The 137848-nt window shown below is 47.8% G+C and overlaps 2 protein-coding genes across 6 annotated transcripts; both read left to right on the top strand.

Moving 5' to 3' along the window:
- The first annotated feature begins 9767 nt into the window (after positions 1 to 9767).
- Positions 9768 to 17495, top strand: Rbp7 (retinol binding protein 7). 3 transcript variants are annotated; one of them, XM_063288084.1, is made up of 5 exons: positions 9768 to 9887; positions 11212 to 11390; positions 11898 to 11999; positions 14171 to 16227; positions 16947 to 17495. In XM_063288084.1, exons 1-4 carry the CDS (start codon positions 9815 to 9817, stop codon positions 14219 to 14221), a joined length of 405 nt encoding a protein of 134 aa, XP_063144154.1. In that variant the 5' UTR covers positions 9768 to 9814; the 3' UTR covers positions 14222 to 16227; positions 16947 to 17495. The 3 variants fall into 3 exon arrangements, with proteins under 3 accessions (XP_063144154.1, XP_063144155.1, NP_001102163.1); XM_063288085.1 differs by having other exon boundaries at positions 16730 to 17495; NM_001108693.1 differs by lacking the exon at positions 16947 to 17495 and having other exon boundaries at positions 9796 to 9887; positions 14171 to 14410.
- A 16127-nt stretch (positions 17496 to 33622) lies between these two features.
- Positions 33623 to 137298, top strand: Ube4b (ubiquitination factor E4B). 3 transcript variants are annotated; one of them, XM_006239387.5, is made up of 29 exons: positions 33745 to 34486; positions 62723 to 62909; positions 75670 to 75805; positions 77527 to 77614; positions 78859 to 79003; positions 81181 to 81409; positions 81904 to 82410; positions 83069 to 83206; positions 90173 to 90314; positions 91747 to 91847; positions 94259 to 94373; positions 97061 to 97144; positions 102013 to 102069; positions 102750 to 102866; positions 102945 to 103043; positions 103879 to 103992; positions 105330 to 105528; positions 107769 to 107907; positions 113071 to 113170; positions 114427 to 114554; positions 115489 to 115587; positions 118314 to 118549; positions 122042 to 122168; positions 123617 to 123761; positions 129188 to 129322; positions 131364 to 131555; positions 133992 to 134166; positions 135353 to 135499; positions 135971 to 137298. In XM_006239387.5, the coding sequence occupies exons 1-29, from the start codon at positions 34463 to 34465 to the stop codon at positions 136030 to 136032; spliced, it is 4167 nt and encodes a 1388-aa protein (XP_006239449.1). In that variant the 5' UTR covers positions 33745 to 34462; the 3' UTR covers positions 136033 to 137298.
- The last annotated feature ends 550 nt before the right edge of the window (positions 137299 to 137848 follow it).

Raw genomic sequence — 137848 nt, 5'->3', positions numbered from 1 at the left:
GCTGTAAAGTGGGAAATCCCAAAGGCACACAGAGCCAACAGCAGTCAAATGGACCATTATATACCATAGAGAGCCACCACCCAGTTACATTTTAACAAAGTGTTTCCCTGTGTCCCAATGGCACATTGTTTCCTATTACCGGCTAGTTTGTAGTTTTGTAAGACAAGGTCTTGTGTAGCCCAAGTTTGCTAGGAACTCAAGATCCTCCTGCCTCTGTGTCTGGAGTACTGGGATTGCAGATGCACCATGCCTGGCTTTCTCTTCGAATCTGAATCTGTTTTGCTTTGAGACAGCACCTCTAGCACAGGCGGCTCTTAAACTCCCTGTGTAGCTGAGGACCATCCTGACCTTCAGATCCTCCTGCCTCTACCTACCTAGTGCTGGTACTGCAGGCATGAGATTACAGGCATGCAGAGTTAGGCAATGGTAAAGACAGAGCCTAGGATCTCCCATGCTGGGCAAGCACTCTACCAACCGAGCTTCGTCCCCAGTCATCGATTGACTTTTAAATACAATCCCACATGTATCACCTCCCTATGGACACTCCTAAGTGAGGATGCTGGAGTCATTCGCACACTGAAACAGTTACACTGAAGACTAGGAAGAGAGAGGACAGGAGAGGCAAGGACCAGGAGGAAAGAGGCGCTATATAAAGGATCTTACAGGAACGGAGGGATAGCCTGTGGTAAAGAACACTCGCTGCTCTTACAGAGGACCCGGGTTTAGCTTCCAGGACCCACACAGTGACTCATAGTGCTAGCAACTGCAGTTCCAGGGGATTTAACAAAGTCTTCTGGATCTGAGGACACGTGCTCACATGTGCACAAACACCTCCAACACACACACACACACACACACACACACACACACACACACACACACCACGGTTTTACAAATATTTTTGTTGTTTTCTTTTCTGAAACAAGGTTTGTCTATGCAGCCTTGGCTGACTTGGAACTCCCTCTGTAGGCCAGTTGGTCTTGAACTCAGAGACTGGCCTGCCTCTGCCTCCAGATCCTTTATACAGCGCCTCTTTCCTCCTGGTCCTTGCCTCTCATGTCCTCTCTCTTCCTGGTCTTCAGTGTAATTGTTTCAGTGTACGAATGAGACTCCGGCATCCTCACTTTGGAGTGTCCATAGGGAGGTGATACATTAGCATTAAAGGTGCTGAGTACCACCATCCAGCTAATTAAATGTTTGTTTGTTTGTTTGTTTGTTTGTTTGTTTAAAAGAATCTTAGGGCTGGAGAGATGGCTCAGTGGTTAAGAGCACTGACTGCTCCTCCAGAGGTCCTGAGTTCAACTCCCAGCAACCACATGGTGGCTCACAACCATCTGTCATGGGATCCGATGCCTTCTTCTGGTGTGTCTGAAGACAGCTACGGTGTACTCATCTAAATTAAATAAAATAAACCTAAAAAAGAGTAAAAAATAAAAGAGATGCAACTGGTTCCCATGCCCACCCTTGTGGTCGCGCTCTCACTAGTTCCGGCTCCAGCAGGCCATTGGAACTAGCGAAAATTTATCTCAGCAGCTCCACGCTGTCCCCAAGTACTCTTTGATCCAGTGGGGTCACTGCCATGCCAGTTTCATACAGAGACCGCCTATCTCTCGGCTCTCTTACTGTGGACTCTGCTCACATTTCCAGCACCCACCCCCTGGTTCCAATGGTAGCTACCCTCTCGCAACTCTCTGCCCCTGCTCTGTTTACAGTCCCAACAGCCGCCCCCTACTAGCTATGGAAAAAACTCCCAACAACCCCTTACAATCAGGACTCAACGAACTATAACCCAACAATCAGATTTACATGTTAAATCCTTAGTCCACAGTACACCCACACAATGAACTCACAACCAATTGATAAGGGTGTAAACTGCCCATCTAGATAAGAAATTTGCCTACGGAAATCCATCCCAGCTACCTTGGCAATTCAAGATCACCCAGATCTGGGTCATGCTTCTCCGTTCCCATCTTGATTCTCCTTCCTTCTCCTTCTCTCCCACCTTACAAAAGCTTTGTCCCTGCCTTATTTTTTTTTAAATGTCCAGTCATCGCCTTGACCTAACTTGTGCCAGCCCTCACCTGCATATTGACATCAACCTATATCCAACCATTAAATTACTCTTAGTGTTAGGCCACCACTACAATGTTGCTGCTGTTATGACTCATAATACAAATATCTGTGTTTTCCAATGATCTTAGGCAATCCCTGTGAAGGAGTTGTTCAGTCTCCAAAGGGGTTGCACAACCCACGGGTTAAAAACTGCTGATCTAGAGACATCCTGTGCGAGATCGTACTTGCAGTCAGCGATAATACGTCAGGCACTTAATTTTACACAACCAGACATGGTGCTTCATTCAAGTAGTTCAGAGGATTAGAAGTTCAAGGCCAGCCTGGACTGCTTGACACCTTGTCTCATTTATAGAATAATTCAGTAGGGGAGAGATCTTGTGCAATTTGTTCTTGCCACCATAAATAACAGAGAAAGCCCACAAAAGAAATGGTTTTTCTCTCTTTAGGCTGCCTCTGTGGTGAGGAAGAGCTAACTTCATGAGAAAGCAGTGTGCTCCCCAGGTGCTCTCCAGGTGCTCCCCAGGTGCTCTCCAGATGCTCCCCAGGTGCTCCCCAGATGCTCCCTGTGTGCTCCCCTGAGGTCTTTCCTACACAGTGTGGCAGAGCAAGATTGATAGGCTCAAGGCTCTTTGTGTCGGTCCCACCTTTGTCACAACCAACAAGCTTTACAAGGGTGCTGCTCAAAATGGCAGAGTCCCCAAAACAGAGCCCATGCATTTCCAGCCACCCGGCGATGCTGTCAAGAGAACAGTATTTATGGAGTAGCTTTTTGTTGAGCTTCCTCTCTGTGGATCCACAGCAAGTTAAGTCAGACCTGAAACCTAATTTCACCCTGCTGTAGGCAGTAACCAAAGGCAAGAGAGCTGGGGGAGAAAATACCTTGATTTTATGTGCTGTCCGTGTCAGATTTTTCTTCTGTAGGAAGCTCAACCCTGAGCGGCCTGAACAAGAAGGACCTTTGTATTCAGAAGCACAAAGGTAGGGCAGGATTCAGGGCTGGTGTGAATGAATCACCAGTTATCAAGGTCCCTGCCAGTCATGGTGTCCTAATTCTGTGCCTGGTGAGCTGCAAGGTAGTGACCAGTGTTCTGGGCACAGAGAGTGGCAAAGTCAGCTGCTTGCTTGGGTCCAGAAGCAGAGAAAGGGTGGGTCTCAGCTGAGTCTCCAACAGCTTTTCCTTCGAATCAGACATCTTTCCCGCAGTCTATCAACACTCAGGGCTTCATAGCCTTAAAAGCAATTCTTGGTACAGCGATTGGGTTAGCCTTGAACTAGTTTGGGGCGATCAAAGGAATCGAAAGATACTCCCTTGATGGTATTGTCTCCTGACAGTAGGAGGGGAGGTAGGGATGGTGGGAAGATCGCCTTCTTGATCCTGGATCCATCTTGGACCAGGGGAAATGTGATCTGGAGCCCTTGCGCCAGTCAAATCTCTGTCCCTTTCAGCTGTAGCCCAGTCCTGCCTTGAAGAGGTGGCCTTTACTCAAGCTGGCCCAAGGCCAGGGCAAGTGACACAAAGGGTAAAGTATTATCAGTGACTTCTGTGCCTTTCATTTTTAGGCCAGCTTTAGAACAATGCAATCGTTAAGATGAGGAAGTGGCTACTGTTCTTTTGTCTGTCCTGTTCCGTACTCCAGAAATTTGGGCAGAGTTCACAGTTATGACCCCTCAAATGTCAAGGGATATCTATGCCAATTGGGGGGAAGATAGTCAACAGCCCATTCTGGGCAAGCTGATCCCACCCTGGCTTCTCAATAAAAAGGACATTTCTCCCTTGGAAAAAGGTCACTTCATTCATTCATTCATTCATTCATTTGGTTAGTCAGTCAAGCATTTATTGAGCATTTGCCTGGCAGAGGGCAAGACATGGGGACACTGTACTGGTGAATGATATGAACCTACTACAGTCATGCCTTGGCGGTCAACAAACAGGGAAACAGAGGCATGTACTAGCATGTACTAGTCAGCTTTTCATCTCTGTAGCCAAATGCCTTGGAGAAACTCTTTGAAACGAGTTAAGGGTTTGGCTCACAGTATTAGGTATTTCAGTCTGTCAAAGTTGGGAGGGCATGGCAGAGCAGAGATGCCCACATCGTGACTGCCAGGAAGTGCAGAAAGAGAGAGAGAGAGAGAGAGAGAGAGAGAGAGAGAGAGAGAGAGAACAAGTTTTTATATTGTTGGGTTGGTTTTATTTTGTTTTTTTGTTGGTTAGTTGTTTTGTTTTTTTTTTTTTAGATTTATTTATTTATTAGCTATAAGTACACTGTCGCTGTCTTCAGACACACCAGAAGAGGGCATCAGATCCCATTACAGATGGTTGTGAGCCACCATGTGGTTGCTGGGAATTGAACTCAGGACCTCTGGAAGAGCAGTCAGTGCTCTTAACTACTGAGCCATCTCTCCAGCCCTAGTTGTTTTCTTTGAGTCAGGATTTTTCTGTGTAGTCTTGGTCATCTCAGAACTCACTCTGTAGATCAGGCTGGCCTCGAACTTGAGAGATGCACCTGCCTCTGCCTCCTGAGTGCTCAGATCAAAAGTGTGCGCCACAACAGCCAACTTAAAAAGAATATGTTGGGGGGGTTGGGGATTTAGCTCAGTGGTAGAGCGCTTGCCTAGCAAAGCAAGGCCCTAGCAAGGCCCTGGGTTCGGTCCCCAGCTCTGGAAAAAAAAAAAAAAGAATATGTTGGGCTGGAGAGATGGCTCAGTGGTTAAGAGCACCGACTGCTCTTCCTGAGGTCCTGAGTTCAAATCCCAGCAACCACATGGTGGCTCACAACCATCTGTAATGATATCTGATGCCCTCTTCTGGTGTGTCTGAAGACAGCTGCAGTGTACTCATGTACATAAAATAAAATCTTAAAAAAAAAATGTTAACAAAGCTATGGGTTAGTGTCAGTGTCAACTGTGTCACTGTGGGTGTTGACAATGCCTGTTAAGTGCCCTGTACCATTGGCAGAGTTTAGGTCTTGGAGTATGTGAAGGGAGATGTGAATGGGCCGAGTGCAGGCAGGCAGTCTCTCTGCATTTGACTGTGGATGTCTGGTAGCTTCAAGTTCCTGGGACCCTGGCTTCCCTGCCAGGCCGGACCATAACTTGGACTAAACAATGAGTTAAAATAAGCCCTTCCGGGGCTGGGGATTTAGCTCAGTGGTAGAGCGCTTATCTAGGAAGCGCAAGGCCCTGGGTTCGGTCCCCAGCTCCGGAAAAAAAAAAGAACCAAAAAAAAAAAAAAAAAAAAAGCCCTTCCATGTTACGGTGCTTTTGTCTGGGCATTTCCACATAGCAACAAGTAACAGAACATACCCGCTGGCTTTTCTGGTGCAGACGCTGAGCCTAGGGCCTCAGCAAGAGCTCTAGCTCACTGAGCTGTACTCCCAACCTGGTCTCCATGGTTCTTCTTTTGAATTCTGAAAGGCTCTGGTGGAAGTGATGTCACCTAAGCTCTGAGACCAGTTTGTAGGACACACAACAGCACCTTCGTGCTTCTCTTGGGACTCTTTGAGAACTTCGACCTCCCATGCTATCTGGGAACTTGAACAGCATAAAGAGCCCGAAATTTAAGGGACCCAGCCCTCAGCTCTCAAGCCTGGACAGGTTTCCAGCTAACACACAGTCAAGTCCAATCAGCTAGTTGTGAGATGGACCATTTGGGATGTGACTTCTCTAGCCCCTCCCACCTCAAGTCAACATACTCTGGCTGAGGTGACATGGAACTGTCCCCAGTGAGTCCTGCCCAAACTGTGCATTAAAGATCTCTTCTGTCTTCCCCTCCTCTCTCCTCTCTTTTCCTCCCCTCCCTTCTCCTCCCCTCTCTTCCTCTCCCCTTCCCTCTCTTCCCCTCCTTTCCTTTCCCTTCCCTTCCCCTCCTCTCCCCTCTCTTTTCCTCCCCTCCCTTCTCCTCCTCTCCTTTCCCCTCCCCACTCCTTTCTGTATCAGATATGAACCTAGGACCTTATTGCGTCACCCAAACCCCAGCTTTAATCCTACAAACAGACTTTGGAGCAAGCTGCCTGAGGCAAAGCTATGTACCATCTAGACAGAGGCTTTCAAAGTTAGAAGTTTTGTTTTATTAAGGATGACCTTTGAAATTGTAGGCATGCGTCACCATGCCTTGCTTACCACAATGCCAGAGAATGAACCCAGTGTGTTCGTGCAAGGCAAATACTCTACCAACTGGAGTTAGAACTCCAAACCCAGAAGGTTTTCTATTTCAAGTTGATTTCAAGTTAATTCTATCTAGTTGATTAAAATGGGCCAACGGCTGCGGCCCCAAGGATAAGTTCCGGATTGCAGTTTTAGAGTAAAGTCCCGTGTCTCCGGCCCTTCTTTAGTCCAGCGACACTCATCCCTGCTCCATGAGAAAGAATAGGGGACCAGGAGTGTCCAGAAGAAGTTCCTCCAGGTACAGAGCGGCACAGGAGGAGACAATCCCTCCTCTGACCTAGAAGGCAGAGGCACCAACCACGCAAAGACCAAGTAAACCACCGCAGGAAGAGGGGTGCCACTCCGCAAAGATCTGGAAGAGAATGAAAACTTCATCTTTACCAAAACTAAACACAAAAATGAGGTTGTGTGGGCGAGCACTCACTGCTCTTCGGGAAGGACTGGGTTTCTGTTCCCAGCACCCGATGTAACTCCAGTAACATCCAGGTATTCTGATGCCCTCCTCTGGCCTCTGTGGGTACTGCATGCATGTAGCGCTCATACATGCATTCCGACAAGACATAAAACAAAATAAACTAATTTAAATGGGGTGGTTGGATTTTATAAATTGGAAAAAACAGAATGTAATGCTGTCAGGGACTTAGCAAGAAGCCAAGTCAGGAAGGACCACTTGAGAGCCATGGGAGTGCTTACTGGTATCAGTTTCTACAAGCCTGGATTCATCTCCAGGAAACTCCTCCCCCAAATGCAAACACGGATGCACAGGCACACGCACGCACGCGTGCGCACGCACACAAAGCAAGAACACAAAAAAGAAGCCTGAATGAAAGGAGGAGGGGAGGGAGGGAGGGAGGGAGGGAGGGAGGGAGAGAGAGAGAGAGAGAGAGAGAGAGAATGAGAACATTGGGGAATCATAAGCAAAAAAGATGTGAAGATGTTTCTTTTAGGATTATTGGTATGGGTGTTATAGTTGTGGGGTGTGTGTGTGTGTGTGTGTGTGTGTGTGTGTGTGTGTGTGTGTGTGTACACCATGCTTGTGGAGGTCAGAAAACAATCTCACATGTCAGTCCTTAGATACTTTCCACCTTTTGGTTTGAGATATAGTCAATCACTGGCCTGGAACTTAACCTCGCTTCACAGATGCGTGAATCTCACTAACCCGTGAATCTGCTTCCCTAGCCTGAATCCCCCTCCTCCTCCTCTTCCTCCTCTTCCTCCTTCTCCCCCCTCCTCCTCCTCCTCCCCCCTCTTCTTCCTCTTCCTCCTCCTCTTCCTCACTCCCTCTTCTTCCTCCTCCACCTCCTCTTCTTCCTCCTTCTCCCTTCCTCCTCCTCCCCCCTCCTCTTCTCTTCCTTCTCCCCCTCTTCTTCCTGTTCCTCCTCCTCTTCCTCCTCCTCTTCCTTACCCCCTCTTCTTCCTCCTCCTCCTCTTCTTCTTCCTCCTCCTCCCCTCCTCCACCTCTTCCTCCTCCTCCACTTCCTGCTAATTTGGCTTTTTAAGACAGGCTGTCTCTGTGTAGTCCTGGCCGTTCTAAAACTCACTTTGTAGACCAGGCTGGTCTCAAAATCAAAGATCCTCCTGTCTCTGCCTCCCCAGTGCTGGGATTAAAGACATTCACCATCACTATTGGGCATCTTGAAAAAAAATTAGGTTTTATACGTGTGTGTGTGTGTGTGTGTGTGTGTGTGTGTGTGTGTGTGTGTGTGTTTTGCTTGCATATGTGCATGTGGGCCACGTGGGTGCATGGAACCCTCAGAGGGCAGAAGGCACAGCATCAGATCCCCTAGAACTGATGCTGTGGATGATCTGGAGTTGCAGGCAGTTGTGAGCCTCCATGTGGGTACTGGGGACTGAACTCATGTCCTCTGATACAGCAGCAAGTGCTCTTAACTGCTGAGCCATCTCTCTCCTGCCCCTGCCCCTCAAGGGATTACAAGAATGGCACAGTAGTAAGTCTTGCAGACATCATGCATAGATGATGTCTATGGCTGATACTGTAGACTAGTCCACTTTTTCTCCTTCCTTCTCCTTTGGCTCTCTATGTTACGGAGGCTAAATCCTGGAGACTACATCTCCCAGGCTCCGTTGCAGTTAGCAGTGGTAATTGAAGGGTTGGGTCAATGAGAAGTAACTGGAACTGTGTGCCCAGGAAGCTAATGCTGCAGAGTTAATGGTGTGTGACATTGCCTACTCTGTACCACATGGCTGACACCTGAAAGCTGACTCAAGACAGTGAGGTCAAAAACAGAGGCAAAAGGGATTGGGGATTTAGCTCAGTGGAAGAGCGCTTGCCTAGCAAGCGCAAGGCCCTGGGTTCGGTCCCCAGCTTCGAAAAAAAAAAAAAACAAAACAAAAACAAAAAACCAGAGGCAAAGGTTACTAGGATCACAGAGAAACCCATTCTGGGTCATCTAGGTGTCTACTCATTATAGAAGTGCTGAGTAAGACACTCAGTTCCCTTTAACCCATGAAGTTCTATTTAAAACCCAAGCACCATATAAACCAGGTGTGGAGCACAGGTGTGGAGCACAGGTGTGGCACACACCTGTAATCCTGGCAGAGGCAGCAGAATCACAAGACCATCTTTGGCCAACATAGTGAGTTAGCAGGCAGCCTGAGCTACAAGAGACCATGTCTCAGAAACGAGGCAGACACTAGACAGGTGACACAGCTGTTGAGAGCACTAGGGGGCTGGAGAGATGGCTCAGCGGTTAAGAGCACTGACTGCTCTTCCAGAGGTCCTGAGTTCAATTCCCAGTACCCACATGGTGGCTCACAACCATCTGCAATGGGATCTGATGCCCTCTTCTGGGGTGTCTGAAGACAATGATAGTGTCCTTACCTACATACATATAATAAATAAGTAAATTAATTAATTAATAAAATCCTAAAAAAAGAGCGAGCACTAGCTGCTCTTTCAAAGGACCTGAGTTCGTTGTCTAACATCTATGGAGTGGAATGGGAGTGGGTAAGACTGCAGCCTGCCTGTAGTTCTATCTCCTGAAGAGATACTCTCTTCTGGCACTGGCACACGCATGGTATACACTCACACACACACACACACATACACACACACACACACACACATACACACACACATATAAACAAAATTAAAATGGATATTTACTTAAACCTGAGCGGGGTAAAAGAAATGGATTTCTCTATATTAGGATGGCTGTGTGTTTGCATATACTGTCATTTATGTTGACCCCGTATTTGATGCTAAGAGCTGAAAACCATTCCTTTAGTCATTAACGTCGAGGCAGAAGAATAAAGGATGACCTAGGACACACTCTGGGCTCAGACGTGCCTAAAGTTAAACGCCAGGAGGGAGTCACAAGGGAAACAGATGTTGCCAAGGTAGGGTGGGGCAGGAGAAGGGATGAAGCCGGAGCATGTGGGAAAGGAAGTTAGGAAAGATAGCCAACCGGTGTTTCCACGGTTCCCCACCCCCAGCTTCCCTGTCCCCTCTTGTAGTTCCCTCGGGCTCCATCCTGGCTCCGCCCCCGCCCCATTGACAATATAAGGCACCACGCCCGGTGACTTTCAGGCTTTAGCTGCCAACTGACACCCAACCATGCCAGCAGACCTCAGCGGTACCTGGAACCTTCTCAGCAGCGATAACTTCGAGGGCTACATGCTGGCCCTGGGTAGGACCCCAGGGTTGTGTCTCCGGGATTGAATGAAGGCAGCCTGTCCTGTCTGTTCCAGGTCCTTCTGTCTCCCTCCTGTGGGTTATGCTCTCGGCTGGTCAGCTCCTGACCTTGTCCCACAGTCTCTGCTCCTCTGTCAATCCTCTGTTTTCTGACCCCCTTGTCTGGTCTCCCTGTCAATCATCCCTGCCCACACCTGTCTTTCCCTCGGTATCCCTCTGCACCCCTCGAATCGCAAGTACTTCTGTACCGGTGTCTGTCCAACTTTGCACGGATACGGATGGGGGCGGCTGGGGCTCCTAGGGTCAGGGCGGGTCCTGGCGCCCTAAACCAGTCACGGTCTGCATGAGAATTCAATTTCCCTCCCAGCGCTGAGCCTGCTTGGCCAGTGTTCGGAGTCCAAGGCGACTCCTGCAGATGAACGGGCAGAGTCAGCCTGAGCTACCCATGTGTGCAGTGGGGGAGCTGCGCCCAACCCTGTGGCCACCAGTGGGGTGCATGGGTCCACGAGGGTCTGATTATTGTCCCAGCATCCTAAAAGACTCTCAATATGGCGTTGCCCCGGCAACTTGCTCTGGCTCTACAGGTTTGGCAGATCTCGGCAACTATTACTGCATACAGAGCACTCTTGACCGTTTGCCAGGGCTTGTGTTGAGATTTGTTTGGGAATGTTTGTTTGTCTGTCTGTTTGTTTTGAGATAAGGTCTCTGGGTCAAGCTGGCCTGGACCTCACTTTGTAGACCAGGCTGCGGTCTCAGACTTCAACAAATCCTCCTCTCTCAGCTTCCCAAGTATAGGAATTAGAGACTTAAGCTATCTTATCTTGATACACTTGGTGCTTAACAAACTTCGTTTTGCCTTCAAGTAAATAGAACAGACTCCAAACCCCCAGTAAAAGCAGTTTTTAAAAAATCTTCTTTAGGGGCTAGAGAAATGGCTCGATCAGGCACCGGCAGCGCACAACCATCTGAATGCCCTATTAGAGGGAATCCGACGCCCTCTGCTGGCCGCTGTGGGCATTGCACACATGTGGTGCACAGATAACGCTTGCAGCTATTCACGCATACATATTAAATAAATAAAATTCGTAAAAGTTCTGAGTCAAGTATGGTGGTACACACCTGTAATCCGATACTTGGAAGTGAGGACAAGAAGATCAGAAGTTTAATGTCACCTTTGCCTATACAAGTTCAAAGACAGCATGCTTTATGTAAAATCTTGCTTTAAAACCAGCCGTGCTCTAACTTACACACGCCATACCCACCCATAGGTTAACGTAAATAATTAAAATAAAAATATAACAGGAACAATAACTTTTCAGGTATTGACTTTGCAACTCGTAAGATCGCCAAGTTGCTGAAGCCACAGAAAGTGATTGAGCAAAACGGGGACTCCTTTAGCATCAACACGTGCAGCAGCCTGAGGAACTACCTTCTTAAATTCAAGGTTGGAGAAGAATTTGTGGAGGACAACAAAGGACTGGATAACAGAAAATGCATGGTAAGGGGCTAGGGCATGGCTAAGGGCTGGGCTCTCACTTAGCAAGCATGAGACCTGAGTCAGATTTCTAGCACCATAGGAAAAGAAAAAGAAAGAACATAGGCTTGGGGCTGGAGAGATAGCTCATCAACTAAGAGCATCTGGGGCTCTTGGAGAGAATCGGGGGTTCAATTCCCAGTACCCAAATGGTGGCTCACAACCATCTGTAATGGGATCCGATGCCCTCTTCTGATGTGTCTGAAGACAGCTACAGTGTACTTATGTACATAAAATAAAAAAATTTTTTTTTCTTTTTTTTTTTTTTTCGGAGCTGGGGACCGAACCCAGGGCCTTGAGCTTCCCAGGCAAGCGCTCTACCACTGAGCTAAATCCCCAACCCCAAAAAAATCTTTTTTAAAGCAAAAAAAATATTAAAACCTAACACAGTCTGTAGATTTCACAAAGTTAACACGGCATGCATTCTACCTGGTAATGTTTACGGATTGTTTTGCTCTTCCTTTCATGCAGAGCACAGTTACCTGGGAGAACGACAAACTCACTTGTGTACAGAAAGGAGAGAAGAAAAACAGAGGCTGGAGCCACTGGATTGAAGGGGACCAGCTCCACCTGGTACTTATCCAATTCTGTTCTTTCGAAAACACTCTAGGGGAGAGATATTTGTATTTATGTGTACGTGTGCGTGTGTGCGCGTGCGCGTACGTGCGTGTGCCCGCCACATGCATGCAGTGCTTACAGAGACCAGAAGAGGGCGCTGGATCCCCTTGGAACTGGAGTTACAGGTGGTCGTGAGCTGCCCTATATGGGGGTGGGGAACTGGTCCTTTGCAAGAGCATTAGGAAGTCTCAACCACCAAGCCATCTCTTCATCCCCTTGTTATTTTTTTTAAAAAATATATTTATTTATTATGTATACATCATACAGCTTTCTGCCTGCATGTATGCCTGCAGGCCAGAAAGGGGCACCAGATCTCATTACAGATGATTGGGAACCACCAAGTGGTTGTTGGGATTTGCCTGGCTTGACTTTGTACAGGTCTTGTGCTTGCTGTCACAGGCTCTGTGAGTTCGTACACAACACAGCCCTGCTGTGTCTCGGAGATGCTGTTCCCTTGGAGTTGTCCACGACCTCTGGCTCTGGCCTTTCTGCCTCGTCTCCTGAATAGATCCTACAGCCCCGAGGCTGTCTAAAGGCATCCCATTCACGGCAGTGTGGAGTGTTCCATGGTCTCTGCCCATTGACCAACTGTGGGTCTCTGTTAATTACCATCTGTAGCAAGAGGAAGCTTCTCTATTGAGGGTTGAACTATGCAGTTATGAGTCCCAGATCAGTGTCCTTTGTTTTTATTTTTTATTTATTTTTTTTCTTTTCTATTTTTCGGAGCTGGGGACCGAACCCAGGGCCTTGCGCTTGCTAGGCAAGCGCTCTACCACTGAGCTAAATCCCCAACCCCTGTTTTTATTTTTTAAAGAGATAGCAGTAAGATATATAAAAAATAACACGGACAGTCACTCTTCTCTCCTCTCTCTCCTCTCTCTCCTCTCTCTCCTCTCTCTCCCTCTCCCTCTCCCTCTCCCTCTCCCTCTCCCTCTCAACATGCAGAAAAATCTTGATCGGAGGGACTTTTGTTGTTGTTGTTGTTATTATTATTCAAGATAAGGTTTTGGGGGTTGGGGATTTAGCTCAGTGGTAGAGCACTTGCCTAAGAAGCGCAAGGCCCTGGGTTTCATCCCCAGCTCCGAAAAAAAGTACCAAAAAAAAAAAAAAAAAAAAAAAAAAAAGATAAGGTTTTGGTTTTGCTGTGTAGCCTTGGCTGCCCTGGAACTCACTCTGTAGAGCAAGCTGGCCTTGAACTCACAGAGATCTGCCTGCCTCTGCCTCCTCAGTGCTGGGGTCAAAGGTGTAGGCTACAGCTCTAGGCTGAATTGATCCCTTTTTTTTTTTTTAAAGATGTATTTATTTTATTTATATGGGTACACTGTCACCGTCTTCAGACACACCAGAAGAGGGCACTAGACCTCATTATAGATGGTTAGGAACCATTATGTGGTTGGTGGAGGATCTCTGAAAGACCAGTCTGTGCTCTTAACCAACCACTGAGCCATCTCTCCAGTTCTGATCATGTATTTTTTAAAACATAGAGAAAGGCAGTGAGGTAACTACTCAGCTTTGACTATGATCTGGAAAATAATAGTGTTTCAGGGTGGTCTCTATGATCAACAAATCTCAGTCCCTGGTGCATCCTTGCTACCCCAAGAGGCCAGAGGTACAGCTCACTGCCTCTGGCTGCTTTGGGGTCTTATTTCTTCACAGAGGGACACTGGTTTGTTTCACAGCCAGAACTGCACAGCTACAGGTCACAGCTCAAACCTGTCAATACTTCTAAAGTACAATCTAGAAGGTATCAAATCTACAAAATATAAAGCCAGGGCTGGGTAAGGTGGTACATGCCTTCAATCCTAGCACTTGGGAGGGAGAGGCAGGTGGATCTTTGTGAGTTTGAGACCAGCCTGGTTTTCATAGTGAATTCCAGGACAGCCAGGGCTATGTAGAGACACCCTGTCTATATGTATGTGTGTATATGCATACACATGCACATACATAGGAATAACTTTACCTGTGTTTGTGGTTTTACACTTGCTCCCGTAGAGACTGTTAGGATCAAATTGTTGGACACCCATTTGCTGTCAGTGCGGGAGAAAGATAGAGAAGACCATACATTCGGTATCAGAGCTATTGAAAACGTAAATCAACTTTTTTTTTCTCTCTTCTTCCTGTCCCAGGAAATGTTCTGCGAAGGCCAGGTGTGCAAACAAACCTTCCAGAGAGCCTGATCTATGTCCAGCCATAGAGCCCACTTGGGGCAACTGCTCGATGCCAAATTATCTTGCAGAAGGAATGAGTGTTTGTCTGTTTTGGGTTGATAAAGAGCCTTATATTGGAGAGATGTCACACAGCCTGTACTAGTAACTATTTGATTGCAGCACGGTTTCAGCTCCAATAAACCTATTCAAATGACGCTGATTTTTTCTTTCAACACTTAACATGACTTGTTTGTTTGTTTGTTTGAGGGGCTGAAGAGATTTATTTCTTTGTTATCTGAGGGGCTGAAGGGATGGCTTAGAGGTTGAGAGCACTGACTGCTCTTCCAAAGGTCCTTGCCTTGGATTCCCAGCAACTACATGGTGGCTCACAACCATCTGTAATGGGATCTGATGCCCTCTTCTGGTGTGTCTGAAGACAGGGACAGTGTACTTATATATAATAAATGAATAAATCTTTTAAAAAAATCTAAATTTATGTATGATATATATATACATATGTATGTGTATATATACATAGTTATATATGTATATATATGAGTATGTGTGTGTGTACATATGGCCTTGAACCCACAGACATTGCCCTGTCTCTGCCTCCAGGGATTAAAGGCCTGGGGCTCGACCCATTATTTTGAGGAGTGTTTGAAAGCCTGTTCCATGCACAGAGTGCACACTGAGAACAGGACATTAATTCCTGCCTCCAAGGCAGGTGAGAAAGGTTTCAAAAATAGCTTCTGAAGGCGAACAGGTGGTGGCGCTGGAAGGGTGTGCGGCTAGAGAGGTGGCCTTGATACACAAGCCAACAGGAAGTACTTTAGCTGGCACGCCAGGAGGTCTTTCAAGGGATTTGGTTGCTTGTTTTTATCTGGGGTCTCACACAGTATAAGCTGGCCTTGACTTTGTATCCTCTGCAGTCTCTTCCAGATGCTGGGAGTACTGACGTGCTATTTCACATCTGGCTTGCCCTTGCACAGGCAGCCTGGTGCTCCGGAGCGGTGCTCCAGTTAACTGACAGGGTGTACTTGGGTGGGTGTGAAGAAACTGGATTAAGGGAGATAGATCACCATAGACCTATCATCAAAGACCTTGAGTGACAAGTTTTAAAAGTCGGAGTTTGGTTGGCTGGAGAGGTGGCTAAGAGCACTGGCAGCTCTTCCAAAGGACCCCGATTTAATTCCCAGAACTCACATGTCAGCTAACAACCATTTGTAACCCCGGTTCCAGGGGATCCAACACCCTTTCCTGGCCTCTGTGGACACCAGGTGTGCAGGTGGTACGTAGACATACACGCAGGCAAAATGTCTATACACATAAATAAAAATCGGGGGCCGGCAAGATAACAGTGGGTAAAGGTCCTTGCCCTCCTCTGACAATATGAATTCCACCCCCACTTGACGAAGGAGAGAATTGATTCTCCACAAGTTCTTCTCTAATGTCCACATGTGCAATATGTACACGCACGCACGCACGCACGCACGCACGCACTCACGCTCGCACTGGTTAGACTTGCCCGCTGTGTAAGAGGAAGGTCACACTAAGAAAGTGTGTAGGTTGAGAAAGTGTGTTGGTTGGTTTGACAGAAGCTAGACTAGCCAGAGACAAGCTCTGGGCAAGTATTTGAGGTAATATCTGGATGTAATTAATCGAGGTGAGGAGACCGGCCCTAACTGGGAGGCACCATCGCTTGGACTGAACAAAAGGTCCTTGAGCCCTGCTGCGAGACGCCCAGGCTTTGGAGGGCAATAACCTGGGACTGTGAGTCAGCACAAAGCCTTCCTTCTTTACCTTGCTATCCTCAGGGTATTTTTCCATAACAGTAGAAAGGAATGTAGGCAGTAGGGTACCTGCAAGATCAGAGAGGAGATAGGACTGTTGATGGGGGAGGATCTTGGAGGGAGATGCAGATAAGAAAGTCCCGGTAGAGAGCCCTGGGCAAGTCTCCTTAACACGCTAGGACTCCGTCTGGAGCAGAAGCATCCATTGAAGATGAGGAATCCGCAGTTCAAGATAACTAACTGGTGAGTAAGGCAGGATGGAAGGTGAGGACTGTGCTAAGATGACCGTCTCCAGCTGCTGAAGGGGGAGGAAGCCCACAGGGAGAAGGCAACGTGGTGGAAGCCGGAAGTGAGGCTGCAGCTCCGTGAAGGGGCGGTGCCTGCTCAGCAGGGGAGTAGACAGAGAGATGGCGGGAAGCCGAGCACGGCTTTTCAAGCCTAAGGGGCCACCCAGATGGGAACAGCATTCTGAAACCGGGTTGAAATCCCAGCATCAGGAATCTCAACGCAATTAACATTCCCTGTCATGGTGGCCAACATAGAGACAGTGTGACCCTTAGGCTTTAAGCACAGTTCATTGATATTTTAACATTTTATGTGGAAAAAAATTACACACACACACACACACACACACACACACACACACACACACATTATGTTGGGCACCTTCACAGCAAATGTTAATTGTGCTGCGGCTCTAGAAACTGAGGCTTCAGCTAGCGACTCCTTTTATCTCCCACGTCAGGATGATTTTCCCGATCGTGCCTCAGTGGGACTCAGTAAAAGAACATCGGACAGACTAGGACTTAAGTGTCTGAGGCCAAAGCGCCACAGTTTATGCCCGGAAATAACCGAATACTTTTAGGAGCCAAAGGAAGGACTTCCGTGAAGGCAGGGACGTGATAGCTGCACCAGGCGCTGGATGCAACTTCCCTCCCATGGCTCCCGCTCCTTCTCTGCAGGCTGGCGCCAGCTGGCGGGGCTCACTGGGCTCAGACTGGAACGAATGGCCACTTTGAGTTTCAACTCCAAGCGTCCACCAGGGGGAGGCTGCAGGACCTCGCTGTGCAGAGCTGAGAAGGGCTGCCACGTGTCGGATGAGGACTGCGTGGAGCCGCGGGGTAGCGAGGAGGCTCTGTCGTTCCCCAAAGCAAGGGCTGGGTTCTCCGTGCAAAGGTGTAATGACACGGAGAAACGGCAGATTTTATGGAATAAAAGAGGAAGCTTCTCGCGACGACGCTTCTGCGAGGTATCTGAACCAAGCCAGCTTTCCTGGGAGGATCAAGAATTTCAACTCCTGGATTCCAGGAGAGCAGGATGGAGAACAATGGGAAGTCTGTGGTTAGGGAGGGGACCTGCAGTTCCACACGCGGACACCGGAGGGGAGGCAGAGGACACTTGGTCCTTGGTTTTAATTCATTTCTATTTATTTATTTATTCCTGCCTAGTAGGAATGGAGAGATCTGATCTTTCAAAAAAGAAATAAATAAATAAAAGCAATCAAACAAAAACAATTTTAAAAAATTAATATTAGTATACACACACAAATCCTTTCTGGGAGTAGGGGGTTGGAGATAAGGTCTCACTTTGTAGCTCTGGCTGGCCTGGAACTCAGTATGTAGATCAGGCTGGCCTCTGCCTCCCTAGTGTTGGTATTAAATATGTGGGCCACCATACCCGGTTTTTTTTTTCTTTTAATTAATTGTGGATGTGGGGGGGGGGGGTTCGGAGACGGCTCAGCACACAAAGGCACTTGTCCCTCAGTTTGTGGTATCTGATAGGAGGACAGAACGGAGTCCTAAAGGTTGTCTCTGATCTCCACACCTGTGTTAGCATTTGCACACAATAAATAAGTGCAAATAAAATACACATAGGGTGGCGTAAAGCCTTAGGGGTCTACTGTCAAAGTGGAAATGTGCTGTCTCACGAGAGCACACTTGGCTAGCTCGCAGAGGCCCTGGGTTCAGGCGAGCATTGCAGACAAGCAAAAACCACAAAAATTGACCGTGTTGGTCACTTCTAACAGTGCAGATGGGAAGCATTACGAACAGCCATACTGCTGAGTGCACAGGTGCACTCCGTGTAATCCCGGCACCCAGGAGGCAGAGGTTGGTGGATCTCTGTGAGTTCGAGGCCAGCCTGGTCTACAGCGAGAGATCCAGGACTACGCAGAAAGACACTGTCCATAAATAAATACATACATACATACATACATACATACATACATACATACATTTATACTGTCAGGTATGGAGACACTTACATAATCCCCAGCACTGGGAGACAGGAAGTACAGAACTCAAGGTCTATGCAGGGAATTCAAGGCCAGTCTAGGTTACACAAGATCTGTCTCGAGCATGCAAATGAAAACCAAACTAAAACAAAGGATGTTGTTCCTCCTGCTGTGCCAACCCCACTAACTGAAGAGTGCTTTCTTCATTCCACATGAGTGCTATGTCCCCATTGGACACCCACTCTCCAGACCTGGGAACCACCACGTGCTATCGGTCTTTTTTTTTTTTTTTTAATATTTATTTATTATATACACTGTAGCTGCCTTCAGACACACCAGAAGAGGGCATCAGATCTCATTACAGATGGTCGTGAGCCACTGTGTGGTTGCTGGGAACTGAACTCTGGACCTCTGGAAGAGCAGTCAGTGCTCTTAACCGCTGAGCCATCTCTCCAGCCCGCTATCGGTCTTTAAGAATGTCACCACTCGGGGGTTGGGGATTTAACTTAGCGGTAGAGCACTTGCCTAGCAAGCGCAAGGCCCTGGGTTCGATCCCCAGCTCCGAAAAAAAGAAAAAAAAAAAAAAAAAAAAAAAGAATGTCACCACTCTAGGGATGAGGGATATATTGCGTTGTTTTTATTTGCAGATGTGGCATTGTGTGTGTGTGGGTCTATGTGTTTGTGTGTGTGTGTGTCTGTCTGTGTGCGCGTGCGTACTCACGCATGGGTATACATGTACATGTGGAGGTCAAAGGCCAAAGTTGGAATTTGCTCTAGACTGGTTGGCCCGTGAGCCCCAGGGAGAAGGAGTGCCTGTCTCAACAGCTTCCTGAACACTCAATGCTAGGATTACAGGCGTACACAGGCGTGCACCACCACACCACACCCAGCTTTGATGTGTGTATTTGGGATTCGATCTCTGGTCCTCATGCTAGCAGTGAGGCTATCTCTGAGCCCCAATGTCTGGCTTATTTCACATAGTATTAATCTCTAAAGGGCATCTGGAGATCGAGTCAGAATCTCCTGTCTTTACAAGGCTGAGTTACATGAAGATTTTGTTTTTATTCATGAGTATATGAATGTGTCAGTGTGTGCCACATGCGTATGTCACATGTGCATGTGTCTAAGAAGACCCTGGAGCTGGAGTTACAGGTGGTTGTGAACTACCTAGGGTGAGTGCTTGAAACTCGAACTCTGGTCCTCTTGCAAGAGCTCTTTTTATCACTATTATTATTATTATTATTATTATTATTATTATTATTATTATTATTATTATTTTAAAGATTTATTTATTTATTTTATGTACGTGGGTACACTGTCTATCTTCATACATATCAGAAGAGGGCATCGGATCCCATTACGGATGGTTGTGAGCCACCATGTGCTTGCTGGGAATTGTACTCAGGACCTCTGGAAGAGCAGTCAGTGCTCTTAACCGCTGAGCCATCTCTCCAGCCCTCTTTTATTAATTTTTTTAAAAGGTTTATTATTTTAAACTATGTGTACTTGGGGATGGTATTTACATCAAGTATGGTTGTTGGTGGAGGCGTGGGACCCCACTGGAGTTACAGGCTGTTGCAAGCTGCCTGCCATGGGTCCTACGCAAGAGTTGGTGTGTGCTCCTAACTGGGGAGCCATCTCTCCAGCGCCTAGGGCTGAATCATTAGTCCTTGTGTTGCTAGAGCACATTCTGCTGGTCCTTACTTCCATTGCTTTCTGGCTCATTTTGTAAATAATGCTGCTGTGAGCAAAGGTGTTAGAATGTAGCAGCCATAGTGCAGTCCTGGGTTAGCCGAAGCAGAAAGTTGTTACTTTCTATAGACCAGCCTGGGCTATATAAATGAGTTTCAGGCTAGCCTGGTGGAACACCATATGGCTCCAAACCAAACAAAATAGTGTAAAAGAAAAAAAAATTCACTGGAATTCCTACCTCAATCCCTTTGGCTGGGAAGTGGAATTCCTGGGTCATGTGGTAATTCTGTGGAAGAATAGCTAACATGCTCCACACTGACGTTACCAGTGGACATTCTCACAGTGAGGCTTTCTTCCTGTCTTGACCAACAACTGTCAGTCTCTGGCTTTTGGCAATACCCATCTCTGTGAGTGAACTTTAAAAAAAAAACATGCGGTAAAAATCTAGATAGCATCAACTTGACCATTTAAGGGCTGCAGGAACAGCTTTGTGGGTAAGACATTGGGCTAGCATGAGTGAGTGGAGCCCTGGGTTCGATGCCCAGAACTGAAAAAAAAAAAAAAAAACAACAAAAAAACAAAACAAAGTTACCTTTCTACTTAGTTTATTTTGTAAAGATTTATTTATGTATATGTGCGGACATGGAGTATAGATATGTGTGCATGTGTCCACAGAGGCCAGAAGTGGTGTCAGAGTATCCTGAAAGGTGGACATGATGTCAGTTGCTAGCTGCTTGATGTGGATGCTTAGAACTGCACTTGGAACTGGAGAGATGGCTCAGTGGTTAAGAGGCCCGACTGCTCTTCCAGAGGTCCTGAGTTCAATTCCTGGCAACCACATGGTGGCTCACAACCATCTGCATTGAGATCAGATACCCTCTTCTACAGTGACAATATCCACTGGTAACGTCAGGCATACATGCAGGCAGAAAGCTGTATGATGTATACATAATAAATAAGTATATATTAAAAAGAAGAGCTACACTTGGGTCCACTGAAATAGCAGCAAGAACTCTTAAGTGTTGTAGAGATAATACAGACCCCAAAGTTATCTTTTAAACTAAATTACACAGTTCTGTGCACCAAATACACTTACAATGTTATCAACCATAACTGCTGTCTAATTCAATAACTTCTTCCTTGCATTAAAATTATTACTGGGCAGAGTGACACACACTTTTAATCCCAATGCTTGAGAGCCGGAGGCAGAAGGATCTCTGTGAGTCTGAGAGCAACCTGGTCTACTCCAGGGCAGTCAGAGCTACACAGTGAGACTCTCCTCTCTCTCTCTCTCTCTCTCTCTCTCTCTCTCTCTCTCTCTCTCTCTCTCTCTCTCTCTGTCTCTCTCTCCACTCTCTGTGTGTATTACTTAAAGATTTATTCTTATTAACGTCTATGTATCCGTGTGAGTGTGTGTGTGTGTGTGTGTGTGTGTGTGTGTGTGTGTGTGTGTGTGCCTGTGAAGGCCAGAAGAGGGTGTCAGATCCCCTGGAGCTGAAGTCACAGGCATCTGTGAGCTGGCTACCCAGTGTGCTGCTGGAGACTGAACAGAAAGTACTCATGGTGAGCCATTTCTCCAGTGCCTGTTATTGTTGTTATTATTACGTTATTGTCGTTATTATTACGTTATTGTCGTTATTATTACATTATTGTCATTATTACATTATCGTCGTTATTATTACATTATTGTTTTTTTTTTTTTGTTCTTTTTTTTCAGAGCTGGGGATCGAACCCAGGGCCTTGCGCTTCCTAGGCAAGCGCTCTACCACTGAGCTAAATCCCCAACCCCACATTATTGTTGTTATTATTGAGAAAGGGTCTCTATCTGTAGCTAAGGCCAGCCTGGAACTGCTTACTTCTCGCCCAAATGATCTAAAACTTTTGCCCTCTCCTGTCTTTGAGAATCATTTTCTCCCTCCTAACCCTTTGGTTTTTTTCGCTGTAGCCCTAGCTCCCTCCAGGCTGGCCCGGAACCTGCCTGTCTCTGAAGTGCCAGAATTAAAGCATCAAAGGTGTGCATCGCCAGGCCTGTTTCGTTTGGTTTGTTTTGTTTTGGAGACAGTTTTGCTGTGTTGCTCTAGCTGGCCTAGAACTTGTTATGAAGACCAGGCTGTCCTGGAGCTCACAGAGGTCCACCTGCCTCTACCTCCTGCATGCTGGTATGAAATCATGCACTACTATGCCTGCCCTAAATATTTTTTTTTCTTTTTTCTTTTTTTCGGAGCTGGGGACTGAACCCAGGGCCTTGTGCTTGCTAGGCAAGCGCTCTACCACTGAGCCAAATCCCCAACCCCTATTTTTTTAATATATGTTTTTACCATATAACCAAAATCACATCCCTTTTTTCCCCACATCCTTTTTTAAAATATTTATTTACTATATATAAGTACACTGTAGCTGTCTTCACTCAGACCAGAAGAGAGCATCAGATCTCATTACAGATGGTTGTGAGCCACCATGTGGTTGCTGGGAATTGAACTCAGGACCTCTGGAAGAGCAGTCAGCTCTCTTAACCACTGAGCCACCTCTCCAGCCCCCAAAACCACATCCTTAAACTATACCCCCAAACTCAAGATATTGCAAGCATGCTGGTACACACCTTTAGCCCTAGTGGTTGGGAGGCAGAGGCAGGTGGATCTCTGAGTTCAAGACCAGTCTGGTCTACAGAGGACAGCCAGTGATACACAGAGAAACTCTATCTTTAAAAAAAAAGGGGGGGGGGGAGGTTGGGGATTTAGCTCAGTGGTAGAGCACTTGCCTATCAACCGCAAGGCCCTGGGTTCGGTCCCCAGCTCCGAAAAAAAAGAAAAAAAAAAAGGCAAAATTCCCTCAAGATCTTTCTGCACGTTTCTGGAATGCTGGCATGGGCTTATAGGCCTGAGCCACCACACCAGGCTTCAAGAACTTGTCATTCCCTCAAATGGGAACTTCATACCCATAGGATTTCACAGAGCTCCTCCCAAGCCCAACCTGCTGTCTGTCTATGGCTTGGCCTATTCTGGCTCCTCATACAAATGAGATCATACGAGAAACATGTGCTTTCTTCCACTGAGGAGAACGTCTTCGAGGTTTGTCGGCACTGTAGCACGCATCGGCCCTCCATTCCCCGTCCTGTCTGAGATGTCTGAGTGACATTCCACTTACAGCTAGGCCACAAATGGCTGGTCCACCATCTGTTGATGGCCGTTTAATGACTTCCACATTTCCACCATTGTGAGCAGGGCTGCAATGAGCACTCATGTATTAAATTTACTTGCATATCTGATTGCAGATATTTGGGATATCTGCCAAGGAGTTGAATCCGGGTGACACAGTAACTCTGTGTCTAACTTGTTAAGGGGTTGCTAGCCTGGTTCCCACAATGCTCATACCATTTACAGCCCCAAAAGCAGTTTATGAGTTTTATATATATATTTTTAAACTTTCATTTATCATCATTGTCACCATTTGTGTGTGTGTAAGGTGCGTGTATATAAGGCGTGTAGGTAAAGTGTGTATATAAGAAGTACGTGTAAGGTGTGTCTGTAAGGTATACACGTGAGGTATGTGTGAGGTGTGTAAGGTGTGTATGTGAGGTGTGTGTACATGAGGTATATTTGTATGTGAAGTGTGTTTGTATGTGAGGTGTGTGTTTAAGGTGTGATGAGGTTGTGTAAGGTATTTGTGTGAGGTGTGTGTAAGGTATGTTTGTGTGAGGTGTGTAAAGTGTGTATATGAGGAGTGTGTGTATGTGAGGAGTGTGTATGTGAGGAGTCTATGTAAGGTGTGTGAGGTGTGAGTAAGATGTGTATGTGAGGTGTATGTGTGTGAGGTGTATAAGGTGTGTGTGTGTGAGGTGTGTGTATAAGGTGTGTGTGTGTGAGGTGTGTGTATAAAGTGTGGGTGTGTGTAAGGTGTGTATGTGAGGAGTGGTGTATGTGAGGTGTGTTTGTAAGTGTGTGTGTGTGTGTGTAAGGTAAGTATGTAAAAGGTGTGAGTGTGTGTAAGGTGTGGGTGCGTGTATGGTGTGGGTATGAGGGATGTGTGGTGTGTGTGTGTGTGTGTGTGTGTGTGTGTGTGTGTGTGTTTAGACAGTCTGCATGCATTCAAAATCAAACCCAAGACCTCGTGTAAACTAGACAAACATCCACCACTCAGCTACACTTGGGTTCGCAGAGGGGGAAAAGGAAGAGGAAAAGGAAGTCTGCAGATAAAAGAGAACTGTATAGGTTTAGTTCTTTGTTTTGAGAGGTTTCACTGAGGAGCCCTGGCTGTCCTGGAACTTGCCCTGTGGACCAGGCTAGGTTAAAAGTGCACACCCCAAAACCTGCTTACTTTTTTCTTTTAATTCAATATTTTCAGGTACTGGAGAGATTGCTCAGTGATTAAGAACTGTCTGCTCTTCCAGAGAGCTGGTTTAATTTTCAGCACCCACAGGATGGCTTTCCATCACCTGTAACTCCAGTTCTAAATCTGATAGATTCTGGCCTCCCCAGGCACCGGGCAGGAGCATTGTGCACACACGCACACATGCAGGCAAAACACACGTACATATAACAAATAAACATTTTCACTTCTCTGTGTGTACATGAACTCAAGTGCACATGTGTCTAAGTGCATGTGAGAGTCACATGTGAGTGCCTATAGAGGTCAGAAGAGGGTGTCTGGTGCTGGAGAGGTGGCTCAGTGGTTAAGAGCACTGACTGCTCTTCCAGAGGTCCTGAGTTCAAATCCCAGCAACAACATGATATCTCACAACCATCCGTACATGAGATCTGATGCCCTCTTCTGGTGTGTCTGAAGACAGCTACAGTGTACTCATATATGATAAATAAATCTTAAAAAATAAAAGAAGAAGAAGACGAGGATGTCGGATCCCCTGAAGCTGTAATTATGGGCAGTTCTGAGTCACCAGACAAGGACATGGGTGTTGGGAATGGAATTTGGATTCTTTTTTTTTTTTTTTCGGAGATGGGGACCGAACCCAGGGCCTTGCGAGCGCTCTACCACTGAGCTAAATCCCCAACCCCTGGAATTTGGATTCTTGCATGCTCTTAACTACTGAACCATCGTAGCCATCTCTCCATTTGTCTGTCTGTCTGTTTGTCTATGAGACAAAGTCTCATATAGCACAAACTGCCACTGCCGTTGAACTTGCTGTAGTCAGAGGACCATGAGCTCCTGGTCCTTCTTCCTCCACCCTTTGAATACCGGAATTACAGACCTGTGCTAACACGCCTTCCTTGTGTGGCCTGAGGACTGTGTGTGCACCGCACGGACTCTGCAACCCAGCTACATTCCAGGCCTCCTGAACCCGTTTCACCATAATTACTTAGGTTCAATTCAGTTCTGCGTTTATTTGTAGGGGTTCACCATGAATCATTATTAAGTCCCTAGAACATGAAAGGAGGGCCATAAAACGAAGGATGAATTCAGTATATATTATTCTGACACTGAAAAGGAAATTTTTTTCGGTCACACCAAAAGTAATAATTTATTACAAATTGGCACAATGAGTAAGTTCTTTAAACCTTTTCATAGTCTAACTAATAAGACAGTGTGAAACAGAAGATTTAAATTTGTGTTTAATTTGCATCGTGATACTGACAATCATGAAACTGATATAATCACAACACACTGGGGTGATGGCAGAGGCAAATTGACAGATGTATACATTGATTTAGATTATTACCATTAATCAGAGTCTGATCCAGCACTTGGGGGGAGGAGGGGGAGGACCAGGAATCTAACTAAGGTCATCCTCAGCTATATTGTGAGTTCCTGACTGGTCAAGGTTAGAAGACTGTGTTAAAAGTAGAGATGCCCTCACTAATAAACAGGGAGGTTCACAATTGTGGCCCCAGAGTTTGTGAGGTGGAGGCAGGAGGATCAGGAGATCGTTACAGGAAAGGGGACAGGGGGATGACTTGTCCATCCGTCTCACAACCTGATTTTGATCTTCAGAAGCCACAGTTTGGAGGGAGCGCCTTGCCCTCAGAAAGAAGTCCTCCGACCTCCAGGTACATATTGAGGCATGTACATACCCCTACACATGCACTTAAACACAAACGAAATAAATGTAAAAAAAAAATTAAGTTTCAGGAAAATTTTTCTTTTCTGAAATGAGGTAGAGAGGTAAAGATTTTCTCATCATGCTTATTTTAGAGTGGAGATGACAGAGTTCGGGGCTGTGACACTGAGGACAATGGACATCCGATATTGTCAGTCAGTAGGTAGAGCCCTACACTGTTGTATGTGGCAGGGGAGACACTGTGCTGCCCTCTGGCAAGTTTTAGCCTCTCCTTAATTTGTTCTAGCCACATAACTGAAGTGAGATTAACTCTATAGACAGACCGTTTAAATGTTAAATTTTAAATATCTGGATGGAAGAATTATGGAGCAAGAGATAGAATTAGCTCATGTGATTGTTTGTACATGCTTGGCCCAGGGAGTGGCACTATTCCAAGGTGAGGCCCTGTTGGAGTAGGTGTGTCACTGTGGGTGTGGGCTTTAAGACCCTCACCCTAGCTGCCTGGAAGCCAGGATTCTGCTAGCAGCCTTCAGATGAAGATGTAGAGCTCTTAGCTCCTCCTGCACCATGCCTGCCTGGATGCTGCCATGTTCCTGCCTTGATGATAATGGACTGAACCTCTGAACCTGTAAGCCAGCCCCAGTTAAATGTTGTCCTTGTAAGAGTTGCCTTGGTCATGGTGTCTGTTCACAGTTGTAGAACCCTAAAAGAAAGAAGTTGGTACCAGGAGTGGGATTTCCTGTGATAAGCCTGACCATGTTTTTGTTTGGAAGAGTGTGGATTTTGGGACTTTGGATTTGGAAAGCTTTGGAATGTTTTAAGTGAGCTTTAATGGGCCATCCTAGTAGGAAGACTTCGTTGCTGTGAGTGATCTGAACTGAGTCGACCTGGCCCAAGAGGCGTCAGTGGAGAAGAATTTCAGTATGTGGTCTAGAGACTGTTTTAGTGGTATTCTGGTGAAGAATGTGGCCACTTTTTGCCCTTGTCTGAAGAGTCTGCCTGCCTGAGCTAAGGTGTAGAGATTTGGATTAACTGCTTTGAAAAAGGAAATCTCAAACAGCCTGATGTAAATTCTGTGGTGTGGTTACTAAAGTTCACTCTTAGATTTATATTTTTCTGTGAATACACTGTAGCTGTCTTCAGACACACCAGAAGAGGGCATCAGATCCCATTACAGATGGTTGTAGCTACCATATGGCTGCTGGGAATTGAACTCAAGACCTCTGGAAGAGCAGTCAGTGCTCTTAACCGCTGAGCCATCTCTCCAGCCCCACTAAAGTTCACTCTTTTTTTTTTTTTTCTTTTTTTTTGGTTCTTTTTTTCGGAGCTGGGGACCGAACCCAGGGCCTTGCGCTTCCTAGGTAAGCGCTCTACCACTGAGCTAAATCCCCAGCCCTAAAGTTCACTCTTATGAAGAACATTTTAACCAAAAGGAGAAAGTTGAGAAAGGAAAAATACAAAATACATGGTTCAAGTATTAAAGGGACACCAGGAAGTAGAATAAAGCTGAATGTTCTAGAAGATTCCAGATTTAAGGGAGGAGCATGGCAGCATCCAGACAGACATGGTGCAGGAGGAGCTGAGAGTTCTACATCTTCATCTGGAAGCTCCTAGCAGTATACTGGCTCCCAGGAAGCTAGGATGAGGGTCAGCCACAGTGACACACCTACTCCAGCAGGGCCACACCTACTCCAACAGGGCCACACCCACTGCACAAGGCCATTCCTCCTAATAGTGCCTGCTACTCCCTGGGCTGAGCATATACAAACCATCACAGCCCATTTAGCTATAAAATGAAAGCAGGGCCAAAACGTTCCCATCTTCAAGGAATTATAAAAATTAGTTCCCAGCTGAGGAAGTGGGAATCCCAGCATTCGGGAGGCAGAAGTAGGCAGGCAGATCTCTGGTCTACAGAGGGAGTTCCAAGACAGCCAAGTCTACACAGAGAAACCCTGTCTTGAAAAACCAGAAAAACAAACTCCTGTGTTTTGAAATTGGAAAATATGGCTGCAAGGAAAATTGCCGGGTAGATTTCCTTTAAGAGTGTTTGCCTGTGTTCGTCTCTTAGAAGCTATGCTTCCAAACCAGAAGTAATTGGTTTTCTTTTTTTTTTTTTTTTTTTTTTGACTGTGCGTGTTGTGTGCATGTGCCTTAGCCTCTTGGGTATCTGTACTGACCTTGGAGGTAGGAATTAAGCATGCTAGACCAGATGCCACTTGTCTTTTCTCCCTGACGCTGATGCCCTGGTACTCTGTCCTACAGGCTCGTTTCTGAGTAAGAACAGAGGTTCTGGGTGGCCTGTCTTTGTTCAGATTAGCTGACCCCCTGGTTGAAGTGAAGAGACTACAAATAGAGCGGACTTGGCAGAGAGATAGGGAGTGGAGTTTGTTTTTTTTTTTTAAGATTTATTTATTTATTATATATAAGTACACTGTAGCTATCTTCAGCTTCACACCATTACAGATGGTTGTGAGCCACCATGTGGTTGCTGGGAATTGAACTCAGGACCTCAGGAAGAGCAGTCGGTGCTCTTAACCACTGAGCCATCTCTCCAGCCCCCGGGAGTGGAGTTTTATATGTGGTCTGGACTTAACCTGTTAGGTACGGATAAGTCTCCAGAGAGGTTTGTGACACAAAGGAGCCGAAAAAGCCAGCCATAATGCTGTGTGCCCATAATCTCAGCCCCTGAGAGATAGAAACAGGCACATCAGGAGTTCAAGGCTCATCTCAGACACATACAGGAGTTTGAGGCCAGGTTGGGCTACATGAGAGCCTGTCTCAAAAAACAAGAGGGGTCAGGGAGAAGAAGAGAACGAGAACACAGAGAAACAGGATCAAGGTTGGAGGAAGAAAGAAAATAAAAATGTTTCTTAATTTTTTTTTTTTTTTTTTTTTTTTTTTTTACTTAAAGCCAGGCAGTGGTGGCTCCCCTTTAATCCCAGGGGCAGCTGGACCTCCGAGTTAGAGGTCAGTCTGGCCTACAGATGGAGTGGTCTACACAGAGAAACCTTGTCTTGAAAAAAGTTATTTATTTGCTGTGTATGTGTGTACCTTGTGTGTGTATACCTTGTGTGTGTATACTTTGTGCATGTGTGCATGTGTGTGTGTGTGCGTGTGAGTGTGTGTGTAGCTCAGAAGACAAGTTTCAGGAGTCAGTTCTCACCTTTGATCTTGTGGAGGAGGCCAGGGCTTTCTTGTTTCTCTGGCTACTACACTGCATTCTCCAGGCTAGCTGCTCCTTGAGCCTCTGGCCCACCCTTCAGTCTCTGCACCTCCTCTCACAGCAGGAGTCCTGGGATGGCTAAGGAGCAGCACCTCATCATTTTTGTGGGTTCTGAGGATCAGCCTCCCTGGCTTGTTTGACTTGCAGGTCTAGTGATTTTGCCAACTGAGCCTTTTCCCCGGCCCACAGTGAGATTGGTAGGATATCTGTCTGTCTGTCTGTCTGTGCACCACAGGCACATTGGCTGCCTGCTGAGGTCAGAATGTGGTACCAGATCTCCCGGAACTGAAACCATGGACACTTGTGAGCTATCACACGTGGGTACTAGGAATTGAACCCAGGTCCTCTTCAAGGGGAATAAATGCTCTAAACCATTGAGCCACCGTTCAGTGATTCTTTCTAGATTTTTAATCTTCTTACAGAAGAATGAGGCTGCATGCCTGTCAAACAACAAGGGAGCCTTAGGACAATTGGTCATGATTTCTGGCCATCACCATAGGTAACACCTCTGTCGGAGTTCAGGCCTTGGAGTGTTACCTACTTGAATTCCTCTTGCTTGGCTTCAGCTTGATGTCCACGGGACTGTGAGGTTATGCACTGTGAGGTCATACACTGTGAGGTCATACCTAATGATACATACATGTGGTCGCCAAACCCAGGAAATACAAGCCAGGGTGGCTGACTCAAGCCCTGTTCTGTTCTTGTATTTGGGAACCACTCATACAGCATTATGGGAAAGCCTACCGAAGACACAGGTGAGTCGGTCAGTTAATGTGTACTAGTCATGACCTTGCCTGTGACATACGGAGAGACAAACACAGGGGGAAAACACAGGGAGTTAGAATACATGCTAGATAAAGTTACATGTCAAAAAACGCTTGAGAGGGGTTTGGGATTTAGCTTAGTGGTAGAGCGCTTGCCTAGCAAGTGCAAGACCCTGGGTTTAGTCCCCAGCTCCGAAGAAAAGAAAAGAAAAGAAAAGAACAAAAAAAAAAGCTTGAGAGAAATCATGAGTATCGAGAGGAAGACCATTACTATTATTATTATTATTATTAATATTATTTTCTGTTCCAAGGAAGTGAATTAGGAGCCTCACAAATGCTTAGGCAGGCAGTCTACCACTGATTATATCCCCAATCCTGTGCAAAGGACAAAGATGAGTTCTTCTGGTAGACAGCATGGTAGGTAAAGACACATGCCGGCAAGCCTGTTGTTCTACATCTGATCCTCAAAACCCACATAGCAGAAGGAAAGAACCAATTTCTACAAGTTGATGTCTGACTTTGCAAGAATGAGGCCCTGAGTTCCATCCCCAAACCCTATGTAAAAATGCCAGGCTTGGCTTTTTTTTCTTCCAGTCCAGGCGCTGCAGGAGTTCAGACATGGCCAAGTCCAAGAACTACGGCACACACAACCAGTCCCACAAATGGCACAGAAATGGCATCCAGAAACCCTGGTCACAGGAATTGGAGAGATGGCTCAGTGGTTAAGAGCACTGACTGCTCTTCCAGAGGTCCTGAGTTCAAATCCCAGCAACCACATGGTGGCTCACAAACATCTGTGATGGGATCTGATGCCCTCTTCTGGTGTGTCTGAAGACCACTACAGTGTACGCATAAAATTAATAAACTTTTTTTTTTTCTTTTAAGAAAAAGAAAATAGACCCCGGTCACAAAGATGAGAATCTCTTAAGGGGGTTGACCCCAAGTTTCTGAGGAACATGTGCTTTGCCAAGAAGCACAACAAGAAAGGCCTGAAGAAGATGCAGGCCAACAAAGCAAAGGCAGAGAGTGCACATGCAGAGGCCATCAAGGCCCCTGTGAAGCCTCAGGTCATCAAGCCCAAGATGCCAAAGGGCCCCAGCTGCAAACTCAGCTGTCTGGCTTTCATCACTTACCCCAAGCTTGGGAAGAGGATTTGAAGCTACATGGCTAAGGGTCATAAGCTCTGCCCACCAAAGACCAAGGTTCAAACCAAGGCAGAGACCAAAGCTCCAGCTAAGGCCCAGGCTTCAGCTCCGGCCCAGGCTCCTAAAGGTGCACAGGCCCCTGTGAAGGCCCCATAGAAAAGGCTCCTGCCAATGTGAAGACAGACAGACTGCTGTGACACACCTACCTACACACTATTTGCAGATGACCAGTGTCTTGTGCTGTTTTTACAAATAAACTTGAGACAAGAAAAAAAAAAGGAGGCTTGCAAGCCCACAGCTGGGGAGGTAGAGACATGAGGACCTCCAGGGTTCACTAACCAGCAGTCTAACCTACCGGTGAGCGCCAGGCCAATAAGAGACTTTGTTTCAATAGAGGTGCATGGTTTCCTGAGATGACACCCAAGATTGTCCTCTGTCCTCCACACACATACACTCATATACATAGATGCACCTACACACACAGGGACATATAAACACATACACTTGATGAGGGAATTAATGCACTAGTGAGGAATGTACATCTTATCTAAAACCTAAAAACTAAGAAGGAAAAAGCCATGTAAAGTCTAGGAGAAGAGTTTTCTGGACAAAGTGTCCAGGTCTCAAGGAGGAAAAACATAAAGGAGGAAGAGCATAAAAAGCAATGGATGGGGGCTGGAGAGATGGCTCAGTGGTTAAGAGCACTGACTGCGGGGCTGGGGATTGAGCTCAGTGGTAGAGCGCTTGCCTAGGAAGCGCAAGGCCCTGGGTTCGGTCCCCAGCTCCGAAAAAAAGAACCAAAAAAAAAAAAAAAAAAAAAAAAAAAAAAAAAAAAAAAAAAAAGCACTGACTGCTCTTCCAGAGGTCCTGAGTTCAAATCCCAGCAACCACATGGCGGCTCACAACCATCTGTAATGGGATCTGATGCCTTCTTCTGGTGTGCATGAAGACAGCGACAGTGTACTTATATATAATACATGAATCTTAAAAGAAAAAAGAAAAGCATTGGAGTTGAGGCACGGCAGGAGTAGTTACAGAACGTTCAATTTATTTGATAGGAAATGTGCAGAATAGGTAAGTCTGGGAGCCAGGGCACAGATTGGCTATAGAAAGGAATGGGAGGATGAGGAGGGAGGTTCCGGTTTCTTTTTTGGGTGATTAAAATGTTCGGGAAATTAAAGAGTAATGATGTTAAAGAACTCTACCCTAAACCCACTGTATACTTTACATGTGTGATTTACTCTGAGGTTACATGGCAATCACAATGTTTTTAAAAAGTCAATGTAACTGACATCAGAATAACTAGGGGTCCAAAATGGCTTACACAGATTTCCTTTCCTGGAAAGAGGAACGCCATCCTGAAAAGCCTGCAGCAGTTTAATTTTACTCACAAATTCTTTGCATATCTAGTAGTCATGTTCCCGTTTTTAGCATGTAGCAAACAAATTGTAACTATTTTAGTCACTTGTCCCCTTGGCTAAGATGTAACTCTTTTAAACAATAGTGGAATGTTTAAAATTATAGTTAAGCCAAGAGTAGCTGGTACTGAAACCTTAGCACTTGGGAGGCAGAGGCAGGCAGATCTCTGTGAGTTCCAGGTCAGCAAGACCCTGTTTCAAATATATACATACACAAATACACAGGTAATGTTATAGTTGTGTAGTTTGTGATGGCGGTGCACACCTCAGCGTTCAGGCAGAAGGATTTCAATTTGGGGCTATCCGAAATTCATAGCAAGATTCTGTCTCAAGAACGATTAAGTACGAGATGATTATTGCTTTTATAATCCATACAATATATATTTCTTGACAAAATCTGGATTTCTGTGGTACTGTTAAGATTTTTCAGTTTAGGGGTTGGGGATTTAGCTCAGTGGTAGAGCGCTTGCCTAGGAAGCACAAGGCCCTGGGTTCGGTCCCCAGCTCCGAAAAAAAGAACCAAAAAAAAAAAAAAAGATTTTTCAGTTTAGATTTATATATTGTTGTAAAGTAAGTTTTTGCTGTCTGGCCGAGCTGGCATTACAAAGGGCTTACTAAGTCGTTGTTCAACACATTCCTCAATAATTTGAATTTCTCATTCACTGGTACCTTCAGATTTTGTCAATACTCTCGAACACACTTAAAGCAGAACGCTCTCTAAAAGAACAGGTAAAATAAAATGAATGTAATTTCCTGTTAGTTTTCTTCCACGGGCTTTCCTGGGGGAGGGGAAGAGTGGAACAAGATATTTGCAGCATGGTGCTAAATGCTCCCATTTGTAGAAAGCAAATGGTTTTCTGATTCCTCTCTTTTCCTAGCGCCTATGGCAGGCTTGCAGCATCCAGGAGGTTTCCCAATTCCCTACACAGCAGGAGCCACCTGGGAACAAACCAGCACCACAGAAACCCAGGCGCGGACGAGCGCCCGGGAAGGGCCATCTTTGGATTGGCGCATCCTACCCTCAGCTAGCCTACCTGGGCCCCGCCCACCGCGCCCCTCGCCTCCGCCCAGTCTCCATGGTGACTGCCCGCCCCGCCTCCTCCTCTTAGCTTAGCAGCCCCTCTCGCCCCTCCCCCCGCTTGGCGCCGCTTAGGGGAGAGGGGGTGGGGCAGGGGGCGGGGACAGGATGCAAGCGAAGAGGAAATCAGCGGCGCGACGCCTTCTGCTTATTGGCTGGTGAGTCCGGGAGCCAGAAGCCCCGCCTCCCCAGCGAGGGTCACGTGATCCCTTTCAAAGATGGCCGCCCTGTTGTTTTGATGAATAATACTTGGTGGGGCGAGGGGGTAAGAGTAGGGTTGGAGGGGTAGGAGGTTTTACGCTTACAGCGAGCGCTTCGCCAGTCCCATCCCTCCCCTCCCCCTACCAAGGTTCTTGCGTGGAGGCGGGGCGAGCCTGGCCTGCTTTTAGAGGGGAGGGGCTTCCCGGTACGGTGCTGGGCTCTGCCTTGGCTGCTGTAGGGTCGCAGCGCCTTGGGGGCATCCACTGTGCAGTATAGCCGTTCCCGCCAGGGGCCAGGGGTGGGACCCTGAGCAGGGTCTGCGGGAGAAAAACGCAGCTGCCGCGTCACCGCCACGAAGACACGGCGCGCAGCGGGCACGAGCCGAGCTGGAGACCGCGCCGCCCGCTCTGGGTAACCTGGGAAGCTGAGGGGAGTCAGTGGCGCCTGGAGAGGACCCTGTAGCAGTGGCCGTGGCCAGAGGCGGCAGCTCTGGGCGCTTGCAGCTGGAGAAGCCTAGGGCAGTCCGAGTGACCGAAGCCAAGGCGATTCAGTGCCTCGTGTTCTTAGTTTTTAACCTCTGACTATGCAATTCTGAAACCTCCCCCATTGGGGGACCAGACAGCCGGATAGATACCTTCCACTCTCCTTTGCTCCCGCCCTGGTCTCAAGAACTGAAGGATCTCTCTAACGCCTTTCACCATTAAGAGGAAAGCGATGGAGGAGCTGAGCGCTGACGAGGTGAGGAGGCTGGGGCGTGGGGGGGCACCTTGAAAGGATTACTTGGCAACTCTTTGGCGCTTTGGACGGGGACGATTTTGCCCCAGTAGTGTCGGGCTTTTGGGATTGGGGAGGCAACGGAGATGGCATTTTTAATATAATGAAAGTAGTCATTCATCATCAGGTTGGTTGTAAGAAGCCCTTGCTCCCCTTTAGACTACCGTCTTCTCAGTATGTTTACCCGATCACTAAAATTCTCCAGAGATGAGAATGCAAGACCCCGAAGAGGGTCTCTCGTTTTATCCTCCTTTATTCTCTCGTTTCTTCATTCGAACTCCACTTGCTTTTCTTTGAGGGTGAGAAGACGAGTAGAGCATCTTGAAGGTGTTGAGCCTTTTTAAAAGGGTATTCAAGGAAGAGGGGCAAGATTTATATTGTGTGTGCCTGTGCCTGTTTAAAGGGGTTTTAAAGAACAATTTTGCACCAAATCATAATGTTTAATGACTGTTTTAAAAAGGAAGGATTTGAAATCCCAGATCCATGTGGCCATTTATTGTATAAATTGATCAAAGGTACCTTTGTGTTTGAGAGGTAGTTACAGATTCCTTGATATTTTAACATCGACAAAGTGTGTATCCGTAATAGTTTAAAAGATTCCAGTAAAAATTATACCAACTTAACAGATTACTAATGACTTCTGGTATTCTATATTGTTTTACTTTTGTTAGGACCCCTCCACCTTAAACTTGGCTTGTACCGTGTGAGATCATCAGAAAAGCAGAGGCAGTTAGGGAACTAGGGATTTCTGTGACTCAGTTGACTTTTTCCTGTCGTTTTACAAATTGAAAGCCTTCTTTTCAAGACCCCCGCTGGTTTAGTTTCTTCCACCCCTTCGTGCACGCTTCCCCTGCAGTATTACGAAAGTACTCGTCATCTGTCATCAGGTCTGTTGGAAGAGGCCCATGCTCCAGTTTTGGCAGTGGTCTCCTCATGTTTATTTAGTCACCAAAATTCTCCAGGGATGGAGCACATACGTGGGTGAAGGGTCAGGTAGGAAAAACAAAACAAAACAATTCTGTGGCTTGTGATACTTTAGTTGTTAAGTCAGAATTGTTAAATTTTTGAGTCAGCTAGCTAGGTTTTCCTCAGCTACAGCAGGAGTGTAATCTTAAATCAGAAAAGGTCTGAGAAGTTAAAGGGATATCAGGAGATCGACTTAGAAATACTTGCTTTTATGTAGTTTAAAAAAGTATCCTGTTTTCCCTTTCATTCTAAAGAGACACAACCTGTGTTTTTCAGTAGCCCTTTACTTCTAAAAAGTACTATAATTTGTAACTAGTTCTTGGATTAGTGCCCTTTTCAGATTTGGTTTTCACTAACTTTTTTTTCAAACCAATAAAGTGTACAGATTGGTCAAAGATACTGTATAATCTGGAAGCTATCTTTTCATTTTGCTCAGTTCTTGAGATGGTGTAACTCTTTTAGTGACCATAAAAGGAACATGTATAACCTTTTGGAAGAAATGGAAGACATTTTTTTCCCAAGGTCAACAGAACACTAAAATGTATATGAGAAATTAAATTCACCAAATCATGATTAGTACAAAGGTATTACCAACCAATTAGTTGGCTTGACCACAATGTCAGTACAATTACTGGTCATTTTATTCTCATTAGAAGCCAGAACAAAAATCTCTTAAAATTTTTTTTCTCTCTTTTGAGTCTCACTGTGTTGCCCTGACTGGCCTCCAACTCACGGAGACCTACCTGCCTCTGCCATGAGTGATTACCAATTTGCCTAGCTTTAATCCAGTTTCTTTAATTCTGAGTTAGATGCGCATTTCTCAACAGAGATGTTTCCCAGAGGCGTTTTTTGCCTTTTTTTTTTTTTTTTTGTTATTCTGTTAGTAGAAACTTCTATCACAGATGTTGTAGGTGATGTTGATTTGGTTAAAAGAAATCACACGTGTCTGATTGACGGTTCAGGGATACATTTCAGAATCAAAACTCACTAAAGTGATCTCTTCACTGTAAGTTAGGAACTTGGACCGAATCAGAGTTTCATATTTTAGCAAAATGAAGATATTTGTGAATACAGGCTAGAGGAATAAAAACTGGTTTAACCAGATCAGGCCCCTCTCTCTCATGGGTCACCTTGAGTTCTTTTACTTCTTTCTGTGTATTTGAAAGGGTTGTTTATCTGTGAGGCTGGGTTATTTACGAAGTGCTCGAAGTGCTCGAAGTGCTCTACGGTGAGTCCTCTGTTACCCGGAACAGAGCTGTGACTAAGTCCTACCCCTTGAAGAACTTGCATTCCACAGCATCATTGTTTACACTGCCTTCACACCGTAGCAGCTACTCATGAGTTGTTCTCGGACCAAGGCAGTGAGTTCTGTAAGGAGGGCAGGCGTTTAAACTGCTTCTCAGCAGTGCTGATGAAATTGCTTTGAAATGATTTGTACCTTTTCCCACTCCTTTTCTGTCTCTCCTAAATCTTTATGACCTACTTCTGAGAGGCGGCTGGCTGGGACTACGGTGTGCTCAGTTTTAGAGGAGTGTTCGGTGTTCTTCCCAAATGCAGCATATATGACCTTGGATTACTATTGATTTTTAATACAGTGTCTTCCACTCTGGCTTTTTTCTTTTCTTTCTTTTTTTTTTCTTGGAGACAGGGTGTGGCTATATATTCCAGGCTAATTTTACACTTGTGATCCTCCTGCCTCAGCTTCCCAAGTGCTGGGATTACAGATGACGGTATTCTGTGAGTGGGGGAAGAGCGACGGTTGCAAACAGCCTTAGAAGTCTGTGCCTTGCCAGGCCTGGCGTGGCTGTTGTCTTCTTTGGTAAACAATTTGACGAAGGAAGAACTGTTTTGTGTAGTTTATAGGTGAGGAAACAGATTTAGGTTGACACTTGGCAAAAGTGACCTGATTTAGAAGTTACCTGGTTAGAATTCACGCTCAGGACTGCTGATTCCAAAGCCCCCTTTACTATATTTCACTGTCCAGCGGTTGTCCATGGACCGATCACAGCATCTACATAAATATCCTGCTGATGCCGAGTTTTCTACCAAGCGGTGTTTCGTATGAGTGCTTGGAACTGACTGACTTGTACGTAATGATGTTCTTGCATCAACTCTTCGCAACCCCAGCCTCAGATGGATTACTCCATAACTTCTGGGGTCAGGTTGGGTGACACAGGTAGGAATCCAAAATGTATAACATAGGGGCTGGAGAGATGGCTTCACAGTTAGAAGGACCCAGGTTCCGTTCTTACTGTATCTCCAGTTCTAGGGGATCTGGTGCTCTCTTCTGAACTCCAGGCACCAGGCACACGTGTACTACTTATCCACCTGTGCAGACAGAATACTCACTCACATAAAGTGAAACATAAGAATTATCTTAATGGGGGTTGGGGATTTAGCTCAGTGGTAGAGCGCTTGCCTAGCAAGTGCAAGGCCCTGGGTTCGGTCCCCAGCTCTGAAAAAAAGAAAAGAAAAAAAAAAAGAATTATCTTAATGTACAGTACAGATGTTGTGCCTCGTGCTCGTGTGAGACACTCAGAAGCATAGGAAGGGGTGGGATGCCTGGTGGGATGAGCGAGGTCTTAGGACTTTAGGAAAGTGCTCTGCTGTGTTATCCTCCTGAAAGGGATCCTGGGAGCTGGATGTGAGCCAGAGCAGCTCAGAAAATAGCACCGGGTGGTGGGCTTGATCGTGGGCGATGGCTGGCCTGTGGATGGCATCAGATCTTGGAGAGCTGTCTGAAAGTTTAGGAGCTTCAACTTTGTGAGAGAGACTGATCTCTCCCTTGCAGGGGAGCCTGGCAGGGTGTGCGCACAAGGTGCCTGAAGGAAGGTAGGGAAGGAAGGTGGTACACACTGGGAGGCAGAGTAGGAAGCTGCCGCTATTACAGAGTTCCACGGATTGAGGTGTCCACAGCAAGAAGGTGCTGAGCAAGCACATTGGGAACAAACAGTGAGCCACTAAAACAGTCTGGTTCTTCTCTGTCTTTTTGTTATTTATGAATATGAGCACACTGTCGCTGTCTTCAGACACACCAGAAGAGGGCATCAGACCCCATTACAGATGGTTGTGAGCCACCATGTGGTTGCTGGGATTTGAACTCAGGACCTCTGGAAGAGCAGTCAGTGCTCTTAACCTCTGAGCCATCTTTCCAGCAAAACACCCCTGGTGGTCCAGCTCTGTTGATAGAATTCTTACCTACCATGCAGGAGGCCCTTGATTCCATCCCCAGGACCTATTTAATCGATACAGTGATGCTTTCCTGTATCTGAGATTTGGGAGGTAGACGGGGGTGAGGGGGGTGGGGGATAAGAAGACAGCCTGGAATACATGAAATTCATATCAAAGATGGACAGACAGATAGACATAAGAAGTTTGAGGTTATCTTCAGTTACATAAGAGTTCATAGACAGCCTGGATATATGAAACTTGTTTCAAAGACAGACAGACAAACAGACAGACAGACACTCACTCACTCACTCACACACGTGGTGAGTTTGCTTGGTGATTTTCACTTGGGTTTTGTACTCAAATTCCTCTCTCCCTCCCCCCACCAAAGATCTATTTATTTATTTTATTTTTTTAAGTGTATGTGTGTGTATGGGGGGCGGTGTGTGTGTACATGCAGTTGCCTTTAGAGACGAGACAGATTTTCCTGGACCTGGAATTACAGATGGTCGTGAGATGCTAGGAGCCAAATTCAGGTCCTTTGCAAGAACAGTGTTTGCTTTTAATCGCTGAGCCATCTTGTCAGCCCTTTTTCGTCCTCCTGAAGACAGACACAATGATAGTGGTGACGTTACCTGACACTCAAGGACTTCTTTGTTGTAAGCTCTGAATTCCCCTACTACCTTTGCCATTATTGTCTCCATTTTACAGATAGGAAAATCTAGGTTAATAAAAATTAATCAGCTTGCCGAAAGACATGTAAACAGGCAAGCAGTTTACCAGCCCCAAGGCATAAGCCAGTTAATGTGGGATCTGGATTCCAATCTAGAGCCTAATGCGTAGGGAGGAGGAACACTGGGAAGCATTGGACTTCTACTGTCCGGTTGTTACAGCCAGGGGTGCCGGCCTCCGATAGCATAGCTCCGGCTGCTGCTGAAGGCAGGAGGGCATCTGTAGTGAGCTACTGACATGTCTGCCTTGGGCATTTGACTCTGTGCGCTTGTAGTTCACTTCCTGCATTCCAGTACCACTGAGAACTGCTTCTGGGGGTGGTGTGTTCTTCATAGAAAGCAGATAATACTTGGGCACATCGGCTGTTTTTTTTTTTTTTTCCCCCGGAGCTGGGGACCGAACCCAGGGCCTTGCGCTCGCTAGGCAAGCGCTCTACCGCTGAGCTAAATCCCCAACCCCGCACATCGGCTGTTTTTGATGATATGCCCTATAAAGGAAAACAAAGTAGCCTGAAGGAATTGAAAAACTGGGGTCAGTTTCAGGGGTGGCTTTTTTTTTTTTAAAGTATATAATTTATTTGAGTGCCTGAATGTAGATATTAGTAGGTGCTGGGGACCCATCATGTAGGAACCGAACCCTGCTCTTCGATAAGAGCGGTGAATGCTTTTAACCACTAAGGCATCAGTCTCTAGCCCCAGAGCATTGGGGGAAGTTTAAAACAGTTCCTTTTAGATAAGGTCTCAATTTGTGGCTCTAGCAAGCCTAGAACTATCATGTGTACACCGTAGACTGACCTCAAACTCACAGAGATCCATCTACCTCTGCTTCTGAGTGCTGGGATTCAAGTCAGTGGTTATCACGCTGGCATTGTTGAGGGGAGGGAGGCCTTATTACATAATGCAGGCTGGCCTCAGCCTCCTGAGTACCTGAGACTGCAGGCTTGAGACTACGCTTGGCTTAGAAAGGGTGTCTTTTGGTTTGGGGATTTAGCTCAGTGGTAGAGCACTTGCCTAGGAAGTGCAAGGCCCTGGGTTCGGTCCCCAGCTCCGAAAAAAAGAACCAAAAAAAAAAAAAAAAAAAAAAGAAAGAAAAGGTGTCTTTTATTTGTGTGTTGCATGCATGTGTGTATGTGAATGTGTGCACACATGAATGTGTGTGTGTGTGTGTGAAAATGTGTGCACACATGAATGTGTGTGGGTGCGTGCGTACTTGTGTGCTTGTGAATGTGCCTGTGTGTGAGTGTGCCTGTGTGTGCATATATGAAGACCGTAGGTAGATGTCAGGTGTCTTTTTGCTTGCTTGCCACCCTAGTGTTTGAGATGGGATTTCTCATTTGTCTTAGTCAAGTGGGGAGAGAGATAAGATGCTGGGCCTGGCGTGGGCTTTTCGAAACCTCAAAATCCACTCCCAGTGACACACTTCTCCAATAAGGCTGCGCCTCTCAAATAGTGCTACCCCTTGATAACTAAGCATTAGGTGTATGAGCCATGGAGAGGAGTATTAGAATTAAAATAATAAATTCAATTAATCCTCCCCCAGACTCCCATGTAGACCAGGATGGTCTTGAAATCAGAAGATCCATCCACCGTTTCCTCCCGAGTGCTGCAATTAAAGGTGTGCACTGCCACCATCCTAGGTAATAGAGTCATTCTTATCCAAACCACATCATCACTGGCCCTGAACTCACCGTGTTAGCTAAAATAGCCAGTGAAACCCTGCGCGCTCCCTGTCTGTGGCCTCCCAGCACTGGGGTTAAAGGTGTGTTGCCATACGTGGTGTACTAGTCAGGGTTCTCTAGAGCAACAGAACTTAGAGAATAGGTCCCTCCCTCCCTCCTTCCCTCCCTCCCTGTAGGATTTATTAGAAGGGGCACAAGCTATGATCCAGTTAGTCCAACAATGGCAGTCTACCAAAAGAAGGTCTAAGAATCCAGTAGTTGTTTGGTGTACAAGGCTGGATGTCTCCGCTGGGCTTCTACATACACTTGAAATCCTGAAGAAGCAACACGAACGCCAGTGAGGGAGTGCACTTGTGTGGAGAGCAAGCTTCCTTCCTCCATGTGCTTAATATAGGCTTCCAGTAGAAGGTGTGGCCCAGGTTACTGCAGGATCTGCCCACCTCAAGGATGCAGATTAGAAGTGGGCCTTCCCACTCCAAACGATTTCATTAAGAAAGAAATCCCTCGGGGTTGGGGATTTAGCTCAGTGGTAGAGCGCTTGCTAGCAAGTGCAAGGCCCTGGGTTCGGTCCCCAGCTCCGGGAAAGAAAAATAAAAAAAAAGAAAGAAAGAAATCCTTCACTCATCCTTTGGGTTTTAGTTAACTTCCAGATGTAGTCAGACTTACAACCAGGAGTGTACATGGCTGTTCTGTGGGTGCTGGGTTTCTGAATTTGGGTCCTTATGCCTTTACAGGACCATACGTTACGGTACAGTACAGTATGCACTTTAACCACAGAGCCACCTCCACAGCCCAGAATTTTTGAGAAGAATTTAAGGGACAATGGGGAACTTTTTTGGGGCAGATTGTTACGCCACCTTGGGGCCTGCTGTGAGGGGCCCAGTGGTGAGAGCCGGAGTCTGCTGCGTTCTCCCACGCTTCTGTCAGTTGAGCTACCACCTTCCCTGTCCTGTCCTTGTGTTAGTACTTGGGGTTGGGATGCTTCTCACTGTGGCAGGTTTAATTGCTGTTGACCAGTTGGTGTGTGACATGGCTGTTTCCTGCCCATGTGCAAATCTGGTTACACCTGTGGATGTCCCTTTGAGCAGTCTCTTACATACAGTTGCCTTTAAAAAGCAAACATGCTTTGGGTTGGAGAAATGGCCAAGCTTGTGCCTGCTGCCCAGGCTTGATGACTTGATGACATAGGAGTTCAGAGTCTCCAGCACCCGCAGGGAAAACTGGGGTAGTGCCAGGGCTTGGTCCTGAAGCTGAGCAGTGGAGATGAGAGATCCTCAGACTTCAGGGCCAGCCATCAAGTTAGCTGGCTCCAGAAACATCAGGTTCAGAGAGAGACCATGTCTCAAAAACTAAGGCAGCAGAAGAGAGTACCAGTGGTGGGCGTCTGGCCTCCACAGGGGGGTACGCACCTGCACATAAGTGCATAACACACATGCTGTGCTTGGTCTCAGCTCCATAAGCAAGTGCTGCTTTGTATGTATGGAGAGAGGGATGGAAATGGCAGTGGGGTGTGTGGTTGGAGTCCTGTCAGCAGCTCTTCATAGCCAGGCAACATCCAAGTGTCAGCAAAGTTCACAAGGGCAGAAGGCTGGTTCCTGAAGCTGTGCTGTACTTGGCAACTGAACGTACAGTTAGAATTGAGCTTGTTAGGAGCTCACACTGACCTTTGAACTCACAGAAGTCTGCTTGCCTTAGCCCCCAGGGGGACTGTGCAGCTGAAGGCCAGGGTGCTCCACATTATTGAGAAAGAGATCTTGAGGCAAAGTGACTATTGCTATGTCCTTGTCTCCTTTTTGCACAGGCTCTCACTGCCTCCCATCCTGACCTTGAGGGCAATCCTCCTGCCTCAGCCCCCTAAACCCTTGGGCTATAGGCATAAACCACCATGCCCTACTTGTCCCTGTTCAGTCATAAAGCATTTTGCTGTGGCTCCATGGGCAGTTTTTCCCTTTCTCTTGCTGGTACAGAGACGATTGGTGCAGCCTGCAGCCTGTGACAGCTCATACTTGTTCTTGTTTCCTTTTTGACACAGGTGTCGCTGTGGCCATGGCTGGCCTGGAATTTACTATGTAAATCAGGCGGCTCTGAATCCAGGGATCCACCTGTTTGAGCCTTCAGTGCTGGGCTCAGAGTTGTACACTGCTGCATTGTAGTGTGAGGTTTACTGTGTCTTAGGATTTTTATTGATGGGATACAAGTAACTTGGGAGGAAAGGAAAGGGTTATTTCCTCTGACAACCCTCATATCACATTTTACCACTGAGGAAAGTCAGGTCAGGAACTGAAGTGGAGTCCTTCGAGGAACAGCGCTTATTGGCCTGCTCTCTGAGTTGCTCATTGACCTTCCATAGCTCAGGCCTACCTGCCTAAGGGATGCTGCTAATCCCTGGGGGCTGCACTCTCCTACAGCAGTGGTCAATCTAGACAAATTTACAGACATTTCCACAGGCTGCTCTGTCGAGGACAGTCCCCTCAACGGAGATGTTTCAAGTGACTCTAAACTGTGTTAAACTGACAAAAAAAAAAAAAAAAACCTAGCTAGCACACAAATGACTTATGTTATTGAAGAGTCCATTCTCTCCTTTATGAAGAGAATAGATTAACAGGGAAATGGGGAAATCGAGAGAAAGGTGGGAGGTCACTGTGGAAGTACCAGGAAGATGATGGGGGGCAGCCAGCCAGGGCTGGTGGTTTGGGAGTCAGGATGGCTGTGGGGTTGAGGCGAGGGTGCAGAGGAGTCAGCTCGTTACTGGGCTGGGGGTCACAACAGAGATGCTTAACCAGATGGCTATTGAGCCTAAGGCCGGGTAGGAGGCTGAAGGCTGGCACAGCAACTCTGCGCCCAGCCACTGTCTTGTATGTTTCCCTAACATACGGCTTCATCTCTTGGCAAAGTGTGTCCGCATTTAGTCAGGGAGGAGAGGAAAAGGGAGGACAGACTCTTTCATGCACAGCTTAGATTTTTTGTTTTAAAAAGATTTTATGGGCTGGAGAGATGGCTCAGCGGTTAAGAGCACTGACTGCCCTTCCAGAGGACCTGAGTTCAAATCCCAGCAACCACATGGTGGCTCACAACCATCTGTCATGGGATCTGATGCCCTCTTCTGGTGTGTCTGAGGACAGCTACAGTGTACTTATATATAAGGATAAATAAATAAATCTTTTTAAAAAAAGATTTTATTTATTTTATATATGCACTTATATATAAGGATAAATAAATAAATCTTTTAAAAAAAAGATTTTATTTATTTTATATATGCACTTATATATAAGGATAAATAAATAAATCTTTTAAAAAAAGATTTTATTTATTTTATATATGCACTTATATATAAGGATAAATAAATAAAATCTTTTTAAAAAAAGATTTTATTTATTTTATATATGCACTTATATATAAGGATAAATAAATAAATCTTTTTAAAAAAAGATTTTATTTATTTTATATATGCACTTATATATAAGGATAAATAAATAAATCTTTAAAAAAAAAGATTTTATTTATTTTATATATGCACTTATATATAAGGATAAATAAATAAATCTTTTAAAAAAAAGATTTTATTTATTTTATATATGCACTTATATATAAGGATAAATAAATAAATCTTTTAAAAAAAAGATTTTATTTATTTTATATATGCACTTATATATAAGGATAAATAAATAAATCTTTTAAAAAAAGATTTTATTTATTTTATATATGCACTTATATATAAGGATAAATAAATAAATCTTTAAAAAAAAGATTTTATTTATTTTATATATGCACTTATATATAAGGATAAATAAATAAATCTTTTAAAAAAAGATTTTATTTATTTTATATATGCACTTATATATAAGGATAAATAAATAAATCTTTTAAAAAAAAGATTTTATTTATTTTATATATGCGAGTACACTGTAGCTGTCTTCAGACACACCAGAAGAGGGCATCAGATCCCATGACAGATGGTTGTGAGCCACCATGTGGTTGCTGGGATTTGAACTCAGGTCCTCTGGAAGGGCAGTCAGTGCTCTTAACCGCTGAGCCATCTCTCCAGCCCCCTAGATGTTGCTCACATCTTTGGTTGATTGCCTCTCACTGGGCAAAGCCTACGGCACTCAGCCACGGCTACTCGTTGGGAAGGCTGAGAAACAGTTCTCACTGGGCAGCTGCCTGTTCAGCCAAAAGCTTTCATGTTAGAAAGGGAAGACAGTGACCCTTCCTGTTCAGACCCTTCTTCCCAGATCTGAACCCACGTCCTCCTGCGGAAGAAAACCCAAGGAAACTTTAGCAGCCAGGACCCTTAGATGGTGGAAACACAAGTCCTCTCCCTCCTGCCCTTCCCTGGTATGCTGTGGTAGGATGGGTGTTGGAAATAAAGATGCTCACTGAAAGAGGATAGAATGTAGTGCACTGGGCATACAACTTCCCGACCTGCCAGGGCTGGCCACCTGGGAGGGCTTTCTGCCCTGATGTGGGGTCCTGACATTCCAGTCAGCAGCCCTGTTTCCGGTCCCTTGGTGGCACCTCCTTGTCCCTGGTTGTCCTAGTTAGGGTTCCGATTGCGTGATGAAAGACCATGGCCAAAGCAACTTGGGGAGGAAAGGGTTTACTTCAGGTTACACTTCCAGGTAATGATTTACCACCGAAGGAAGTCAGGGCAGGAACCCACAGCAGGAACCTAGAGGCAGAGGCCATGGAGGCTGCTGCTTACTGGCTTGCTCTCTTATAGAACTGAGGACCACCAGTGCAGGGATGGCTCCCCCAACTAAGGGCTGTTCCTATCCCCATCAATCACCAATTAAGGTACTCTACAGGCTTCCCTACATCCCAGGCTTACGGAGGCATTTTTTTCATCTGGGGCTCCCTCCTCTCAGGTGACTCCAGCTTAGGTCAAGTTGACATAAAACTATCCAGCATACTTGTTACTGTCTCTTGGGCAAAGTCCGGAGCTGGCCCAGACACCTCCTTTTCCTGAGTTTTCTCCAGCGTCCGTCCATCCCAGGAATGCTAATGAAGTTGATTTCCTGGTCTGAGTGCACCTGCACTGTAGCCGAGGGCATTCCTTAGGCAGCCCATACTTCCTTTCTACGTGAAAGCTGATTGGCCTCCTGCTCAGCTACTTCCTTCCAGTGTTGTGAAGCCAGCAAATGATCTGACTCATTCCCCAGCTGCCCTACAGCTATGGGCTGTGTGGGCATGCGGGCTGTGTGGGCATGCTGGCTGTTTTCTACGGTGTCAGGGGAGGGCACGGTGCAGGGCACGGTATTCATGCGGAGGTCGGAGACTGCTGCAGACCAGCGTTGGTTCTTTTCTGCTCCTTCTGGGAGCCAGGGACCAAGCTTGGTGCAAGTACTTCTACCTGGTCAGCCATCTTAATGGCCCAGGTGTCATTATTTTACCAGATGTTTAGTGAGGGTCACCTGTGCCCATGCTGACCCCAAGTCAGGGTCACGTATATAATTTCCAGGGTCCAAGATCTGTATGGTAGTTAGGATGGTGATTTAGTGATGGAGCAGACAGTCCAGAAAAATGGCCTAAGCAACATAGCTTAGCTGTTGGGGTGTGTGTGTGTGTGTGTGTGTGTGTGTGTGTGTGTGTGTGTGTGTGTATGTATGCATGCATGTGCTATGTGTTTGTGTGCAGATGTGCAAGTGCCTCTGGAGGCCAGAGGGCAAAGTCCGGTGCCTCTCACTCTCATTGTAAGTCATGTTTTTTTAAGATAATGTTTCTGAGCCTGGAACTCACGGACTGGCTAGGCTACCTGGCCAGTGAGCTCTAGGGACACAACTGTCTCTACTCCCTCCCTAGGGATTGGGCCTACAAATGCTTGCCTGGGAGCCCCAATTTTACATGGGTAAATCCTAGCTCCCTTCCAAGCCCCCTCCCCTGATGTCTTATGTGTTCGCAGGTGCTCTGCCAACTGAGCCGTCTTCGCAGCTTATTTTTGTGTGTCGTGCATGGGGTGTGTGTGTGTGTGTGTGTGTGTGCCACAGCACAAGCATGGAGGTCAGAGGACAACATCTGTGGAGTAGTTCTCTTCTTTCACCTTTACATGGGCTTGAACTCAGGTTGTCAGAGCTACATGGGAAGTCCTTAGGGACAGATGTGGAGGCGACTGTGGGCCTTGGCAGTGCTGTGGGTACAGGACCTTAACAGGAGTAGCTGCCTGAGTCAGAAGACAGTGGGGGAGTGAGCTCGGAAGTGAGGTAGGGCAGGCCCTAGGAAGCCACTGTGGGTGTTGATGGGAGCCATAGGTTTAACGGGGAAGTTTGCAGGTTGGGTCTTTTACATTTTATTTTTCCCTATTCTGATCACTACTTTTATCCTTTTTTAAAAAAGTTAAAATGGGGCTGGAGAGAGATGGCTCATTGGTTAGGAGCAGTGGTTCCAGAAGGCGGGGCTTTAATTTCTAAGACCCACAAAGTGGCTCATAACCCTGTATAGTGTCATTTCCAGGGGATCTGATGCCCTCTTCTGGCCTCTGCAAGCACATGGTACACAGACATACACACAAGCAACTCTTGGACACATAAAATTAAAAAGAAAATTAAACTAGGGCTAATTTCTTTATTTTTTCAGGAGGTTTTATTCAGTGTTTACTGTTTTTCTCCATTCCCGTGAGGTAGGAGTAAATGTGAAATCGATTTGCTTTTTGTTCTGGTCTGCTGCTTTGGGCCTGAGATCCAGAAGTAAGTCGTGTTCTGTCAGGGGAGCACTGAACACAGGATCATTTGTGTGTGTGTGTGTGTGTGTGTGTGTGTGTGTGTGTGTGTGTGTGTGTGTGTACTTTCTGACACAGTGTTTTACTATGTAGCCTTGGTAGGCCCAGAACCAGAGCTCAGTATGTAGGCCAGCCTAGCCTATGTATGAATTTAGAAAAGTCCGCTCTGGTGGTGCATGCTCCTCATCACAGCTGGGGGGCGGGGGAACCAGGCAGGCTGTTAGGACAACAAACTCAAGACTGATGAAAACATGGAGGTGGTGGAGATCTGACTATTAGTGATCTGTTTAATTTCATCACATAGGTATTGTATTCCTCCTCAGTCAGGGTCCTACCGAGGTCAGGGATGAGGGAGTCCTGGTCCTCCAGAGGTCAGGGATGAGGAAGTCTGGTCCTCCAGTGAGCTCTGGAGTTGGTGTGTTCAGCAGTGTGACGAGCTGCTGTGGAAGTGTGGAGCAGTTCATACCAATGGGGACAGGAGGTGTGGGCGCGCAGAATGGACTAAGGAGGATAGCATACTTCAATTCCATCCTTGGGGCAAACTGGTCAGTCGTTCTTTTGAAATTGCTTGTAGCAGTAGATGTGGAATAGTGTGTGCTTGGTTGGTTTTGGTTTTTGAGGTAGGGTTGCCTTAGTTCTCATAGCCCAGGCTGCCCTCCGTGGGTGGGTGCCTCAGTCTTCAAGTGTTGAGATTAGAGGTGTGAACCATCGTGCCTGGCTCTGAAAGGTTTTAAGGCGTGATCATGAGGCTCAGGTGAAGGTGTAACCCCACCTCACTGTACCATTCCAGCAACAACAGTTGAGCTGAGGGGGAGGGCTTGAGAGAAGGAAAAGGTGTTCATTAAAATTTGGTTTCCGGTCTAATCCCGGTCCCATGGCCTTTCTTGTCTGTTCACTGATGTGTACCCCCTGGAGCACAGGCTCCCAGTTTATGGTTACTTAGTCCCTTTTCTAGTTTCTAGCACAGGGCTGGGCATAGAATGGCCCAGGACAAGTGTTTGAGTAGACAGGTGGACAGAACAAGACAGCGTCTCTTTGTGACCCTAGTTTTTGCCATGTGTTAGTAGGTTTTTCTTTTTCATTGCTACATTAAGGCTGATTAGGTGTGTCCAGGGGATGCTTGTAAGAAACATTTATTAGAGTTGTGATTCATGATCAGATATACCTGTATTTTCTTTGTACCAGCTAATTGGGTGAGCCTTGGCTTCCCCATGTATGGGATGACTGTACGTGTTGTCTCCTGACATTGAGGTTTGTGCAGTGCATTGGCACAGTGGCCCCATGGGACATATTACTTTCCTGAGGGCTGAATTGTACACAATTAATAATACCATTGGTGCTTATCCAACATCTAGCAAACTCTTTGTTGAAGTAAAGCCATTGGCATTACTGTCCATGACCCTGGTTTACATAAGGTTTATTGTTGTTACGACTCTGAGTGTAAGACCCAGGACTATGCATGTCAGGTACGTTCTTTCCTGCCGAGCCACATCTCGAGCCTCCTCTGGTCTCCTGCCCTAGCCCTCTGACTCCTGCTAAGATTCTAGTTGGGTGTATCTCACAGTAAGGTTCAGGGTTGTGCATCTTATTTCTCCACTCTTAACAAAGCTTTTGTGTTTTATCATATACAGTATCTATCTTGATCATGTCTTTAAAAATAATTTTGTTGTTGTTGTTGTTTGAACAGGATTTCTCTGTATGTAGACCTATGCTGGTCACGAACTCACAGAGGTCTGCCTGCCTCTGACTCCCATCACTAGAATTAAAGGCGGCACCACCACTGCCCGAAGATTTATTTGTTTTGTGTGGATGTCTTGCCTGCATGTATTTATGTGCACTGCATGTGCTTTTGGTAGCCAGAAGAGGTTGTCAGGTCCCCGGAACTGGAGTTACACAGATGGTTATGATCTGCCACGTGAGTGCTGGGAATTGAGCCCTGATCTTCTGAAAGAATGCTGTCTCTCCATCCCTGATCTTTTATTTATAGTATAACATCTCATTTTCAAGAAATATCAGTCATGCATAAGGCCATAACTTACATAACATGTTTTTAAAAAAATATAACCCAGCCTAGCAGTGATAGCACACTTTCAATCCCAGCACTCAGGAGGTGCATCTCTGTGAGTTCGAGGCCAGCCTGGTCTACAGAGCGGAGTTCCAGGACAGCCAGGGCTACACAGAGAAACTCTGTCTCGATAAATGGAAAAACAAAAAAATTGTGTGTGTGTATGTGTGTTATCCAGGGCAGATGGTTTGGCAGGGAAAGCACTGACTGCTCTTCCAGAATGCTTAGGCTTGATTCCTAGAACCCCTATGATGGCTCACAACCTTCTGCACGTCCGTTTTCAAGGGATCTGACCCTCTAGTCTGGCCTCTGATGGAACCAGGCTCATAGGTAGTGCACAGGTAGACAGGTGGGCAAAATACACAACCCATAGGGATGTGTGTACATAAATACACACTTTTTTCTTATAGTATTAGGTTTTTGTTTTTTAAGACAGAAATTTGCTATAAAGCCTAGGTTATCCTTGACTTGGGGTCCTCCTCCCTTACTCTCCCAAGTATTATTAAGTTTTATCTGTAAACAAGGTGTTGTGTTAGCCACAGGTAATGGACAGACTGTAAGTTAGGGTCCATCAGGTGTTTAGGTTAGCCACAGATAGTGAACAGACTTTACATTTTCAAAAGATAGCAAAGTAGATTTACAGAGAAAATTTGAATATATGGATGTCCTGATGTGGAAACCTGTCTCTGGGAAGGAGATAAAAGTTACTAGAAAGTGAAACAAAACAGCTTTCATTATTTAGACATCATCCCACTCTCCCCAGGCTGGCCCAGAACTCTTCCTGTAAATTCTAACAGTAAAGTTTCCCTGTTTGTAACACTGGGAGACAGTATGGACTTCAGAAAAAAATTAGCAATTAAAATTTTTGAATGAGATGAGAGAAATATGAAGCTGCTAAAGAAATCATTTTTTAAAAAATATTTATTTATTTTATGTATATGAGTACACTGTAGCTGTCTTCAGACATACCAGAACAGGGCATCAGATCTCATTACAAATGGTTGTGAGCCACCATATGCCTCAGGACCTCTGGAAGAGCAGCCAGTGCTCTTAACCACTCAACCATCTCTCCAGCCCCAGAAATCATTTTTCTTTACCACATATAAAAGAAACTTGTTTGTTTCTTTCATTTTGTGATTAAACTCAGAGACCATGCCTGCTGGGCAAGTTGTGCACCAGCAGTCTGAGTGCTCCCACCCCTAGGGAAAGTATACTTGGATTGAAACAATGGTCACTTTGTGAGACAGTTAAAAATGTTAACACTGTGTCTTAGCCAGGGTTTGCATTCCTGCACAAACATCATGACCAAGAAGCAAGCTGGGGAGGAAAGGGTTTATTCAGCTTACACTTCCACATTGCTGTTCATCACCAAAGGAAGTCAGGACTGGAGCTCACACAGCACAGGACAGGCACTCCAAGGCAGGTGCTGATGCAGAGGCCATGGAGGGATGCTGCTTACTCTCTTGCTTCCCCTGGCTTGCACCAGCCCAGGGTCGGCACCACCCACAGTGGGCTGGGTCCCATGCTTGATCACTAATTGAGAAAATGCCTTACAGCTGGATCTCATGGAGGCATTTCCTGAAGGGAGGCTCCTTTCTCTGTGATAACTCCAGTTTCTGTCAAGTTGACACACAGAGCCAGCCTGTACACACTCTTAACAGGATATGGTGTGCACACACACACATGCACGCACACACCTGTGGGAACCAGGGGAGGTTACTGTTAATGTATCCTCCAGTTGCCCATCCACCTCATTTTCATGAATAAGATCTCCCTGTACCTGGAGCTCACGGGGCTTGACTGGCTGGCTGGTGAGCTCTAGGAATCTGCTTATTCACCCCTCCCCCTGACAGAGTTGAGCCATGTGACCATGTTTTTTTTTTAAAGATTTATTTATTTATTATATATAAGTACACTGTAGCTGTCTTCAGATACACCAGAAGAGGGCATCGGATCTCTTTACAGATGGTTGTGAGCCACCATGTGGTTGCTGGGATTTGAACTCATGACCTCTGGAAGAGCAGTCAGTGCTCTTAACCGCTGAGCCATCTCTCCAGCCCATGTGACCAGGTTTTATGTGGCCGTCTTCAGCGCACACGATGTCCCATTCTCCTAGGGCTTGTCAGCTCCCAGAGTCTGCTTTATGGCCCAGGGTTAGAAGCAGCTACTGCTTGGCTTGGTCTCATTGACTCTAAGTGGATCAGAGATGCAACCGGCAACTGCAGGCTGCTTGTCCATCCTGATTTCTTTGGTGTAGACACAGAATTATGGCTGTAAGAATCATTTTTTTAAATCTGAGTATGGTGACACATTCTTGTAATTCCCATATTGGGGAAGTTGAAGCAGGTAGATCACTGAAAGTTCAAGGCTAGCCTGGGCTACACAATGAGACATTGTTTCAAAAAAGGCAAACCAAAGGGAAAGGAGTTGAGGGTGCTACGTGAGTGGGAGACTCTTGTGTGGATGAATAAAACCCTAAGTTTAACCCCCAGCACTAAACAAAAAACTCCAAGGGATCCAGGGATGGTGGCCCAGGCTGTAATTACAGCACTAGTGAGGCAGAGGCGGGCTGGCGGGCTCTGAGTTAGCAGGCGGCCTGGTCTACTTGGCAGTGCAGGCCTGCAGGACTACGTACACAGTGAGGTCCTGTGTCAAAAAACAAAAGCCAACCAAACAATAAACCCCAAACCAACCAAATGAGCAAACCAGGATGCAGTGCAGCTAATACAGCCCCCTTTCAGGCTGTTTCCTGCCCACAGTGCTTCCTGAGGGAGGCTCTGGATCCTTCTGCTGATTTAGTCAGCTCACAAGGGTGATGCGCACGATAGCGGCTTTGCCACACACTCACACTGTTAATGGGAAACAGAACCTAAGTTAAAGGAAAGGAAAGCAGCATCCGAGCCTCACAGAGATCAAAGAGCAGAAAGGATGGAAAGAGCTGGGGGTTGAAATGTATCCATTCGAGGTATGTCTCCGGGAAACACTTCCCATGCCTGTGGAAACACTTGCCACGCCTGTCTTTCTTGGGGACTCCCTCATTTGTTCAGCAAATGTTTACTAAGTGCTCTCTGGGTGAGTGAGAATGGGCCCTGCTCTTCTGGGCTTGGGTTGTGCAGGTGAGGAGGCGCCCATCAGAGGGAGCTTCACACCACTGTGTTCTGATGCTTCCCTGCGGGTCAGTGGCTCTGTTTACCTTCTTCGGAGTCAGGAACTGCACTCAGAGAGGAACCCAGGCAGGTGTGAGTGCAGCTGAGGCCCTGGCTAGACGCAGCTGGAAGGGCTCTGGTTTTGTGGCGGACTGGAGATGGCACAGTATCTGCTTAGCCCCTGCCCGTGGCTTCTGCTTCATTTCAGATGGAGCGGTGGTGAAGTGTTTCTTTCTTCTGCTTTATTCTTCCTTCTCCCTTCTCTCCTTTCTTCCTCTCACTTTCTTTTCTTCTCTTCCTCCTGCCTTTGCTTTGGGCCTCATTACCTAGGTCAGGCTGTCTTGGAACTTAGCATCCTCCTGCCTCAGCCTCCCGAGTGCTCTGCTCACAGGTGTGTAGTGCCACACGGAGTGATCCTTGGGCCTCACGCGGTGCTGGAAGATGAGACCATTATGCCAGGGCGTGCCTAGCCCCTTCCCCAAGTCAGATGTCGATGAATAGCCTGGACATGCCCCCGCCCTTTGGGGGACGGGGTACCCTCCTTGATTACTGAACTTCGCTCCCTAGTCCTGCCTTGTCTTGCTAGCTTGCCCTGGGGTCTCCCGTCTTCTGGGTGTTGGGTCTGTGGGTGACCACCACAGCTGCAGCTTTTATGTGGGTTCTGGGGTCTGAACTCTGGTGCTTGCTCAGCAAAGTTCTTTATCCGCTGGGTCATTTTCCAAACCCCAAAGCAAAGTTCCCCAAATGAGTTAAAAACATAACCCTTGAGCCTGGAGCAGCCGTTTCAGCCTTGTAGTCCCTGTGTGTGAGGGCGGCTTTGTTCCAGTGTAAAGTACTTGGCTCCTTGGCTACCTTTAAAAAAATTGTTTTTCCTTTGTAGGTTTGTTTATTTGGTTTTTTGGGCATTAGGCTTTATTTTTAATTTAAAATTTATTTTATGTGTATGGGTACTTTGCCTGCATATCTTTGTGTGACACTTGACATGTCTGGTGCCTTCTGAGGCAGAGGAGGGTGTGAGATCCTGTGAGACTGGAGTTACAGGCTCCAAACAACTCTTGTCAGGCATTCAGGTTTTCCGTAGTCTATCTAGCTCAACTGACTTCATATCTCTTAATTTGAGAAAATTATTCAAATAACGTGTATAAGAAAGCATTTAAAAACCGCAAGGACTAGTATTCAAAAATGTAAGGAGACAGCAACCGTTAAGCTGTGGCCTCTGGGCTGGTGCGCTGCTCAGTGGATTAAGTACCGTGGGGGTGGGTGCTGGCACTTGAACCTGCGTCCTCTGCTGAAACAACCAGTGCTCTAGCCGCTGAGCCACCCCTCGGGCTCCACCTGCTCCTTTTTAAAGGCTTTCATCTTTTTTGAGAAATCATGCCTTCTTTAGTCCCAATTAAATATGCCCCCTTCTGGGGAAAATGTAGGATTTTCAAATCTTTCTACTTTTTTTTTTTTATTAACTTGAGTATTTCTTCTTTTTCTTTTTTTTTTTTTTTTCTTCTTTTTTCTTCCGGAGCTGGGGACCGAACCCAGGGCCTTGCTAGGGCCTTGCTCCTGCTAGGCAAGCGCTCTACCGCTGAGCTAAATCCCCAACCCCAACTTGAGTATTTCTTATATACATTTCGAGTGTTATCTACTTTGCTTTTTAAAGTTCACAAGTCTCACTGTAAACTTCCTGAGAAACAGCCGCGATAGCCATGCAGCAGCCTGGCTACTGCGCTACCAGAAGCTCCGTCCCCACAGTCCCTTCTCTCTTCCTTTAGTGCTTTTAATACAGTCGCACTGTATCTCAGGCTGACCTCAGAAATGCTTCTGCCTCAGCCTCCAAGGGATGGGAGTACAGGCTCCCCTGCCTCCCGTTTACCTCCTCCAGCTCCTTCCATTCCCGTGCGTGCGTGTATGTCTGTGTCTGTGTGTGTGTGTCTGAATGTGTGTGTCTGAATGTGTGTGTGTGTGTGTCTGAATGTGTGTGTGTTTTGAAGCCTATAGATGCCAAAGGTTGAAATCGTTTTTCTCCTATGCTCTGTGTTCTTCTTTTAGTAAGTATTTATTTAGTTATTTCTTTAGCTTTGGTTGACCAGAGAGCCTCTGGAAATCCTCTTTTTCCAGCCTCCTAGATGCAGGCCACCATGGACTTTTGAGCTTCACAAGGGGCTGATCTGCAGATCCGTGTCTCATGCCTGTGTGCCCTGCTTTCCTGGAGTCTCTTGTATTTAGCTTTACAGAGTTTTATCTCATGTAGGTGGCCAGGCCTGAAATGTACACTTGCCACTACTTTATGCCTCATTTCCAGACAATGACCAAGTTCTTTGTTGCACTAATTAAAATGTCTCTGGAGGTGTCTCCCATGTCTGTATTCCGGGCTGGTGTTTGTCCCACCTCCGTGCACCGTCCTCACAGTAGCTGCAGTGCTCCTCTGTCTCAGTTGCTCCTCGCCTTCATGTGCAGGCCCATGGCGTCAGGTGGCGTTGCCAGCGGCCTGTGTCAGTCCGCCTGCCCTGACTTGTGTCTTGCCTGTGTGGACAATGTACGGCTGTCAGGGAAGCAGCACGGGTTCCTGCAGATCCCTGCCTCTGACAGTCTGCTGCTGTCCCTCACCCCCGCTGCTTTGTACCTGCTCTGAAAAAGAAACGCCAAGTCAGAAATGAGCACAGCTCGGGCACTTGAGTGCGCTGGGTCTTCACAGTTCTTCCTGGGAGTGATATGACATTAGTACACGGTGTAAGAGAGGTGACTCCTGAGAGCCCAGTAGTAAAGAAAGCAAGATGTCCACACACCGGTGAGCGACCTGGGGAGTGGAAGTGTTTATAAGCAGACAACCGTAGGCCATCGCAGAGCTTAACGGTGACAGGGGTTATTTCAGGGACACTGGAGTGGCCTTCTGCAGCTAGAACAGAAAGATGCCTGAGTCACAGGAACAGAGAGCTGAGTCACGCTCGGAGGCTCCTTCATCTCCTGTTGTCACAGCCTTGCTTGCCCTCTCGTTACCTCACCTCCATGTCACTCCAGCCTTCCTCCAGACAACCTCATGTCCGTCATGTGAGGCTGAGCTTGGCTGGAGGATAGACAGACTCAGTTTACCCTGACTGTTTGTTTTTGAGACAGGGAGTCAGTAGCCCGGGCTAGTCTTGGACTTACTCTCATGCTCCCACTTTCCCAGTGCTGGGCTTACAGTGTGTGCTGCCGGACTCAGCTCTCAACTTAAACATGAGAGAGGCTGATTTACTTTTATTTTATGTGTTTTGAGTGATTTGCCAGAATGCATGCATGTGTACCGTGTGCATGCCTGCAGTATCAGAAGTAGGCATCAGGTTCCCTAAACTCAGTTGGAGATGGTCGTGAGCCACCATGTGTGTGCTGGGAGCTGAGCCAGGCTCCTCTCAAGTGCTCTTAACTGGAGAGCCATCTTGCAGCCCCATCAGTTCTCGGCTGTTTAGTCTGAAGATTTTTACATCTGCAGAAAGGTTTGGTAAATTGCTTTGAGTCATCAGTGTTAATTTTTTCACATTTCAGGTATAAATTAGTGTACACAGACACACTCACTTGGTTGTACTGAACCACTGCAGTTTTTGGTTGCCATAGAGATGCGGGCCCTGGGCAGTGAGTGGTGCTGAAGGTCTCACTGACAGCGAGACACAGAACCTGACGGAGCAGGGTGGGGCGCAGTGCAGTTACTTGCACAAGAGCGTGTCAGGAGAGGCAGCTGGCTCACTCGCAGAAGTGGCCCTGGCAGCGAGAGCCCTGAAGGAGACTAGTTTTCTAGGTGGGCACACAGCCTTCCTGGGGAGGCTGTATTCCCATGGCTGTTGGCAGCCTGTGGCAGTTCCAGGCATCACTTCCGGGTTAGGTAGGGTTCGCTGTGATTTGTACTTAGTTGTTTCCGCCTTGTCACCTGGTCTTGGAGGGAAGGTGGGTGGAGCAGGGTGACGACTGAGTGTTCCAGGTTTTAGAGATGCAGTATGAGATTTGCACTAGCAGTAGAAGAAATCGGCGTGTCTTGTAGTAACCTGCTTTTTAGTTCAGCTTCTCCAAGTCTGTAGTAAGCCCTGAAAAGCATAGAAATACACTGTGTTTTAAAAGAGATCATGGGGCTAGAGAGACGGTCTGTAAGAGCTCTCACTGCTATTCCAGAGGACCTGGGCCCCAGTTCCCGCACTGGGTAGTTCACACTGCCTGTAACCCCTGCTCCATGCCATCTGCTTCATGGGCACCTGTATGAACATGCTTGTGAACATATTGTGTCCACAGACACAATAAAAACAAATAAAATAAATAAAAATAAATCTTAGAGGAAAGAGAGACACCAAAGTGAGCACAGCACATCCTACTTTCATATTATTTCTGGTGAAGATACAGGATGCTGAGCTGTCTGTGGATAGTCTCCCTGTGAGGCTGTGATACAGGCACGGGTGGGTGAGCTCCCTTCCTGTACTGCCTCTGCTCTCATCCCGTGCACTCCTGACATTACAGTCATAACCGCCACTTAGCTTCTCCTTTCCTGGTATATCTGGAGGTCTTTGAGGGTGGGCATTAGGACTCAAGTGCAGCATCTTTTGCAGCTTTGTGGCACATAGTGGGCACTTAGCGAAAATGCCAACAAGGGATTCTTTTTTTTTTTTTTTTTTGGTTCTTTTTTTCGGAGCTGGGGACCGAACCCAGGGCCTTGCACTTCCTAGGCAAGCGCTCTACCACTGAGCTAAATCCCCAACCCCCCAACAAGGGATTCTTGACAGGCCAGAATGCTTCTATCCTGTGGAACCAGAACATGGGCGGATGTTCCACTCTGCACCCTCACGGGGAGTCAGGAATTCTGTGTTGCTGCTCAGAGAGTGGAGGCACTGCCTGGACACCAGCTTCTGTGCAGAGCTGACTTCCTGAACCAGTCAGCAGCAGTGCCACCTTATCACTGTAGGAGTGTCCTGTGCGGAGACAGGTGGTGTATGGGAAGTCACGGTCCAGCTTCTGACCCTGTGCTGTGTCCCCGTGCTTGAGCAGGTCACATCACTGGAGGTGGGCTTCTCTCACCTGTGAAGTGGAGTGGGGGGTGTGGGTCCCTGGGTTGTCAGCTGAGCATGGACTTTAGAGCCACATCTGGTGCACAGGAGGGGGAGGGCTGCCTCGTTAATTATTCTCTGACTCCTTTGCGTCAGGATCTCCAGGAGTCTCCAGAAGTGACATTGTAACTAGAAAGATTACTGTCTTTCTGTTGTCCCTGCCCCATCCCCTTCCTCTTTGCAGGAGCAGGGGTAGGTCTGCATGAGACCTGGAGGGTTTGTGTGACTTAAAAATGGGAAGAATGTTTTTAGGAGACCAGTCTGAAGAGTAAAAATTGTAAGTGATGTCTCTGTGTGTGTGTGTTGGAATTTATTTACTTTGTAAAAGTTTAGTTGAAAATCAAGGCAGTTTTGCAGACTACATTTTATTAAATTGAAATTAGTATTTTGTGGACCCTCCCAACCCCCACGAACTGCTAAAGTGAGAGGAGCAGTTTGATTGAGCCTGCCCGAGCCTGTCTGAGCTGCCTGACCCCGGTGTGCCTTTCCCTGCCTCAGTCTAGTTAGTGTGGGTAAATCTGGGGGAGGGTGTGGGACATCAGGAGAGCCATTGGGAAGCCCTGTTGTAGTGTCACCTAGAAATGTGAAGTGAGATGGGTGGGGGGGGTGCAACTCTTGCTCAGGGTGGGGCTGGGTGCGGCCATGGCTGTAGAACTGCGGGAGCTGCTTCTGTTTCAGGCCTTTGCGTTCTCAAATTGTGAGGGAAAAAGAGGTCTTTTGAAAGGACTCTAGTATAACTTAGAGGAGATAGCCAGCCATTTGTGTTTAATGTAAAGAGATGGGAGGTTGAGTAAAGAAAAGGGATTTAGGGGTTGGGGATATAGCTCAGTGGTAGAGCGCTTGCTTAAGACCCTGGGTTCGGTCCCCAGCTCCGGAAAAAAAAGAAAAAAGAAAAAAAAAAAAAAAAGAAAGAAAAGGGATTTAGTAGTACTTGGCCTGCTGGGACTATTTATAGTGTATATCTCGGTATCTCAGTGTGTGTGTGTGTGTATTGGTACCTCAGTGTGTGTATCTCCGTTGAGTGTGTGTGTATCTCAGTGTGTGTCCGTGTGTGTGTGTGTGTGTGTGTGTGTGTGTGTGTGTGTGTGTGTATGCACAGCCCTTTAGTGAAGTCAGAGCAAGCACAGTGCAGTACCAGCACCAGGACTACAAAGGAGCATCAGACATCGTAGGAAGCTGCAGTGTTAAGTACTGTGCAAATACTGGTTGCTGTAAAGCCAGATGCAAAAGTCACAAAAATAAGATAACCGGTTTTGAAGATTAGCATATGCAGGAGTCACTAAGAGATGAACCAAATAAACAGATAACTAAGGAAAATCAGGGAGTGTTTGACAGGGAGGTTGTTCATATTAGTATTTATATAAGCATTTTCAGTCAGGTCATTAAAATTTTTTTAAAACATTTATTTTTATTTTGGGCTGGAGCAATAAATAGCTCAGTGGTAAGGTCACTAGTTCTCGTCCAGAGGCTCTGAGTTCAGTCCCAGCATCCACACGGAGGCTTAAGCGGATCTGTAACTATGGTCTCAGCAGAACCCTCTCTTCTGGCCTCTAAGGACTCTCGAAGGGTTACATGGTGCATGGCTGTAACATGTGGGCATGACACCTACACACAAAATAATAAGATACAATAGAAACTTTAAAGATTTCATTTTATTTTTATTTATTTATTTATTTTTTTGGGGGGTTCTTTTTTTTTTTTCTCGGAGCTGGGGACCGAACCCAGGGCCTTGCGCTTCCTAGGCAAGCGCTCTACCACTGAGCTAAATCCCCAACCCCTCATTTTATTTTTAATTATGGGTGTTTGTCTGTGTGCTTTTGAGCAAGTGTGCAATGGCGGAGGCCAGGTGAGGGGATCCCTTGGGCCTGGAGTTCCAGACAGTTGTGATTCATTCTTTGTGGATGCAGGGAACTGAATTCAAGTCCTTGCTAAGCACAGTCTGCATTCCTAACCACTGAGCCATCTCTCCAGCCCTGTCAGTAATAGCCAAGACAGGTACATCAAAACTTGGTGTACTTAAATTTCAGGATGCAGATTTATCTCTTAGTTTTCAAAGAAAATTATGCCTTGAGCTGGAGCTGTTAGCCTGAGAGCCAAGTGCTTGCTGAAAGTGTGGCAGGCCCACGGTCAGGCCTCATTCCTGCAAATAAAACCAACAAAGCAGAGCAGTGGGGCTGGGGAGGCTGCTTGGTGGATGGTGCACCTGCTTATGATTAAGGTTGGGGACCTGAGTTCAGGGGCCAGCACCCAGGCAAAGCCTGCGTGGCTGCGGCTTTCCTGCAGCTGTGCGGGGGAGACCGGTGTGGGAGATCTGAATTCCCGTCCTCCTGCAAGAACTTTATCAACTGAGCCATCTCCCTAGCTTCTCCTCCTTCAAGAGATTTAATGTGGGAAAGTAAACTTAAAGTAGTGCCCCATGTGACACGTTCAGGGTTTCAGGTGGAGTGATTGGTTGGCATGTCTGCAGCACAGGCAGCAGCAGGAGGAGCCGCTCCACTCTGGGGCAAGGATTCAGGACATTTCCTTGGTCTAACGGGGACAGCTGTCCTGCAGTGTGAGAATGACATGCAGATTCCTGGAATCTGTCTTTATTAGGAATTTCCGTAACCGTAACCGGGGCTTTTGTCTTCCTCATTCCTGAGGAGGAGTGTCCAGCGCTGGCTGGTTTCTGTGAAGCCTGTTCACATCTAGTACTTGTTATACACATGCATAGCCTGAGGGACTGGGCGGTGGCGTGCGTGTGTGTGTGTGTGTGTGTGTGTGTGTGTGTGTGTGTGAGAGAGAGAGAGAGAGAGACAGAGAGAGAGAGACAGAGACAGAGACAGTGAGTGTGAGAGAGAGAATGTGACTGGAAAGGGAAATGCTGCTGTGATGCACTCTGTTTATTTGTGATCTCTTGGTCTCTGCAGTATTCAGAGAATGGCAGATCATATTTTCAGTTTGATCACATTAAAAAGAAATCAGCCTAGGGCTGCAGAGATGGCTCAGTGGTTAGGAGCACTGTCTGCTCTTCCAGAGGTCCTGAGTTCAAATCCCAGCAACCACATGGTGGCTCACAACCATCTGTAATGGCATCTGATGCCCTCTTCTGGTGTGTCTGAAGACAGCGACAGTGTACTTATATAATTAAAGTAAATAAATCTTTAAAAAAAAAATCAGCCTAAACATGAAACTTTTGTCTTGGTTTACCTTTTGTCTCTTTCTCCTATTGGATGAAATAGACTTTTCTTTTAATTTCTTTAGATTCATTGTTATTTTCTGTGTATGAGTTGTCCTGCCTGCATATATGTATGTGTACCACATGTATTGCTTGGCTGCTACAGAGGCTAGAAGAGGACATCGGATTCTCTGGAACTGGAGTTACAAATGGTTGCTGGGAGTCAAACAAAGTACATTTAACTGCGGAGCATGTAGTCTCTAAATCTTACATATCTAAAATGACTACACAATGCCATTTTGTTAAAATACCATGTTTTGATGGGTGGTAGTGACCCCCATCTTTAACACCAGTACTCGGGAGGCAGATGCAGGTAGATCTCTTGAGTTCAAGGCCAGCCTGGACTATAGAACAAGTTCCAGGTCAGCCAAGGCCACATAGAGAAACCCTGTCTGGAGCAAACAGCTCCCCTTTCCCCCCAACCAAAACAGGTTTTAGTGTGTTAGGTAGTGAGCATATTGGGGATTTACAGTGTCAGTCAGGACATAGAGCGCCTCGCTGAGGAGTCACTGTGAGAGTTCACTGTGAGAGTAAGGTTCAGCCTCATAGAGCACTGGTCGGGGGCTGTGGACACGGCTCAGTGAGTAAAGCACTCACTGCCCAAGCGTGGGCAAGTACCAGATTTCAGGTCTCAGGACCCACAGAATGCCAGGCACGGTGCTCTATTTCCACTGCTTTTATGCTGAGGTGGAAGGCGGAGAGAAGAAACTGTCGTGGAGGGGCACAGTAAAGAGAAAGAAGAAAGCAGTCTGGACTTGGTCAGGCCTAGGGAAGCAAGGTTTGGGGTGGGGCTGGGGAGCGTTGGGTGTCAGAGTTGGGGTGGGGGGTGGGAGAGACAGATCAGGTGAGAAGGCTGAGTAGCTGAAGGGAGGGACTCCTGGGGACAGAAAACCCGTCCCCAGGTTCCTGAGGAATGCTAGCTTTGAGCCTACCTGCTGCCTGCAGCCCAGCTTAAGCTCATATTAAGACATGGAGGTGGGGCACGCTGAGACCTAGCTGACACATGCCTTATGCAGTAGGGAACAGCAGAGAGCTGGCTTAAACTAGCCAGAAGGTGAAGCCTAAACTCCAGGTTATCCTCGAACTTCAAGGTCTAGTGCGCACGTACACACAACACTAGAACACTTACTTTGCTGAGCCCTTTTTTAATTAATTGATTTATTTCTGTGTATATGAGTACACTGGAGCTGTGTTCAGACACCCAGAAGAGGGTGTCAGATTCCACTACAGATGGTTGTGAGCCACCATGTTGTTTCGGGGCATTGAACTCAGGACCTCTCAGAAGAGCAGTCAGTGCCTTAACCACTGAGCCATCTGTCCAGCCCCTGACACATTTTTTTTTTTAGGTGTCTTTGTTTCCTAAGCTTGGGAATGGTTTTGATGGTTTTAGCACACTGACGTCATTGTTCTTATTGGTGGTTGTACTCAGTTGACAGACTGTCCTTTCTCTCCCCTTCTGTAGATTCGACGGAGGCGCCTGGCACGACTTGCTGGTGGACAGACCTCCCAGCCGACCACCCCGCTTACATCTCCCCAGAGGGAGAACCCTCCAGGACCTCCAATAGCTGCATCAGTCCCAGGCCCCTCCCAGAGCCTTGGTCTCAATGTCCACAACACGACCCCAGCTACCTCCCCCATAGGTGCAGCAGGTGAGCCTCAGTCTCCCACCTGGAGACTTGCGCGTCTGTCTCTTCATTGGATAGTGACTTGTGCACACCCACCCCCTTCTTCTCCAGCTCCTCTTCCGGCCAGACTCTGGTCTGGCCTCTGGGAGGTGGCCAAGACTGAGCCGATTCTGCTGCTTTTGTGCATTTGGCTGATGCTTCTTCCCTACCCCCATTCTTTCTCTATGCGTGGCTCTTCCAAAGACTGCTCTGCCTGCTCATGGCGCCATCTAGGGGTCAGGGAGAGAACATGGCGGGTAAAGTGAGGACCCAGATTCCAGTTCCCACAGACACCTAAGGCCTGGGTTCAGGAGTTCGTGCCTGTAACCCTCAGGAGGTAGGGACAGGGAGGGACATTCTAGGACACTGGCCAGCCAGTCTAACAAATAGGCCAGTTCTAGTTCAGTGGAAGGCCCCATCTCAAAGAGGAAGAGACCCACCGCCATCTTTTGAGCGCCTGCGTGAGCGTGTACATGCACGTGCGCGTGTGCACACAAGCCAAAGTAAGTGGGAAGATTAAAGGAACGGTCAAATGGCAAGCCCCTGACTACAGATTTGACTTTGAGCTACATTGGCACAAAAGGTTTTAGAATTGACACCGGGTATCAAGAGTGTGGATGGCAGAGCGCTCGCCAGCACGCGTGAGGCCCTGGGTTCCATCCCTAGCACCCAAGGCATCACCTCTGCCTGGGTGGTGTTTGTAGCTGTCTCGTTGGGAGCTGCTTATTCTCTCTGGTAAAAGTCCTCCCTGCCCCCTCTCTTTCTTTTTTCCTTTCTGTTTTTTAAATGAACTCATAGATGGTGTTCAGGGTTGTCTTGCTTAAGAAATGATGATGTTCCTTCACACGTGTACCTGGGAATATTTTCCTTCATGATTTTTCTGTCAAACTTCATAATTACTGCGTAACAGTCAAATTCTGAAGAAGGAGCCAGGGAGCCGTGTGTGTCTTCTGTAAGAATCTGATGTGTGACTTAATTCCACAGGTGCTCCTCTCTCTCATCAGCCAAAAGTGTTCTGTCGCTTTAAGTCATTAACCTGCAGTGTAGGCTTCCTGCGCAGAGCCGACCCCATCATTCTGTCAGTGATAACAGAAATCCAGAACAAAGCATCATTTGGTGGGAACAACATCCCTGAAAGGCATGATTTGAGTAGCTGTGGCAGTTTTCTGGTAGAATTATCGTTCAAGATTCCAAGACGAGTTTATCCTTTCCTTGGGAAACATGGTCATAGCTGTGCCATTTCCTCGCTGTGACAGGGCCATCCCTGCACTGGAGTGTGTTGAGAGCTTTTCTTTCAGACCCCACCTGCTGTCGTCTCCTGCCCTGGCCTAGGCTGGAGGAGAGCTCACACAGCCTGTGCTCTGTTGATCTCCCTGGAGCCTGAGATCACAGACTCAGGTAGAGCCCAGGACAGCCGGCAGCTTCTCCAGCTTCCCCATCCACTGTCAGCCACTGTGTGTGCCGCACCTCGTTTTCCGTGCACACTCTCAGTGTGGAACAGACACACACACAGAAGGGAACCTGAGCAAGCTTGGTCTTCACTTCTGTTGGGCTCCTGTGTACAAGCTCACTGTCCTACCCAATCAGTGCCTGTGCTTCTTCTCACTGTGCGAAGCCTCCCTGCCCACAGCTCCCTTTTCCCTCTGGGCATCTGTGTGAGGTTTTCTACCTCATGTGAATCTTCGTTAACCCTACTGAGATACTGCAGGATACTGTGTGGTACGGTGCTGGCGTTTCTCCCTCCCTGACACCTGTGAAAAGGAACTCCTTTATCCCATTTCCCCTGCAGCTCCCACCCCCTCTCAGCTCCCACCCACCTCTCCCCTGCAGCTCCCACCCCCCTCCCCTGCAGCTCCCACCTCCCTCTCCCCTGTAACTCCCACCCATCTCTCCCCTGCAGCTCCCACCCCCCCTCCCCTGCAGCTCCCACCTCCCTCTCCCCTGCAGCTCCCACCTCCCTCTCCCCTGCAGCTCCCACCTCCCTCTCCCCTGCAGCTCCCACCCTCCTCTCCCCCGCAGCTCCCACCCTCCTCTCCCCTGCAGCTCCCACCCACCTCTCTCCTGCAGCTCCCACCCCCCTCCCCTGCAGCTCCCACCTCCCTCTCCCCTGCAGCTCCCACCCTCCTCTCCCCTGCAGCTCCCACCCTCCCCTCCCCCGCAGCTCCCACCCCCTCCCCTGCAGCTCCCACCCCCCTCTCCCCTGCAGCTCCCACCTCCCTCCCCTGCAGCTCCCACCCCCCTCTCCCCTGCAGCTCCCACCCCCCTCCCCTGCAGCTCCCACCCCCCTCTCCTCTGCAGCTCCCACCCCCCTCTCCCCTGCAGCTCCCACCCCCCTCTCCCCTGCAGCTGCCACCCCCCTCTCCCCTGCAGCTGCCACCCCCCTCTCCCCTGCAGCTCCCACCCCCCTCTCCCTAGCACGTCTTCTGGACTAACTCTATCCTCTTTGTCTTTCTCCCTAGCACCCTGTGCTGAGCTGAATGAGCTTGGGCTGGAGCTCTGCTCCAAGCCGCTGTCTCCTCACTTGGTGGCTTTCACCCTCTCACCTCTGAAATACTGTTTAGCTTCCAGAACAGTCTTGTCCTGGTTCCCATCATCCCTGTTCCTTTTCAGTGACCATGGGGCAGCATGCCAGCATTCAGTGTTTAAACTCTTGTCTCTACCTGTGTTTATTCTCTTTCTGATTCCATCTAGTTTCCTGGCTTTAATTATTCCTTCAATTTAATAACTCCTTAGTTTACATTTCCAGCTCAGACCTGCATCTTGAACTTTTAGACTCAGAATCGTATGGCCCATTTGACTTCTACTTCTCGTCTCATCATCATTTCACACTTAAAATCTTAAAAATAGATCTGTGTGTGTTCCCATGCATGTGCGTATGCCTGTTCCTGTGTGTGGAGGGCAGACGTCGGTGTCAGGTGTTTCCTTTGATCGTGCTCTCCCTCATCTTGTGAGACAGTGTCTTACTGCGTCCAGCTTGCTGATGTGGCCAAAGTGCCTGGCCAGCAGTAACCTGAGACCTGCAGGCTCTGTCTCCCAGCACCAGGGTTACAGGTGTGCCTTGCTACACATGGCTTTTGTGTGGGCGCTGGAGATCTGGACTCAGGTTCTCATGCACGTGTGGCAAGCACTGTACGAAGTGAGCTGTTTTCCCCAGTCCTTTAACATCAAGTTTTGGGGGTTGCTGAAATGGCTTAGCAAATAAGGGGGCCCACTACACAAATGTGAAGAGATGACATCACACTCTAGGACCCATGGGAGACTGGGAGGAAAGACCTGACTCCACACTGTGAACCTCTGACCACCAGAGTCATGCTGGGGTGTATGAGCTCCTCCTCCCCAGTAGTAATAAACTAAAGTCAAGCTTTGATATTTCCGCATCCTTCCCCGGCCTACACACACACCATCTTACCCCTACCTGCTGCACATCAGCCCCAAACCCTGTCTTAGAAAACCAAGGTCAGGCCTGGCAAGGTGGCTTAGCAAAGCCACTCACTGTCAAGCCTGATGACCTAAACTTAGTCCCCTGGAACTACAGAGTGGCAGGAAAGAAGCAACCACAACTCTGTAAGTTGTCCTTTGACCTGGCACACACAGACACACACAGAGACACACAGACACAGACATACATGCAGACACACACACACACAGACACATAGACACACAGACACACACCCAGACACAGACATATACACAGACACAGATATACATGCAGACAGACAGACAGACAGACAGACAGACACACACACACACACACACACACACACACACATACACCCTTACACAGGGGTGGGGAGAGACAAGGAGAGAGAGAGGTGTATCAGCCCCACCATAAGTAAGTGAAGATGATATTAAAAGGAAGAGGAAGGATAAAACCCAGAGCAAGCGAACAATGGTTTGGTGTCCCTTTCTCAGGAAAGCTGTCTTTGGCCACTGTCTAACGTACATAACACAGAGCCACACCTCTAGGCTCTACCCAACTGTGTGCTCTTTGTACCCCTGAGTTTCGATTTTGTTTTGATTTTGAGACAGAATCTTGCTGTATGAGGCCCAGGCTGGCCTCAGTTGTGGCGTCCACCTGTTTTTACCTCCCTAGTGCTGGCCTTACCACCATAGCACCGTGTCTTGTGTGCACCCATTTTGTCTGCCTCCCCTGATGGAGTAGGAACTCCAGGTCTGGGTCAGGAGCTGGTATTTGTTCCGCTCACTCCTGTGTCCCCCATGCCTGGCACTGGATCTAAGATGGGGTGAATTAGTGAGTGGGTCACAAAGAGAAAATGACCAGAACAACACAGGCATGTGTAGCTTAAAGACATTTCAAGAGATTATGACAATTGTCATTTTAAGAATAAAGAGTTGCCAGGTATGATGCTCACACCTTAAATCAGCACTCGAAAGGCAGGGGTAGATAGGTCTTTACGAATTCAGGGCCAGCCAGATCTACGTAGTGAGTTCTAAGCCAACCCTGTTGCAAATAAATAAGTATTAAATAAAGAAAAAAAAGCTAAGGGCTAGCAGGATGGCTCAGCGGGTGAACGCACTTGTCTATAAGGCTGACAACCTAAGCTCAGGCCTGGGAACTCCCAGGGAAAGAGAAAACCACGTCCTCCTCTTCACACATACCCCCTCACCTCTCTCTCTCTCTTAAACCTAACAATGAGAGACCCACTGTGCTGTCTCTGGCTCCTTGACATGGTGTTTATCCCCTTGTTCACAAGACTCATGCTGGACCCAGGAGAGCAGTGGTGTTTGTCACCAGTGTTAGAAGCCAAGTACAAGTGAAGATTACTCCTTCCCCTGAAACCAGCAAGTTTCTCCTTTCTCCTGAAGAGAAGTTTATAATCTCTGTACTATTCACTTTCTTCTCAAATTAAAAAGGGGGTAGGGCAAAAGACTTGGGACAGAACTGATGCCTGTGGAACTCCTGACGCTTCACCTCTCCCTCACCACCATGGCCCTTAAAGTCCAGTATCATACACCAATCCCAGAAGCCGTTTAACGTCTTCACTCAGTTACTCCTTTAAATCTAATAATGGAGAGAAAGACCTTTTAAGGAAACTACGAGTTCATTTGGAAATGAGCAGAGGGCTGTATGGGGACTGGTGTATTGTTGGTTGGGATCACGTCTTCTGTAGTGACGACATCCGTGCAGTAGGGGAGCATGGTTGTGGGTAGAGACAGAAAGGCAGACAGGTAGAGGGAGGGAGCTTATGTAAGTTGTTTGGAGTGATCATTGGCCACAAAGATCGATAAAGGAGGCCTTGGTGCAAGGTTGAGTGGGTTGCTAGGCAGCTGTTCTCACGGAAAGGTTGCGCTGGCCTTTCAGCAAGGACACGACTTCAGAGCCCTTACAGGACTTTGTTCCGGTGTGATTGCCCCTCCTGACCCCGTGGCCTCCCATCGCTTTGGGTTTTACACAGAAGACTGACAGTTACTGACACCGCGTTTCCTTCTCTTAAAACTCGATGCATATTTGCTGCACTACATCTGATTCCTGTGTGTGCACACGCGTGGGAGGTCAAGGGTGTCATTTCTCAGGTGCCAGCCACCATGTGTTGAATGAAGATTATGAGTGTTTTCAAGTCTGCCGTGGGCTAGGGGCAAGTGCTCAGCCTTGTGCAAACCCTGGCTTGGTTCCCCCTCCCCCACCCCTCCCCCCACCCAACTCACTCAGATATACACAGACACACGTATGCCCAGCTACCATGTTTTTGTTTGTTTTGTTTTGTTTTTTTTTAAATGATTTTATTTACTTAATGAATATGAGTACACTCTGTCTTCAGACACACCAGAAGAGGGCATCGGATCCCATTACAAATGGCTATGAGCCACCATGTGGTTGCTGGGAATTGAACTCAGGACCTCTGGAAGAGCAGTCAGTGCCCTTAACCGCTGAGCCATCTCTCCAGCCCCCTGTTTTGTTTTTTTTTTTTTTTTTTTTTTGTTCTTTTTTTCGGAGCTGGGGACCGAACCCAGGGCCTTGCGCTTCCTAGGTAAGCGCTCTACCACTGAGCTAAATCCCCAGCCCCTGTTTTGTTTTTTGAAGACAGGTTCTCAGTGTGTTTTCCCTGGCTGGCCTGGAACTCTGTGTAGACAAATGGCATCAAATTCAGATATCCTCCTGCCTCTGCCTCTCCGTTGCTGAGATAAAAGGCACCATGCCCAGCCACAAAACAAAACCCCCAGCATTATTGCTTTTGAAAAACGGGGTAATCCTTGTCTGTTGGTTACAGGGGTTATCCGCACTTCCCTGAATTTGCTTGTCGTGTTTTGTTTTACTCGGTAGTGTCTCTGGGTTGTGACAGTGACGTGGTAAATGCCGTGAGGTCATGCAGCCCACTTGGTGCGTGTGTAAGCCATGCCAGGTCTCAGGTCGGGTCTAAGTGCTCGTAGATTACTGAGAGTCGGGGTGCTGGAATAAAGTACCCAGGGAGAGCAGGAAAGAGTCCGTCTGTTCTAGTGATAGCCATGAGCCTTGGTAATAATAGGCAGTGTGGTCAGCAGGGTCCAGAATGGTGTGGGGGAGCAAGGCTGTGGACAGCACAGTCAGAGGCCAAGTCCTTAGGGCAAAAGTGGCCTTGGTGATTGATTGGTGCCGGGGCAGGGAAGTCCATTCTGTGTCCTCCAATTTTGAGTCTTCAGTGAGGTCCTTTACAGTCAGTTGTGCTCTTTGGGGATTTCAGCTGAGGGGAAGGCACTCTTGCAGCACAGTGCCTTTGCCTAAGGGTGGCACCAGGGGCCAGGGCAGACTTGTAGTCTTTGTTCTGTTACGAGCATCCTTTCTGTCTTACACTTGGTACAGGCAGGAGAGGGGAAGTTTGTGTAGTTCAGAACTGGCTTTCAGAAGAGCTTGCTGGGGATCAGGAGGCCTTGGTCTCCATCCAGTGAGATAGAAGTCGCCTAAACAAATAAGTAAATGAAGACAAACAGCTGGGCCGCCTCTGCCTGTAGACCCAGGCTCGGGAGGCAGAGGCAGGAAGATTTCCACAAGTTTGTGGCCCGTGGAGGCTACATAGTGAGATCTGTCTGTCTGAGAAAAAAAGAAACCACTAGGGGGCTGGAGAGATGGCTCAGGGGGCTGGAGAGATGGCTCAGCGGTTAAGAGCGCCCGACCGCTCTTCCAGAAGTCATGAGTTCAATTCCCAGCAACCACATGGTGGCTCACAACCATCTGTAAAGAGATCTGATGCCCTCTTCTGGTGTATCTGAAGACAGCTACAGTGTACTTATATATAATAAATAAATAAATCTTTAAAAAAAAAAAAAAAAAAGAAACCACTAACAAAGGCAGCTTCTGGCTAGAGGCAGAGACCCAGGCCGAGACCCAGGCCTGAGAGCAGTGGCCCCCAGACGCCCTGGAGGTTTCTCTTGGTCTTGGTTGGAACCTTTCTTCTTTGCTTGCACATTTGTTCCTAGGGCCACATTCATCCTCTTGTGAATTGGAGCCGGTGTCAGTGTCTTGCTAGTGACAGGTATGTCTGCACCGGTGGTCCCAGAGTCCTGCCATCTCCGCTGCTCACAGCCTTCCCGGCCTGATCTGAGGTCAGCTCTGCACAGCACTGCTGTCGCCCTTGTACCTGCCTCACAGGTAAATGGCCTGAAGGCAGAGGAGCAGTGCTGGGCACCAGGAGTCCTGGACAGCCCTCCTTTATGTGTGCACACATGTGCACAGAGATACACATTCACCAACAGCAGGTGGCATTTTTAACTTTAACAGAACTAGAGGGGCTAGAGAAGCCTTTCCTTTAGTCCCATTATTGTAGATAAACTGAGACACTAAACTTTTTTTTTTTTTTTTTTTTTTTTTTTTTGGTTCTTTTTTTCGGAGCTGGGGACCGAACCCAGGGCCTTGCGCTTCCTAGGTAAGCACTCTACCACTGAGCTAAATCCCCAGCCCCCTGAGACACTAAACTTAAATGAAAGATCAGTGTTCACAAAAATTACCCACTTGATGCCATGCCATAAATTTTGAAAACCTCTCAAAGCTGTGTGTATTGTGTATGTGCACTTGTGTACAGTGTGTGTACGTGTACTCATGTGTATGTATTCCATGTGTGCAGCATGTGTGCATTAGAGCTTGTGTGTGTAGTGTGTATGTGCACTTGTGTGTGCACATGTGCTCCTGTGTATGTATGTAGTGTGTGTGTGTGTGTGTGTGTGTGTGTGTGTGGTACATGTGTGAGGTGGTAATATGACTGCCTCGGAAGTTATTCCTTCTCCCCTTTTGTTTGAGATGGACTCCTACTGACCTAGAACTTTATAGAGTGGAAGCCAGCTTCCAGAGATCTTCCTGTCTCTGTTCATCTTTCAATGCATGAGAACACACAAGCATCACGTCCAACTATTTCTTCTTAAAGTACAGACACTGGGAGTTTGAGCTCGGCAAGTGTTTGACTCTGAGCCACTCTCTCAGCCCCTTCCTTCCTTTTAGGTTTTTAAGGGTCTTGCTGAATGTCTCAAATTCAACACTCTTGCCTCTGCCTCCTGACTGCTAGGATTACAGCAGACAGCATGAATGGATGACTGGATGGGATCTTTGTGGCCAGCCCACCCACCTCTCCTATCCTCTTTTATAAAAATATCCTATTATTTTATGTGCATGGGTGTTTTATTCGAATTCATGTCTGGTGTCTGTGGAGGCCAGAAGAGGGCATCGAATCCCCTAGAACTGGAGTTGAAGATGGTTATGAGCTGCCATGTGACTTATGAGAAGCGATCCCTGGACCTGAAGAAGGGCTCTAACCATTGAGCCATCTCTCTGGCCCTCCCCTATTTTCTAAATTTTTTCTTTTAATTTTTAAGATTTATTTCATTTATTATGTATACAGTGTTCTGCCTGCCTGCGTGCCTACATGCCAGAAGAGGGCAACCAGATCTCATTACAGATGGTTGTGAGCCACCATGTGGTTGCTGGAAATTAAACTCAGGACCTTTGGAAGAGCATCCAGTGCTCTTAACCTCTGGGCCATCTCTCCAGCCCTAAATTACTTTTTTTTTTTTTAATTTGATTTTTGTGATAGTGCTTTTCCGTGTTTCACTGGCTGTCCTAGAACTCTCTGTGTAGATCAGGCTGTTTTCAAGATTAGAGATCTGCCTGCCTCTATCTCTCTAGAATTAAAGGCTTGCTTCGCCACACCCAACAAGGTTTTCACTTTTAATATCTGGTCTTAGGAAGATGGGGGATGGAACAAAACGTTAATCTTTGAGGCTCACTTCCCTGGCTATGATTTCTCTAGCAGGAAGTAGGAAAGAGTTATAACAACAGTGTGGTTTCAAGAGAGAGTGACATCATGGGCTGTTGCTTCCGATGGGTTTTCGTCTTGATAATTTATAGTCTAAGTAAAGCAAGGGGGTCACTGAGCTTGGCAGATTTCCAAAGCAGGCAGATCATCGTGATGTGTAGAGATGGGAGGCAGTGGGCATGTGATCGTGGGGGAACTGGGATGTGAGGATGTTTGAAGCACTGGACGAAGTGGATTGAGATGCTGTCTTTTTTTTTTTTTCTATTCTTTTTTTTGGAGCTGGGGACCGAACCCAGGGCCTTGCGCTTGCTAGGCAAGCGCTCTACCACTGAGCCAAATCCCCAACCCCTTGAGATGCCGTCTTACGCCTCATCCCTGTTACGGTGTGTGTTGTATGTTACACAGACTGTCTTAGTCAGGGTTTGAACTCCTGCAGAAAACATCCTAACCAAGAAGCAAGCTGGGGAGGAAAGGGTTTATTCAGCTTACACTTCCATATTGCCGTTCATCACCAAAGGAAGTCAGGACTGGAACTCACACAGGGCAGGAAGCAGGAGCTGATCCAGAGGCCATGGAGGGATGTTACTTACTGGCTTGCTTCCCCTGGCTTGCTCAGCTTGCTCTCTTATAGAACCCAGGACCACCAGCCAATGAGCTGGGTCCTCCCCCCTTGATCACTAATTGAGACAATGCCTTACAGCTGGGTCTCAGGGAGGCATTTCCTCAAGGGAGGGTCCTTTCTGTGTGTCAAGTCCAGCTTGTGTCGAGTTGACCCACAAAATCAGCCATTACAAGTACTCAGTCTTAAATAAAGTTCCTATGTTTCGTGGGCATGTGTGTATCCCAGTCAAGGCCAGAGTGAACACCAAGTGTCTTCTAAGTCTCTGTCCACCTCATGTTTTAAAGACAGTGTCTCGGGGTGGAGAGATGGCTCAGGGGTTAAGAGCACTGACTGCTCTTCCAGAGGTCCTGAGTTCAAATCCCAGCAACCACATAGTAGCTCACAACCATCTGTAATGGGATCTGATGCCCTCTTCTGGTGTGTCTGAAGACAGGTACAGTGTACTCATATACAAAATAAATAAATAAATCTTTAAAGAGAATGTCTCTTGCCTAACTTAGAGCTGGCCATTTTAGCTAGACTGGCCCCAGGCATCTCCCTGCCTTCTGCCTTCCCAGACTGGTACTGCAGGTGGCTTTCACATGCGGGCAGGTCTTTCTACTTGTGCCGCAAGCGCTACCAACAGAGACAGTAACTCAGTCCACAAGGTTAAAAAATTAATGGGGGCTGGGGATTTAGCTCAGTGGTAGAGCGCTTACCTAGGAAGCGCAAGGCCCTGGGTTCGGTCCCCAGCTCCGAAAAAAAGAACCAAAAAAAAAAAAAATTAATGTAAGTTGTGTAGTTAAGTTCCTTGTTGGGGTTGGGGATTTAGCTCAGTGGTAGAGCACTTGCCTAGCAAGTGCAAGGCCTTGGGTTCGGTCCCCAGCTCCGAAAAAAAAGAAAAGAAAAAAAAAGTTCCTTGTTAATCAGTCTCAATTTAAAATTGCCTTTTTTGTGATCGATAAAATAATCCTGACCTTTTTTTTTTAAATTTGGTCCAGACCTCTTGAATGAATGCTTTTTTTTTTTCTTTCTTTTTTTTACAGGTGTGATGGCATGTGCCTCTTTTTTTTTTTTTTTTTTAAGATTTAGTTTATGTATGTGAACACACTACTGCCATCTTCAACACACCAGAAGAGGGCATCAGATCTCATTACAGATGGTTGTGAGCCACCATGTGGTTGCTGGGAATTGAACTCAGGACCTCTAGGAGATCAGTCAGTGCTCTTAACCACTGAGCCATCTCCCTAGCTCTTGAATGAATGAGTTTTAAGTCTTATTTCAGGACTCTGGTAGTATGAGATGCCCTATATGTTTTATTTGAGACTTGTTAGGAACAGTGGCTAGCTTGCCCTTTTGTGAATCCTGTGCTAGTTTTAACAGATTGGTTTGAGTTTAAAGATGGTGGAGCAGTAAGTGTGCTCTTGTGATATCCTAGTGAGGAGACAGTGGAGACGACAGGATGCCGAGATGGTGGCATTTACCCCGGTTGCTGGTTACCTCAGCAGTAGGTGGGATTTTGTTTTTTGATAAGCATTTCTGTTCATTGCCCTTTTAAGAACAAAGATAAATGCGGTCAGTGCTTGCCTATTGACCTTTTGGTACCCTTTGTTTTTGTTTTTGTTTTGCTTTGAAACAGGGAACAGGCTTACTCTGTGTAGACAGGCTGGTCTCGAACTTGAGACCTGGGTGCCTATGCCTCCTTAGTGCTGGGTTCCCACTCATGAGCTGTCACACCCGGCCGGCTAAGGTGATTTCTGAAGTTCTGTAACAAACATGACTTTGAAGACATTGAGCATACTTCTCTGAGAAGTAATCCGTTCCTCCTCCCGATGCTGGTTCTGTGCCACCATAAGCCCTGTGGGGACAATGGCAGTGTCAGTTTTTTCTTCCCTCCAACACATGCCATCAACAGACCCAGGATCTGTACGGAAGGAGACCGGGCACTGAAGCCGGACCGCATTCTCAGCATGTATGTCTGAGTTCAGTGTTGTAGCAGAGCGGAGGGACTGGCCGTGAACACCCCCACCCCCACCATCTGGATTCTGGCTTCGACATTTGCTCCTGGCTTTTTTGCATGTCTGTCAGTCTGTTAGTGTCTCCTTCTCAGTCCACTTCAGGAGTTTCTGCACTGCTGCATAGGTGATGTGCCTAACATAAAGACACCAGCCACCAACCCTCCTGACAGCGTAAAAAACAAGGACTTTCTGTACTGTCACAAAACCTAATTTGTGTTCAGGGGCGTTGTAGTAAACAATTCTGGGATTGTTGTTTCTTTAAAAAACACAGAAATATAAGAAGTGCTTTCATTTGAGTCTCAGGTATGGAGATGTAGTTTGGGGCTGCTTCAGACTGTCTGCAGGAGCTGACTATGGTTTGCCTCATGCTCCAGCAGAGGCGTGGTTTTGCCAGCTGCGGATAGTTTCTGTGATTGTGTGATGTTTGGAATTCTGGGAACTTGTCATCGGGTGTATAAGTGTGAGGGCTCCTGAGCGGCAGCATTGGGGGTTGGCCTTTGTGGGGAGGGGTTAGATGCGGGATATTACTAGAAGAAACTAAAGGAAAGAAATTGGGTTCTCTATCTCTCCTCTCTCCTTCTTTCTCTCCTCCCTAGTGATGGGGGTGGAACTCCAGGGAGAGGAAGGGTAGGGGAAAGGCCTGACTACAGGCTACAGCTGGAGCTGCTGAAGGAGAGGCAGCGAGTGGTCTCAGACATCACGTATCGCTCTGTGGCTGGCCTTAAGTGATGCACAGCGATAACGTATGATCTCGTTGTAGCATTCCTGGGTTCATCTGACAGGAATCTTCACTGACACGCATTACAAGAGCACGTGTGTTACCGCTGCCTTCATTCTTGGGCTTGCATTGTGTCACGTGACCTTTCTCTCTTGCCTTGCCCGTGTAGGAGTTGCCCATCGGAGCCAGAGCAGTGAAGGCGTCAGTTCTCTTAGCAGCTCACCTTCCAACAGCCTTGAGACGCAATCTCAGTCCCTCTCACGTTCCCAGAGCATGGATATCGATGGTGTCTCCTGTGAGAAGAGGTAACTGGATGCTCCCTGGTATCGCTGCCGCCCTGTTTATAGGAAGGGAAGTCTTTGCTCTTTAGTCTCTAGCCCAGCTGTCTGAAATGATAACCCAGACAGCGATGTTCTTATCAGACTGAATCCAGACTTCATTCTCAAGTTGATGTTTTTTCTGTTCTGGATGAAGTGTTTGTGTATTTGTTAGTGCCAAGTGTCTTCTGAGCTAGAGCGGTGGCTCAGCAGGTACAAGCAGGTACCGTCTTTCCACTGAACGAGTTCTAATTCCAGATGTCTTTTATGAGATGTAAGAGTGAATTAAAAATAAACAGCCTCATAATGAACATGAGATACACGTGAATAAGTCTCCATGTGTAAACGGTAGCTAATACTAGTGTGTGAGACGTAGTGAGATCTGACAGAAGTCAAAAGCATACAGCCACAGCAGGTAAACCAGAAAGGTGTCATTACAGCAGGCAGTCTCAGATTCTCTATTATTGTAAAAAAAAAAAAATTAATATTGTCTCATTTGGAGCCATGTAGTACCAGAAATGACGTCTTCCAAAGCTTAGGCCCTCCCTAGTGCTTCCTCGGTAACTCCACTCCTGGACTTAGGGGCCACTGTAGAATAAAGTAGGAGTTTCCTAAAGTCAAGTAGTTTGGTAACCAAGCTGCCAAGTGACCGATGAGCAGGTAGCATGCACTGTTCAGGCAAAGGGAGGACTTCCCGCCTGGCAGAGCGGGGCAGGGTACCGTGCGCCTCAGCAACGTGCACTGTACAACTCGAGAGTTGTTTGTTTATTAAACCTTTGGTTTCTTAGTATTGAGTGAAATGAGTAAGGGAATCCGCAGGCTGCTGTGTATCTTCTAACCCAGTTCCAGTGTTAGCAGGAAGCACTCTGGGATGAGCTTATCTGTAGCTTTGTCTGTTGCAAGTATGTCCACACCTGGTAATCTACCATCAGGTGTCCTGCAGAGCACTAGAAAGCAGCGCCTTATCTACAGCCGTCCTAGAGGTTTCAGACATGTCTCTCTTAGTCAGAAATAGATCCAGGAGAGGATGAAGGTGACGGAGCATACGGATTAAGCAACGCAGCCAACAACCTTGATCCAATGAAAAGTATAGAACTTGGGTTGGGGATTTAGCTCAGTGGTAGAGCTCTTGCAAGGCCCTGGGTTCGGTCCCCAGCTCCGAAAAAAAAAAAAAAAAAGAAAAAGTATAGAACTTTACATGCTCTACAGGCGAGCCACCAGAGTGAGAAACATGAAGGCTGTGGGTTTTGACTTATATGTAAGTCAGCTGGTGACACAGTGACTGCTGTGGACAGAAGTGACTGCCGCAAGTACCACCCATCTGTGAAAGTGAGACATGGTGTAACGGTGTTCTCGTCAAAGTGATGGGTGTCCAAGTACACGTGCCCGACAGTCAGTCAGCTCTATAAAGACGCTTGCGTTCGGCATTGTGTAAAAATAGCCTGTCCTGAAAGTCCATTCTGCTGATTTCTTCGCTTTTGAAAGTGAGCCCAAGGAAATGATACCTTGGGAAAAACGACTGCAGCAGTAAGATGGACAGGATGCTTTTGTGTGCTCTGTGCTGCCAGTTTGGGAGGAACTGTTAGATTTACAGGCAGATCGGGGCTGGGGGACTGGTGCTACTGTGCTTTCCTGCCCAGTGTCAATTGATTCTTGGTGCCGGGAGTTTTAGAAGAGATAAAGGACATGTTTCTCTTCTGTATTTAAAGCATGTCCCAGGTGGATGTGGATTCTGGAATCGAGAATATGGAGGTGGACGAGAACGACCGAAGAGAAAAACGGAGCCTGAGTGACAAGGTCAGTGAGGGAGAAAGGGCGCCTGGCTTCTCAGTGCTGTCGCTCCTCGAGGCTGCCATGGCCAGGGCAGCTGTCTGTGGCTAGGGTTTTCCTTTTGAAGAGTGCTCAGTCTCAGCCTTCACCCTGAAAAGTCCTCACTGCATAGTTGGAGCCGGCTTGGACCTGGCGGTCCACGGTCCACTCGTGTCGGCTTCAGGTCTGGAAGTGAAGCTGCATGCCGCATTTCCGGCTTTAGTCTTCTTAGTAGCAGCAGAGCTCAGCTCCTCTGTACACCCCCTCCATTCTGCTTGGCTGGGCTGCATGATTCAGGTCAGTCAGTTGGTTTGGGCTTTTTCTGAGACAGAATCCTACTGTTAGCCCTTGGAGGCCTGGAACTGCCTGTCTAGACCAGGCTGCTCCCTGACCTGTGTGAATGTTTGTTCAACACGGGCATTAAAGACATGCCACCATAGCTGGCTGGGTCCATGCCTTCATCGATAAAACTTAATGTGTGGCTCTTCTACTAAAACAGGAAGTCATATCTTTGCCGGTATTTTGAAGTGATTAAAGCAAGGATATGTAAAGTCTACCAGCAAGTAAAACTCAGGAGCCCGTTCTGTTCATTCTCATCTGAGCTTTGTTCCCTAACCTCGGGTGGCTTGGGTTTGGGGGTCACAGTGGCGAAGGTTCCCACCATGCTCCCTTCAGGAAGTTGACAAATGCTTTGGGGACATGCTGGTGGCCATTAGAAGTTGGACCTTAGCCTCCCTCCAGGTGGTCTCCCTCCATGTAGCTCTTCCTGTTTCTTCTGTGTGACAGTGTATCTGTCATGTAATCGGCGAGCAGTGCTAAGGTTTGTGAAAACCCTTGAAGGGAAGTGCTCACATGCCGACCTAATGAACCCAGCTCTTGAGAGTCCGGTCCCCATCAGCACAGTACAGCAGGGGGTATTGAGGATGCAGCCATGCCCCTGCCTCTGTTCTCCTGGCCACTCCTGTCAATGCCTTTGCTCTCATGCTGTCCCATGAATGAGGACAGCAGCCTTGTGAGACTGACTTGCCTGTCCACAGAGTCTCACATGAACTCGGCATGGCTTGAGACCTGCTTTGTTGAGACCAGGCTGGCCTTGTGCTCACTGTGTCGCTTGCCTGGCTGGCTGGTTTATGCATTTACAAATATCATCTTTAATAAATTAATCGAATTGTGACAAAATGTGTTAGTGCATGTCTTCTACTGCAGATTAACTCTCACATCCTTCCTACTAGGAGCCTTCTTCAGGTCCTGAAGTGTCTGAAGAGCAGGCCTTACAGCTGGTCTGTAAGATCTTCCGTGTCTCCTGGAAGGACCGCGACAGAGATGTCATCTTCCTTTCTTCTCTCTCTGCGCAGTTTAAACAGAACCCAAAAGAAGGTGGGGCTCTGTCAGAGCAGCGGCACACAGGATGTGAGGCTGTGCGGGCTCTGTCCTCTTCTATGGGACTGCAGTTCTGGTTACAGGAATGCTTCCGGGGGACACAACTGTGTGGCTACCTTCTTCCTTGATTTTATTGCTAAATGACTTTTTAAATTTGTTTTTATGTGTATGTGCTGTGTACATTGTGCACACATATATGTTTCGGTCCCTCTGGAGGCTATAAGAGAGCATCAGATCCCTCCCTGGAGCTGGAGTTACACACGGTTGTGAGGCACCCAGTGTTGGTGCTGGGATCTAGGGTGGGGTCCCCTGGAAGGAAGCCATCTCTTCTAACTGCTGAGCTCTCTCTCCAGCCCTAATGTGTGATTGACAGAAGAAAACTAAATAAAGGAATGGCTGTCCCTGTGTAGGGCAGGGAGTTTTCCTTTGTGGCAGAAGACTGTGAGGGTAGAGTAGAAGTGTGCAGGGTGGACCCCAGACTCAGACCGCTGCCTGCTTGCATCTGTAGCGAGCTGACCTCAGCTGCAGGGCGGCGAGCTTCCTTCTGCACGTCATTCGTCTTTTAGGATCCGAATGCTTACCAAGCGATATGTAGACAGTCGAGCAAGAGCCTTTTACTAAATTACTTAGCAGAATAGAATGATTGTATTTTGTGGTCCTCCTACGGTTCTGTTTTAAGAGGTTAGCTGTGCGGAACTCTACTTAAAATAATAAGACGTTTTGTAGGACACAGTATTACTGAGCACTGTGGCTGTCTGTCTTCAATTGTTTGCAGCAGGATTGGTTTTACACGTCACTGGCATGTAATGCAATTGTCTTGACTGAGGGCACTTTTGCCTCTCTGCGTGCTGATGTGTGTCCCTGGTCTTTAGGGAAGAAGGTGTTTTGTATAAGATGCGTTTTCACTGAGGCAGCCACCGTTAGCCTGGTTACTGTTCCCTTTCCTCTTGGCCTGTCTTCTTCGAGGGAGGGAAATTTCTGTGATCCTGGAAGGTGGGTCGGTTTCCGATGGGATGGCCTCTTAGAGCTTCTGGCTGTGAAGGGCTGAGCAGCCTTAGGCTTTAAAGACTTGCCACCAGATGCTCCTGCTCCCAGCTCTAAGGGTCTCATATAACGCCCCTGTGGTGTGAGTGGCAATCGTTAATGCTCTAACCAGGGGACACTGCCATGGGTCAGCACTTTGGTTCAGGGTTATCCAGAATGTGTCTAAAGACGAACAGCAGATCAGCTGGGATCTGCAAAGAACAAGGAGGGGAGACTGCAGAATCTGCTTCAGAAACCAGAGGGTGCTCAGCATGGACCCTTGGACTCTGTAAAGTATGTGCTGGCTGAGGAACACTTGCCGCGCTGCATCTGTTCTGGTATAGTGAGGGCGATTCTGGTAGGGACTGGCTCCTTTTTACAGTTAACATTTATCAGCAGTGGCTCCCTGACTGCACTCTTAAGGGATTTAAATAATATTTAATTTACGCATAGTTTTACATTCATAGAAAAAATTTGAGGAAGTCCAAGGAGCTTATGCATAAGCTTCCCTCAGTTTCCTCTAATGTAGCACTCTGTGTAGTTATGGTGTGTTTGCCCGAACGTGGGAAGTATACACACTGAGCCAGTGAGATGACTCAGTGGGTAGAGCCGCTTGCTCCTCGGCCTGAGGGCCAGAGTGCTACCCCCAGAACCCATGTAGGTGAATGGAAGGACAGGGTCTCCTGAAAGTTGTCCTTCTCTGTATGTATGGGCAGGCACGGATACATACTACCCATGGATACAAATAAATATAAAGTAATTTTTAAAAGAAAATTAAGTCACTGGGAAGCACACCAGAACTTTTTGGGGCTTCAGCTAAAATCCTTTCTCTGTTAAGAATTTAATTCAGGGGGGCTGGAGAGATGGCTCAGTGGTTAAGAGCACTGACTGCTCTTCCAGAGGCCCTGAGTTCAAATCCCAGCAACCACATGGTGGCTCACAACCATTTGTAAGGGGATCCGATGCCCTCTTCTGGTGTGTCTGAAGACAGCAACAGTGTACTTATAAAATAATTAATAAGTAAATATTAAAAAAAAAGAATTTAATCCAGGATCACACCACACAGAGTCAGTCTGGCTCTTTTGGCTATTAGAGGACCGTCTACATGAGGACCCATGAGTAACCTGCCTTTTATTCTGCCTTCCCAACAGTGTTCTCTGATTTTAAGGATCTGATTGGCCAGATTTTAATGGAAGTGCTGATGATGTCCACTCAGACACGAGATGAAAATCCGTTTGCCAGTCTGACGGCCACATCCCAGCCCATCGCCACGGCAGCTCGGTCACCAGACAGAAACCTCATGCTGAACACAGGCTCCAGTTCGGGGACAAGTCCCATGTTCTGCAGCTTGGGTTCCTTCAGCGCCAGCTCACTCTCCAGGTCAGTGTGACTCTCTGCTCACCTGCTGGTCATGAAACAGCCATGAAGGACTTGATGCCAGTGGAGTGCTGTGTTGGTCTTGTGTCACAGACATGTGGGTGGAGATGGGGGCGGAGAGAGGGGAGGGGGGAATGGGGAGAGGGGAGGGGGGAATGGGGAGGGGAGGGGGGAAAGGGGAGAGGGGGTGGAGAGAGGGGAGGGGGCGTGGCCACTGGATGTGACTTTACCATTGGATTTCGTAGCTTCCTGTGGTTAGGCTGTTGCTTACATTTTAGACACACATGGCTACGCGTGCTACAATGTTCTTTGAAAGGGGTCACCTACATGAACGTAGCAATTAGATTCTGGTCATTTTTCAAATGTTTATCTACTTAAATTCCTAGAGTATGTAGTGTAAATGTGCTATCCTTTAAAAGCTGACATTATCTATTTTTAGTTATCTCAAGTTTTTCTTTGATTTTTTTTTTTTCTTTCCTTCCTCTCAACTAACTCAGCCTCTATGAAACGAGCCCCGCCCCCTCTACCAGTCTGTGGAGCTTTGTGCCGGGGCTCAGCCCGTCCTTTGCCTCACCTTCCCACACAGCCCCCGCCGCCAGCCCTCACAGTTCAGCTCCTCAGGGGGCTGTGGCTTCCCAGTCCCTCAGCCCTCAAAGTGCAGCCACGCATCCCCTGAGTCCCCACAGTGTCGCCCCACAGGCGGCTGTGCCTTCCCCGTCCCTCAGCTCCCACAGCACAGCTTCTGTCATTGCTACCGGAAGCCAGCCGTCATCCCCGAGGTATCGGCCCTACACCGTCACGCACCTGTGGGGGTCTTCACCTTGCCCCACTCCACGATCCTCCATTCTTGCTAACCCCCCAGGCTTCCCTGCCCACTCAAGTAGTCCCCGGGCAGTACCTGCCAGCTCCTCCAGACAGAGGCCCCGCAGCAGGGCCCCCGCCTTCCCACCCGCCTCGCCCAGTGCTGCCAGCAGACGTCCCTCCTCCCTGCGGATCTCTCCTAGGTATTTATTTTCAGGAGAGCTGCGTGTGTGTTTGCAGTGCAGGGAGAGGAAATTAACATGGTTTGGAAAGAACTGCTGTGTGACACTGACCTCAGTTGAATTCTGGGAGTCGCTGGCTAGGTTATTAACCTGTGTCGCTGGCTAGCTGTGGTGGACACGTGCCCTGCCTCCATGATTCTAGCAGGCTTTGGTCCACGAGGAAGTGAAGACCTCAGTGTTGTTGCTCTCCCTCCTCCCTATCATCATCCTCCTGTTGTCTGCACCAAACCCAAAGAACTGCATCTTTTTCTGTGACCTATCCATCAGTCCTTCCTCAGAGACTGTGGTCAGTGTTTTGAGAATCGGGGCTCACAGGATGCCTTTTTGAACTGGGCCAGTGTCTGCTCTTTCTGTGAGTCATGCGTTTATGTCTTGCTGTCTGATTGCATGTAGTTCCAGTCTCTCAGAAAGCAGCAGCAGCCCAGGAATCCGGTGGCCCCCTTTTTCAAGTGTCCCTGCGTGACTCTGTACCACAGGGAGTTGTGCTTCTGCATGTCAGCGCGTTCAGTTCTGAGTGTGACGTCTACCTTGAATGACGGCCTGCGGCGGCAGCAGCAGCTTCCTCCTGTTTCCTGCTTTCCTCTGTCCCTGATGACCTTTTCTGCTTTTGTTGTGGTAGTATGTACGACAGTCCTTTCTCCTCCCTCTTCCTCGCACTTTCTGGGGACAGTAGTGAAGAAGAAGAAGAAGAAGATGAGGAGGATGATGATGAAGGTGGTGGTGATGATGATTTTTCTTGTGTCCAGTTTGGGTCCAGGTATCACAGAATGGAGTCTGACCCTGCATGTGCTTCAGGTGCTTAGGGACTAACGTTAGCAAGCGCTGCTTAGGGCTCTCCGCTTTGAGTCCAGACAGGGCAGAAGGCTCGCAGGCGTGCACTCGAGTAGAAGTGACACATCCGACAATTCAGTAAAGTGGTAAGAAAACTTATCCGAGTCATTTGTCCAAAGCCTGAGAAGAGATTAACCGCCATTCATTCACCCTTAAGTCACCACTGTTGGGAGGAGCTGAGGAGACTCCGTCGATCCGTTCCTGAGTTTGGTTGTGCAGCCCGTAGGTACTGAAGAACAGCGCTGGGACACAGCATCACACTGTGTGGTGTAACCGCGGTTCTCCTTTTCATCTGACCCTGAGTCTCCTTGAACATCTCTCGGGTCTCAGAGAAGCAGTGGCCTTTTGTTTCTGAGGCCACTGAATGCCCCCCACCCTGAAAACTGGCTTGAAAACTGCATTTCTAGATGATATTGGGCACACAAATTTAATGACCTTTTGTTTCTCTGTCTTCAACTGAAATTCCCTCTGGACCCAGTTTGTATGTTGTGCCCAGTGCTGTTCACAGAGAGCTCCAGGTGTAAATAGCGACTGCAGTAGAAGCTGGGTGAGCTTCATTGAGTTTGATGGCTCCTGAGGAGAGAGAGGAATGTTGATGCAGGGGTGACTATTGATTCCAAAAGATCAATGTTTGTATTAAGTTGAATATTTTATTATCTGTTCCCAAGTAAATATCCCCAAAGGGGAATGGTGTCTTTCTTGTGCCTGTAACGTCCCATGTGGCGACTGTTCACACAGTAGACATCTGTAGGGATGGCCTCCATACATGGTAAAATACTTCATCTGTTTTGAGTTATCTGTGGGTGAAATGTTTGGTTTAATTCTTTAACAAGTCACACGCTGCTTTTACTAATAAGTCTCTTTTTAGATTCCTGGTGTCTGACCTTGCCTGAGGTCCAGGTTCTGTGCTTCCTAGCTGCAGTGTGATTGTTTAACGGCCTGTGCTCTCTCTGTGTGGGACTTAAACTGGAGAAGCGGGAACCCTGAGCTCAGGTTCTGCCCCTCTACCCCGACTGTTGTGGCCTTTGTGTGTTCCCGTCACTGCTGCTCTGGTTCTTGTCTGTGCGTCTTCTGTTCTTGGACAGTTTTTAGGCTCAGTTACAAGATTACATTTGTATCAGTTGGCACGGCTTCTCTGGCGACATGGAATGAGATGATCTGGCTTGCCTCTTGTAGATGATGAGTAGATTCCAGATAAAGTCACAGAACATGTGACCCTAAACGAATAGAGAACTTGAACGTCCATGGAAGTCAGGACAGCAAGAGACAGCAAAAGAACTTATTATTGTTTTGAGTGGAGGGAGTCTTTTCCATGCTTGTAAAATCCCATGTGACTACATTTCACACAGCAGACGTCTGTGGGAACATGTTTTGCTTTGAGTTGTCTGTGGGATAACTTTATGTAGCTGAGGATGTCCTATAATGCGGTATTGGGATTGTTAGCCAGAACGATCAGAGCAATAACAGACAAACAAACTCTGCGATAAGAAAGAAGTCAGATTATCTTCCTTTCTTTTTCTTTCTTTTTTTTTAAAATAGGGTTTGTTTGTTTATTTATTTTTTTAGAATTATTTATTATATATGAGTACACTGTAGCTGTCTTCAGACACACCAGAAGAGGGCATCGGATCTCATTACAGATGGTTGTGAGCCACCATGTGGTTGCTGGGAATTGAACTCAGGACCTCTGGAAGAGCAGTCAGTGCTCTTAACCACTGAGCCATCTTTCCAGCCCCTTCCTTTCTTTTTCATTTTGGTTGGTTTGGTTTTTGGAAACAGGGTTTCCTGAAACTCCCTCTGTAGACCAGACTGGCCTCGAACTCAGAGCTCCACCTGCCTCTGTCTGCTCAGCGCTGAGATTAAAGACGTGCACCACCACTGTTCCCTGAAGTCAGATTATCTTTATTTACAGAGATGTGGTTCTATAGCTTTCTTTCTTTTCTTCTTTTTTTTTTTTAAAGATATACTTTATTTTGTTTATTTTATGTGTAAGTTGTTTTGTCTGCATTTGTGTCTGTGTACCACATTGGCACCTGGCATCCTTGGACCCTCTGGGACTAGGTTTACAGACAATTGTTAATATTTGTTAGCATGTGGGTGCTGGGAGTTGAACTTGGGTCCTCTGGAAGAGCAGCCAATATGCTTTACCTCCAAGCCATCTCCCCAGCCTGATTTATAGCTCATTAAAATTATATTTATTATTTTATGTGTATGTGCCTGAGTGTATGTATGTACACTTACCAGCATGCAGGCCAGAAGCGGTTGTCGGAGGCCCCGGAACTGGAGTTAGAGATGGTAGTGAACAGCCATGTGGGCGCTGGAACCCGAACCTAGGTCCCTCTGCAAGAGCAACAAATGCCTCTGTCTCCCATCTCTGATTTACGTTAAAGGATCTACCAGAAAACTGTGAGGCCTACTAGCTCTGTAAGTGAAGTCATGACATGCAGGAAAATGAGTCATTTTTCTGTATAGAAGAATGATGATGTTAAGAAAGAAGCCTGCAAAGCAGTGCTTCAGAGTAGTCTTAACAGAGGTAGGAAATAAATCATTTTGGAGTAGAGCTAGCCTCTCAGGTAAAGGGCTTATATGTTGACAACTTTGAAGATACTCCTTGTTTGAGGATCATCAGGGTTCATGCTGTGGAAGGACTTTAATACCTACAGATCATTTTATTAAGTAAGCCAGGCCCAGAAAGGCAGTGACGCTTTCTCTCTTATATACAGAGTCAGACTTTAAAGACTTGTGGGCTGGGACGCAGCGGTGGAGAGCACTTACTGCGCTCGCAAAGGACCAGCTTGAGTCTGACTCAAGGACCCACACTTATATGGAAGGAGAAAGGGAAACACTGACCTGAGAGTTTTCTCATTTCCACACTTGTGCTGTGACACACACACGTACACAAATGTGCACACATGCACACACAAGTACAAATAAATAAGTGTAATTTTAAGAAAGCAAAGGGGGAAAGGGGCGGGGCTGGGAAAATTCCTTCTGTGGAAAGAATTCCTGCTCTCAGGGAAGAGTCAGTAAAGGGAGGCTTATCTTGTAGTTCAGATTTCCCATCGTGCCTTGGGACCTCAGTGTGTAGGAAGACATTGAATGGGTTTTATTACTTGTTATCTTTTCTCGTTTGCTTTTCTGACTGCCTAGCTACTGCCAGGTCACAGGTGGCAAAGAGAAGGCTGACATGCACACTGTGCTTCCTGTTACAGAGTGCAGCATGGAAGCCTGGGTTTAGTTTGACCCGTCCACTGGGCTAGGCGCTGACTGCATGCTGTGCTCGCTGTCCACCACTCTAAGGACCCACTGTCCGCTCTGAGCCTCTAGTCCCCCAGAGACTTTCCTCAGGCTTTAGTGACATTTCCTGAGGGGCTGCTGTCTGACCTCAGTGTTAACCATGAGGAACACATGACAGCACAGTGCCATGCCTGCTGGTGCACTCTGTGGTCCACATAATTTTCCAAGGGCTGCCCCACACCCAGATCTCTGCTTCTGTTTGCTGTGCTGCAAACAGACGTTAATTTGTGTTTTATCCTCCCGCTCTTAGAGACTAATAGCCTTCATCTGTGCCATTCATTGTACACCCCGGACCATCAGCGGTGCACAGAGCACAGCAGGCCCAGTGTGCACATTTGTAGTGTGAATTGGCTTGCTTGAACTTGATTAACTCTGGGCCTTAGCTTGAGAAAACACAGAATTCCTAGGTCTATAGTTAAAAGCCTGGTAAATGGGAGATGGGAGTCAGGATGCATGCATGAGAACCTGGATTTGGACCCTGTATTTGCTAAAAGAAACTTCGAGTGGTGGCGTGGCACACGTGTATGGCTTGAGTGCTGGTGAGGAAGACACAGGCAGGAGGATCTCCCTGGCTTTGTTCGCCCAGAGTATTCAGTGAGTTCCAGGTCAGCGAGAGAAGGGTTGTCTCAAGACACAAAGTGGAGAGCTCCTGAGGGAACAGCATTCAGTGGTGCGTGCTGAGTGAGTGAGAGAGAGAGAGAGAGAGAGAGAGAGAGAGAGAGAGAGAGAGAGAGAGAGTACACGCCAGGTAAATGGGAATGTTAGTATTCTCATTAGAGAAGGAAAGACAGTGGACCCTTTAAGAAGCTGGTGTTGGTCATTGCTACATTTGAAATGTAATTCAGCCTGTCTGGACGCGAGGGGCATGCCATTTCTGAGAATATTTCCATTGTAGGGATACATGTTAGGTTGCTGTGATATGAGGCAGTTACCTGGCTCACTAGGACTGTGATGCAGTCATTAGAAAGTGGCTTGGGCTTTCTTACATGTGCGGAGCATTGCTGGGGTTTTAGGCTGTCCGAGTTGCGTAGGTGTCATGACTCACCCCCTTGAGGAATAGATGTGAGCGGGTTACTTAGAGCGGAACGGAGGATGGGAATCTGCTGTGTGGTCCGTGCTGGCAGTCGTCCTTCCTCAGCCTCAGCTCCTGAGCAGCCAGGACCACACCGCTGCTGCTGACTTCCCCTCTCTGTGTTCAGCACTCGGATTAATGTGCGGGAAATGTTCAGTTTTGACCTCTGACACTGTCCGATTGGTGTTGAGAGTGGCTCTTCCAAAGACTGAAGTCGTGATTTCCTTTGGCACCTTGAATATCTGATAGATCTGGGTTTTCTCGATATTTCTGTGTTGTGTTAAAGGCTCATCTAAGCTTTATCCCTTCAGATATAAATCAGCTGATTGCTTGCAGTCTGATTCATGAAATATCTCTTAGCTTTGAAAATCCCATGATATCCTTAGGTCCTTTGTGTTGTCTCAAATATGGCGGATATTCTTCTCTATACTCCACCAGGTCTGGCTGTGTAGCCTGGGGTGATCTCAGACATCTGCCCTTCTAGCCCGGTGCAGAGATCACGGGATGTGCGGGCGCCCACCTGGTAGGCCGCCTGCAGTGACAGTCAGTGGTTGTTGGCTAAATGAGTGTCTCGATGAGAGCCATTGTAACTTCATGAGAGCCATTGTAACTTCAGCCACCGCAGGCGCCAGCACCCAGTGTGCTGCACTTCCTCAGGGCGCTCTTCTCTCCCGATCTGGGAACCACATGATAAAGCAGCTACTGGCATCAAATGTTGCTTTTTTTTTTTTTTAAACTTCAGATAGTGTTCAGATTTTCATTTTAAACACCAAGTTATGTTTTCACTGACATATGTGAGAGCTCCTACAAGGAAAATTACTGCGAATTACACATAGGAGCAGGGCTGTATTAGCAAAGCCGTCTTGGATGATGCAGTAAACATGATCAGGTAAAACTCAGGTTGCTGTGGGTCAGGCAGGCTTTTCCTGAGACCTTTCCAGGACTTGCTACAACACAGGCTTGCAGAAGGTTTGTGTCGACTGTTGGGTGCATGTCCTGGGCTTTGTCCCAGTTCTCGCTTCTGTTTGGCTGGTTAGGACCTTCCAGAGTGTGCCATTAGGGAGTAGGCTCCCTCGCCTGCGGGTGCTGGGTCTAGCGAGGTGCTCCGCAGCCTGGAGGCCTGCCCCCTCCCTAGGCTTCCCCTCAGCCTCATTCCTTCCTTCTTTTTTTTTTTTTTTTTTTTTTTTTTGGTTCTTTTTTTCGGAGCTGGGGACCGAACCCAGGGCCTTGCGCTTCCTAGGCAAGCGCTCTACCACTGAGCTAAATCCCCAGCCTCTCGTTCCTTCTTTTTAAGAATTTTTATCATACTGGAGCTAGGTTACAGTAGTTGAGGTTTGTTAGACCCTGGGGGACAGCCTTGGCTTTGCGACACGGTTCCCTGTGCACTGCGTCACCCACACCCCACTTCCATTCTCGTGTCCGCTGTGCGTTTCCCCAAATGCCAAGGTGATTTGTGGGTACACTGTCCAAAATTAGTCGTGCCTGCCTCTCTCAGTGTGCATCATGGCATTGCTACCTCAGTTCTTGTGGGTCTCTCGGTTCCTGTGCTTTGTCTGTGCTGGGGTCGAAGGAGAGATGACCCTGTCAGGTCCTGATGTCTTGCCATCTCTGTCACCTTCTTTGTGTAGTATTTTTGCTTACCTTTCCCCCCTTATTTCAGGATTCTGTGCTTCTTCCTTTGTCTTAATCTCTTTGTGATTTTTGCATTAAATACAATTGCAAAAATCCACGTGGTAATGAAACATCCATTTTGGTTTTCGATCTGTCGGACTTACTCAGCTTCTTTGTTCAGTATCCCTGGACCTCAGCATTGTGATGCTCGGCCTTTGTCTGGGAATAGTTATGAGTAGTGGCAGGGTTCCATAGCGCCCCCTGCAGGTGTGCTGAGGCTCTGGTTGCCGGTAACAAGCTAAGCTGGGACTATGCCTGAGCCAGTGTACTCTTTGTGCAAGCTTTTTGTTTATTTGATTTTCACTGATCTGCTTTTCCTTGTTCACTGACGTTTTTGAAAATTCAGTAGCAAAAACATTAATTTCTCCTTCCGACTTGGCCTGTTTTGATGCTGACTGAAGTCTCTTCTGATCTGTGTAGACATCCTGAGGATGCGAGTGCTACCGTAGTAGTCACTTAAGAGTGTGCTTCTCCTGAAGTGACAGACGATTTACATTGTCTGGCCACACGTGTCCGCTGAGTGGTGAGCTTGTGGTTGACTCCAGCTGCTCAGCACCCAGCAGCAGTTCCTAGTCCTGATTGTGAGTTGGCATCCCCAGCAGGGCCAGGTCCTGACAGGCTGGAACGTGTTTGCCAGACATTGTTGGTTGGCCTGGGTGACAGAGCAGCGGTGAGCTGCAGTGTGGCTGCATGGGTTTGTGCTTCACCGTGCGTGGGTGCAGGCTCCTAACTGTGGATGCAGGCTCCTAACGGCTTTCTGCTGCAGCGTGGCTAGCTGTGCTCTAGAAAGCTGTGCTCTAGAAGTGGTCCCGAAGAGAACAGCATTGTCAATGTGTTTTTTCTTCCCCAAAGTTTGGGAGCCTCTGGTGGAGCAAGTACCTGGGATTCTTACAGTGACCATTTCACCATTGAAACCTGCAAAGAGACGGACATGCTGAACTACCTCATCGAGTGCTTTGACCGAGTTGGAATAGAGGAAAAAAAAGCACCAAAGGTACCGTGATGTGGATTTACCAGGAAGAAAGCAAACCTCACTGACACATGTGCTGATCCCTGCCCCAGGGACAGCTGTTAGGTACCAGGCAGTGTACGAGCAGCTTTGGCCCTGTCTGAGAACAGAATCCAGTCCTGTAGAGCTCACACCACCATGCAGACAGATGGTCACCATGTAGATGGTCACCATGTGGATGGTCACCATGTGGATGGTGTGCCAGAGCTCTGCTGTTAGTCGGAGGGCCTCGGCTCTGCAGTCCTGTCGTCTGTCTGCTCGTCTTGTACGTGAGTGGGCCTGATAGTTGCTGGTGTGTCAGTTCTCCATTGCTAGAACAGAATGTACAGGAAACTCAAAGCAAGAAAGGTGAACCATGCTCACAGATACTTAAATCCATCATCAGATGAGTCCGTTGTTTCTGGGATGTGGTCAGCAACTTTGTAGACAGGTGTGGAACAGTTAAATTGCTGTTGTCATGGTGACCAAGAAGCAAAGGAAAACAGGAAGAGTCCTAAGATGAGCTAGCTAGACTGTTCATTCACACCCTGATTGACATGCTTCCTCTCATGAGACCTTACTTGCCAAATCCATGGTATTGTCAGTCAGTGCATTGCTGATACTAAACTAGAGCCACAACCCTGGTGACCTTTCACCCCTCAGAAATGCTCTTCAGCAAACAATCAAGCCTATAACATAAGAAGCCCTCTAGGGACATATTTATATTGAAGCCATAATGCCAGGTGCCTGAGGAAATCATTGTGCAACATCTGACACTGCAGTCCCATGCCGTGGGTTGCAGGAACTGTTAACCTTCCATGAGAGTGGGTTTTCAGTTGCCCAGTGAGTCCCAGCAGCTCTCATGAGTGAGTGACACTCCTCAGGGGTAAAGCCACAGTTGTACAAGCTGCAGGGCCATGGTAAGCCAAGGAAGTAGCATTCTCCAACCCTTTTTTGAGACAGGGTCTCACTATATAGTCCCGACTGGCCTTGAACTCACGGAGATCCACTTGCATCTGGCACTGGGATGGAGGAATGTACCACGCCCAGCGTCTCCCATTCTCTCATTCCCTATCTTCTCATTCACATTTCAAGGTCTAATTCCAGTCTGAATTAGAAATTGTTGTCCTTAATCTCAGCAAAAGCAAAGCAATGCTAGGTGTGGGGTGTGCTCTAGAAGACGGGACAGATGGCCGCTGTAGATGGACATCCACCTGGTCTATGTATGGACAACTGCCTCGGAGTATGTAATAAGTCCCCCAAAAGGAGTGGGACAGTGTGCCCCGTGCGTGGCTCTGCTCTGTCTTCTCTGATTAGCCTCGGTACAGGTGGTGACACACTTGTCTCATTTTGTACTAAGAGCACAGGACGAGGGAGGTGCGGGGTGAGGGAAGCAGCCTTTTCAGTTCTGTATTCTGACTGTTGTCTCTCTTCTCAGATGTGCAGCCAGCCAGCAGTCAGCCAGCTTCTGAGCAACATCCGCTCGCAGTGCATCTCCCACACCGCGCTAGTGCTACAAGGGTCCCTCACACAGCCCAGGTATGGTGGACACTACGCTGCTGTGCTTCGGGGGTGGGTAGGGAGGGCCAGCTCTCAGTGGCTGTCAGCTGCCTCTGATTTTCAGCACGTTGATAATTCTGGGTCGGGTGTCGTGACTGTCTGCTTCAGTCCTCAGAGCTCAGGCTGGAGAGATGGCTCAGCGTTAGAGCACTGGCTGTTCTTGCCAGGGACTTGGGTTCAATTCCTCGCACCCACAGCATCCCAGCATCCACATGGGGGGGCATAGTCTCTGTAACCCCAATTCAGGAGATCCGATGCCTTCTTCTGGCCTCTTTGGACACATGGGGTGGTACAGAGGAATGCATGCAGGAGAAACACAAGACAGAAATAAATACCTCTCAGGATGTGGATGTATGAGGAGTAAAGATGCTGTTTCCTCCTCTGGAAAACTGTGCTTTTGTTTATCTTTTAGTATAGCACAGTTTTAAAAAGAAGTTATTTATATTTTGAGAGTTCTCTGTATTTTGAAATATGTGGAACCGAATATTGATAATTTGAAGCCTAGTGTCTGGAACCAGTGACGATTTGACAAAATAGTCGCACTCCATGGGATTCCTTGTTCTCTGTTACTAGGATTAGAGACTATCGGGGTGGGGCGGACCGGGTGAGGAGGCACGTAACTATGATGTAGCATTCAGGAGGCAGAGACATGGGGCTCACCCCCAGGGAGGCCGGGCTGGCTGGCCAGTCTAGTAAGGTACAAGCTAGCCTGGTTTTCATAGTGAGACCCTGTCTCATAAAGACAAGATAAAACAAAAAACAGCAGTAGGAAAATTAATTGGAATAATTTGCTATAATTGTCTGTTTCAGAAACTTTGGCATAGCTTTCAAGGTTAATAAAAGCTTGCTTATTTCATTTGAAAAAAATTTTTTTCCAGGGGTGGACAGGTAGCACACTCCTTTAATTCTAGCATTTGGGAGGCAGAAGCAAGTAAACTCTGAGTTCAAGGTCAGCTTGGTTTGCACAGTGAATTTATGCAGGGTTACCCAAAGAAATCATGTCTCGAAAAACAAAACAAAACAAGACAAAATTTTATTTGTGTGTATGGGCATTTTTCTGCTTGTATATTTGTGTATCCCATGCTTGCCCAGTGGCCAGAGAGAGGCCAGAGAGGGCACGGGATCCCCCTGCAACTGCAGTTAGCAATGATTGCCACTGTGTTGGTGCTGGAAATCGAACCCAGGTCCTTTGGAAGAGCCGTTAGTGCTCTTAACAACTGACAGCACATTTCCCAGCCCTGGATTTCATGTCTGTCATGTAAAAATAACTAAAGGAAAAATTGAAATAATTGTACTGTGCTATAACCATAGGAATTTTAATCTTTTCAAAATGAGAAAATGAGGCTCCAGAACTGGGGAGATTGAGGCAGGACTGCTTGCTAGTGTGAACCTTGAGCTCCATAGCAAAACCCTGTCTTTAAAATCCAGTTAACTAAGCCGGGCATAATGGCGCCTGGCTCTGATCTCAACACTTGGAAGGTAGAGGCAGGCAGATTTCTGAATGCAAAGCATCCTAATCCACAAAGCAAGTTCAGGGCATCCAGGGCTGCCCAGAAAAACCCTGGGTTTTTGTTTGCTTGCTCATGTGTTGACACAGGGATTCACTGTGTAGCTCTGGCTGTTCTGGCTCCTAGACTAGGCTGGACTCGAACTCAGAGCTCCACTATCTCTTTCCTGAGCACTGAGATAAACGGTGTGTGTCACTGCTGCTGCTGCCACCAATTGAGAAACCTTACCAAACCGAACAATAACAACAACAAAAATCCCCACAAAACCAAGTAACAGAAAAGAAGAATTTAAAAGAGATTATGGCTAGTCTTTTTTCCCTCAATGTAGGTGAAAAATAAAATAATGATTAATTTTTATTTAACAAAATTAGATTCACTTTTGTGTGCATGCTTTTGTGTGTGTGTGTGTGTGTGTGTGTGTGTGTGTGCGCGCGTGCGTGTGTGTGCACCACGTGCTTGTGGCACTCTTACACGTCAGGAAAAGGTGTCTGTAACTCCTAGAACTGGAAGAGCAAGAGCAGCCAGTGCTCTTAACCGTTGAGTTGTCTCTCTGGTCTCATAATTGATTTTTAATTGCATTTATTATTTATCTTCCATTACTGAGGATCCGGCCTAGGGCTCTACGTGTGCTAGACAAGGGCCCTGTCACTGACGTACCTCCCAGCCCTAATGCTTCATTCAGAAAGACTTGTTGTCTTTGCAGTTTCCACTGATGTCTCCTTTAAAAGGCCAGATGTCACCAGTGTCAGAAAGGTCACGCTTTGCCTAAGTAATGGTTGTGCAGCGTGTTTGGTAGGTTCTGTGTCTCTATGACGGGCGGCCTGTGTGACCATGGCATTCCACATGCTCCCATCACAGCCCTTGCTTTTCCTGCATCTTCAGGTCCTTGCAACAGCCATCCTTCCTCGTGCCGTACATGCTCTGCAGGAATCTCCCGTACGGCTTCATTCAAGAGCTGGTGAGGACCACTCACCAGGATGAAGAGGTGTTCAAGCAGGTATAGTTGGGCCAAGTACTGCTCTAGCTTTTAGCTAAGTGCTCTCTGCTGTCTGGATACATCATGTCATGGGTAGGGGAGAGACTCATGAAGCTCCACCCCTCCCATGAACTTCGTGGGGGCTACAGGCTGGAGAGATGCCTTCTTGGTAAGGTGCTCATGCTCCTATGAGAAACCTCTCACCCGTGCTTCTGCGAGCAGCCCCAGTAAACTCATCGGTCTTTGGAAGGGAGGGATGGGGGCAGGGAGTCAGGGCCTGAAAGTAGCCAAGTGACTAAGAGGAAGAGGAGGAGTGGAGTGGAGAGGAGGTGCCGGCATGTAATGGTGACTGTGATAAAAATACATCTATGTGCATGTATGAAAAGGCCCTCATAAAATCCATGCATCAGTCATAGATGCTACAAAGGAAATAAACAAGACCGCCGTGTGGGAAGTGTCTCTCCTAGATCTCGCTGCCAGTACTGTCAGTCGGCATCATACCTCACTTTGTTTTTTATCTGGTACACTCATAACTCTGGATTTTAAGACCTTTGAATTCTGAAATATTTGTAAAACACAATCCAGGCCACATGAGGTATGGTGTGTGCCTTTAATGCCAGCACTGGCCAGTCAGAGCCAGGTAAATCTCTATGGGTTTGAAACCAGCCTGGTGTATATGGTTAAGTTCCGGGCTAGCCAAGGCTAATGAGACATCTCAGTGGGAGGAAGAAAGACAGACAGACAGACAGAACAATTCAGGATTCAAGAAGAAAAATTCTCTTTAAAGGTGCCCCCTCTCTGAAGTTGTTAGCCTCAGTCTTTAGTGGCGTCTTGTGGACATGCAGGAGCAGTAATGAGCTGTCATCTTTAGGCAAATAGGTAAACTCCTGTGGGAAAAAGTCATTGTCTCAGGAGGGTCAGCCTTTGGGTGTGGTAACCATGAATCAGAGTAATTTTAAAATCAGGACAAAAATCAACTGAAGGGACATGTTATGCTTATTTTATTGATAAACTTAGAGGCCATAAAGTGACCTTAGGTGGCTTTGTAAAGGAGGTGGCATGAACGCAGTCAGAGCTAATGGCACAGATAGGTCTCTGAGTCACTAAAAGCTGGTGCTCGCTCGGGCCAGCTGGTGTGAATGCTGTTGTCTTTCCTGAGTTCGGGGTTTCTTTGGAGAGAATGCTGAAGGAAAGGAGCCTGCTGGCCCTGGACCACAGCTCACCTTTAACCTGACACGTGCACCACATAGCACTTGACTAAGTCGCTCCTGGAATGTCCACTTCCTGCAATGCTTGAATGATGTTTCCAAGTGGACAAAAGGAAATACATAGCAACTTAATGTAAGAGCTGAAGATGAGAAGCTGAAGCTTTTATCTGCACTAGGCTCTTACTCAGGAATAAAAGAATTACATTGATGTGCAGGTCACAAAAACAGTCTGATGCCCAGGCCAGAGGCCTCAGGACCTGAGTGGGGCTCCTGAACACACGGGACGGATGCTATCGCCACCTGACAGTTGCCCTCCAATCTCCATGTGTATATGCACACCATGTTACACGGACACAGCAAGAGTAAATTAGCAAACAGAATCCTTGGAGATAAAATGCACTTTGTGCTTATTCATATTTGCCTGCTTATTGTCAGTTAAGCTGTTACTTACACAAGAGTAAAGTTTACAGTATTCTTACGTCATGTGTAAGACTGCCCAGATGGACAGTGAGTGCTGTTATCCGTGTGATTACAGAGCTTTGTTTTCCTCCTTGACTGCAGTTCTGGTATCTCCTGCCCCCGTGCTGAGTGTTACTCCCCATTTTCCTGTTGCTTACAAAACACAAATTTCCACCCTTATTATTGAGTTACAGACTCCAGAGTGATCTCAGCAGCACTGATCTCATGCCTCGCCGCGCTCCGCATCCGACATCCGTGTGCTGTCTTTCTGTCCTTTCTCAGAGAAAGTTCTGTGAGATGGGATGAGCCCTGCAGCCTGAGGGATTGGCCCAGGTTTCTAGTGGGTTTATACTGCGTGCCCTTTATAGCTGTGGCTCGTACACGTTGCCCACGCCCCGTGTATTTTTCCCTGTGATGTTGCCTTAGCCCATTCCTAATTGTGTGGCTCAGTGAGAAGGCACTGTGACGTTAGAAGGTGAGCTGTGCTGAGCAGTGGGGCTTGAACTCTGTCACCAATCAGTGCCAACCTTGCACATTTGCCTGCCCTTCAGTCTCCTGGTCAGGTGACTGTATTAGCAAGACTTTCTTACCAAAGCTGTCTTTGTCAGTTTGAGCACTCATCAGCTCTCTCCTTGCTCCCCATTAGTTGAATGCAACAGGAAACAGTGGATTTAAGGAGAAAGTGGAACACTTAGTGTAATTTCCGTACAGATCATAGCTGTGTGTTAATCAGCAGCTCGGTGTGGGGAGGGCTGAGGTGTGCAGGGGTGGAAGTGCACACCTCACACCCTCAGTGTCCCCGTCTGCGCTGGCCGCTCTTGGTGTCGGTGGCCCTGCCAGAGGTGCTCATCCACATCCAGACAGCCATCCTCATTGACCAGTCAGCACCCAGGAATTCTACAATTTTTATAGAGACAGGGGAAAATGGTTTGTCTGGGGGCAGGGAGAGTACGAGCGCATGGACCACAGACTGCAAGCTGTCGGCAGAGCACGCGTGCTTGCTTCCCTCACACCTAATGTTTGTGCTTCTCTTTCTTACAGATCTTTATCCCCATTTTACAAGGCCTGGCGCGTGCTGCCAAAGAGTGCTCCTTGGATAGCGACTACTTTAAGTACCCCCTCATGGTAAAGCTTAATCTTCTTCTGTAATTGAAATATAAGTGCCCCCCTCGTGGTAAACGCTGGTTCCTTTTCTTTATCAGATGTGTGTTTAACTGTCTTTTCTTTTTTCTTTTTTTTTTTTTCTATTTTTTTGAGATACAGTCTAATGTCTGCCAGGCTGAAGATGACTTTTAGCTCATGGCCCTGGCCGCTCCTCTCAAGTGCTGAGATTACAGGTGTAGATCACTCTCGCTTTCAGATGTAAAACCTGAGACCTTGCTGTAGGCCAGACACAGTGTGGCTGTGTTGTTCTGAGTGTGGCAGCCTTCCATATCCACCACTGCCTGTCCTAGACAGTAGCAAGGGAAGCACTAATGGGAAGGTGCCTCGCCATCCTGGGGAGGCAGCACAAAGGATGAGTTCAGAACAACAAGCAACCATAGTTGGGATTTAAAAATCAAGCAATAGTGAGGAAGCTAGCTAGCTCTTGAGGTGAAAGATGCTTGCTGTGCAGGCCTGACAACTGGAACCCACGTAAGGATGAAGGAGAGATCAACATGCATACTGTACGTCCCTTTCCCCCATGTGCACATGCAGTGATAATAAATGGAGAAGCAGCATCGGATTGGGGCTGGCAGGATAGCTTAGCAGTCACGAGTGTTTGATGCTCTTCTAACGTAACCAAGTTTGGTTTGCAGAGCAGCCTGAAACTCCAGCTCCAGAGGATTTACCATCCTCTGTCTTTCAGAGGTGCCTGCCCTTGGGAGGCATATACACATGTACACACAGATTAAAAAAAAAATAAATCTTTTTTTAAAAATCCCTAACCAGATCATTTTAATATCTTCCTGTGTGGCCCACGAATGGCCACAAATCTCCATCTCTCTCCTGAGGGCTAAGATGACTGCTGTGCACTGCTGTGTCCAACTGGGACAGCATCTTTTTTATTGGGCCAGAGAGATAGCTCAGTGGGTTGAAACACAACCCTGTGACCAGAGTTTGTGTCCTGTGAGTCGACATTAAAAGGCAGTCGTGCTGGTCCATGTCTATGTCTGTAGCGGCAGTGTATCTTGGGTAGGATAGAGGCTGGAACAGGATAATTGGCTGCACGCTTGTGGCCCGCTAGCTTAGAACAGCAAAGCACAGTAGCAGAAAAAGGAGATTCTGCCCCCAAACAAGGTGAAGGCACTAACCAACTGCCAAACAGTTTTATTCTGACCGCTAGGTATGGGCTTGGCATGTGTGCGCCTGTCCATACATGTGTGCCCCTGTCCGTACATGTGTGTGTGTGTAAATTGTGTGCACATGCACACAAACACTTAGTGAATAATTTTTAAAATTAATAACCTCTTAATAGGGGCTAAGGAGGTGATTTAGTAGGTAATGTTCTTGCCTGACAAGCAGGACTGACCCACATAAGTCTTGGTGAGTCTGTGACCTGCCTGCCATTCTAGCCCTAGGAAGTGGAGAATAGGGGGCCCCCAGACCAGGCTAGCTGGAGAAACTAGCCATCGTCAGGGAGCTGGGAGTTTAGCGGAGAGATGCTGCTTCAGTGAGGATAAGTTGGAAGATTCTCAGCATCAATTCATCCCTCCCCCCACATGGACACACATGGCATCCACACATGCAACACCCATGCAAAAAATTACTCAAGTGAGGTCAGAGGGCAGTGGTGTACCCCATGGAGCAGCATAGTGTGTCTCTGTACTGGGGAGAGCGAGTCCCCGAGGCCATACATCTCATCTGTGGTCTTTGTTTCAAAGTAGATGTGCCTGGTGCCACAAGGTGCTCAGAACATGCAGAGGTTGCAGAAAGAGTCCTTAGCTAGATCCTCCCAAGGAGTCAGCTGTTGTAAAACACTCACACACATGAGAGGCATCGTGGTCCATACTTCAATTCCATCACTTGGCAGACGGGCAGGCGCACCTGATCACTGTGAGTTCGAGGCCAGCCTGGGCTACATAGTCCATACAGAATAGCCAGAGCTCTGTAGAGAAGCCCTGTCTGAAAATAAAAAACAACAACAAAAAACAAACAGCAACAAACGAGAAGCTTCTGTCTGTCCAGCATTTGCTTCTTTGAAATTTTGGAAGATGAATGTCTTCTGGTATTCTGTTACAGGGTCATGTTGGTTCCTTTACTCATTCTTTTCATTCAGTTCCATTATGTGCGTCACTCGTAATGTTGGGGATGTGCCCTGTACCCCGAACTCACAGGTGCTTGGGAAACAAGCTCTCCCCTTAGTGCATTCGTAATTCAGGGTGAAAGTGGCATCCTCACAAAGTGTCTTCACACTTAAACTGTATCAGACGCTCAGACAGGTGACAGACAGAAGGGCTACTGTTAGAAAACCAAGACACTCGGGCAGTGGTGGCTCACACCTTTAACCCCAGCACTTGGGAGGCAGAGGCTGGCACATCTCATGAGTTCAAAGCCAGCCAGGTCTGTTGAACTAGTTCCAGTGACAGCAAGGGCTACACAGAGAAACCCTGTCTCAAACAAACCGAGAAATCAAACAAATGGTGAAAATGAGACCATCTTGTCCTTAACATGGAAAAGTTGGTGATAACGCAGGAATGCACTGAAGCTGGGCCCATCTGAGAGAGGATGCTGTGAATTGAAGGCCAGCCTCGGCTACTCAGAGAATTCTAGGCCAGCCCAGGCTGCAGAGTGACACTGTCTAAAATGAAAACAGAACAAAAGTCCAGGTGTGGTACATCCGTGACCCCAGCAGAGCCAGACAGGAGGATGCGGCGCTCAGGGTCTCCCTCATCTGTACAGTGTGTGACCGTATCCCAGCCACACGACATCCTGCCTACGAGCCAGGTGCACTGTAGTTCGGCAGATTAGGCTGAGGCTGAGGGAGGACAATGATTTCCAGGACTTGATAGTGAGTTCTAGACAAGCCTGTGCTACATAGTGAGATCCTGTCTCCAGAAAACAAGAAAGTAGATAAATCAAAAGTGTGAGCTGAGCGTGTTTCTGAGGCTGTTTCCCATAAACCGTATGGCCGAGAGCGGGAAGTGGAGTCTCCTGCTGCTTCAGGAGGGGTGGGATGGGGTGGGATGGGATGGGATGGGGTGGGGTGGGATGGGATGGGGTGGGATGGGATGGGATGGGGTGGGATGGGAGGCTTTTAGTCAGTGCTGTGGCCCTCGCTGTCCTGTAAGGCTCCCTTGGAGCTGCCGTGCTCGGTCCTCATCTGGTTCAGTTTAGTGTCTCAGTGAAGAGAATGCAATGCCCTTGGTGGGAGTCATTGTGGGAGGACGGATTTGACTGGGACCTGCTGTTAATTCTAGAACAGTAATGAGGGGGCATGGTAGGGTGGGGAAGGGAGGGGGAAGAGGGAGGAGGACTATTGAAGTTAGCTTAGAAAGAACGGGATTATTGGTGGATTGATAACTGGCGGACTCTGGTTTGTCCTATGCTGTGATCTCCAGAGGGTTGTTTCTTATGCTGATCTGCCGGCCATCCTAGCACATAGGAGGAGGTGAAGGCAGGAGAACTGAAAGTTCTGGGCCAGCATGGACAATATAGCAAAGCTTTGTGTGGAAGAACACACATACTCCCACTACACCCCCTACAACCTGACACCTTATACCTCATACCTACACCCACACACACCCCACACCCACACCCCACAACCTGACACCCACACTCCCCCTACACACACCTCACAGCCTGACACCCCATACCTCATACCCACACAGACACACCCCACAACCCCACACCTCATACCCACACTCCCACACAAACACACCCCACAACCTCATACCTCATACCCACACTCCCCCCACACACACCCCACAACCTCACACCCACACCCACACTCCCCCCCACACCCCACAACCTCACACCCACACCCACACTCCCCCCCCCACACCCCACAACCTCACACCCACACCCACACTCCCCACACACACCCCACAACCTCACACCCACACCCACACTCCCCCCCCACACGCACCCTACAACCTCACACCCACACTCCCCCCCCACACGCACCCTACAACCTGGCACCCACACCCACACTCCCCCCCACACGCACCCCACAACCTCACACCCACACCCACACTCCCCCCCACACACCCCACAACCTCACACCCACACCCACACTCCCCCCCACACACCCCACAACCTCACACCCACACCCACACTCCCCCCCACACGCACCCCACAACCTCACACCCACACCCACACTCCCCCCCCACACCCCACAACGGTAACAGCAGCAACAATAAAGCAGTACGATGACGTCTGGCAGCCAGCCTCAGTTTTTCCCTCAGTTGTGGACAGTTTGCTGCCAGCTGTTTGGTGTTGAGGTTGTTTCTGGTTTTCCCTGTGGTATTAATGTGATACCCTACACTAGGCCACGAGAACTTAAACTTTGAAGCCGTTCCCTACACCCCTGACTTCCCCGCCTGTCCAAGGCTCAGGGCTATGAGGTAGCTTCTGGGTCCACAGTGAAGCCCTGGGCGGTGCTGGCAGGGATTAGCTCAGTCTGTGCAGTAGATCTTGTGCTGTGAAATGACGTAAAGGGAAACTCGGGTGTTTGGAAATGTGTTCACCAGCACCAAAGGGTGCCTCTGTCCAAAGGGTGTGTGCGGGCCGCTGCCCGTGCTGTGTTCTCCTTGTCTAAGTTGCTGCTTCCTTTTTCTTTGTTGTTGTTTGCTTGTTTTTTTGTTGTTTGGTAGTTCACAGGTGTGTCTGTGTGTGTGTGTGTGTGTGTGTGTGTGTGTGTGTGTGTATTAGTAGTTAAACTATTAAGGCTGATGGCTTCCCAGGGAGCTTCCCAAGCATGTGTAGAGGAGATGAAAGCTGTCCTGTGCTGTCACAAGTGGCACAGTGTGAGACAGAGACATGGCAGTGACTCTTTCCCCTCTTGTTTCTAGGCACTGGGTGAACTCTGTGAAACCAAGTTCGGGAAGACACACCCTATGTGCAATTTGGTAAGTGCCTTCCCCCGGGTGAAAGTAGTGTCAGCTAAAGACGGCATCTGTGGGGGCGGGGCGCCCTCCTCTGTTACGTTGCCATTATTTGTTACAAATTCTACAAGGAAGTCTGATTTTCTGGGGGTAAGTGCTCTGCAGCTAGAAGAGCAGGTGCCACGGGAATAGAGCCTTTGGGTAGCATCAGAGTGAGTCTTCAAACGTCACAGACCTATTGTAGAGAGTTAATGGAAGTCCTCAGTAGTGTACCCTCTGCTATTGTACTGGTATGGTAGAGTGACCTTGATGAAGTAACAGATGCGCACACAGTCCTGTCATTGTCCACAGTGAGATGCACACTGGCTACACAGACAGCACAGAAGGGTAATCAGGCCCGAGGAAGAAGGGCCTTAGTGGGAGAAGGACAAGAAATACATCAGACCACACACACACACACACACACACACACACACACACACACACACACACACACGCACGGTTGTGAAAGAATAAATAAAAGTTTAACCGTATAAATAGGTAAGTTGGAGACTACCCTCTGTCTGAGGTCAGAAGTGTTCACAAGAAACTCGACTGTTTGTGCCTTGTGTTTTCGGGACCTGTGTAGCTGGCTGCTGGGCACGCTGAGCTCCTCCTGTGCCAGCCACCTCAGCAGCCTAACTGTCCCTCTGTGCTGTGTCTAGGTCGCCTCCTTACCCCTGTGGTTGCCGAAGTCCTTAAGCCCTGGTTCTGGGCGGGAGCTGCAGAGACTCTCCTACTTAGGGGCCTTCTTTAGCTTCTCTGTCTTCGCAGAGGACGATGTAAGTACACCCTGGGCAGCTGCTCATCTCGGGTCGGCGCTCACTGTGCTCTTTCTGATGGCGTGCTTCCCCTTTCAGGCAAAGGTGGTTGAGAAATACTTCTCAGGGCCTGCCATTACCCTGGAGAACACCCGTGTGGTCAGCCAGTCACTACAGCATTACCTGGAGCTGGGACGGGTAGGTGTTCAGAGAGAGGACCTCCCTAGAGCGAAGGGCCCATTCATAGGTCCAGGGATCCCGGGTCACTCTGCCATAGAAGTCAGTTTACAAACAAGGTGCTCTGTGTAGGCCCAACCTCAATGCTTTTAGCATTTGCTGCTGCTGCTTCTGTTGGGAAGAGAGTTGAAATGTAAGCCTAGCACCTCAGGGATGCCAGTCAAGACATCCCCAGTGACTAAAACCTAGCTATGCCACTTCTCCAGGAGTGTCCTGCCCAAGTGAAAGAAACTATGTATGCACTATGAGGTAGGCCATCCAACATGACCTGGGGGTCATCAAGCAGTGGTGCCTGCCTTTATAAAAAAAAAAGTGCAGCAAAACAGTAAAGGACCAGGCTCTGTAGAAGGACAGAGCAAACCTAAGCTGGGGGCTGGCGTGCCTGGTGGCCATGCTCGCTCCAGAGTACTATGTCTTCCCTTCTAAATTGTAAAAGTACAACGCCTTGCTTATGGAGGCCGCCCTGGTCATGCAAGGGAAGAGGCAAAGGCTGTTTATTAACACTGACTACTTAGTGTCCTCCCTGTTGCCGGCTGTGGCTGCTGTTCTCTCGCTCTCTGTCTATTTCTCTCTGTCTCTCTGTCTCTGTCTCTCTCTCTGTTTCTCTCTGTCTCTCAAACACACACACACACGCACACACACACACACACACACACACACACACACACACACCCTATTTGTTGACTGTACTTGGGTTCCCTACAAGGAGTGGACATAGGAGAGGAAGGTAGGGAGAGGGAGGCTTTCTTAAAGTAAAAGGTTAATCAATTGTTTTTTCATTTTGAAAATAATTTAGCAAGAGCTTTTCAAGATTCTGCATAGTATTTTGTTAAACGGCGAAACTCGTGAAGCAGCACTCAGTTACATGGCAGCCATTGTCAATGCCAATATGAAGAAAGCGCAGATGCAGGTAGGAGTCCCAAGTGCTTTCAGTTCCTCATTGAACCCGTTTCTGCAGGGCGGGCAGACATGACTTAGCACGTCCCAGGCTGTGTTCTGGGAGTTGGGAAGGCAGCATGGACGAGACCGGCAAGCACCCTGCTGTCGTGCAGGTCTTGGGCAGGGGTGGACATGTGAGCCCAGCATCCAGACAGTAGCAGTCGGTGATCGAAGTGTGGGGGATTCAGGAGTAGAGTGCCGGGACGACGGTTCAGGGGTGGATTTGATCAGGTAGCAGAACATCCTTTTGTTAAAGCTTCGACTGAAGAACCAACCATTCCAAGGCTGAGAGAAGAGCCCTCTTGGTGATAGTGTTAGGTGAGGCAGCATCATCGCCAGCCCAAAACACAGGCCTTTGTGACTCGGGGGATACGGGCAGTAACAAAAGAAACCATGCTCTTGAGTCTGGCCAGGGTTTACCGATGAGGACTGTGGCAGAATCCGTGGACAGGTACGTGTCAGCATCCATGGACAGGACCTGTCAGCCATGGAATGACAGCGAGTGAGGTTGGAAGCAGACCTGAGGGAGCATCAAGAGCTCATCGCACTCCACTGTTAATGCGACAGCGGGAAACTAAAATGCAGATTGTTTGTAAGAATAAGTCTCAGACCGAAAGAATTAGCGTATAGAGAAGAGCGGAATCCCAGTGTCTTTTGACGCTCATTAGTTAGTATTCTGGCACGTCCAGTCTGTTGACATTGTCACAGCGGCCAAGAGCTATGCAGTCAGAAGAGCTCACTTGCAAAAGTTCCCTCATGTTATATGTAAGTGTATAGGGACCACATTTACAGCTGGCTTTTACCACGTGAGGTCTGTAAATTGGCCATACCTCATAGTTACTGCTTTGTACCTCAGTTTCTTCTCTTGCTAAGTGGGATTAAGAGCGACAGCTATGAGCCTTTTGCGTGGAAACTGTTAGAATAGTTCTGAGTGTGCAGTGGCCACTCTGTTATTCACACAGGACTGTGCTCACTGCTTAAAACGGGAAAGCTACCGTGTGGGGCAGTACAGCAGCCACAGTGACTGTGCTCTTACTGACTGCCTCTTGGTCTCCAGTCCTCTGAAATGGGGATTGTACTGTATGGGCTCTGGGGCTGTTGCAGAGGTCAGAGAGTCTGTGATGATGGATGGCTGGAAGCTTGCTGGGCTAGCACCTGCTAGCTGATTGACAGTGCTCGCCACATGGACTGTCACGGGCTTTAGGGTTTGATTACGTTTGAATGTGCTCTCTCTCGTAGGAAGTTGCTCCAAATTTGTGAGATGTGTGTCTAACAGTTGTTTCGATTGCTTTGCGGCTTCTGTCACAGGCAGATGATCGGTTGGTGTCTACAGACGGGTTCATGCTGAATCTCCTTTGGGTCCTGCAGCAGCTAAGTACAAAAATCAAGTTAGAAACGGTCGACCCCACTTACATATTCCACCCGAGATGTCGGATCACTCTGCCAAACGATGAGACACGGATAAATGCAACGATGGAGGATGTGAACGAGTGGCTGACAGAGCTCTGTGAGTGACGTGGGGCCTTGTTGTGTGCCCTCTCATCTGCATGCTCAGAGAGAGAGAGAAAGAGAGAGAGAGTTAAAATTAGTGTAGTAAAAATTCATCAAATTACTCAGCATGTAGGACAGATGGGTGTGAATGTGAAGAAAGACACCATAACCAACTTTTAAGAAGATTTATTTAAGATTTATTTACTTTATGTACATGAGTGCTCTATCTGCATGTATACCTGCAGGCCAGAAGAAGGCATTGGATCCCAACATAGATGGTTGTGAACCACCATGTGGTTGCTGGGAATTGAACTCAGGACCTCTGGAAGAACAGCCAGTGCTCTTAACCACTGAGCCACCTCTCCAGCCCAATAACAGCAACTTTATATAGATTTTGTGTTATATTTTGGCAGTTGAAAGTATTTTAAGGTGGGATAACAATAATCTTGCTTATGTGTGGAGTGGGATGAATTCCTACTTACTGAACATGGAAATGCCATGATCAAATGTTCACCTTAAGAAAAGTGATTACTTAGTGCTCAGCCTTCTTTAGTGTATACCAATACCCCAGCACTCAGGAGACTGACATAGTAGAATCATGAGTTCAAGGTCAGCATGGGCTACGTAGCAAAACCCTGCCTCCCAAGACCAAGAAGAGGAAGAGGTAGATGCTTTTCAGCAATTCATTTCATCACTCTAAAGTCGAATGTGGCCATCTTGAAGCTGTAATACTGTTGCAGCCGGGGAAGAGGCACAGAGAGGACAGTTGTTAGAGCAGCAGGACCCCGGGGTCAGGAGCTTGGAGTTGAGGACTCCTTCCCTGTGTTGCCTAGGCTAGCTTCAAGTTCCTGGGCAATCCTCCTGCCTCATGTCCTAAGCAGCTAGCCTGTGCCCTTGCAGCACTGCAGCTGGTTAAGGGTGCAGTTGCACAGGACAAACAGCCTGATGCTGTCAGCCCGCCCAGACAGCCATGGCTGGCGGCAGCTCGGGTGTGTTTCATATACACTCGTGGGATTATTTGAATGTTTAACACAAAAACCACAAGTGTTTGAGGTGGTCTGACACCACACTTATCCACAAGTGTGAAGTGTGACCTCTACCCTGTGAGCCCAGTTACAGGCTGATTAAAAACTGTATAATGGTCCCCTCTCTATGATTCTAGTTTCTGCCTCTACTCACAACATTGATGGCTTCATACATAGTTCTTCTAGATCAGAAACACAAACATGTAGAAAAATGACCATAGTTTATTAATTTGGCCTAATTATTTCAGATTGAAATAATAGGTTTAGCTTAGAGAATTAAGATGGTTTTATAGACTATATCAGGAAGACACATCGTTAATCAGACAAGAGGATGCAGGACATTAACAAAGCTGAGGAATCTATTTCTCTTGCAACATCAACTAAGTTTGTAATTTAAAAAATATTCTTGGAGGCTGGGCTTGGTGCTGTCTGCTTTACTTCCAGCACTGAGGCAGGTCTCTGTGAGTTCCAGGCCAGCCAGAGGTTCCTAGAGAAGACCCTGTCTCAAAAAGCAACAAAATACAATTTCCTGTGCTGGGGAGATGGCTCACATGGTCTGGGAAGCGCTGTGAGGAGGCATGAGGACCTGGGCTCAGCTTCCTCACACCCTCATATGACAGGACACATCGTCACCCTAGCACTGGAGGGAAGGAGACAGGATGACCTTTGTGTCATTCCCCAGTCTAGCCTCCAAGCTGATGTCTATGTTCAGTGAGATACCCAGTCTCAAAACTGAGGTGTAGAACACTGCAAGCTCCAGCCCCTCATGTATGTATTGCCATGTCCTCACACACAGACACATGTACACACACATGCACACCATGTCCTCACACACAGACACATGTACACACACATGCACACCATGTCCTCACACACAGACACATGTACACACACATGCACACCATGTCCTCACACAGACACATGTACACACACATGCACACCATGTCCTCACACACAGACACATGCACACATACATGCACACCATGTCCTCACACCAGACAGATGTACACACACATGCACACCGTGTCCTCATACACAGACACATACACACCTTGTCCTCACACACCAGACACATGCACACCATGTCCACACACAGCAGGCATATGCACACAAATATTCTTAACCTATTTTCCTTCAGAGTTGATTTTTTTCCTTAAGACTTGTAACTGACTTCACTGAAGGGTTCATGTTTGTTTGTTTGTTTGTTTGTTTGTTTGTTTTTTCTTCTTAGATGGAGATCAGCCTCCATTTTCTGAGCCAAAATTCCCTACAGAATGCTTCTTTCTCACCCTGCACGCTCACCATCTCTCTATCCTGCCTAGTTGTCGTCGCTACATTCGCCGGCTCCGAGCCATCCGTGAGCTCAATAGGTACGTGTCCTGCTCCCTGTCCTGGCTGGCGGTTAACTGCTGCCTGGAGGCACACGGAGTTGGCTGTGGGCAGTATGTGTGAGAGAGGCTGTGTGCATGGCAGAGCCCGGTCTGCGTCCACTACTGTGTCATCATACCACTGGTGTGAGTGAGGATGGCCCAGCACCACTGGGAGGGGTGCCTGCCTTCTCGGCGTACCCACCTGGCTCTGGGCTGTCCACCCTGTTTTCCTGTGATAATCATGAGAGATGAGTAACTCGCCTTTGGCCTGATGTTTGTGTCTGAGGAGCCCAAAGGCTGGCTTGTAGCCTCACTTGTCAGTCATCACATCATTAGCTCCACGGCTGTTTCTAACCCAAGTATCTAACCCTGCATGGTCAGGTTCTCCAAGCAAACGAGCATCTCAGCACATGACAACAGACATTTGCTGGGTCAGAAAAACTGTCACATTGAATATCTGTAACGATACATTTCTCAGATCGTGTGCACTAACATGGACTCTGTAGATTCTGTTTGTTTGTTTGTTTGTTTGTTTGTTTGTTTTCAGACCAGCTCTCTTGTAGTCTTAGCCATCCTGGATCTCACTCCATAGGCCAGGCTGGCCTCGAACTCACAGAGATCTACCTGCCTCTGCCTCCCAAGTGCTGGTGTTAAACTTGTGCACCACCGCTCACCATCCATTCTTCTTATACTTTTATGTTTTAGTTCATTGACTATAAACTTTTGAAGTAATTTGTTATTTTTTTATTTTAAAGATTTGTTTAGTTGTATTAGCTATGTATGAGTGTTTTTCCTTCATGTGTTTCTGGTCACCATGTGTGTGCAGTTTTTTCACAACCCTGTGACTGTTGTGACACAACCCCAGGGTTGTGGGGGGGTTTTTTTGGGTTTTTTTATAATTTATTTTAATTATGCGCATGAGTGTTTTGCCTACATGCATGTTTGTATACCATGTGTTTGGTACACTCAGAAACCAAAAGAGGCCATTGGAGTTACAGACACTTGTGAGCCACCATGACCATGTTAGTGGCCGGAATGGAATACTCATCCTCTCTAAGAGTAGTGCTCCCAACGCTGAGCCCTCTTTCAGCCCCAGCCTGCTGAGAAGACTTCCAGTACCGCAGACTGTAGAAGTGCGAGACCATTAACTACTTAAGACCATGAATGCTATAAAACCTTATTATTTACCCTATGCCTTCTTATGAATACATACTTATAAGGTTTGATACATTAAATACACTAGGGGATTAGCAACTAATGAAAAAATAGACAATTATAATACACTGTAACAAAAGCTTTGACAGGGCATGGTGACATACTTGTCTAGCATCTCAGAACTTGTGAGGTGGACTCTGTGAGTCAGCGTCTGCCTGCCTCTTTCTCTATCTCTTTTTTCTTTCTTTTCTCTTCCTTCCTCTTCTTTTTCCTTTCCTTTTTCGTTTTTTGAGAGACTCTGACTTACAGCCCTAGAGCTCACTGAGTGCAAAGACCCCTCTGCCCCTGCCCCTGCCCCTGCCCCTGCCCCTGCCCCTGCCCCTGCCCCTGCCCCTGCCCCTGCCCCTGCCCCTGCCCCTGCCATGCTGAGACTGAAGGTGTGGCCAGCAAAGCCTGTTCTCTCTGTCTTGTCTCACTGTGCTGTGCTGATTGTGTCTGACCATGAATTATTGAGGCCTTGGGAAGTGAAACAGCAGATAAAGGGGAAACTCCATGTGCCTTTGAACTCCGTGTAGTCCAGGTAATGAGGGAGTAAGGAAGACATGTTTATATCCTTCAGATCAAGACAATTCCTATGTGCTAAGGAAGTTAAATGTCTTGTGGGATATCGTCCCACTCCCGTTTGGACACAAGGGCTCACCGTGTAGCCCTGGTGGGCTAGACACTTGCTGGTTTCATCTGACGTTAAGTATGTTACTTGGTCCTGGGAGAAGCTCAGTTTCTGTGTGACTGTGCGTGTGCATGTGTGTGACTCTGACTGATTTTGACTGAGGGTCTCACTATGTAGTCCTGGCTGTCCTGGAACTCACCTTGTAGCCCAGGCTATCCTTAAACTCTGAGATCTACCTGCCTCTGCCTCCTGAGTACTGGGATAGAGGTTTTCACATCTAAGGCCTAGAACCTGTGAGTGTCAGCTAGAGTTATGTAGCAGACATGATCAAGGGGATTTCCCTGGATCATCTGGGAGGGGCCGTTGCCGCCACAGGGCTTTGTAAGGAGGGAAAGGGATGGCTGTGGAGGGAGGGCTATAACAGTGGAGCTGGAGAGGAGGGCGGCTGGAGTCAGAGCCTGCTCCTAGCTCTCAGCCCTGGCAGGGAGTGGCAGGCCCCGCCTCTGCGGCTCCATCTTTGGCTTCTTACCTCAGAGGGCACCGACCTGGACTTGGGATCCTGACCCCTAGCATAGAGCTCACGGGACAGTTGCTGCTGCCGTGAGACACCTGCTCCTCCTCCTTGTGACTTCAGTCTCTCCGAGGCACTTCTGCTCTGACTTTGTGGTTCTGGAGGTGCTAAAGGGTGGCATGGTAGGATGCAGGGCAGTGCTCTGCAAGGTGACAGGTCATTACAAGAGCAGTCTCTGCCAACAAGCTGCTTAGATTTAGAGGTGTGGGTGCATGGCGTTATCACCGTCCCCCAGACTTGTGAGCCATTTGAGTCCTGGTCCTGACCCTGACTTCCCGGTAGGCAGCTGTGGAAGGCCATGGAATTAGCCTGTGCGTGTGTTGGTTGTGGTAGATGGCTCTGCCTCTGAGGGGTCATGGTTCACTGCCTTCTCTCACAAGCTTGAAGGCTGCCAGCGTTCTGTCCCCAAACAGGAAGTGGAACTTCACTAGGCCAGGCCCTGTGCCTGTTCCTTTATGCAGCGCCCAGACCCATGTGTGTCATTGTGCTCACTTGCTTTGGCCTCCCCACAGTGACTATGTCATTGCTCTGAAGTCAGAATCAGTGTCCCATCCCTTTTGGAGACTCTGTGGGGAGAGTGTTACCTCAGTTTTTCACCTTCTGGAAGCTTCCTACTTTCTTGCTTCATGATACATTTACCTGGTTTTTAAGTCAGTGACAGAGTTTCTCCAGATATCCACTTCACTGGCTAATTGTCCTACCCAATATTTCTCTTAGAAAGACCTTCATGATAACCCTATAATGTAGGAAACCTTTACAGCTACAAAGCCCCTTTTGCCCTGTGTGGCCATTGATAAACACCATGACCAGTAGCAACTTAGAAGCAATGGTTTGTTGACTTACATAGTAGAGCCCTCAAGGACAGGAAATCAGGGCAGTAACATGGAGGCAGGAGCTAAAGGAGAGGCCATGGGGGAACAGTCCTCACTGGCTTGCTCCCCATGGCTTCCTCAGTTTGCCTTGTTGTAGAACTGAACCACCACAGTAAGCTAGGCTTTCATACACCAATCGTCAGTAAAGAAAATGCCCACAGGCCAATCGGACTAAGATGTTTTCTCAGTTGAAGTCCCTAACCACCACAACCAAATATTTCAGGTTTTGTCTCAGGATTGGGATGTGATGTCTGTATACTTACTTAGATTTATTTATTGATGTTTATGAGTGTTTTGCCTGCGTGTATGTTTGTTTGCCACTGGTGCCCTTGGAGGTCAGAAGAAGGCATCAGATCCCGAGACTGGAGTTGGAGATGGTTGTGAGCCACCATGTGGGTGGCAGGAACTGAACCCATGTTCTTTGCCCGTTGTTCTTGACTATTAACGTAGTGCTTCAGTCCTTGAAGCAAGCAACAGTCATTAAAAAAGCTGTTATTTTGTCTCTAATCCTCTTGTCCAAGACCAAATGGTCCAGTTTTTCTGAGATAAGTAGGATGTGTGGGGTGATTTTAACTCTTTAGAATAGCAGAAAAGGGCTCTCGGTGAGGCCTGGTCTAGCAGTAGAACCACAGCCTCAGCCCAAACTGCCCTGCCACCATGCTTCCAGAAGCTATTCTGCCCTCCGTGAGAAAAAAAATACAGCAACGGAGTCAGGGAAGTCTGAGGTTTAGACATTTAGCAGGCTCTGGTTTTCTACACAGTACCATGAGGAAATTGAATCCTGGGCGGTAAGCCAGTGTTTAAACTGGGCAGCATCTCAGGACAGCCCTGCACAATAGGCATTGGAGCACCTCAGAGTGAGCCCGCAGGCCACAGAGAGCAGCCCAGACAGCGGGAGGGCCCGCTGAGGAGAGAGGGAAGCACCATTGGCAAAAGAGCTTGGAACTTTTTCAAGAAAGTTGTTTTTAACATCTCAGAACAGCCAGGGAACAACAAATTCACTTACGCTTCATCGGGTCTAAAGTGCAGTTCTGTCTGGGGGAGGGGCGATGGGGCATTGGTGTGTCTCACTGTGTAGGCCTAGCCCGGAGCGCACTACCTAGACTAATTGCCTTGAGTTCAAAGATCTGCCTCTATCTGCCTCCCGAGTGCCATGGAGAACATTCTTTAAGACACATTACCCATGCAGTGGTGGTGTTCACCTTTAATCCTAACACTGGGAGGCAGAGGCTAGTAGCTGTATTGAGTTTCAGGCCAGCCTGTTCTGCATACAAAGTTCTAAGACAGTCAGGGCTACATAGAGAAAGCCCGTCACACACCCTATGGACCCTATCAACAACCACCACCACCACCACCACACACACACACACACACACACACACACACACACACACACACACACAACTGGAAAGAAAAATTCTGTCAGTTAAACCAGAACTCACTGTACTGGGATATACTCTAGGTTTTATTTTGTTTTGAAACAGTTCTCACCTTTGAACTCTCTATGTAGACCAGGCTGGCCTTAAACTCACAGAGATCCACCTGCTTGGCTTGGAGGCATGCACCTCAACTGCCTGGCTTGTGCTCTAGATTTTAAAATACCTAAGTGTGAGGCCAGGTGCTGGGGCTCTCAGTATTCACACTGGTGCTTGGGAGACAGAGGCGCGTGGAGTTCAAGGACAGCCTGGTCTACAGAGAGAGATTTAGGACGGCCAAGGCTACACACACACACACACACACACACACACACACACACACACACACCACACAAACATACAAACACGCAGAGTATGTGAGTGTAAACCCGTCACGTCAGAGAGGGGCTGGGATAAGATGGGCCTGGGTGCTTTCTTTCCTTAGATCTTTAGGATGTTTTGTTTGTTTGTTAATTTCAGAACCGTGGAAGATTTGAAAAATAATGAAAGCCAGTGGAAAGATTCCCCACTGGCCACCAGACACCGCGAAATGCTGAAGCGCTGTAAAACTCAGCTTAAGGTTTGTACAGTAGCTGATTGGCATCGTCGTGGCCCGTTTCCCAGTAGTAATCTCCTCACCAGAATAAACGCCCTGAGCGCGTGCTCAGGTGTCCCTGTTGTTTCTTGGTTGTTCTTTTCTCTCAAGGTAACATGGGACTATTGTTGATACCTTGCCTATTTCTGTATCCAGTCATTTAAATCTAAGCAGAGAACATACATGTGCGTATGCAATGAATCATTAGTAAGCGTTCTCCACCGCAGTGTAACCTCCTACCCCTCCCTGCCACACTCATACTCTAGGACACATAACCCTGTTATCATGGCAGTTGACACAGCGCATTGTGGCTGTACAAGGTTCCCCTTCACACACACACACAGCTCAGGAAAACAGAAACACATGTACATTTTCTGTGTTTATGTTCAGACTATCAAGTTGAATGTTAGCTGCTCATGGGTTCTCTTTTTTTTTTTTTTTTTTTTTTTTTCGGAGCTGGGGACTGAACCCAGGGCCTTGTGCTTGATAGGCAAGCGCTCTACCAGTGAGCTAAATCCCCAGCCCCCTCATGGGTTCTCTTGATTAGTGGGATTATAGAGAAAAATGTCTCTGATTTCTGTGACAAGCTAAATTTTCAGGTTTTCGTTTGCTAATAGTCCAGAGTGCTTTTGAGCTACAAAGTGGAGCTTGGCATAGTGGCTGATACCTGTAACCCCAGCGCTGACCCTAGCCAAGACGCCAAGATGGGAGCATGACTATGGTTTTACCAGAGCCACCGTGAGCTACAGAATGAGACCCTGTCTTAACTGACAGGCAGGAGCTCTTCTTTCAGATCTGTAGCCTCCTTTATATTCCGTGGTTGTGACTCGGGGTCGGTAATGAGCTAAACATCCACTTACCACGATGTGGCATGTGCGTGTCTCCTGGTGGGTCCTCTGAGGCGTTGCAGCCCAGGAGGCAAGTGTTTTGCTTGAGGGTAGCACCGAAGTAGTGGTGCTGGAATTCAGATACAACTTGCCTGGCTTTCCCACCATCTTCCAAGGTGTCAGTGACGGACCTCCAGCACTGACTGCTGGCCATGTGCTCAGTGGTTTGCACGGCATATGTTCCTGGAGTCTTTATTCAGAAACCAGAGAGACCTGACACAACCACCCGTGTCCTGAGGCTAGTCGGAGATGTTAGAACCTAGATTTCTCATCTCCTAGCCCCTCCCTGCCTACTGGAGCTGAGGGGCCCTGGCATCGCACTAATCTACTGGTGGGGGCCATCTACTTCCACAGAAACTGGTACGGTGCAAGGCCTGTGCTGACGCTGGCTTACTTGACGAGAGCTTCCTAAGAAGATGTCTGAATTTTTATGGCCTTCTCATTCAGCTGATGCTGCGCGTCCTGGACCCTGCATATCCTGAGTGAGTGGCTCCTCCTCTGCCTCCTCCCTCTTCGCTGGGGCTTCTGGGTTGTCTTAATTGTTGTTTATCATAACTGAAGCCTTACCCTCCTGACGACTTGTGTTTTCATTGTCAGATTGAGGTTGTATGTAAATGATATGAAGCTGTATTAATATTTCCCCATGTTTTTTAATGGCTGTCTTTTTTTTTTATTTAAGATTTAGCCTTGTATTATGTATAAGTACACTTTAGCTGTCCTCAACACACCAGAAGAGGGCATCAGAGCTCATTACAGATGGTTGTGAGCCACCATGTGGTTGCTGGGGTTTGAACTCAGGACGTCTGGAGGATCTGTCAGTGCTCTTAACCGCTGAGCCATCTCTCCAGTCCAATGGCTGTCATTTTTAAAACTTTACCATAACATTGGATGGCTAGGAAAAGAGATTTATAAATTGGAAGCAGAGTGCTAGAGATAACAGGTTTCTGAGCTTCCTAAGCACCCTGTCTAGGGAGCCAAGGTCATTGACCGTCACTGCAGTTTAAGTCACGACTCTTACGTTAACTGGAACTCTGACATCACCGGTATTGGTGAGGTTGGCCTTTGTCCCTAAAAGACTGGGGGTGCTTATATAAGATACAGGCTGGATTTGGCCACCCTGTGTGAGTTGCTCGAAATTACAAATATGACCTTTGGGTTTTCTTTCCCATTTTAACTTCTGCCTTAAGTCTAGCAAGAAGTCAAGATGAGGTAAACACTTACCCAAGCTCGGCCAAGTCTCCCTCATCCTTTCTGCATGTCTAAAGGTCACAGTTGTTTGCCCGTGTGCATTTTACAGAGGTGTGCTTCACAGTAAGGGCTGCTCTTTCCAGAGTGGGGTATTTAGCAGTACAGCACCCTGGTAATGAGCGTGCCATGACGTCATTTGTAAGTTGTGCTTTTTTTTCTCCTCTACAGCATAACACTGCCTTTAAATTCAGAAGTCCCCAAGGTATTTGCAGCATTGCCTGAGTTTTATGTAGAAGATGTTGCTGAATTTTTATTTTTTATTGTACAGTAAGTACTCCACATGCTGTCTGCTCTTTTGCTGATGTACAGTGCGTGGTGCCAGGAGCTGTGTTACATTTACCACAGCCTCACTTAAGTCTGATGTTATGTAACGCTATTTACCTGAACTGCTCGGAAATTGGAGAAATAGGGCTTGGGGATTTAGCTCAGTGGTAGAGCACTTGCCTAGCAAGCGCAAGGCCCTGGATTCGGTCCTCAGCTCTGAAAAAAAAAAAAAAAGAAAGAAAAGAAATTGGAGAAATAAACCTGGCTCAGCAGCAGCCAATCCCAGGGCCATTTCCAAGACAGAAGCAGGACATGGGTGACAGGTTCTGCTTCTGTCCTGGAAATGGCCCTGGGATCAGCTGCTGCTGAGACCTAAGCAGAGTGTTTGACAACTGAACATGCCCCTGAGAAAACGCCCCAGTAAATGCCGCAAATTAAAATACCCACGGCTGCGTTTGAACCAAAAATGTGCCGATTTGTAAGACTTGAGAAGCTTCATAAAAAACTGGTTTCATCTTGTCTGATATTTGTGGGGAGTTATGTTTGTTTTTTTTGGATTTTTGTTTTCCTAAAATCCTGATTTCAGGGGCTCAAGCCTTCACTGGCCTCTCAGTGGGATCCCTTAGGCCAATTGCCTAGCGTGTAAAGGGGCCTAGATCCAATCCCCAGTACACCGAAAACAGAAAGGAAAACCAAAGCCCTTCGAGTTCCTTCACTTTTCATTTTGGAACCGTGACAGTTGATTCCCCATAACCATATCATCGTGGGGACGGTACTGGTGGCAGAGGGATGTGTGTGAAGTCTGGTTTCAAACGCGAAAGCAGCATAGACCAGCAACAGCCCAAATCCAAAGTTAGACAGAACAAGTTTGCATTATGTCATAAAAGCTGCATCCGGCTGAGCATGGTGGCGCACACCCATAATCCCAGCACCTGGAAGCTCAGGCAGGAGGACTGTGAGCTCCAGGCTAGTCTAGTTACGTAGTGAGACTCTCCCTCAATTGGCAAAAGAACAAAAAAGCTGTCTCCATGCTGGCCCAGTCAGAAGTGATAATGTGGATTTTTGACGGCAAGGAATTTTTTTCTCAGCTTTTTATTGATACTTTCTGAATTTCCCATCATGCACCCAGCCCTACTCATTTCTCGGTCCCCTCGTATCCTCCCTCCACCCTTGCAACCTCCCCCTCCAAAGAAAATGGAAAACAAAAACACAACCAAACACAAAACACCTCATCATGGAAGCTGCACTGTGTCACGGTGTATCAGTCACAGTGTGTCAGTCACAGTGTAACTTTTGTCCTTACCTCTTTACTTGGAAATGTTCATTGCAGTGAGTCGCTGGGCTGCTTCTGCCTCTGCCTTCCTCTACACCCCACCAGGTGTCCTGCTGTCCCCTGTGTTGGAGCTCCTGCACCTCTGGCTCTGCAGGGCCAGCCCTGTCCTGCGGTGCCTACTGTTCATAATGAGGAGATGTTGGTGTTGGCTAACTCCAGCCCGGGTCTGGATGGTAGATGAGGCAGCTAGTGCCAGCCTGCAGGTCTCCGCATCCGTGTGCAGGGCCAGCCCTGCTGTGCTGCGAAGCTGAGGTGGTGGGGGCCCTCTCCTGAGTGCTGCAGTCACTGGGGATGGGGTGGTCCAAGGCAGGTTGCAGAGTCAGCTTACCTACACCGCTGCCACCAGGGCCAGCTCTGCTGTGAAGCCTAGGCGAGGTACAGGGCCTGCTCTCGCCAGTGCTGTGAGAATGACAAATTTAAGGTGACTAAAGGTTCGACTGCTGAGTAAACTCAGTGTTAGAATTTAAATAATCACATTTTAAAGTTTATTCTAAGCACAGTAATATAAAGATATTCACTTAAAATTTTTAATTTCTTAAAATTAGGACATTTGTTTTAAGTTGGTGGCAGGGGACTAGAGAGATGAGTCAGCAGTTACAAGCACTATCTGCTCTCCCAGGGTCTGGAGATCAATTCCAGCAGCCATACAGTGTCTCACAACCATGTAGCCTAGGACCTGATGACTCCCTCTTCTGGCATTTGAAGAGCCCTTATGTACAAACGTGGGTGATGTTTGGAACTGGGTTCCTCTTTGTAGCCCTGGCTGTCCTGGAACTCATTGCTCTATAGACCAGGCTGGCCTTGAACTCAGAGATCCACCTGCCTCTGCCTCCTGAGTGGTGGGATTAAAGGTATGCACCACCACCTCCTGGCTAAAAATTTTGTAATTACATGTATTTATTTGTGTATGCGTGGGGTCCTTGAATGCACAGAGCTCCTTCAAAGGTCAGAAGGCAATTTGAGGGATCCTATTCTCTCCTGCGAACAGTTGGGTCCTGGAGATGGGACAGGTTGCCCATTGTAAGGCTGGGCGTGGTCGTGCATTCCTGAGATTCCAGTACTTAGGAAGTAGGGGCAAAAGATAACAAGTTCCAGGCCAGTGTGTGCTGTGCAGTGAACTTGAGACCAGTTGAAGCTGTTTAGAAGATCTGTCTTTTATCCCTTTGGATAGCGAAGATCTTTTTGTGAAGTTTCAGTTATGGCCTTTGCTTCCTTTCTAAAGCACGTTGTAGCCAGCACCCGTGTTTGCTTTACTCCGTGGGGTTCCAGTGTGCATATCGTTTTGAACCATGCAGAAGCACTGCAGTACCCTCCTCTGCTGTGCCATCTCCTTCCCTGACCGGCGAGCTCTCGGTGGTGCGGTCCGGTGGCTCACCGTGCCTTCTTGCCTCTGCAGATACTCTCCTCAGGTGCTTTATGAGCCCTGCACTCAGGACATTGTGATGTTCCTCGTTGTGATGCTGTGCAACCAGAACTACATCCGAAACCCTTACCTAGTGGCCAAGCTCGTGGAGGTCATGTTTATGACCAACCCCTCTGTTCAGCCGAGAACTCAGAAGTTTTTTGAGATGATTGAGAACCATCCTCTCTCTACCAAATTGCTGGTACCGTCCCTCATGAAGTTCTATACAGGTAGGTTTTGGAGTGTGCCTTGTGGTGATGTACTGAGACGAGGTTGTTAAGTCTAAATCTGTGACCTAAATTCACAAATAGGTAAATAAATAATCCTGCCATCAAGGCTCCCACATCCGCTTATGCAAATCACTTACTAGCCCAGCTCAGACCCGCCCCACCCCCGGCCCCTGAGAGCTCACACTGCCCACTGCCTGTGCGGCCTTCTGACGGTTTACGCTGTTTGTTGTTGTCAGTCCAAGCTAATGTTTTCATCTGAGTAGTGAATCTGCTTCATTGCTGTTGACTTTATAGCGTCTCATACATGGCACCATCCCGTAGCAGAGTTTTCAAAGAGTGGGAACAATAGAGAGTTTGATATAGACGTTCCGGGTGTCATCCGTTCTTTCCCTCAGTCATGGAACTCTGTGCCGTCTGACCTGAGCCTCTCCATGGTCATGGGTAGATGACACCTTTCCTAATAATAGCTACCACTTGTGGTCACTTGATCCGAGTAGCTGTCGAAAAGATGGGTACTATAAATACCTCCATTTTATAAGTGAGGAAACTCGAGCTTAGAAAGGTCAGGAAGCTCGCTGAAGGTTAATGGCAAGTCAGTGACAGGTGCCCAGCAGCTGGCCCTAGCACAAGTGCGGCTGACGCTCTGCTGCTCTTCCACAGTTACTGAAGCTCTGACCCACACTGCAGGGACTGCACAGTCTCCCCCGGGCCCGCCCACCACCCCACCCAGGTCTGCCCCGTAGATCCTGTCCCTCCTTAGGCCGCCCCCCTGGTAGGACTTAGAGTTGTATATCCCAGGGTCAGCTGCAGGAGCGGCATCTCTCGGAGAGGTACTTATGCACAATCTTGTTTCAAAAATAAGATTAAACTTCAAATAAGAGGGTTTTAGACGAATCCTAACAGTCTTCCTTAAGGAGGAATTCTGAGGCTGGGAAGGCTATGGCTACATCAAGATCTAGACTCCTCCTTCCCCAGAGCTGGGGAGACTCCATCACTGATTCAGCAATGTCTCTGTTGGGCCTGCTGTGGGAGGACACCAAGATCCCTCCCTCATAGAGGCAGACGTGGAAGAGTTGAAAGAGTTGGAGACAGTAGATTGGGAGAAGACGGGCTACTTCAGGAAAGGTGGTCTAGGCAGGCCAGACTCTGTGGGAGGATGCAATGGTGAGCGTCAGTCACCTCAGCTGAGGAATGACAGGAAAGAAGGCAGTGAGGTGAACCTGGAAGATGGCAGCAGGAAGCCTTGTTCAAGCTGGTCGTGGTGGTGCACGCTGTTAGTCCCAGCAGTCAGGAGGCTGGGTCAGGAGGATCTATCTTTCTAAGATCAAGGCCAGCCTGGTCTACACAGTGAGTTCCAGGACAGGCTGAGGCTTAGGAGATTAGCAAGAGTCAAGTCCATTTAAGGACTTGGGAATTGGGACCTGGGCAGTATAATTTTGAGGTATATTTAGGAGTAAATAAAGCAGAAATGTGGGGAGAAGGGTACGGATGGGCACTGAACTAACACTAGTGGCTTAGTGTGGGCCGTGTCCAGGATGCAGCCCAAAACGGGTGGCCTTAGATGACTGTAACTGTGCTGGCCTCCAGTTTTCTGTCCTCTGCAAGCTTGCTTGAATCACTGCCGACACCTTCGTTCACGCTTTTGCATAATAAAATGGCACTTAGTTCATCCAAAGAAGAGTTAGCTTAACGAGTGAGGCATGAGAAAACATAAATCCTGTCAGGTCTTAGCATGCTAGACACTTTAGACTTCTCCTTTTATTATTAAACTGGGTTTTAATCTCCCGAAATGTAGACTTTGAAAAATATAGAAAATATGAAGAAAGGTGGGAGTTGGTTAGGGAGCTTGATGTGTGCCAGACTCGGTTGAACCACAGCACGGCGAAAGAATTTAAATGTCCCAAATCATCTGCGTGCTCAGAGCCTGTGTAATATTTTACTTCCTCTGTTGTGTCGTTTATATTTGATGTGGGAGTGAGGTTCTTGCAAGAATAGATATCAGAAGACAAATTATGGGCGCCATTTCTGTTCTTCCAGAATGTGGGTCCTGAGCTCAGCTCTCCAGGCTCGGCAGCAGGCACTTCTTCCTGAGCCATCTTGCTGGCTCTCAAACCCTCTGTAAAAAGCTGTCAGCACACCCAAACTGTACATCTGTCTTGGCAATGGGTAGTAGCTGTGACTGTCCTGGAACTTACTTTGTAGACCAGGCTGGCCTCAAACTCAAAGATCCACCTGCCTCTGCCTCCAGTGTACCGGGAGTAAAGGTGTTCGCCACCACTGCCCTGCATGACCACGGTTTTCAGCTGTGCATAAAGCACGTCTGTCTTAGACGTTAGGATTATTAATAATTTTTTCTAATAAAAACTGGACTTCTGTGTGGTTCAGTGGTAGAGCATCTCAAGACCCTACAGTCAGTTCCCAGTGTTGTAAAAATAAAAATAAATGGAGTATTTTGTTTGTCATCCTTGGAAATCAGTCTTCGAACATCCCGGGGCGTTTTCTTGAGCAGAATTGAAAGGCCACTGGAAGAACTGATGGCTGTGCTGCTGGTACATTGTCGATGGGCGGGGCTTGTTATATTTAAGGCACTTTATCAAGTACCCAGAGTGGTCTCTCAGTGCAGGATTGCAGGCATGAGCTACACACCCACTACCCAGTTGTCTTCAGAGAGAGAGAGAATCGCTTTTTGTTGCCCCAGCACATGCAGTGTGCCTGTACTCCTGACTCCTCGCCTCTGTTCAACCATTAACAGCTATGCTATGCTAAAACACTAGCTCGTTTAATTCCCTTTATGTCTGTTAAGCTGTAACTGCCTTTACCTGACAGTGTCTCCTTTTGTAATAAATTTGGAACTTCTCATGCTTACACTGTTAGCCATCTGCATAACCAAGTTTGGTTTTTACCCTGAGATTTAGAGGATGCTGGTGCTGGCGACATGAGCCGGGAGCGTGACTGTCTGTGTGCATCTCCCTACTTTAGGGCGTGCTTGAAGAACTTGTCTGGTACAGAAGCCTTTAAAATCATAGGTACATAGGAAATTCAGTCACTTTTTTTTTCCTGCCCAGAGATGCACACGTGAGCTGCTGTGAAATTTCCTTAAATTAGTAGCTGACAGTTGGGGCGGATGTGCTGTGAGCGCTTTTGCTGTGCAGGAGTTGACGGTGTCCTAGGATGCTGGCTTCCTAGCCCTTTGCAGAGGTTGTGTCCACTGCAGAGCTCTGTGGTAAAACTTTGGGCTCTACAATCAGGTGGTGAAGGAAAGACGGTGTAACCCCAGCACCTCTGTGACTCCAGGCTGTCCAGGGCTGTGTAATGACACCCAGTCTTTAAAAGAAAAGTTAAGTCACAGTTTCTCCCGTGCCTTCCACCCGAGATACAGGTAGTGTTCTCCTTGCTCTGTTGTCCTGCCTTGTCATGGTCGTTGCAGTGAGTAACTTCATCCGAAAGGTCAGAAAGGATGTGTGCCTGAGTCCCTTTGTCTTTCCTCCCTAGACGTCGAGCATACTGGAGCCACCAGCGAGTTCTATGACAAGTTCACAATTCGCTATCACATCAGCACTATTTTTAAAAGCCTTTGGCAAAACATAGCTCACCATGGCACCTTCATGGAGGAGTTCAAGTGAGTACTGGGCCCCGATGGCACGGCTTGCTCTGGCAAATCCCAGGTGGGAGGCTGCTGAACGCCTTCGCAGAGGATTCCTGGGACTGTCCTCTTGCAAGTAGCCACCGGGCGCTGCTCAGCGAGGACACTGCATCATTGTCTGCTTCCTTTAGACTTGTTGACACTGGGAGTGTCTTACATGGGGGAATGTTCTAGAAAAAATGTGTATGTGAAGTGATTTTTGTGTTTTCTCTGAATTATATCCTATTAAGTGAAGTTAGCTGAGTGACTGAGAAATGTTATGAAAACACGAGGTTTAGAAGCACTTAGGCTAAGGTTGCCACTAATTCACTTGTTGGGCTTATGTGCCAAGCCGTGGTAGTAACTCTCCATGTTCAAACTTGCAATTGCAGGGCCTGGTCAGTAGTCATTCCCCTAAATTATTTGCGAGTACTTAAAGATGAGTGTGAACATTGAACCCTTGTGCTATCCTTTAAAGGAAGTCCCACCCCACCCCATCTTCCATCAGTCTAGCTGACCTCAGTTACTCGTCAGTGTTGCCAGCAGCCTGAGCTGCATCTGCCCACACTGCCTTTTGAAGATGGGAGCTCTGGTGTCCCCACACTCCTGAGACTGAGGCCTTCTGTTCCTGTTCACAGCCCCTCTCTCCCCAGCGTGGGCTCTGTACGCCTGCTGGGCACACTGGGCCTTCTCTTCTTGCCACTTCCTGTCAGTTGAGAAGTCCACAGGTCACCAGTCAGTGCCTTCCCTACAGCACTGTGTGCCGGGTCTCCTTACACTTGAGGATTGGGTCTATAAAATGAGTTCCTGTCTTCCTTTATTGATACTACCGGACTAATTTTTCTTTGGAGTATCTTCTTTGTGGAAGGGATAACTTTATCAGTGATCTCCATCTTCTGTGTTTGGGCAATTTCTTAGTGCTGGTTCTTTTCCAACCTAGAAGAGTGTTTCCTCTACTTAAAAACGCACAGCTCGGTGCTGTCAACCTCTCCAGCAGGAAGAATCTCAGCGTTTGTTACTTTTCACAGTGTAACGATGTAAATTGTTGCCAAGTATAAACTGCCAAGGAAATCAGCTCGGGAAATTCTGGACTACTTAGCTGCTGCTCCTCCAGCCGTAGAGCGTTGCCCTGCGAGCCACTAGAAGGAGCTGATCACAGAGAATCGGAAAGGATGGTAGGGCTAGAGCTTGGTGGCGCCTGTTATCCCCGCTCCGGGATGCTGAGGCAGGAAAGTAGTTCAGAGATAACCTGGGGCAGGAAGAAGACCTTTCTCAGAAAAAACACCACCAAAAAGAGGAACAAAATCTCAGCCTGGAGTTGATTGGCAGCCTTTAAACTCCAGCGTATGTCATCTGTGACAAGGAGTCTGGTGGGTACCTGGGGAGGCTCACATTCTCTATGACCAGCCAGATGTTTACCACACACTGTCTCATTGCCCTTTCAGTTCTGGAAAGCAGTTCGTTCGGTATATCAACATGCTGATAAATGACACGACCTTTTTACTGGACGAAAGTCTGGAGTCTCTGAAGCGGATCCATGAAGTGCAAGAGGAGATGAAGAACCAAGAGCAGTGGGACCAGCTGCCCCGGGTGAGGGCAGCCGCGCTCTGCATGGGGCTGGCTGGCGGCTCTCCCTGCGGGAGGCTGCCTGCCTCGAGACACTAGGTCTGACCTAAGGCTGGGGCTTTCCTCCAGGCTTCCATAGAGGAACATTTCAGGGTTGAGGCAGGAGACATGCCTCTTAAAGGTTTTTATCTGATGCTGACTTGGGGCAGAGAGTGTGGCTCAGTGGTAGAGTGCTTCCGTAGCCTGCTGGTGGTCCCCAGTGGTGCCATCCAGAGAAAAGTTCACTCTCTGCCTGCTTGAGGTTCAGGCAAGAATGTTCCTTACTTTACTGAGACTGACTATCAGGCCTCCCCTCAAAGATTGTTTATCAGTTAAGAGCACTTAACTGTTCTTCCAGAAGACCCAGCGTTAGTTCCCAGCACCAATCTCATGCAGCTCAGAGCTGCCTGTAAATCACTTCTGATGGGCGGATACCTTATGGCTTCATTGTACTTCTTCACATACAGAATGCACATAAACTCACCCATGCACACACACATTCATACAGATAAAGACAAATATATATGTATATGTGCGCGAATATATACGTGAGTGTGAGTGCGCTTGTGTGTGTGTGTGTGTGTGTGTGTGTGTTGTGTGTGTGTGTGTGCATGCCGAGCTCACTGTGAGGCAGTGTTGAAGTCCTGCTGTTAAGAAGTCAAAAGTGTCTTCACTTTAGGCCACCGAACATTTAAGGGAGCTTTTTCCTAAGGCAGAGTCTCGCCCCTATGTGACTCTGGTTCCCCTGGAACTCAGAGCTCCACTTTCCTCTGTCCTCTGATTGCTAGAGTTAAAGATGTGTGGGCCATAGCTCAGTCACATCTTGCTCCTTCCACACTTTTCTGCCTGGGGGTCCGTGAACGTCTGGCTCTCCCTGCAGCCATGGCCCCACAACCCTGCCTCTGCTGCTATCGAGATGATGGAGGTTTTCCACTGGGTCCTTTGTTTCTCCCACTGTGGCCCTGGGTCCCTTCCTTCCTTCTTTCCTTCCTTTCTTCCTTTCGTTTTTGAAAGATTTATTTATTTATTATATAAGTACACTGTAGCTGTCTTCAGACACACCAGAAGAGGGCATCAGGTCCCATTACAGATGATTGTGAGCCACCATGTGGTTGCTGGGAATTGAACTCAAGACCTCTAGAAGAGCAGTCAATCATCTTTAATATGTTAGACTGCTCTCCTATTCAGACTGTCACAAGGCCAGTGTCCCACAGAGCCCCACCTCTCTCTCTGCCTCTGCAGCACTTGTCATTCCTCCTGTGTTGTTTAGAGCAGCTAATCTCTTAGAAGTTGGGCTCTGGGCCTGAATCCCATTCTCTCTGTCACTGTCAGTGTATTTACTTGAGACAAATACTATTGATTCTTCCCTTAATGGACTTTTTTTAAGGCACAAGTTGTCTCTAAGGTCTTTTCACAAATAGCTCTTCCTTGACCCTTGATCCTGAGGTTCCTGGCTGCCTTTCACTTCCTCATCATCCTCCCACCCCCACCTCCCTGGCCTCGGAGCAATGGTAGCTCCAGAGCTCAGTCCTCTGCTTCTAAGTATTCCCCACCCCTGCCCCTGGGTAATTTCTCAGTGGGGCACTAATAGGATGCTGAAGCACATCTCTATAAGAAACTTGTCCTGTCTCTGCATATCTCTCTCTCTCACACACACACACTATCTCTCTCTCTCTCTCTCTCTCTCTCTCTCTCTCTCTCTCTCTCTCTCTCTCTCTCTCTCTCTCTTTCTGTTCCTCACACAGCAAACACTCCCGCACATTCCCGATGCCTTTGCTTGAAATCACTGCCAGGTGACCTCATCTTTTCCAGGGCTTTAAATATCTGTATTTTAAAGACTGTCTGCTTAGAGCACTCCTGTCTGAGCAGTGAGGACCTGTTTTGCTTTGACTGTCCCCTAATTGCCTCAGTTTTGACTTCCGCATTGTCCTTTAGGTCTCCTCTCTGAGTCACAATGACCTTAATAACTTGCAGCTTCTTTCCACCGATTTCCTGGGTTGCCCTTGATTAGTCTGCCCATCCCCCATCTAGACCTGCCTTTGTCTCCTTGGGCCAAAGCTTCAGTTCAGTGGTAGGGCGCTTGGCCAGCCTATGAAGCTCTGAACTGTGTACCGGAACAGCAATACTGAAGGTATGGAGGCAGGAAGGTCAGGAGTGTGACCTCTTCTACTTCCAGTCACCATTCTGCGTTGCCCGAATTATTGCAAGAGCTTCCCCTTGGCCTCCCAGCCTCCACCCTTACCAGTGCACACAGCAAAGGGGGTGCCCCTTCTCTCTTAAAGGCTCAGTGTCCTAGCGGACATGTGCACTTTTCTGCCCTGAGCTCCTGACACCCTGTCCCCCTTCCATGTACTTCCCCTCCAGCTACTCCTCCTTTATCTACTCCTCCATCTACTCCCCTCCAGTTACTCCCACACTGGCTTTTCCCACTTCCTCTTTGCATGCTCTGTCACTCTTCCTACAGTGCTGTCCACAGCATCATTCTTTTTTTTTCATCTTTATTAAATTGGGTATTTCTTATTTACATTTCAAATGTTATTCCCTTTCCCGGTTTCCATGCCAACATCCCCCTAACCTCTCCCCCTCCCCTTCTATATGGGTGTTCCCCTCCCCATCCTCCCCCCATTGCCGCCATCCCCCCATAGTCTAGTTCACTGGGGGTTCAGTCTTAGCAGGACCCAGGGCTTCCCCTTCCACTGGTGCTCTTACTAGGATATGCATTGCTACCTATGAGGTCAGAGCCCAGGGCCAGTCCATGTATAGTCTTTGGGTAGGGGCTTAGTCCCTGGAACCCAGCATCGTTCTTGACCTTAGTCTTCTCTGAGACCCCAATTCACTGCCTTTCTGTGTGTCTGTTCAAGGAGTGTGATAGTTTATCAAGCAAAGTCTCCCTAAGTTCCAACAGAGTTGGGAGTCTCTCTGGGCTGTCGCTCTACTTCAGTCACATGTCTAAGGACATACCATAGAGGGGGAGATACAGCTTAGCATAGCCTCCAGCACCCTGAGGTGTTCCCTTCCCACTCAGATACTGGGGGGAGGGGAGCCAGGGCCTTGGCTACTGTGCTGGGAAGAATTCAAGACCAGCCATCCGGAAGCAGAGATCAGGAGGGTATTAAGATAAAGGGCTTTATCTACATCCTTTAGATTTAAGCACAAGCATTTTGAGAGAGGGGCTTTCGTAGATGTTTTTCTATTTTCAATTGTGAGCCTATTAGATGCTTTCAAAATTGAGGTTTCATGTGTGTGTGTGTCTTTCTGTGGCTTAAATTACAGTACTGTAATTTGCAAGGAATAAAGCTTAATATTTAAAATTTAAATAAAATATATGAATGAAGGGGTGGAGAGAGGTTTGTTTTCCAGCATCTACATCCCATTTCCAGGAGATCTGACAGTCTCTCCTGACCTCCTTGGATACCAGACATGCAAATGGCACACTCACATACATGCAGGCAACACACTCTACACATAAAAAGTAAGATAAATCTATATACATTCACGAGTGTGTGCGCGTACGTACACACACACACACACACACACACACACGAACTGGTTCACTTATTTCTTATCCTAAAAAATTTTGTTGTGTGAATGTGGTTGTAAGGTGATTTTGTGAGGTTCACTGCGTGGCTGTAACACAGTCAAGGCAGCCCACACCCCGACCCTAAGCATGACCAGTTTGCTGTTCTCACATCTTCGAGGTGCCTGTTGTCGGGAGCACTAGCGTCTATAGGAGATTTTCTTTAATGAGCTGTGTTAAAGGTTCTGGCCGGTTCCAGAATGCAGCTTTTTTTTTTTTCTCTTTCTGTGTCCCTTTAATGTTCCGTGTCCGTCTGTCTAGCCTCAGACTAAGCCTACATAGTATCTCCAAATGAAGGATGGGACACTGAGGCCATTGAGGCCTGGCTGTTCTTCCCGGTGCAGCTTCCTCTCAATAGGCACATTCTTACCCCTAGAGGAGTGGGCCGCTCCCCAGCCCGCTGCAGAGTCTCCACCAGGCACGGATTGTGGCGCCAGCCCAAAGCCTACTCACTGGGCTACAGCAGCCATTCCAGCTGTTTGCCCTTCTCTGGGGTGGGGGCTGAAGCCAGATGTAGTGGCACAGAGTTGTAATCCCACTGCTCAGGAAGCGGTGACAGTGAGGTCCTTCAGGATTGCTGGCCTGTCAGCTCTGTCTACTTGGCAAGTCCCAGGCCAGTGAGAGAAACTGTAGAAGAATAAATAAATAAAGCCGGGGTCCAAGAGCAAGACCCAAAGTTGTTCTCTGGCCTGGACATGCATACCTGTGTGCATGAACACATACACATAAGTGTGCTGAACCGAGCGTGGTGGTCCGTGCCCTACGGAGGCGGGAGCAGTAGGACAACGAAAAGCCTTCCTCAGCAGTGTAGCTTGGTGGTCAGGGAGTGCTGCATGCCACCCTGTCTCAAAGCCAAACCTTAGCTGATGAGTCTCCCGTCACCATGGGTCAAACTGTGTTTGTTATCTCTTCCCAGTCTGTGGCAGGACTGTGCCGCAGTTGTGTGGAGCAGCATTGATGGAGGTAGTGACCATCTGCGGGCACTTAACGTGTGAGAGCGTTTGCCAGCACCTCCACGTGTGCACCACGTGCATGTTTGGTGCCTGTGCAGGCCGGAAGAGGGCTTCAAAGCCCTGGTAACTGGAGTTCCAGGTGGTTGCGAACCAGGATATGAGTGCTGCGAATTAAACCAGGGTCCTCTCTGCTAGAGCAGCAAGTGCTCCTAACCACTGAGCCATCTCTCCGGCCCTAGTCCCATAGCTTTTTAAAATATTGATGTCTTAAGTCGTTTTTAAAGGCAGTGAGCCCCGCTCTGTAGCTCCAGAGTGTGCACGGGTATTCTGACAGTCTAATTTCGTGGTTCTCGACCTATAGGTCGCAGCCCTTTGACAAACCTCTGTCTACAAAGAAACTTACATTATGATTCATAACAGTGGCAAAACTACAGTTACGAAAAGAATAATGAAAATAATTTATGGTCGGGGTCACCACACATGGGGTGCTGTATAAAGGGGCATTAGGGGGCGTTGAACAGGACCAGTCTAATTCATCCTCCCAAGAGCTGACCGTGGCTGTCATCACTGGGAACACTGATGCCCAGGAAGGAGAGGTCATAGTGGGCCAGGACTGCCGTGCAGGTAGAGCCTGTGCTTAGTGTGGGCCAGCTGGGTGTAACCAAAAGGTGTCAAGGTCACCAGAGGACCCGTCCTGGAAGGAACAAGCATGGGCTGTCTGGTTGGTGTGCTGGGGTGGCCATTCCCTCCGTCTCAGGAGTGCACTGGCCTCTCAGCCTCTGCAGTGTAAGCCGACCTTGTTCTCCCTTTACACTTGGCGAGGCATTGTGAGCAGACGACTGGTGCAGAGATCTCCTTGGCAACTGTTTGATGTTTCCTAGGATCAGCAGCAGGCCCGGCAGTCTCAGCTTGCTCAGGACGAGCGTGTTTCCCGTTCCTATCTCGCCCTGGCGACTGAAACCGTGGACATGTTCCATCTCCTCACCAAGCAAGTCCAGAAGCCGTTCCTGAGGCCAGTGAGTAGAAACTGGGGTGCTTGTGTTATCTGGGGTGCTGTGTACAGAACTTGTAACTCGGCACATCTTCATTAACCACAGCAACCAGTGAGCGGAATTCTAATTTTGTTCCCCGATACATCTATTGAGCCACATCACATGGGAAAAACCCTAAATGTACTCTGAGATGCTCACGTCAAGATGGCTTTCTTCTTTCTGATGACAGCACATTTGGATCAGGATTTGTGACACAATTTTATTGTTACTGATTCTCTGCTTTATTATCAGAAAAGTAAAGGTAACAAACTATGATTTGGAAGGACATTAGTTAGAATAACAGGTAAAAGATCTCTGCTGCTTTTAAAGGGGCTTTGTAGCCACACTGAGGGAGCCAACAACTCCTGACAGCCATGGCTGAGGCTCAGGCACAGTCTCCACCTGATCGCCAAGGCTCGAGGCCCGCGGTGCTCGGTTCTGGGTTGAGACTGAGCAGTAGAACTGGAGACACTGCCCCATTAAGGAGCTTCGGTGCCCTATGGGGTGGCAGTGCTCGGGGACGGGAGGCCAAGGAGGAGAGCCGAGGTATGGGCAGTGGTTCACACACGTGCACCGTTCCATGGAGTAGGGTAACTTCACTGTGTCCCCCAGTTCTTCACGCTTCCTCGTTGATCTAGGACATGAGTCACTGGGTCACCTCCAGCCGAGACCTTGTCACACAGGGCTGTCTGCAGCCTGAGACCTGGGTCTTTTCCTGTTTCGTGATAAGCAGACTTCGGCACAGCAGCAGGGAGCCAGGGGAAGCAACTCCCCATCCACACTCCTGCTCCCTTACGGATGTGCGAAGGGAGTTACCAGCATTTCCTACAGAGGCTAGACATGAGTCTTTAAAGATGGTGGAGACTGTCCCAGCAACTTATCCGCCGTGCTCATGCGATAGCCTGGACATAGGGAAGCCTGACTGTTTTCCAGTAAGGCTTTCTTTACAAACAAATGTCCACATTCAAATAAAACTTAAGTTACAGAAGAAAAACCTGACCTGACTGGAATTGGCTATAGACAGTGTTTTGTCTTTATGTGTGGGTGTTTTGGGGACAGTGTTTGCCTTTGCCAGTCAGAAGAGGACATTGGAGTCCCTGGAGCTGGAGTTCCCCACACTTAGCAGCTCGTTGATGTTGGTGCTAGGAACTGAACTGTGTCCTCTGGAAGAGGAGCAGGTGCTCTTAAAAGCTGAGCCGTCTCTTCAGCCTGCGTTTCTGCCTCCTCGCTCGCTTGCTTAAGCACGTTTCAGCCCCCGCTTCTGAGCGCTGGACCATATACAGCTGTGCTTCTGCGACAGGAAGCTCCGAGTGCTGAGTCTGTCAGATTTCTTTTTTTTTTGGTTCTTTTTTTCGGAGCTGGGGACCGAACCCAGGGCCTTGTGCTTGAGTCTGTCAGATTTCTGTAAGCCCAGGCATGGCGGGAGGACCTCACTGCTTAAAGACCCTGTTGGTGGTCGGTATGTAATGTCTGGTCTACAGCAGCTTCCCCTCTGATCTCAGAAGCCATGTCTGTCTGTCCTGGCTGTGGCATGTGAACTTTTGTGGGCTACTTGTCCTTAATATTCTGGCTGTTTAATTCATCACACTGACAAGACTTAAGATGTTGATAAGTGTCCCCGTCTTCCGCTTCAGTAAGTAGATTAGGGCAGCATGTGCTTTACTGTCGGGCTTGAGAAGTTTATGGGGAGATGCGGAACGGAGGCTTCACAGCTGACAGGACAGTGAACGCGCCTCCTTCCTTCTCGGTGAAGTTGGAGCGGTGCTTCAAGCGCGAGTGTGTCTTCCTGAAGACTCCATGGGCGTTCATCTCTATACACTCATACCCACTCCGTTATAGGGGTTTTCAGATCAGTAGTGGTGACACACGTTGGATTCCAGTGCTTTCTTTAGCGTGTGTTGCTCAGCACAATTCGGGAGTTCTTTGAAGATTAAACAGCTGATTCCCAGGCCTCCACTGAGGTGGGAGCTTCTGGTCCCTGACCTTCCCAGCAGCTTGAACTGTCCTGTTATCCCCCATTTCCTAGGAACTTGGTCCCCGGTTAGCAGCCATGCTGAACTTTAACCTGCAGCAGCTCTGCGGGCCCAAGTGCCGGGACCTCAAAGTGGAAAACCCAGAGAAGTACGGTTTTGAGCCAAAGAAGCTGTTGGACCAACTGACGGATATCTACTTACAGCTGGACTGTGCTCGCTTTGCTAAAGCCATCGCTGATGACCAGGTGAGCACTGAGGGAGCCCATCACAGGCTTGGCACTGAGCTGTTGGTTTGCATCTGTGGTCTGCACCTTCACAGCAGACCCTGTGCGTGCTTTCCCCTGCACAGTATGTGTGCGTGCGTGCGTGTGTGTGTGTGCGTGCGTGTAAGTTCTCCACACCTCAAATACAGTAAAAGCAGGACTTTTAGTCTTGTTTTCAGAAGTTGTTAATGTAGTGACTGTAAAGCAAAGGACCGCATCTGATCCAGGAGAGGAGCTGATGCTTCCTTGGGAGGAAAGGGCAGAGCTGGCCCCTAATTCCTCAGCTCCCCCCAAACAGTGCTGGGGTTACAGGTGTGGACGGGGAGGGAAGGGTGGATAGGCAGAGGAAGCAGGCCTGTGTGCTTATTTAGAAATGGAAGCTTTGAAATGCAGCCCTCAGAAGGCAGGGACAGGCAAGCTTTTTTAATTCAGTGCCGGCCTGATCTACATAGAATGTTCCAAGCCAATCAGGCTCCAGACTGAGATCCTTTCTCATTAAAAAGAAAGAAGGAAGAAAGATGGATAAGGAGTGTCAACCACTACTGAAAAGGAGCAGGTACAAGATGAATCTGTGTAGGCATCAGTATGGACCCTGCTCACAAGGTCCCAAGATGAGCAGCAGGCTCAGCCAAGGCCCCACAGTGAAGCAGGAGCTCCTGCAAGCCATTGTAGCTGGCCCATCTCTCTTACCCTGGGGTTGGGGGTGCATCTGGAGAAGATGGCAGGTGGGTGCCTGGCATCCAGCTCCTCCTGTGCCCACACCGAGTCTCAGGTGTGCAGTCTCACAGGCCAGAGAGAAGAGATGACATTTGAAGATGGAGTTGTCACTTGAGCAAATTCACGGACATTTGTTTGCTTGATGGCAGGGCCTGGTTGCTCTGTGTTCTGTGGCTGCCTGGTGTGATTAGAGACTGTGGTTGTGTCCCAGGGTGTCAGGGGGACCCATTCTCCTTCTCTATTTGTATTGTGTCCTAAGTCAGTGAGTGGGCACTGAAAAACATGCATGCTTGTGTGTTTGTGTGTGGTGACTGAGCAGGTCCCTCAGATGGAAATCGCTGTTGATGTCACACCTGAGGGAGGACTCTGGCTTGCCAGGTTAGGGATTTGCATAAAACTGCATGAGTGGGAGGCGTTGGGCCTGAATTCATGTCCAGGTTTGTCTGGGTGCATTGTGCACTGTTCACACTCCTACAGATGATGTCTATGACTGGGCTCAATCCCCTGCTTTTAGGAGCAGTCCAATGCCATGGAAATGTGGCATTAGGAAGTGTTGGCTTCAGTGAGTGACCTTTGCCAGGTGGCTGGGCTTTCTGACTGTTAATGATCTGTTGAGACGTGGCCTCACCATGTAGCCTGCACTGGTCTTGAACTTACTTCCCCCCATGCTCCTTTTCTCAGCCCCCTAAGTGCTAAGAAGGAAGGAGTACACATGTGATAGCCACCTTGTGATGGCCACCCATGTCCTGCTCAAGTGAGCCTGGGGAATGGGCGGTGACGAATCCAAAGCTTCCCTCTAAGTGTGAACAGTCATGGAGCAGTGGTACATGTTTGCTTTTTATCTGTGCTCACAAGAAAACTCGAATTTACCTTGTCTCATGGGCTCCCAGGGTGCATAGTGCCTGACACGAACTCAACCCCAATTTCCTTCTCTTTTTTAGTGGCTAAATTTTAAAATAAATGCTTTTTAGCTCCTGAAGTCTAAAAACTTCGTGTTTTCTTGGGTCTTGCAGCTTTCTCCTCGACACACGATGACCTTGGCACATGTGATTGTGTCTCTGTGTGTCTGTGACTATATCCAGTACACCCTTGCACACGGGACAGTGTAGGGAGGTGGAGGACAGTGTATACCCTTGCACACGGGACAGTGTAGGGAGATGGAGGACAGTATATACACCCTTGCACACGGGACAGGGTAGGGAGGTGGAGGACAGAGTGTATACACCCTTGCACACGGGACAGTGTAGGGAGATGGAGGACAGTGTATACACCCTTGCACACGGGACAGTGTAGGGAGGTGGAGGACAGAGCATATATACCCTTGCACACGGGACAGTGTAGGGAGATGGAGGACAGAGTGTATACACCCTTGCACACGGGACAGGGTAGGGAGGTGGAGGACAGAGTGTATACACCCTTGCACACGGGACAGTGTAGGGAGATGGAGGACAGTGTATACACCCTTGCACACGGGACAGTGTAGGGAGATGGAGGACAGTGTATACACCCTTGCACACGGGACAGTGTAGGGAGATGGAGGACAGAGTGTATACACCCTTGCACACGGGACAGTGTAGGGAGATGGAGGACAGAGTGTATAATTACAGTTGTTAGGAGCAAAGAAGAAGCAATTGGACTCGGTCGACATGTTTTTTCTTCTCAAGTGTGTTCTCATCTCTTGTGACCTTCCCTCATCTACAGCGATCCTACAGCAAGGAACTGTTCGAAGAAGTCATTTCAAAGATGCGGAAGGCAGGAATCAAATCCACCATCGCAATAGAAAAGTTTAAGCTTCTTGCAGAGAAAGTGGAGGAAATCGTGGCAAAGAATGCTCGGGCGGAAATAGACTACAGTGACGCCCCGGACGAGTTCAGAGGCAAGTCCGCATGCTCATGCCCAAGCCCACATCTTTGGTGTAACTTGAAGTGTGTGACATCACACAGGGCTGTCTTGGTCACTGTGTCATTCCTGTGAAGGCGACTCTCCTCAGAGAAGCATTTGACTAGAGACTTGCTTACAGCTTCGGAGGGTAAATCCTGATCATGCATGGTCACAGGGGACATGGTGACCGGGGGTGTGGCGACAGGCTGGCAAGCAGGCAGGCCTGGGGCCGAGAGCTTACATGCTGCTTTGAAGGGAGGCAGACTGCCAGAGAGAGTGCAGGTAGACTTTTAAACCTCAAGAGTCCACTCCTGGTGACAAATCTCCCCCACCAAGGCCACACCCATTCCAGCAAGGCCTACCTCCTAATCCTTTTGGAACTGCTCTGCTAACTAGGGACCACACATTGAAACATACTGAACTCCTATCGAGTCATCCTCATCCAAACCACCACAAGGGCGACTGCCATCAGTGTTCTTGATTGTTTGACAGTACGCTGTAGTTGATTCTGGAGTATTGTCTAAAATTGTGTGTACAAATTGTAGTTAATATTATAGATTAAAATATTGAACATTCGGGGCTGGGGATTTAGCTCAGTGGTAGAGCGCTTACCTAGGAAGCGCAAGGCCCTGGGTTCGGTCCCCAGCTCCGAAAAAAAGAACCAAAAAAAAAAAAAAATATTGAACATTCAGGGCTGGAGAGATGGCTCAGTGGTTAAGAGCACTCACTGATTGCTCTTCCAGAGGTCATGAGTTCAATTCCCAGCAACCACATGGTGGCTCACAAGCATCTGTAATGGGACCTGATGCCCTCTTTTGGTGTGTGTGAAGACAGCTGCAGTGTCCATCCCTAGTGTGGTGTCTTCAGATAACCACAAAGACTTTAAAGACAGCTCTGTCATTACAAGGAAGGAGTGGGGATTGTAAGGCAAAGGGTTCTGCCCTGAGGGCCGCCTCGTTGTCCGCTTTTGCTCTCTTCTCCCAGCAGCAGCTACAGAAGGCAAGGCACGGCATGCCCCTTCATCTGCCATCATCGTGCTGCTTTCCCCTACAGGAAGGGACTCGGGGGCTGCTGGCTCCACAGTGCTCCCTGAGATGTCTCCCTGGTAGAAACCGTCTGCTTTTGCTCTTCGGGGTTACCCCCCACCAGTGGGTTAGCTTGCTCTTGCTCTGTGTCCACAGACCCTCTGATGGACACCCTGATGACTGATCCCGTGAGACTGCCCTCTGGGACCATCATGGACCGTTCTATCATCCTGCGGCATCTGCTCAACTCCCCCACCGACCCCTTCAACCGCCAGATGCTGACTGAGAGCATGCTGGAGCCAGGTAGGAGGCCCAGCTCGCCTTGCTGCGCCGACCAGTGTCAGGGCCAGCGAGGGTAGGAGACTAAGAGCAAGCCCGGTGCCCGGAGGCCTGTGACCTCAGCTATTGAGTGGATGAGCCAGAAGGGGGTAGCCTGTTCAAGGCAAACCCAGACAATTTAGTTGTGATCCTGTCTCAAACAAAAGAAAAGATGGCTAGGCCTACACCCACAGAACCCTTGGCTAGATGCGTACATCCCCAGGTTCAGTCCCCAGCACTTTTCCATAGAAAGCACACAATTTAAGTTCTTTTTATGGAAAAGACACAAAGCACTGGGCTCACTTTGGCTGTAAATGTCTTCCTGTCTGTGGCTGTCTCTTCCACAGTCCTCAGCATCTTTGGGGAATGAGCGGCCTTTTCTTTCCACTTAGATAGGACTGCAAGCCGAAGGGCCTGCCCACCTGGGCTGTTAACCCCCTGTCTCCTCTCCCTCAGTGCCAGAGCTAAAGGAGCAGATTCAGGCCTGGATGAGAGAGAAGCAGAGCAGTGACCACTAAGTGTCCCATCCCATCGCATCCTCAGCTGGAAGCCGCCAGCCAGCCAGCCAGGCCAAAGCAGCATCCGCCTCGAAGCTGCTTCCAACCAGATGTGAGCAGATCCTGAGAACCCACCCCGAGTGACCAAGCAGTGGAGATGGAGGGACATGACAGAAGAGGATTCCTGTACATATATTTAAGTGACAACAGTCAAGCTTGAGGGACGAATTTTCCATGGCTTGTGTAGTAAAGCGCGCCCTTCGCCTGTCGCCCCTGGGGCTGCGGCAGCGGAAGTGTTTAGTGACGAGTGGGTCTGGGCAGCTTCCCCTGAGCTTACGTTTTTGTTTTGTTTTTTTCGATGTGACTAGAGAACTCGGACATTTTGCTGCTAAAGAATCTCCCCTCCCTCACCCACTGGCACTGCTGTGGGATTTTTAAAGAGACACAGACCCAGACTCCTTTCCCGGCCCTCCAAACATGTATTCTGTGAGGTAACTGTGCCTGCGACGAAGTGTTAACCTGGGGATCGTATTTTTATATCATATTCACAGACTTGTTTTTTTAATTGGTGTTAGATGACATGATTAATAAAAAAGGCAAGATATTTTCAGAATTTGAATTTCAGGTTTTTTTTTTCTTTTGAAATAGCCCTTTAAATTTTTTTATTATAAACAAAATGAAGAGAACCCTGTGGGCCTGGTCCTTCTACCACCCCTCAGTTATGATCCTGAGAAGCAGGTGCGACAGCAGGCTGGCTGGAGTGAATCAGGACTCGTGTGACTTGTGGGGTTTGGGGGAGGTGAGGGTTGTGTTTTGTTTTCTGTTGGTTTTTTTTTTTTTTTTTTTTTTTTAATCCTATGTGACAATTCCAATCCTAAGCCGTTATCCTCTGAGGATGAATAAGTTCCTCAACCCTGGGTTCTTTTGTATGCTGTGTCCTTTTGGGGTTTGGCCTTACCAAAGCAAAAAAAAAAAAAAAAAAAAAAAAAAAAAGGGTGCAAGAAATGTGGAAATCTGTCTGCTTGTTTACATGCCCGGACAAACACCACCACGTAACCACGTAGGCGCACTCGAGCAGAAGTACTACCGCTCCCTACGCAACATACTTGAATTCTTAAATTTCCTTTGGGGTGAAAAAGGATTTGAAACCATAAAGTGTTTTAAAGAAATGAAATCTTCAGAAACATACTTTTTCTCCTCTTTTCCTTCCTCCTCCTCTTCACAGTCTGTGCTCTGTTCAGTTCCCAACACAAACGACAATAAACGGTGATGCCCATTCAGAAGGAACCTTCTGTGACTCGTCTCTTTGTGGAAAGAAATGGGTGGGGAAGGCTGGCATGGTGGCGCACACACTTAACCCCAGAACTCCCAGAAAGAGGAGTTTGAGGTCCGCCTGGTCTACACAGAGTTCCAGGTTCACATAACAAAATCCTGTCTTTAAAAAAAAAAAATTACGGGGCCAAAGAGACTGCTCAGCAGTTACAGGAGCAGAGAGGGAATCAGATTTAGTTCCCAACACCCACAGCTTACAACTGCCTGGAAGTCCAGTTCCAGGGGACTAGAAATCAGGCTCCTGTGGGCAGGCACTGATCACACATGTGATGTGCACACACAAAGCATTTATACACATAGAATTCAAGGAACAAGGCCAGACAAGAGCCAAGTGCGTGTGGAGAAATGTTCTTCCTGGAGCCAACTACAAACTGCTCACCTGTAAAACTAAGCACTGTGGGCCATTGGGATGACTCGGGATAACTTGCTGCTAACCCCGGTGACCTTAGACTGATCCCTGGGATCGATCCCACTTGCCGGAACAGGAGCATTACTCCTACCAGTT

The sequence above is a fragment of the Rattus norvegicus genome, chromosome 5 (genome assembly GCF_036323735.1).
Source record: "Rattus norvegicus strain BN/NHsdMcwi chromosome 5, GRCr8, whole genome shotgun sequence".
NCBI classification, from domain to species: domain Eukaryota; kingdom Metazoa; phylum Chordata; class Mammalia; order Rodentia; family Muridae; genus Rattus; species Rattus norvegicus.
This window is presented reverse-complemented; position numbering and strand designations above follow the sequence as displayed.

Excerpts from the sequence above, each read along its gene's own strand:
- Rbp7 (XM_063288084.1), top strand. The coding sequence starts at position 9,815 with ATGCCAGCAGACCTCAGCGGTACCTGGAACCTTCTCAGCAGCGATAAC. Across the intron at positions 9,888-11,211 it reads GGGCTACATGCTGGCCCTGG|GTATTGACTTTGCAACTCGT; the intron begins GTAGGACCCCAG and ends ATAACTTTTCAG. Across the intron at positions 11,391-11,897 it reads TGGATAACAGAAAATGCATG|AGCACAGTTACCTGGGAGAA; the intron begins GTAAGGGGCTAG and ends CCTTTCATGCAG.
- Ube4b (XM_006239387.5), top strand. The coding sequence starts at position 34,463 with ATGGAGGAGCTGAGCGCTGACGAG. Across the intron at positions 79,004-81,180 it reads TAAACAGAACCCAAAAGAAG|TGTTCTCTGATTTTAAGGAT; the intron begins GTGGGGCTCTGT and ends CCTTCCCAACAG. Across the intron at positions 107,908-113,070 it reads GCCATCCGTGAGCTCAATAG|AACCGTGGAAGATTTGAAAA; the intron begins GTACGTGTCCTG and ends TGTTAATTTCAG.